The 121896-nt window shown below is 43.1% G+C and overlaps 3 protein-coding genes across 4 annotated transcripts; 1 reads left to right on the plus strand and 2 right to left on the minus strand.

The window, feature by feature from the left end:
- Nucleotides 1-53625: 53625 nt before the first annotated feature.
- Nucleotides 53626-83524, minus strand: STEEP1 (STING1 ER exit protein 1). The gene is made up of 7 exons (XM_008156840.3): nt 83336-83524; nt 78471-78588; nt 59742-59783; nt 58268-58406; nt 57361-57450; nt 56680-56772; nt 53626-55085 (listed from the first exon to the last, which is right to left on the minus strand). Exons 1-7 carry the CDS (start codon nt 83457-83459, stop codon nt 55023-55025), a joined length of 669 nt encoding a protein of 222 aa, XP_008155062.1. The 5' UTR covers nt 83460-83524; the 3' UTR covers nt 53626-55022.
- An 8788-nt stretch (nt 83525-92312) lies between these two features.
- Nucleotides 92313-100739, plus strand: UBE2A (ubiquitin conjugating enzyme E2 A). Of its 2 annotated transcripts, XM_008156842.3 has the most exons (6): nt 92313-92551; nt 92698-92778; nt 93195-93220; nt 98309-98398; nt 99811-99899; nt 100093-100739. In XM_008156842.3, the coding sequence occupies exons 1-6, from the start codon at nt 92508-92510 to the stop codon at nt 100219-100221; spliced, it is 459 nt and encodes a 152-aa protein (XP_008155064.1). In that variant the 5' UTR covers nt 92313-92507; the 3' UTR covers nt 100222-100739. The 2 variants fall into 2 exon arrangements, with proteins under 2 accessions (XP_008155064.1, XP_008155065.1); XM_008156843.3 differs by lacking the exon at nt 98309-98398.
- Nucleotides 100740-105073: 4334 nt separating this feature from the next.
- Nucleotides 105074-121202, minus strand: NKRF (NFKB repressing factor). The gene is made up of 3 exons (XM_008156844.3): nt 120502-121202; nt 108158-108288; nt 105074-107101 (listed from the first exon to the last, which is right to left on the minus strand). The coding sequence occupies exons 1-3, from the start codon at nt 120765-120767 to the stop codon at nt 105141-105143; spliced, it is 2358 nt and encodes a 785-aa protein (XP_008155066.2). The 5' UTR covers nt 120768-121202; the 3' UTR covers nt 105074-105140.
- Nucleotides 121203-121896: the final 694 nt, after the last annotated feature.

Here is a 121896-nt window from a genome sequence, read left to right on the forward strand (position 1 = left end):
GGAGGGAGTATGGAAGTTGAAAACTCATTTTGCAGCTACCATTGTAATGACCGAATTGGACAAAAATTATGAATGGATGCTAAATGTAGGGGAGAGTTTAGTGAGAAGCAGGATATTTGCATGGTCTTAAAGTGTCTTCCCACAGATTGCTTATTATAGGCAAGGGAGAGAAAAAAAGTAGCTAGCGTAGAGAAATCAGGTACCACCTTGAACTGGTGATCAACATTAACACCACCAATGAGAGACAGATGTACATTTCAGTACCCCCAGCTCAGGCACCAGTGTGCCAGCAGAGATGCATATCTAATGTGACAAAACATCAGGCAGATGCAACATGAGGGGCATGCTGTTAAAAAAATGTTAGCAAGCCCAGCCAGTGTGATTCAGTTGTTGAGTGTTGACCTATGAACCAGGAGGTTGCAGTTCAATTCCCAGCCTGGGTTGTGGACTTGGTCCCCAGTTGGGGGCATGTGGGAGGCAGCCCATTGATGATTCTCTCTCATCATTGAAGTTTCTATCTCTCTCTCTCCCTCTCCCTTCCTCTCTGAAATCAATAAAAATATCCTATATAATAAAAGGCTAATATGCAAATTGTTCGACCACTCGCTATGATGTGTGCTGACCATCAGGGGGCAATGCAGAACAAAGGAAGGCCCCGGCTAGCATCTGGAAGGCCCTGATTGGCCCTGATCACCAGCCAGGCCTAGGAACACTACCCGTGCATGAATTTCGTGCACCGGGCCTCTAGTATTTTTATAAAAGAAAAAAATGTTAGCAGGAAGGGATTCTGTATCCTTCAAAAATAGCAAGGTCATATAAGGCCCCAAAATGCTGTGGAATGTTCCAGATTAATGAAGGCTAAGTAGAAAGAACAACCCAATGCATTGCCTGACCCTAGAGTAGCTCCCATACTGGAGGGGAAGAAATATTCTAAAGGACATCAGTGTGCCAGCTGATAAAAGTGCAATATGCACAGTTGATTAAAGTATTGTGACACTGTTAGATTTACGAAATTGATAGCTGCACTGTGGCTATGGAAGAGGATATTTCTTTTTTTTCTTTTTTATTGAATTTTTACAGAGAGGAAGGGAGAGGGATAGAGAGCTAGAAACATCGATGAGAGAGAATCATCGACCAGCTGCCTCCTGCACACCCCCTACCAGGGATGTGCCCGCAGCCAATGTACATGCCCTTGACCGGAATCGAACCTGGGACCTTTCAGTCCGCAGGCCGATGCTCTATCCATTGAGCCAAACCGGTTTTGGCAAGAGGATATTTCTATGCTTAGAAAATACACACTGAAGTGTAGGGGTAAAGGATTGTGAAGTATACAACTTACTCTCAAATGCTTCAGAAAAAAGTGTGTATGTGTGTGTGTATAAAATGGATAAACATAATGTATATGTACATGTATATATAATGTATATGCATTTGTACAAATATGAGTTTTGTACAAATGTGTATATATATATATATATATATATATGATATATATATATATATATAAATGATCCTCACTACATAGCATGTATGTGTGCGTAGAGAGAGAGAGAACCCAAATAATACAGGAAATGGGATAAAATGTCAACAATTGGTGATCTGGGTAAAGGGTATACAAGTGTTCTTTGTACTATTTTTATTTTTGCAATGTTTTGTAAATTTGAAATGATTTCCAAATAAAAAGTTAAAGCCCCAGTCAGTTTGGCTCCGTAGTCAAGGGCATGTACCTCGGTTGCAGGCTCAAAACTCATGATCAAGTCTCAGGAACAAAGGATGGGAGGGTGGAAAAGTGGTGAGACACGAAAGCAGCCAGATCTTTTTTCTCCCAGCTTAACTAACATATAGCTAATATGTAACACTGTGTAAGTTTAAGATGTACAACGTGATGATTTCATACACTTACATATTGCAAAATTATTACCACTAAATGTTAGCTAACACTGCCATCACGTCACATAGTTATCGTTTCTTTTTTATGCTGAGAACATTTGAGATCCACTCTTAGCAACTTTCAAGTATATAATACAATATTATCAACTATAATCATCAGATTGTACATTAGATCCCCAGGACTACTCATCTTCTAACTTCAAGAGACTTGCACATCCTGGCTGGAATCTGAACTTTATCCTGAGAACAATGAGATATAAATAACAGAAATACTTAGAGAAAAAGGACCATGTACCACAATGTTGACTCATGTTTTGTTTCCTAATTTGTACCTTCTGGTAGTTTACACATTTGGGACCATCACCACATGCAGTGTATTACACAGCTGGAAAAGGGGTGGCAAAAGGTGTATTCTTAGCAGAGTGCAGGAAAGGGGTTGGTCTTGGAGGAAGCAAGAAGTACAAGACAAAGAAAATATGGGCATGTTGCAGGCTGAGCAGAGAGGTATAGGGGTGATTTTCTCAACATTTGTTAAGCTTTAGGGACACTTCATGCTAGAGATACAAAGATGAATGAGATACAGTAGTTCCTTCACAAGAAGTCTGATGGCATCACTGTCCCAGAGGGTAGGTAGGGTAGTGTCTTGAATTTGTCAGAGGCAGCCATGAGAGGGTTTGGAACTGTAGCTGGCAGGACTAGGTAGCTACAGGGGCCTGTCTCTCAGCTGTCCTAGAGGATGTGGGTAGGGAATAGACACTTGTGTTTTGTAAACAATGACCACAAAAGGGAAAAACCTCCTTCAGTCTCTGAAGAAGATCAGGAGACAAGCACCCACCCAGAGCAGAAGTGTGGGGCTCTGTCACCTCTTCAGATCAGAGGTCTCAGGGGAGAAGAATAGGAACTGCTTCTCTAGTCCCACCAATTTCCTCTCCCCAGTTTCGTTCTCCCTTCTGGAAGGAAGCCTAGACCACATTTTGGGAGATCTTAGCACTTTGCTTCTGGGAAACCTTTGCTGGGAAGGGAAGAGCTGGCGGGCTGAGACTGCTCCCTTCCCCAGAGCTTTGCCTTCCCCAGGGCAGTCTTTCTTTTGGGTGGTACCTTCAGGAACCAGGCCACTCCTTTCCTGGAAGCCACTTCCCCCAATTCCTGGGAATCCCCTCTGGCCCTGTAGACATGCTTATTACCCTACTCTGGGCCTTCCCCTGACTTCCTCATTGGTATCAAAACTGCCTTTTCATTTAACATTCCTTCCTTTCTGCGAAGGAAAATTTGATGCCAGTAGGTTCTGCTTAAAAGTGGGCTGGCTAATATGCCAGCACACATCCCCAGAATTGACTGAAATAAGGGGAACTTCAGGCACCTACAAATTGGAGTGAAAGATATGTTTGGGCACATCATTCAGAACTGGTTTATGGACAGTATGGAGAATGGAGTGGGGGTGGGGTAGGGACAATGGGGAAACTGGAGGCAAGAAAGCTCATCAAGAGGCTGTTGCTGGTACTTCAAGAAGACAGCAACCTGACCTAAACTCTTTTTTTTAAAATAGGTTTTTATTAATTTCAAAGAGAGAAAGGAAGAGGGAGACAGTGATAGAAACATCAATGGTGAGAATCATTGATCAGCTGCCTCCTGCACGCCTCCTACTGGGGATTGAGCCCCAAACCCAGGCATGGTCAACACTCAACCACTGAGCTATACCAGCCAGGCATGATGTAATGTCTTGATAGGGTATGCAGGGCTAGGTTGATGAAACGAAAATGTGCGGAACAGGCCTGACTGCATGACTGAATGTGTGGAGATGTGGGATAAGGGAGTGACCAGTTTTCCTGCTTGGCTAAGCAGGTGAGTGGTAATGCCATTCATTAAGAAAGAGATCATCCAGCAGGACAGACTGTAGGTTTGAGGAGGAAGGAAAGGATGATAAATGTGGTTGGGTATATTAATTTGAGCTGCCTGTGGTACAACTAAGTGGGGTTGTCCATGGGGCTCTTGGGGGGTGGGGTCTGGAGCATAGGAGCAAAGTCTGGCCTGGAAACAGTTTTAATATTTTACCACATACTGACACACACACAAACACAGAGGCACACACAAACACAGAGACACACAAAAATACACACACAGACACCAAAACTTCTAATTTGGTTCACTCACAGGGTCACTGAGTGCAGCGCAGATTGACGGAAAAAGGTGTGGCTGTCCCTGCACAGTGGCTGTACAATTCCTCCTTAACAGTCATTATGCAGCATCATAAGGACAACAGTCATAGTGGGCCCGGAGATGGTTGACTATTGAAGAGCCATGCCTCCCTGCAGACTTCATAGCAGGCCTCCCCTCTTTTCCACCCCCCTATGAATAGCGTTGTCAGAAGGCATTTGCTGGAGGATGTGTGGGAATTCTGTGTGGGTGTGGGCTGGGTGGGAGTGCTTGACAGGGAGTGGAACGCTCATAAATCTGTAGAGTTTGATCCCTTCCTTTTCAGAGTGCATTGAGCCCTTAGTGTCTGCCTTCTCACCCTGGTCAATCCCCATCCCGTGTACTAATGGGAGGGCAGCACCACCCTCTCAGCTGCACAGGATGTTCTCAGGCTGATGCCAAGAGCAAATCAGTCCCAGTCAGCACTTCTGCCAGCCTCATAGGCACAGGGTGGAGCAGCATGCGTGGCCATGGGGGGCAGAGGTGACTTTCCTGATGGGTTGAAAGAAAAAACAATTGGTGTCTGAACTTCCTGGTTACAGAACATCTGGCTAATAAAAACCTGCATGTGTATAGGGGTGGGGGTTGGGGAGTTCCCCTCCCCCAAGTGTTAGCAATAATAAAGGACACTCCTTTTAAAGATGACTAGAGGACTCCTACACAGGACTCCACACTGGGCTTCTGTTTCACCAGGAGGAAATCTTGAATGTCAGCCAGGCTTGTACTCATTGATTCATTCAGTCACTGAGGGCTGGTCTTTGTACTGAGTGCTGGGTGGGGCGGGGCTGAGGACTGTGCCCCTGGAGTGCTGCCAGGCTAGGTGCAAACACAGAACACTCAATTGTGCAGTGACATCAGAGCAGCATATCCCAACATGGCCCCAACTACGTCAGAGCAGTTGTGCCTGATAAGTTATCTGGGGGTGACCTGGGGAGTGGAGACAAGTGCAAGTGGCTCGGGAGGAGCCAGGGTTCATTCAAGGCTTGACACACAGGATGGCCCAGAATGCCTGATGGGCTTTCCATCAGAAAGGAGCATGTTCCAAAGCAGACTGAGCCAGTCAGCTGACGCCTGACTACAGACCCACAGTCCCAATGCCACCCTCACCCGCTGAAAAGGAAACGGCTACAAAATGCAGATTTCAGGCCACCCGCAGGAGTAGCTTCCAGGGCTCTGGCTGACATCCGAAAGGCAAGAGACAAGGGTTTGGCCCCATCCCCAAACTACAGTCTCCAGTGTCACCAGCCTTTCTAGTGACAATAAATAACAGCCCAGTCAGGAGCAGGGCCAAGTGGACAGAAAGAGGACTGAGCCAGAGCTCCCCTGACCTCACTCCTTCATTCTTCTCTTCCCCTCAGTCTTGAGTGCTTGCCCAATGTGCCTTCCAGAGTCACTGCAAGTGTCCCCGGCTCTTGGCCACCTCTGCTTTTTTTTTTTTTTTTCTTCTTTTTAAGGCAGAAAGAGACCACCCAGCCATGGTAAAGCATTGTCAAACTGTCTCCAGCACCCTCATTCAAGGTGGTAGCTAGAGTTAGTTCTAGAGTTCCCTATCCATGGTGGTGGGCTGAATTAATGGCAAAGCAGAATGGAGTAGGGATGAGGGTGGTTCAGGACCTAGAACTATACTCAGGCCGAGGGGTGTGCTGGGGCTGGCTAATCCTGGCACCTGAAAGCCAAATGCTACATGTTCAGAAATGTTGTGAGCTAGTTGTTAAACACAGCTATTGTTAAAAAATACATAGGCCCCACCAGTGTGACTTGGTTGTTGAATATCAACCCATGAACTAGGAGGTCAGGGTTCAATTCCCAGTCAGGGCACGTGCCTGGGTTGCAGGCTACATCCCAGTGAGTCATGGAAGAGGCAGCCAATCAATGATTCTCTCCCATCATTGCTAATTCTCTCCCTCTCTCCCTCTCCCTTCCTCTCTCTGAAATCAATAAAACATATTTAAATATATATATATATATATATATATATATATATATATATATATATATATAATGAAATAAATTCTATTAAAACTAAGGTAATAAATATCCCCCAAACTCATCACTTCCTAATCAGTTTACTATATTTTATTATTACCTGTGCACTTGACATTATTTATTGTCTGCATGGTTGAAATACTGTGCGATTGTACCTGAGATAGGCAGCTTGAAATCAGCCATGGTGGCGGTATTTACAACCCAGAATTCAGTAAAAGTTGCAAATTGTGGCTTGATTTATTTTATTCATTACCTGGATCTAAGAAAGTGATGGAGGAAAATGTTACTAATGCAGATTAAACTCAGTTGTGTGCCATGTAACTGTTACATTGTGAATCATACCAAAATATGAGGAAATGATCTTCCAGTGTTTGAAAACCACGAACCTATTCAGTAGTCACTCACGTTATTGAAGAATTAATGAAAGTTCTGACATATGTCTTTGCTGTTTCACACATAAATGAAATTATCAACCAACACTCATGTTAGCACTACATTTGTTCACCAGTTGCAAACCATAGGTTGGCTCCAAATACAAGAGTCTGGCAAAAATTAATGAAAGCATTCTGTGAGAATCAGTTGGCTACTGAGTAGTAAATAATATTGATGTTATCATTAATATTAATAAATATTACAAATACTAATATCATTTATTTTAATAACATTGTCTGTTTTATTATTATGTTTAATTTGTGTGGTATACTTCCTTTATATCAGTAAAATTTATAATTAACTTCTTTACAGATATACATACACACACTTCTCCCCAGAGAGCCAGTTGTTAAACATTTACCTTCACACCTCTGATTAAGCCCGAGGTTCAGAACTCCTTTGGCACCAGAAATACAAGGTCCAAAGATTCAAGAGGTACTCCAACCCTGACCATCTGGTAGAGGACAGACACGTGACTGAAAAAGTCTATGTCTTTTTTTAAAAAGCAAACAAAAAAATCTCACCAACTCCATGAAAGTAGGGACCTTGCCTTTCATTCATAGTGATATCCTCAGTGCCTAGTCAGTGCCTGGTACATTGGAGGTGCTCAGTCAATTCTTCCAGGAAAAACAATAAACGATTTTTCTATGTCAACTATCTGATCTAGCTGCTTCTTACAATACCACCCAGAGATGGCCCTGACTGGAGACCCAGGCCTATACTCCTTAGCCTAGATATTCCCCTCTCCACAGGGTCCTTGTTTCACCCTCAGTCCAGCTCTGGGAGGACTCCCACACCAGCATGTTGCCTGACAGGAAAGTCTGCTGCTTTACTTCCTGGATGCTGTCTCTCTAGAAATTGGCCTGGACTGGCCTGGTGCCTCCACACCTAACAAATCACTTTGGTATAGAAGGAAGCAAAAGTGTGTGGAAAACATCCCAGATGATGAGGCAGGCTGAAAAGAAAATAAACACTGCCGCTTCTGAAAGGCTTGGATCAATTCATGGCTGATAGTTTTTTTACTTTTTATTTTTATTGATTTCAGAGAGGAAGGGAGAGGGAGAGAGATAGAAACATCAATGATGAGAGAGAGTTATTGATCGGTTGCCTCCTGCACACACCCCACTGGGAATCAAGCCTACAACTTGGGCATGCGCCATGACTGGGAATCGAACCATGACCTCTTGGTTCATAGGTCGACTCTCAACCTCTGAGCAACACTGGCTGGGCTATGGCTGATAGTTTACTAAAGAACTCAAAGACAGCGTTTGGGTATTCATATCCCATGATGCCCTTGCCTGAGTCACAGGAATCAGGCCTCACCCACAATGTGGCATTTTTATGCTCTTGTGTTTTCATGTCCTTCAAATGCCCTGGCTCAAGTCCATGCTGCTGGGTATGCATGCCCACACCTTCTTCCCACATCCTGAACCGCTGCCCAAAGACATGCAAGGTGATCTGCAAAGTGAAGTCTGTCAGCTTCCAGGGAAAGAACAGGAGGCTTCTTCTCAATCCCCAACTGCAAGGTCGGCTCAAGTCCTGGCCAGTGTTAGCTCTCGGCTACTTGCTCTGCCTGTATTTTCCGGTGCTCAGAAAATGCTGTGGAAACAATATGCTGGCATTTTCCAATCCTGCTTCCATACTGCACATATGAGTGTTCCCTAACAGCATTTTCCTGCTGCTACTCTTCTGTTCAAAATGCCTCCAACTGACAGCTATTTTGCATGAAATTCATGGCCTGACCTTCAAAGAGAAGTTATCATTAATTCAGTGTTTACTTTGTGCCAGGCATTGAATTTAAGCATTACATACCCTGAATGTAGTAGCAAGTCTCAGATGAGCCCTCTGCTATTTGTCAAACGAGTAAGTGCATAACAAACAACTCTTTTCAGAACAATCCTGAAAAGCAGGCATTATTATTCTCCATTCTACCAATTAGGAGATTAAGGCTTAGGGAAGTTAAGTAAGAGGAAGAGTCAGGGTTCAAACCCAGGTCTGTCTGACTCTAAATTCAGGAATATATATATATATATATATATATATATATATATATATATATATATATCTTCAAGTTTCCCCTATCCTCAACCTCCCTTACCCAGGAAGGTTCTGTACTAACAGACACAGTCCTGTGATTTTTTTTTGGTTCCAGTTATTTCTGTGAATATGGCTGTATCCCTCCAGGCAGAGGGCACATATGCCAGCTGCCCCATCTACAGGCACTGCCCGCCACAAATGACTCATACCCCAAGGATTGGCCGTATAATATGGTGGCTTCCCCGGGAAATTTCCACAGCCTTCCCGGGAGAAGCACACCCTTGGCCAGTCACAACCTCTGGTCCATCACGGAGGAGGCACTTCCTGGAAGTTCTGTGGTAGAGGATTTCCTTTTAGGGAGCTGCTGTGTAGCCAGGAACCAGTGCTCCTATCAGCAAGGACAGGACGGCTCCACCTTGGCCCCACCTTGGCTCCACCTTCCACAGTATGGGCTGCTTCGAAGAACCCCACTCTGCTCCTGTGGAACCTACTGACCTCTTGTGGGCAGAGTGTAAATGCACTAAGGCCGGACATCCTTAGAGGGCTTGGCCCTCACTCAGCCTGCTACACTACAAAGAGCTGTGCTCCCATATTTTCCTGTTCATTGGAAGCCAGCTAACCCTTGTACGGTTTGATTTGACTCTGACTGCTGCCTCGACCTCATGGCGCCTCCGTTTCTTTATCTATAAAATGGAGGTAAACAAAGACCCCCACCATATTTTTTAAAATATATTTTTATTGATTTCAGAGAGGAAGGGAGAGGGAGAGAGAGAGAGAAATATCAATGATGAGAGCAAATCATTGATCGGCTGCCTTCTGCACACCCCCTATTGGGGATGGAGCCCGCAATCCGGGCATGTGCCCTTGACCGGAATTGAACCCAGAACCCTTCAGTCCACAGGCCAATGTTCTATTCACTGAGTCAAACCAGCTAGGGCCCCCACCATATTTTTTTAAAATATTTTTTATTGTTTTCAGAGAGCGAGAGATAGAAACATCAATGATGAGAGAGAATCATTGATTGGCTGTCTCCTGCACCCCCCCTATTGGGGATCAAGCCCAACCATTGAACCACACCAGCTGGGCAGACAGACCTCCACCATATTTTAAAACCTGAGAAAAAGCTTTAATTGGGGAGAAATGTGCAGGTAGATTCAAGATGCCAAGGCTCCAGAGGGGTACTCTAGTCCTGTCCTTGGTACCTGACTAGAATTATTAGGTACTAGAGGCCCGGTGCATGAAATTCGTGCACGGAGGGGGGTTGTCCCTCAGCCCAGCCTGTACCCTCTCACAATCCAGGACTGCTGACTCCCAACTGCTTGCCTGCCTGCCTTCCTGATTGTCCCTAACCACTTCTGCCTGCCAGCCTGATCACCCCCTAACCACTCCGCTGCCAGCCTGTTTGCCCCCAACTTCCCTCCTCTGCCGGCCTGGTCACCCCTAACTACCCTCTCCTGCAGGGTTGATCACCTCCAACTGCCCTCCCTTGCAGGCCTGGTCCCTCTCAACTGCCCTCCCTTGCAGGCCTGGTCCTTCTCAACTGCCCTCCCTTGCAGGCTGGGTGCCTCCCAACTGCCCTCTCCTACTGGCCATCTTGTGGTGGCCATCTTGTGTCCACATGGGGGCAGGATCTTTGACCACATGGGGGCAGCTATATTGTGTGTTGCAGTGATGATCAATCTGCATATTACTCTTTTTTTTTGTAGTGTTATATTGGATTTATTTTATTTTATTTTATTTTATTATTAATGAATCTTTATTGTTCAGATTACAATTGTTTCTCCTTTTCCCCCCCATATCTCCCCACCACCCAGTTCCCACCCCTCCCCTCCCCTTACCTCCCCCCGCCACTGTCCTTATCCATAGGTGTATGATTTTTGTCCAGTCTCTTCCTGTACTCCCCACACAGACACCCCTTTCCCCTGAGAATTATCAATCCACTCCCATTATATGCCTCTGATTCTATTAAGTTCACCAGTTTATTCTGTTCCTCAGATTTTTAATTCACTTGACTTTTAGATTCACTTGTTGATAGATATGCATTTGTTGTTCATAATTTCTTATCTTTCTTCTTTTTCCTCTTTTTAAAGAATACCTTTCAGCATTTCATATAATACTGGTTTGGTGGTGATGAACTCCTTTAGCTTTTTCTTATCTGTGAAGCTCTTTATCTGCCCTTCAATTCTGAATGATAGCTTTGCTGGGTAGAGTAGTCTTGGTTGTAGGTTCCTGCTATTCATCACTTTGAATATTTCTTGCCACTCCCATCTGGCCTGCATGGTTTCTGTTGAGAAATTAGATGATAATCTCATGGGAGCTCCCTTGTAGGTAACTAACTGTTTTTCTCTTGCTGCTTGTAAGATTCTCTCTTTGTCTTTTGCCCTTGGCATTTTAATTATGATGTGTCTTGGTGTGGTCCTCTTTGGATTCCTTTTGTTTGGGGTTCTGTGTGCTTCCTGGAGTTGAAAGTCTATTTCTTTCATCAGGTGGGGGAAGTTTTCATTCATTATTTCTTCAAATAGGTTTTCAGCATCTTGCTCTCTCTCTTCTTCTGGTACCCCCATAATTCTGATGTTGGTTCGCTTGAAGTTGTCCCAGAGACTTCTTACACTATCTTCAACTTTCTGAATTCTCTTCTCTTCATGCTTCTCTGGAGGAGTGTCCTTGGCCTCTTTGTTTTCCAAATCTTTGAGTTGATGCTTGCGATCCTCTAGTCTGCTGTTGGGTCTCTGTATAATATTTTTTATCTCAGTCAGTGTATGTTTAATTTCTAGTTGGTCCTTTTTCATATCCTCGAGGGTCTCATTGAATTTATCGGCCTTTTCCATGAAATTCTTGAAAAACCTTATAACCATGGTTTTGAACTCTATGTCCAGTCGCTTGTTCTCCTCCATTTCTTTGGTTTGTGATCTGTTTCCTTGCTTCCTCATTTTCACTGCTTCCCTGAGTTGGTAGGGTAGCTTTGTATACTAGATGTCCTATTGGTTCAATGGGTCAGCCTCCCAGTTACCTGAGGTGGACACTCTTGGTGTACCCTTGTGTACTGTGTGTCCCCCAGCAGGAGCTACAGCAAGAACTAGTTTTCTCCTCCTTTGCTTGGGCGGTTTTGGAGCAGTCTTACTGGAGCTGCAGTTTATTTGGTTAAGCTGCCACAGAACAGGCCATTTATATGCAAAACCCCATGTGTGGAGCCTGGGCGGGTTTGTAGAATGTGCGGGGCGGGGTCTCAGGGCTGGGCGGGGTCTCAGAGCGACACTAGGCTGGGGCGTGGCCAACGGCGATGGCTGCCGTCAGCCCTCTCTGCCTTTCCACATTTCCAAGTCCCTGCGCCCCGAGTTCCAGCGCAGTAAACAATGATTGCTGGGCGCACCACTGCAAAAAAGTCACTCTCACTTTCCGACCTGATGGCCGAGAGTCCAGCTTCTCCCCGTAGGTGTCTGGGTCCCCCGCGTGTCCCCAGAAAGTGGATTTCAGAGTGATCGGGAGCTTGTCTCCCTGTGGGTTGAAGAAAAACCGCGCACCCAGTCGCCTGCCGCCAGCCTGATTCACGCGCCTCCGTACCTCAGCTTTTCAGCGTTTGTGCTCCTTTCTCCCCTTAGTTGTAAATCTACCACTCAGCCAGCTTTCCCCTGGTTCTGGGTGGTAGACGTTTTGTCTTTTAGTTGTATTTTTGAAATTGTTGTGCGAGGCAGCAGATTAGTTGTTTAACCATGCCGCCATCTTGGTTCCTCCTATATTGGATTTTGTAGACCTGCATATTACTCTTTTATTAGATAGGATAGAGGCCTGGTACAGGGGTGGGGGCCAGCTGGTTTGCCCTGAAGAGTGTCCCTGATCAGGGTGGGGTTCCCTTGGGGCATGGGGCGGCCTGAGTGAGGGGCCTGTGGTGGTTTGCAGGCCAGCCTTGCCCCCTGGCAACCCAAGCAGAGGCCCTGGTATCTGGAATTTATTTTCCTTCTACAATTGAAACTTTGTAGCCTAGAGCAGAGCCAAGCTTGGGGCTCCCTCCGCAGCTGGCAGCCATTTCTGTTGGGGTTATAATTGAAACTTTGTAGCCTTAAGCGGGTGAGCCCAGCCAGGGTGTGCGGAAAGCTTTGCTTCCCCTGTTGCCGGAGACAACCCTGGCCTGCTCTCTCAAGCTCCATTCTGCCGCCATTTCTGTTTGAATTTGTTTACCTTCTAAAATTGAAACTTTGTAGCTTGAGTGGAGGCTTAGGCCTGGCAAGGGCAGGCAGAAAGCTTGGCTTCCTCTGTTACCTAGGAAACCTTGCTCTCTGTGGCTGTAGCCATCTTGGTTGGGTTAATTTGTATACTTGCTCTGATTGGATGGTGGGCGTGGCTTGTGGTGGGTCGGAGGTATGGTCAATTTGCATATTTGTCTATTATTAGGTAGGATTATTGAACAATGTTTATGACCTTTTTTGTTTGTTTGTTTATGACCCTTTTTTTATGTCACAGCACACACAGAAAATATTTGTCTAACACACTGTTGTAAAAGGAAGTGAACAACGCTGTCCCAGATTTGGCCCAGCTACACCAAAGTTGGAGGGTGTGATATCTCAGCCTTCCTAGAATCCTTTACAAAGGTTTTGTCAAAGCAGTCAAAGAAGCAGTTCTTTTCCCTCTTTCATATTAGTCAGCCAGCAAAGGTTTGGTTGGGTGGCCCTGCCTCTCAGAGACCCACAGAGACCATAGACACAGGTGGGAATGGTCACTGAGCAGTGGGCAAGGGTCCTATATGCCTTCCCCAGCCACATGGCGGAGCTCTGCAGGCTCTGACTCACTTGTGCTCCTTTCCTAATGCAGGGAGGTGAGGATATCACAGCCACCCACAGACCTCCGGGCAAAGCACATTGCATTTTAGGACAATCTGTCCGTCACACACTAAAGACAGGATGTATAGCCAAAACAAAATTGTGAGATAGGCGCATTGGTCTCCCCTCAAGCTCTTGTTCTCTTTCCCCCTCCTGCTACCCACTCATGCCCCATTGATGCATTCATTCAAAAAGCCCTTAAAGAGTGGCATCCAATTGCCAAACCCTGTGCCAGGTACTGGGATTATGGGTTGGTACTATTGGCTTCAAGGAACTCAGTCTGGTAGAAAGACATGGAAAGAGAGGAGCTGGGTAGGGGTGCGTAAAAAGGTGAAGTGTGCCAGGGCCTAAGGTAGCTTCAGAGTCAGGCAAGTTTGCAAGGATGCTTGAAGAATAAATGGGGGCTGGAGAGGGAGGAGTAACTGGGGAATAACAAAGCCACTATCCAGAGAGGACATGTACAAAAGAGGCATTGAGATGTGAGAGAGTGAAACATGTTCAAAGCACTTCAAGTTGTCCAGTTGTGATAGAATATAAAATGCTAGATGGAGGCGGGGCAGGGGTGGGGGAGTGATGAAGCCAGGAAGACAGCAGCTAGATCTAAGAGGTGCCAGTTAAAGGAGTTTTTACTTGATTCTAAAGGCAATAGGGGGCCCCTGGGGCATTCTGAATAGGCAAGCACCATATCCAAATTACTTTTAAGAAGTACTGCTCTGGCCCAGCCAGCATGGATTCTTTTTAAAGAAACTGCTCTGGCAACAGAGAGAAGAGCAGGGTCTTCCAGGCAGGGAGACTGGTGAGGAAGCTGTTGCAATCATTTGGGTTATAGAGGTTCAAAGCCAAAACTAGGACATTGTCAGGGAGGGTGTAAAGGAGGGCTTTGAGAATCCTTAAATCAGCAGAATTAACAGAATGTGGTGGTTGATGGGAAGTAGGTGATAAGGGAGAGAAGTTGTGCCAAGGGAAGTGCAAGTTTTCTGACTTGAGTAACTGAGTACATAGTGGTGCTATTAACTAACTGAGTTCTGGAACACAGAGAAGACCTAGGCTGGGGCAGGGTTGGAGACATGGGCCATTGTGGATATGTTGGATTTGAGATACTTGTGGGACATGGAGGTGGGGATGTCTGCTTGGATATAAAAGTGTTATCACTCAGTAGCAGAGGTCTGGGCTAGAGATATGAATTTGGGCATCTTCCACATATGGGGTAGTTGAAGCCATGGTTCTTTTTTTTTTTTTTTTTTTTTTTTTTAATTTCTTTATTGATTAACGTGTCACATATTTGTCCTCATCCCCCCATTCCCATCCCACCCCTCTCCCCACGCATGCCCCAATCCCCTGTTGAACTTAACCATTGGATAGGCTTATATGCATGCATACAGGTCCTTTGGTTGAACTCTCCCCCTCCCCCCACCCTCCCCCTACCCTCCCCTATCCTCCCTCTGAGGCCCGATAGTCCGATCGATGCCTCCTTGCTTCTGGTTCTGTTCTTGTTCCTCAGTCTATGTTGTTCATCATTTCCCCTAGATGAGCGAGATCATATGTCACTAGATATATACTAATAAGAACTGAATGTGAGACGAGCAATAATAGTTATGCTGACAGGCAAATGAATCAGTCTGTAGCGAGCTTCCCCCTGGACCAACAGTTCTTTTGAGACCCAATTTCACTGTCCAGTAGTTCCTTATGTGTACATGTCAGCACTGACCCCTCAGCTCTGGATGGTGGACAAATGGTGGTAATGGAGGTCTGACTCCCTCTGGTTTGGTCTCGGCCGAACCCAGGGGCACGGCGTCACCCGGACTAAGGGGCACGTGGCCTCACCCATACCCAAGAGGCGCGTGGTCTCACCCGGGCCTGGGACCCAGCCTCACCCGGATGGATCCAGGGGCGCACGGCCTCACCCGGACCCAGGATCTGGCTTCACCCGTACCCAGGGACGCTTGGCTTCTCCCAGACCCAGGGGCACGTGGCCTCACCCGGGCCTAGGTGCACGAGGCCTCATCCGGATCCAGGGACACATGGTCGCACCCGGACCCAGGGACGTTTGGCCTCTCCCAGACCCAGGGCCACTTGGGCTCACCCGGGCCTAGGTGTACGAGGCCTCACCCGGATCCAGGGACACATGGTCTCACCCGGACCCAGGGACACTTGGCCTCTCCCAGACCCAGGGCCACTTGGGCTCACCCGGGCCTAGGTGCACGAGGCCTCATCCGGATCCAGGGACACATGGTCGCACCCGGACCCAGGGACGCTTGGCCTCTCCAAGACCCAGGGCCACTTGGGCTCACCCGGGCCTAGGTGCACGAGGCCTCATCCGGATCCAGGGACACATGGTCGCACCCGGACCCAGGGACGCTTGGCCTCTCCCAGACCCAGGGCCACTTGGGCTCACCCGGGCCTAGGTGCACGCGGCCTCATCCGGATCCAGGGACACATGGTCTCACCCGGACCCAGGGACACTTGGCCTCTCCCAGACGCAGGGCCACTTGGGCTCACCCGGGCCTAGGTGCACGAGGCCTCACCCGGATCCAGGGACACATGGTCTCACCCGGACCGAGGGACGCTTGGCCTCTCCCAGACCCAGGGCCACTTGGGCTCACCCGGGCCTAGGTGCACGAGGCCTCATCCGGATCCAGGGACACATGGTCGCACCCGGACCCAGGGACGCTTGGCCTCTCCCAGACCCAGGGCCACTTGGGCTCACCCGGGCCTAGGTGCACGCGGCCTCACCCGGATCCAGGGACACATGGTCTCACCCGGACCGAGGGACGCTTGGCCTCTCCCAGACCCAGGGCCACTTGGGCTCACCCGGGCCTAGGTGCACGAGGCCTCACCCGGATCCAGGGACACATGGTCTCACCCGGACCGAGGGACGCTTGGCCTCTCCCAGACCCAGGGCCACTTGAGCTCACCCGGGCCTAGGTCCACGAGGCCTCATCCGGATCCAGGGACACATGGTCGCACCCGGACCGAGGGACGCTTGGCCTCTCCCAGACCCAGGGCCACTTGGGCTCACCCGGGCCTAAGTGCACGAGGCCTCACCCGGATCCAGGGACACATGGTCTCACCCGGACCCAGGGACGCTTGGCCTCTCCCAGACCCAGGGCCACTTGGGCTCACCCGGGCCTAGGTGCACGAGGCCTCATCCGGATCCAGGGACACATGGTCGCACCCGGACCCAGGGACGCTTGGCCTCACCCAGACCCAGGGCCACTTGGGCTCACCCGGGCCTAGGTGCACACGGCCTCACCCGGATCCAGGGACACATGGTCTCACCCGGACCCAGGGACGCTTGGCTTCTCCCAGACCCAGGGCCACTTGGGCTCACCCGGGCCTAGGTGCACGAGGCCTCACCCGGATCCAGGGACACATGGTCTCACCCGGACCGAGGGACGCTTGGCCTCTCCCAGACCCAGGGCCACTTGGGCTCACCCGGGCCTAGGTGCACGAGGCCTCATCCGGCTCCAGGGACACACGGTCTCACCCGGACCCAGGGACGCCTGGCCTCCCCCAGACCCAGGGGCACGCGGCCCCACCCGGGCCTAGGTGCACGAGGCCCCACCCGGATCCAGGGACACATGGTCTTGCCTGGACCTAGGGGTGTGTGGCCTCTCTCAGACCCAGGGGCACGTGGCCTCACCTGGACCTAGGTGCACGAAGCCACCCGGACCCAGTGGCGCGTTACCTCTCTCAGACCCCTGGTCGCGTGGTCTCACCCGGATCCAGGGGCTCACGGCCTCACCCGTACTCGGGACCCAGCCTTACCCGGATCCAGGGGCCCACGGCCTCACCCGGACCCAGGGTTCAGATTCGCCCGGACCCAGGGGCACATGGCCTCACCCGAACCCGGAATCCAGCTTCACCTGGACCCAGGGGCGTGTGGCCTCACCCAAACCCGGGGTTCAGATTCGCCCGGACCCAGGGGCACATGGCCTCACCCGAACCCGGAATCCAGCTTCACCTGGACCCAGGGGCGTGTGGCCTCACCCAAACCCAGGGCGTGAGGCCTCACCTAGACCCAGAGGCGTGTGACCACATCTGAGCCCAGAGGCTCGCAGGCTCGCCTGGACTCGGGTCTCAGCGGGGTTTCGTCTTCTTGATCCCAATTCCTGTTGGTCAATTCCCTCTCAGCAATTCCTTCGGTCATTTTCTCAGAGCTCCAGGGCGGCTGCCGCAGAACTCGTTGGGCGGCGGGCTCGGCAAGGCTCCGGTGTGCCCGGTGCCCGGCGGTGGGCTGGTCCGGTGTCGCTGCGTCGGCCTTTGGGTCTGCAACGGTGGCCAGTCGCTGAGCGTGCGCACCTGGCCACTTCGGGGCATTGAGATTCTTGAAGGACTCGGAGGTCAGCAAGCACGGAGTCTCCCACCCCATGTCTCCCAGGGGCTCGTCTGTCCGTGCTCGGCAGCGAGTGGAGCCGTCCCCTCAGCCGGAGACCGCCGGGGGAACTGCGCCGAGCACGTTCCAGGCCACCATTGTGTCGCCTGAGCCATAGTTCTTAAAGTGTGGACTTTGGGTCACCGGCATCAGCATCATCCTGCGTACCCCTCTCTTTTATTCTAGTTGTAGAGCATCTGCTCAGCCAGCCCCCCGGTCTTTCTGGCTGGTGTCTGCTCTGCTCTCCCGTCGTAGTCTCAATATTGTTGTGGTAGGCAACGATCAGGCTGCCGCCCTATGTCTCCATCTTGGTCCTCCTTTGTACAGTTAAGTCTTGATTGTTGTTGGTGTCACTGGGAGGAATTGTCGTCCAGGCCAATTGGCCGTGAGGACCCTCTTTGTCCATATAGGAAGAGTTGCTGTGCAGGAGACATGTTTGTGGGCCGGGTCTTGATGCAGCAATGCCTTGGCGCTCACTGAGTCTGCCTCTAGAATGCCTCCCTTATGCAAGTGATTGAAATCTGGTGTCATCTCCCACCAACCACTAGATGCCCTCGTTTCTGGGTCTCCAATGCAGTGTGGGTCAGCCACTACCTGAGGCACTCAGCAGGAAAAAGCTTCTGCTCAGCTTGGCTGGGGCGGAGCTACAGGGTGGAGCCTACAACCTTGGCTTCCTGTCAGCCCCGCCCTATGAGGCTCCTGTGTCTGTGTCCCTCTGTATTCCTTGCAAACACCTCTGAGAGAAACGCGCCCTGGAATTTCGCCCACTGCCAAACAGTCCAGTCCCTCCCCTAATGAATCTGGACTCCCAGATTCTCGCCTGGAACTGGGTTTCAGTGCAGTTGGAACTGGGTCTCAGCGCAGTCTGGCGTCCCTGTCTCCTTCCCAGCAGGGCCACCCAGTGGCGCAGGCAAAAGTCCGTCCTCTGCGCGCCTTCCAGTGCGCGCGTCTGGAGCCGCCGCTTCTCTGTGCCTCCGCCACCACAGCCCAAATTCATTCCCCCAGCGTGCGCCTGGCTTCCCAGGGTTTCACCCGGAACTGGGGTTCAGTGCAGTCGGAACTGGGGTTCAGCACGGTCCTGAGCTTATGTCTCCTTCCCGCTAGGGCAGTTCAGTGGCGCAGGCAACAGTCCGTCCTTTGCGCCCCTTCCCGTGCGCGCCTCTGGAGCTCTGCCTTCCCCCGCTCCTCTGTGCCTGCGCCCCACAGCCCAGATTCATTCCCCCAGCCTGCGCCTGGCTTCCCAGGGTTTCGCCCGGAACTGGCGCTCAGTGCAGTCGGGGCCGGCGCTTAGCGCACTCCGGAGCCTTTATCTCCTTCCTGCCAGTGAACGCTGGCCAGGCCGTCAGCCGCCCCCTCCTCTCCGGCTCCATCTTCCCCGCAGGCGCGCGCGCTCGTGTCTCCGCCAGTTTCTCCATACCTCAGGCTTTTACGGCTCCCCCGATTGTCCCCGTGGCCCTCTCCTTCCCCCCAGCTGTGGGCGTTTCAGTCCGCCAGCTCTCCTGTGGTTCTGGACGATGTCCGTTCTGACCTCTAGTTGTGCCTTTGAAATTGTTGTGCCCGGCTGCAGGTTAGGTGTTTCACCTATGCCGCCATCTTGGTTTCCAGCCGAAGCCATGGTTCTTAATGAGATGATGAATAAGAAGAGAGCTAAGGATGGAGCTCTGAAGATCACAAGCATTTAAGGAATGTAAAGAAAGTGGGAGAGCCAAGTGTTCTATAAATGAAGGGAAGAGTGAATGGCTGTCAGAGCCCGATGCACCAGAGCAGTCAAATAAGACAGGATTGAACAAGGAGGAGAAAGATATGTCAGCAGAGTGGTAGAGGCAGAAGCTAGACTGCAGTGGGCTAGTCCCAGAAGTTTAAACTGTGAAGGGGAAGAAATAACAAAAGCTAGAAGGGGACTTTGTGTCAAAGAAGGTTTTTGTGGAAGGTATTTGTTCAAATTTCCAGGTGGAGGGGAAGAGATAGAGAGGGAGAGGTTGAAGTTACAGGAAAGAGAGAGGACATGATGGAAAAATAAACAATATGGTTCCTAGGGAAGGCCCAAGGGGAGAACAGGACCTGAGCACACAGGGGCAGGGTCTCAGCCTTTGGCAGGAGGAGGGAGTTGGGGTAGGAGAAGAGAGCATTCCAGGTTGGATTTGCTGAGAAGCCAATTTGACTTGGAGATCAGCATGCAGGATGTTTATTAGAGAGCGCCCTTGGGTTCACCAACCATGAAAGAGAAGGAATTGGAGGAGGGAGCCATTGGTCTGCACTGCAGGTTTGAGAAGACCTCAGCCTGCACCATGGGAAGCACTGAAGCTAGGAGTTGGGGTCAGGGGGTCAGGCCTTTATACCCCCATCAGTCATTCACTGGATACAGGCTGCCCTGGAAAGGGGGCATGGCCTTGGGCAAAGCAGGTCTCTTCAGCTGAGGCAAACCCCAAAGGGATCTGACAGCTGAAGGGTGTCTGCTGCAGGCACTGAGTCCTTCAGTCCTGAAGGGGGTCAGGGAAGCACATACTGTGTCCACTACAGAAAGGAAGGGGGTGCTATTGCATTTGAGTTGAATCTGTGGGTTAGTAAGAGGCTGAAGGAGTTTACATTGTTGGCCTGAATTATCCCTGTGAAAATGAAAACAAGTCCTTCTGCTGAAAAGGGTGGGGCTTAGTGCTGGAGGAAAGTAAAATGGCTGTGGGGTGGTTGCTTCAGGACACTGAAGAGGAGCTGACCAGGGACATACAATAGGATTGCCAAGTAGTGTTTGGGTCTTAATTGAAACCAGAGAATGAATCATTTTGGCAGGCCTATGCATTCAGATTTCAAGGTTTTAGTTAGTTTGTCTCAGGAGATGTCTATATTATTTATTCATTTATTTTTAATTTTATAATAAATTTTAATTGATTTCAGGGGAGAAGGAAGTGGAAGAGACAGATATAAACATCAATGACAAGAGAGAATCATTGATCAGCTGCCTCCTGCACACCCCCTACTGGGGACCGAGCCTGCAGCCCAGGCATGTGCCCTGACCAGGAATCGAACCCTGACCTCCTAGTTCATAGATCAAGGTTCAACCACTGAGCCACAACAATCGGAAAAACATATTATGACACAGTGTTCTTTTTGCAAACTTTTCATCTATTTCCTAAATTCACAAACTTTTTACCTAAATTATCTCATAAACAAAATCTGCATTCAAGGACTTCAGTAGATAACTATTATTTTTGTTACAATAACAGTTACTTATGCTAATGGCAACAATCTGGCTAATGGCAAATAAAACTATTATATTAAAATATCATAAACCAATCAACCAATCAAGAAAATTATTTCAGAGAGGACATTAAATAAAAGAAATGCTTGTTTATGAACAGACAAAAATTATAGGAGTCAAGATTAAACCTAATTAGCAGGCAAATACAGAATGTAGAAAATTACAAAGAAAAACAAATTATGATCTACAAAGGAAAAACTGCTGCTATAATGGCGAAATGTAGAACAGGTGACCCATCAGGTACTAGAGTGACAAAAGGTAAGTATACCGCCTATTTAAAAGGGCTTTTAAAATCCACGCAGGAATTACATGGGCAATCATTCAAAAACAGTACCTTGCTGTTCTGAGAAGAAAGAGTCCCTGCATGAGGAGTGGTTAGAATAAGAACTCACTCGGCCTAAAGACCTAAGCGTGGGCTAGGCAGCCAACTGTGCCTAGCTCAGGACACCAGCTTGTCAACTATGAGTAGCTATGAGTCAGTAGCAGAAACTTTTATAACTGGCAGTAGCAATGTGGTTCCTAGGGGAAAAAAGAAATATCCAATTCAAGAACAAAATCAACATCTGTGGTGGGGCCTCATCCTGCTTCTCTGCATAGAGTTGTCACTGAGCATACATTTTAACAAAGGCTTTGTTGCCTAAGCAATGACTCTAAGTGTACAAATTTTAGGACACGGAGAAGAGCAGACCTATAGAGTTGCTATGCAGTAGGTATTACTTGGATGCATCCTAACTCATTCCAGATACAAAGTGAGTCAGTATTGCTTCCAGCTCTACCTTAGAGGAGAGATGGGGCTCCCTACAGCCTCCAGGGGCCAATCGCTCCCAGCAAATTATCATCTTACTAGTGCCTGGTGCATGGATTTGTGCACATAGAAAGGAAATTAATTAGAAGAAATATTTTAATATCGCTATTTGCCCTTTCTCTATAATAGAAGTGTCAACCAAATTCACGATCAACAATGACAGATCAAAACACATGTGTATGATTGGCACCAGCGAGAGCTTTATATGTATCGTGCATGCATGAGTCAACTTAGCCTTTTATACATATAGAATAAACTTGCTTAATTAGACCTGCTTTCTAATTTAGCTAAACTTTTTCCAGTCCAGTGAAGCACCACAACTTCTCTTTCAGGTAATTGTCAGCAACACAGCAGTAAATATCAACATGAAGCAGATTATTATTGTAGATCACGCAGGGAGAACAAAGGGTAAAATATTTAACTGCAGCAGTGTTTGACTATTCTGCACAGTGAGAAAACATGAAGTCATTTTCAAGGTCCACCATTTCTTACTTCTTTTCAGTTGGGTCAAGTTTCTAAGCTTTCTAAATCTTCATTTTCCAGCTAAAGAAAAGAAAATAGGATTCCACCAACTCTCCTATCTACCTACTCCAGGACTTCTGTGAGGATCAAATGAGATGAGGCACAGGAAAATGCTTCACAGACATTTGGTTACTGTGTAAAATATTTCCACCTGGCTAAAGTGTTTCTGGACTGAAGAAACTGCAAGGAGGCTAGTCGTCGCTAGGGAGAGGAAGCCAGGTTTTGCTACATGACGTCATTACCCTGATGGTGGGAAGGATACTTAGCATATTAGCCTTTTATATAGAGAGATAGCTCTTTCCACCTGCCTGTCTGACTACTCAGTACAATTTCCAGGAACTGCAATTACTGTTCCCCATCCCTTATTCCAGTGTTAGAAATACACATGTATGCACACACATGCACACACACAAAGTACAGGTAGTCTTTTTTAAAAAATATATTCTTATTGATTTCAGAGAGGAAGGGAGAAGGAGAGAGATAGAAACATCAATGATGAGAGAGAATCATTGACCAGCTGCCTCCTGCACTCCCCACACTGAGGATCAAGCCACAACCCAGACATGTGCCCCGACTGGGAATCGAACCATGACCTCCTGGTTCATAGGTCAGTTATCAGTCACTGAGCCACACAGGCTAGGCCAAAGTACAGGTGATCTTTTAAAAAATATTTTATTTTTCAATTATAGTTTACACTTAATATTATTTTGTATTAGTTTTAGGTGTGTACTGTAGTGGTCAGACAATCATATACATTACAGAGGGATTGCCAAACAATAAAACCAGCAACAAAAATATATAGGGCTTTAAGGGGGAAAGCAAGGAAGTATGGGGAGGTGATAAAATTTCAGATAGAATGAACAGCAAAGAACTTTCTGAGGAAATGACATTTAAGTGAAGACCTGAAGCAGGTGAGGGAGCAAGCCACACAGATATCTGAGGGAAGACTGTACACAGCAGAGCGAACAGTAAATGCAAAGGCCTAAGAGTGGGGTGTGCCTGGCATGTTTGAGGGCTAGGGAGGAGACTATTGGAGCTGTAGGGGAGTAAGTTGAGGGAGATTGTAGTAGGGGTTGAGGTCAGAATGAATGAACAAGTAGTGGAGATTGTGTCTGGTGCCTGGGAGTATGGGAACCAAGCTGGTTCCACAATGTGGAAGCCCTCCAAATCCTGCTGGAACTCACAAGGGGGAGTGGAGGCCCCACAAGAATTCCTATTAATAACTCACTCTCATGGATATAGAGAACAGACAGCTGTTTGAGGGGAGAGTGTGGGGGCTGGGTGAGAAGGGTGAAGGGATTAAGCAAAGGGGAAAAAAGACTCATGGACAGACAACAGCGCGGTGATTGCCAGAAGGAAGGGGGGTGGGGAGAGATAAAAGACATTAAAGGGCGGATAAATGTCACTTGACTTGGGGTGGTGAACACACCATACAATATACAGATATATTATAGAATTGTACACCTGAAATCTATATAATTCTATTAACCAATGTCATCCAATAAATTCAATAAAAAATAAGTCGCTCTCTCCAGCTCCATTTCAAAGGCATGACTGGATTCTCATGACTGGACTCCCTACTCCACCCCCAAACCCAGCCACCTTGGAGGATAGTCAGGGCCTTCCTTGAATCTCCTCCTCAGTCTGAGATTAGGGCTAAACTTGCAGGAGCAAACTGAGATTATGAATTGACCTTTAGAGTTTAAACAGTTCATCCTTTCACCTCCAGAGAGTACTCTATTCATTTGTCCTTTGAGACAGTGAGGGCATGATGGGCTTGTGGCCACTTGCTCCCTCTAGTCCTTCTGATAGAGAAAACTTTCAATTAGGGTTTATAGACAGAAAATTCTCTTCCAAAGTCCCACTTTCCCACCTGCCTGCCTCACTCTAGTTCTACCTTCAGAGGCCAAAAATAAATAAGTGGCCCTCCCCAACTTCTGGGATCCATATGTCTGAGTCCTATGGCTTGCATTATTCCCCAGAGTCCAAAGTCAAACCCTCCATTTTCTGAATGATGATTTGTAGTTCTTTAGATATTTTGATATGCACTTTCTTGTCTTCGGTATTACAAATATCTTCACCCACTCTGTGGCTTGCATTTTCACTTTTTTCCTTTTATTTTTTTATTTTTTTCACTCTAATAGTATCTTTTGATGAACAGAAGTTCTTGATTTTTAAAAATATTTTTATTGAGTTTATTTATTTCAAACAGGAAGGGAGAGGGAGAGAGAGATAGAAACATCAATGATGAGAGAGAATCATTGATGGGCTGCCTCCTGCATGCCACATACTGGGGATCAAGCCTGCAACTTGGGCATATGCTCTGACCAGGAATCACACTGTGACCTCCAGGTTCATAGGTCGACGCTCAACCACTGAGCCACACCGGCTGGGCAAGAAGTTCTTAATTTTAATGTAGTCAAGTGTATCCATCTTTTATGTTAGTTCTCTTTTGTTTTTGTTTGTTTTTTTGGGGGGGGGGGGTTTGAATATATATTTTTATTGATTTCAGAAAGGAAGGGAGAGGGAGAGAGAGAGACATCAATGATGAGAAAGAATCATTGATTGGCTCCTTCCTGTAGGCCTACACCTACTGGGGATCGAGCCCACAACCCAGGCATGTACCCTGACTGGGAATCACACCATGACCTCCTGGTTCAGAGGTCGACACAACCACTGAGCACACCGGCCGGACTATTTTCCTATGTTTATCGTTAGGTATCTAAGCTATGGTAATGACTTAATATTTATTTTTAAGTTTCCAACTGCTTGTTGCTTATATACAGAAATAAAATCAATTTTCCATGTCAACTACATATCCAGCAACCTTTCAAATTTATCAATTCAAATGTTTATCCTTCAGTTCTTTTGGATATTCGATGCACATAGTTGTGTTTTCTACAAATGAGTGTTATTTCTTTTTACCCCCAAATCTTTAACCTTTAAAGTCTTTTTCTTCTCATGTTGCACTGGCTAGGATTCCCAATGTAATGGTAATAGAGGGAATCCTTATCTCATTTCCACTTTCAGAGGCAATAATACAGCTTTTAAGTATACTTGCTGTAAGATTTTTAGCTGATACCTTTTAGCATAATGAAGAAATTTTCCTCTATTCCTAGTTCCTCATTTCCATGTTTATCTTTACAATTATTTAAGACTAGAGGCCAGTTGCACGAAGATTCGTACAATAGGCCTTTCTTCCCCTGGCTGCCAGCACCGGTTTTCCTCTGGCACCTGGGACCCGGGCTGCAGCAGAGTCAAGACTTCAGCCTTCAGCAGAGCCAAGCCTTCAGCCTTCAGGCTTGGCTTCGGCTGCAGAAGAGCCTTCAGTCTTCAGTCTTCAGTCTACGCTCTGGCGGAGCATTCAGTCTTCAATCCGTGCCTATGTATGCAAATTAACCCACCATTTTGTTGGGTTAATTTGCATACTCACTCCTGATTGGCTGGTGGGCATCGCGGAGGTACAGTCAATTTGCATCTTTCTCTTTTATTAGTGTAGATGGGAATTTGTTCCTAGCATCCAAAGAACCTAATTAAAACAATGATAATTCATCCTAGCTAGTTTTGCTCAGTGGATAGAGCTTTGGCCTGTGGACTGAAGGGTCACAGGTTCAATTCCTGTCAAGGGCATGTGCCCTGGTTGCAGGCTCGATCCCCAGAAGGGGGAGTGCAGGAGGCAGCCAACCAATGATTCTCTCTCATTATTGATGTTTCTATCTCTCTCTCCCTGTCACTTCCTCTCTGAAATCAATAAAAATATATTTTTAAAAATGATAATTTTATCACTGTCATTCAATATTTATAACTCAATTTTATTTTTGGTACCATTTTTTGAATTTAAAATTTTTTCAATTACAATTAAAATTCAATATTATTTTGTATTAGATTCAGGTGTACAGCACAGTGGTTAAAAAATCATATACTTTACAAAGTGTTCCCCCTGATATTTCTAGTAGCCACCTGGCACCATACATAGTTATCGCAATATTATTGACTGTATTCCCTATGCCGTACTTTACATCCCCCTGACTATTTTGTAACTACCAATTTGTACTTCTTAATGCCTTCATCTCCTTCACCCAGTCCCCAAACCCACCTCCTTTCTGGCAACCACAGGTCTGCTCTCTGTATCTATGAGTATGTTTCAATTTTGTTATTCTTTAGATTCCACATATAAGTGAAATCATATGGTATTTGGCTTTCTCTAACTTATTTCACTTAACATAATATCCTCTAGGTCCATCCATGCTGTCAAAATTTGTAATATTTCATTCTTTTTTATGGCCAAGTAATAATCCATTGTATATGTGTGCCACCACTTTTTCCTCTACTCGTCTCTTGGTAGGCACTTGGGTTGCTTCCAGATCTTAGCTATTGTAAATAATGCTGCAGTGAACAAAAGGGTGGATATACTCTTTTGAATAAATATTTTGGGTTTCTTAAAATATATACCCAGAAGTATAATTGTTGGGTCATAAGGCAGTTCCATTTTTAATTTTTTGAGGACCCTCAATACTGTTTACCATCAGTGGCTGCATTCTCACCAACAGTGAACATGAGTATCCTTTGCTCCACATCCCCACTGACACTTGTTGTTTGTTGATTTATTGATGATAGCTATTCTGACAGGTGTGAGGTGATATCTGATTGTGATTTTTAAAAAATATATTTTTATTGATTTCAGAGAGGAAGGGAGAGGGAGAAAGAGTTGGAAACATCAATGATAAGAGAGAATCATCGATCAGCTGTCTCCCACATACCCCCTACTGGGGATCGAGCCTGCAACCTGGGAATGAGCCCTGACCGGTAATCGAATAGTTACTTTCTGGTGCATGGGTCGACACTCAACCACTGAGCCACACCGGCCAGGCTGATTGTGGTTTTAATTTGTATTTCTCTGATTAGTGACATTGAGAATCTTTTCATACATCTATTGGCCATCTGTATGTGTCCTCTTTGGAGAAGTGTCTATTTGGGTCCTTTGCCCATTTTTAAATTGGATTGTCTGGTTTTTTGGTGTTAAGTTGTATGAGTTCTTTATAAATTTTTGGATATTAACCCCTTATCAGATGTATTATTGGCAAATATGTCTTCCCATAAGTAGGTTGTCTTTTCATTTTCTTGATGGTTTCCTTTGCTGTGCAAAAACTTTTTAGTTTGATGTAATCCCCTTGGTTTATTTTTTCTTTTGTTTCCCTTGCCCAAGAAGATATATCGGGAAAAAATATTGCTAAGAGAAATGTCAGAGATTTTACTATGTTTTCTTCTAGGAGTTTAAGGTTTCAAGTCTTACATTTAAATCTTTAATCTATTTTGAGCTTATTCTTTTTAAAAAAAATCCTCACCCAAGGATATGTTTATTGGTTTTATTTTTTAACATGTTTTTATTGAGTCCAGAGAGAGGAAGGGAGAGGGAGAAGGGGATAGAAATATCAATGATGAGAGAGAATCTTGATCAGCTGTTTCTTGCATGCCCCCTATTGGGGATCAAGCCTGCAACTGTGCCCTGACTGGAATCAACCCATGAGCTTTCTGGTTCATTGTCATGCTCAACCACTGAGCCACACCAGCTGGGCTGTTTATTGATTTGAGAGAGGAAGGGAGAGAGAAAAACATCGATGTGAGAGAGAAACATTGATCAGTTGTCTCCCATATGCTCACCAACCAAGGATCAAACCCACAACCTTTTTGGTATACAGGATGATGCTCCAATCAACTGAGCCACCCAGCCGGCGAGAGTTTATTCTTGGGTATGGTGTAAGAAGGTGGTCTAGTTTCATTTTTCTTGCATATATCTGTCCAACTTTCCCAGCATCATTTATTGAGTGGACTGCCTTTACCCCATTTATGTTCTTGATTCCTTTGTCAAATATTAATTAACCATATAGGTGTGGGTTTATTTCTGGGCTATTTTGTTCCATTAATCTATATGTCTGTTTTTATGTCAGTACCATGCTGTTTTGATTATTGTGGCCCTGTAGTAGTTTTATATCAGGTAGCATGATTCTTCCAGCTTTGTTCTTCTTTGCCAAGATTGCTGTGGCTATTTGGGGTCTTTTGTAGTTCTATATAAATTTTTAGATTATATGTCCTAGTTCTCTATGAAATGTGCCATTGATATTTTGATAGGTATTGCACTGAATCTGTAGAGTGTTTTGGATGTATGCATATTTTAATTATGTTAATTCTTCCTATCCATGGGCATGGTTTAGGTTTCCATTTATCTGTATCTTCTCCAATTTATTTCTTCATTATCTTATAATATTCTGAGTACAGGTCTTTTATCTCCTTGGTTAAATTTATTCCTAGATATTTTATTTTATTTTATTTTCTGATGCAATTTTAAATGGGATTGTTTTCTTAGTTTTTCTTTCTGATAGTTCATTTTTGGTATATAAAAATGCAACTGATTCCTGGATATTTATTATGTATCATGCTACTTTACTGAATTCATTTATCAGGTCTACTAGTGTTTTGGTATAATCTTTAGGGTTCTTTATATACAGTATCATGTCATCTACAAATATGAGTTTTACTTCTTCCTTTCCAATTTGGATGCCTTTTATTTCTTCTTCTTCTCTGACTGCTGTGGCTAGGACTTTCAGTACTATGTTGAATAAGAACGGTAAAAGTGAATATCCTTGTCTTGTTCCTGATCTTAAGGGGAACACTTGTAGTTTTTGCCCATTGAGTATGATGTCTGCTGTGAGTTTGTCATATATGGTCTTTATTATGTTGAGGTATGACCCCTCTATTCCCACTTTGCTAAGAGTTTGTATCATAAATGGATGCTGGATTTTGTCAAACATTTTTAGTGAATCTATTGAATAATCATATTATTTTTATCTTTCATTTTGTTTATGTGGTGTATCATGTTAATTTACAGATATTGTACCAACCTTGCATGCAAGGAATAAATCTTACTTGATCACGGTGTATGGTCTTTATAATGTATGGCTAAATTTGGTTTGCTAATATTTTTAAAAATACATTTTCATTGATTTTTAGAGAGAGAGGAAGGGAGACGGATAGAAAGATAGTAACATCGATGAGAGAAACATCATTAACCAGCTGCCTTCTGCATGCCCCCTTCTGAGGATTGAGCCTGCAACATGGGCATGTAGCCTAACCAGGAATCAAACTGAGATCTCTTGGTTCCTAGGTTGATGCTCAACCACTGAGCAACACCGGCCAGACTTGCAAATATTTTGTTGAGAATATTTGCTTCTACCAACTTTCTTATTTTATTTAGTAAAGTAGAACTTCCCTAATAATATTAATATTATTAATATTAATATTGAATAATAGCAATGATGGCATGCACCCTAGTCTTGTTTCTGACATTAATGAAAATGCCTCTAGAATTTAATCTGAATTCTATTTGCTACTATTTTATGTAGAACTTTTACATCTATATTCAGGATTTTATATCTACATTTGTAGGTGAGATTGGTTCATATATTTCTTTTGTTCCTGTTATCACTGTCAAGTTTGATATCAGTTATCCCATTTTCATACAAAGAATTGGGGATGCCCTGGCTGAGTGGCTCAGTTGGCTAGAGCATCGTCCTGTACACCAAAAGGTCACAAGTTTGATCCCCAGTTGGGGTACATACAGGATGCAACTGATCTTTCTCTCATCTCTCTCTCTCTCTCTCTCTCTCTCTCTCTCTCTCTCTCTCTCTCTCTCTCTCCTCTCTCCCTCCCTCTCTTCTTCCCTCCCTCCCTCCCTCCTTTTTCCTTCTCTCTAAAAAATCAATAAACAGCCTGGTCCATGTGACTCAGTGGTTGAGAATCGACCTGTGAACGAGGAGGTCATGGTTCGATTCCTGGTCAGGGTACATGCCCAGGTTGTGAGCTTGATCCCTGGTAGGGGACATGCAGGAGGCAACCAATCAATGAATCTCTCTCATCATTGATGTTTCTCTCTCTCTATCTCTCTCTCTCCCTTCCTCTCTGAAATCAATAAAAATATATATTTTTAAAAATCAATAAACATGTCCTCAGATGAGGATTTTTAAAAAGAATTGGGGAAAAGTATAACTTTATATTTTAAAACTATCTGTTCATTGAGGTTCTGCTAAAACTCAAGGACACAGTCTCATTATCCAGAGATCATCACTGTTAATATCTTAATGCATATTCTTCCAGATATCTCTTTATATGTGTATATCCATGAACAGATATAAAATATACCAAATGAGACCATTCTACATACTGTTCTGAAAACTGCTTTTTTTCAGCCAACAACCTCCGCCATTTTAATACATTTCAACTCATCTAATACCATATATTTATAATTTCCCAGTTGACCCCCAAATAATCCTTACAGCTGGCTTATCCAAACCATAACAATCTAGAACCAGGCACTAATTGCATCTTGCTGTTTTGAAAAGGAAAAATTTTCTAACAATTATATCTGTTATAAAATAGAAATAGCTACTTTGGGAAATTGTAAGTTTACCATCACTTGAGACTTTCAAGCAAAGGCTGAACCAACATGTGTCTGGGAGGCTGCACAGGGAATTTTTACATATGAGAGATTAGGGCACATGATTTTTAAGGTCTTTTCCAAACTTGAGTGATGAACATTCAATGACTGATGTTTTACAAATGCTATTATTGTACCACTTCTGTACTGGATCTCATTCCCTCTTGCCTACTCAAGTACATCACTCAGGTAATTCTCTCTCTCCTACATTATCAATTTTTACTTCTCTTTTGGCTTTTTCCTCATCAACATTCAAATGTGCTGTTATTTCTTCCATCTTCAAAATACCTGCTCACTCCTGTCAGGCTTTTGCTCACACCACTCTTTTGAACTGCTCTTGTCATGGTCACCAATGACCCCCACATTACTAAACACAATACTCATTTCCAAGTCATCATCTTACATGTGCCTACTTGCTCTCAGAGCCATTTCCCCTCTTCTCCTGCTCTGCTGTGTAGAACAGACAAGTACGTTTCCCAGGCACCCTTCCGGAACGACTTCATGATAGATTGGCCAATGGGAATGATTGGTCAAAATCATTGGCTGGAGGACAGAAGGGGAAAAGCTAGGATATTCTCCTTCGTTTCCCTCAGTTTTGAGAGTCATTTCTAGCAGTGCTGTATCTCCTTTGTGGCTCCCACTGGATAGGCCTCCCCCTCCAAGGACCAAGCTCCTGCTTGGGCCAGCCTTCCTGCTTCAGCTGGGTGGCCTTTGATCCTGACTTGGATAACACTACCTTCTAATTTCACCTCCAGTAGAAATGATGTACCTAGGGGTGAAGCAGCTTTCTGCTGTTGCTAAATTTCTGGATTAATTCACCATTCCTTCCGTGGGTTCTCCGCTTTTCCTGAGAACAGCTCTCATCCAAGTAACCAATTCTACATGTTAAATTCTTTTTGTTTAAAATTCTGAATGTGGTATCTGTTTTCTAACTGGCCCCTGAAAGATATAAAACATCAACTTCTCTTAGCTTTCCAAATATTTCACTCTGTTTTCCTCCAACCTTACTAGCCATTTCTACTCAGTCTTCTTTGCTGACTTCTCCTCATCTCTTGACCATCAAATGACGAAATACCCTAGGATACAATCTGTGGACCTATTTTGTTTGCTATTTACACTTACATCTTTGGGAATCTCATGCTGTCCTGTGCCTTTGAAAAAAAATCTAAATACTGAAAACTGCCAAATTTATATATCTAGCTGGACCTCCCCAATTAAGCTCCAGATACATATCTAACATCACCACTTCAATAGTCAGTAGGCATTTCAAATATAACATGTCCATAACACATATTACTGCACATATTAGGAAGTCCAAAGTAGGGAGAGTTTCAGGGGCAATTGATCCCAAGCCTCAGTAGTGTCATGACGGACTATGTTTCTCCTTCATGCTGCTCTGCCATCCTCAGTGGGTCAGAGTTGTCCTCAGGGATTCTCCTTCACTAAGTCAAGATGGCTACAAAGTTCCAGGCACTACATCCAAAGGCAGCAATGTCCAGAGGCCCAAAGGATGGTCTCATCAGGCCTCTTATCTAGGATCAGGAAATCTAGTAGGCAACCTTTCAAGTCTGGCTTCTTTAACTTAGCATGGTGCATTTGAGAATGCATTCATTTTGTTGCAGGAATCAATAGTTCATTATTTTTATGTTGAGTAAGTATTTTAATTGTTTGGATATACCACAGTTTGTTCATCTATTTACCCATTAGAGAACATTTGGCTTGTTTCTAACTTTTGGTGGTTGTGAATACTGCTGCTATAAATATTCACATACAGGTTTTTTTGTGAACGTACGTTTTCATTTCTCTAGGCTAGATATATAAGAATAGAATTGCTGGGTTATCTGGTAAATGTATATTTGCTTTATTTAAAAAGTTGACAAACCTTTTTTTCCAGAATGGCTGTAACAGTTTGCATTCCTACCAGCAATCTATGAAAGTTCCAGTTGCTCTGAACGGTCACCAGCACTTGGTGTTGTCAGGTTTGTTTGGTTGTTTTACAATCATTCTAATAAGGATGTAGCCATATCTTATTGTGGTTCTAGTTTGCATTCCTATGACTGGTGATATTAAACTTCCTTCCATTTAGTTGCTATCCCCATAGTGCTTGACTGCCCCACCCCCAAGGCTGTTCCTCCCCATCTCAGTAAACAGCACTTCAATTCACCCAGTTATTCTAACCAAAAATCAAGACGTTGTCCTTGATTTCTCTTTCCACAACCAACCTATCGGTTGATCCTGACAACAAAATCTCCAAAACACATCTGCATTCACTTTCTCCAACTCTTCCTTTACTACCCTGATCCAACCACTCTCTTCTCGTACCTGTTCTTATGACAATAGTCTCCTAATTGGTCTCCCTGCTTCCATTCTTGCCTTCCAACAAAACAAGCCACTCTCGCCCTAGCTGGTTTTGCTCAGTGGATAGAGCATTGGCCTGCAGACTGACGGGTCTCGGGTTTGATTCCGGTCAAGGGCACATGCCTGGGTTGCAGGCTTGATCCCCAGTGGGGGGCATGCAGGAGGCAGCCAATCAATGATTCTCTCTCATCATTATTTCTCTCTCTCTCTCTCTCTCCCTCTCTCTCTCTCTCTCTCTCTCTCTCTCTCTCTTCCTCTCTGAAATCAATAAAAATATATTTTAAATAAAACACAAAAAACAAGCCACTCTCTATGTAGCAGCTAGAATGATTTTATAGCATAAATCATGTTACTCCTCTGCTTTAAAGTCTCCAATAATTTCCCACTGTGCTTTTAAGATATAAAGTCTTTATTTGAGTCTACAATGCCACACATGGCCTGGCTTCTGCTCACTCCTCTGACCTCACCTCTTGCCAGTTGTTCATCCTCTCGCTCAATACAATCTAGTCACATTGGCCTTCTTTCTGTTCCTCCAACGTGCTAAGCTTATCCTTCCACTGGGCCTTTGTGTTTTCTGTCACCATCATCTAGAATGCTTTTCTCCTGCTCTCACTGTCATCCTTCAGGTTTTATGTGGCTCAAATGGCCCCTCCTCAGAGTCCATGCCTGACCACCTGTCATTCTCTATCACATCACACTATTTTAACGGATAATTTTCTTGTTCACTTGTTTGTCTGTTATCCCTGTTCCCAGAATGTGAACTTATTTCTTCTCCACTATACCCCCAGATCAAGTACGGTACAGTAGTCCTCACTTAACGTTATCAATAGGTTCTTGGAAACTGTGACTTTAAGCAAAATAAATTATAACAAGACTAATTTTACCATAGGCTAATTGATATAAAATAAGTGTTAAACTGCCATTGCATATGTCTGATCACAAAAACATCACCAAATTCTAAATAAAGACCCAAAGCACTTCTAATATTAAACAATGAAATAAATGTGAGCTATACATCTATTTAAGAAAGATGCATAAAAACAAGTAAGATCATCATTTTCCAACCCACTTATTCCAGTTCAAGCTCATGGGTAGCTGGAACTTTTCCTGGCAGCTCAGGGTTCAAGGCAAGAACCAAACATGGACATAATGCCCTTCTATCCCAGGGCAAACTTACATACATACCTATCCTTACTCATGCCAGAACACTGTAGACAGGCCGATTCACCTCATGTGCACAACTTTGGGATGTGGGAGGAAACTAGAGTACCCAGAGAAGACCCACACAGTCATAGAGAGAATGTGCACTCCAAACAGATAGTGGCCCTGGCTGGGAATATATTTTTTCCATCGTTCTAATACTGCATGAAACATTATTCAAGGACCTGCTCTATCTAGCATGATATAGATATTAAATATATATCAGAATAGGTAGCAGATTAACCTTGAGCAGGAATAAGGGCCACCTCTTCCTCTGAGACTGGAAAGAGAAAAGGATGGAAGCTGGTACAAATAAGCATTCCCCTACATTCTCAGTGCTTTGGGGAGGGAAATCATCTACTGAGAGTTTGCAAGCAGAGGTTTGAGGAAAGTGGTCAGTGAAGACTCTAAATTGTTCCTGAGGGAAGAAGGAGACTTGCTGATCCAAAATATGTAGTAGAAGGGTTGACTAGCTGTGGTGAGAACATTGATATTGGAACCATAAATTCACAATGTCAAATACCACTCATTTACAAGCTATGGACACTCACCTATTTGGGTAAAAGATCAGAGAAAGCAGATGGTAGGACTGATTCTAAATTGGGTGCTCACAAGGCATATATTATCATATTAAAAGAAGGTTAAGATTTACCTATTAATATATGTATATATATATATATATATATATATATATATATATATATATATATATATTTCAGAGAGAGGGAAAGAGATAGAAACATAAATGATGAATCATTGATCGGCTGCCTCCTGCACGCCCCCTACTGGGAATTGAACTGTGACCTCCTGGTTCATAGGTTGATGCTCAACCACTGAGCCACACTGGCTGGGATATTTATCTTCTTCAATTAAGAATGGCTGCTGTGGCGGAGGAACCAAGATGGCGGCATAGGTAAACACCTGAAGTTACTGTCTCGCACAACCACATCAAAACTACAACTAAAAGAAAAAACAGATATCATCCAGAACCATGGGAGGGCTGGCTGAGTGGAAGTTCTACAACAAGAAGGAAAGAGAAAAGCGCATCTAGACTGGTAGGAGGTGCAGAGGTGTGGAAGAGCGAAGGTACAGAGGCGCGCGGAAACAGGCTGGAAATGCTGTTGTCTTTTTCAATCGGGAGGGAGATACTAACTCCCGACTGCTCTGAATTCCAGTACTGGGCGAGATTCTGGGGACCCAGACTCATATGGGGAGAAACTGGACTGTCTGGCATCAGGCCAGAACACGAGGGTGTCTTTCTTTCAGAGGTGGTCGCAGGGTTCATTGTTCCTGCACGGGGCCTCGGGACACAGAGACCCAGGGACCTATCCAGGGCAGGGCCAACGGGCAATCATTGCTGTTTGCACTGCACCGTGATTCCCTGAGATCACACCCCACCCAATTTACAACCCCACCCAAGCTGTGCACAGAGGCATTTGCATATGAATGGCCTGGCCTTTTGCAACCTAACCTAACAAACTGCAGCTGGGTCAAAGAACCACAGAGCTTCCAAAAGAAGGCCTAAGGCTCATCAGCAGCCTGCATTGCTTCACAGCTGTGCCTCATTTGGCACCTCCAAACCCCAAACTAAGAGGAAGAATCTGAAGATCTCTCTGTAGCTCCTGCAGGGTGGCCTCAGGCAGTGGTTGACTTTGTACCTCCTTGGAGACCCAAGAGTCAGTGCACCCAGTGGTCAAAGAAGACAACATCAGATTACAACTCTTCAAATCCATAAGAGACACACTTAAGGGGCAGATTCAGTGAGCACCAAAGCCCCACTGAAGCAAGTCCTGCCCCATAAGGGTGTCTCCAGCACAGCAGTTCTCCCATTGTAGACACAACTGGTCCTCAGAGCCAATTAGTCTGGAGGTCAATTCCATACAGTGATACCTACAACAATCAACACTTAACTACAACAAGACTGTGAACAGAGCCCACAAAGGGGTGTACCAAGAGTGTCCACCTCAGGTGACTGGGAAGGCTGAACCACTGGGCCCTATAGGACAGCTAGCACACAAAGCCACTCTATCAACACAGGGAAGCAGCCAAAATGCGGAGACAAAGAAACAGGTCACAAATGAAAGAAATGGAGGAAAGAAAACTACAGGATATAGAGTTCAAAACCATGGTTATAAGGTTACTCAAGAATCTTCTAGAAACCTCTGAGAAATTTAGTGAGACCCTCAAGGATATGAAAAAGGACCAAGAAGAAATCAAGCATACACTGACTGAAATAAAGAATAATATACAGGGAAAAACCAAGATGGCGACATAGGTTAAACACCTAACCTGCAGCCGGGCACAACAATTTCAAAAATACAACTAGAGGTCAGAATGGACATCGTCCAGAACCACAGGAGAGCTGGCGGACTGAAATGCCCACAGCTGGGGGGAAGGAGAAGGCCACGGGGACAGTCGGGGAAGCCGTAAAAGCCTGAGGTATGGAGAAACGGGCGGAGACACGAGCACACGCGCCTGCGGGGAGGATGGAACCGGAGAGGAGGGGGCGGCTGATGACCTGGCCGGAGTTCACTGGCAGGAAGGAGATAAAGGCTCCGGAGTGCGCTGAGCACCAGCTCCGATTGCACTGAACCCCATTCCGGGCGAAACCCTGGGAAACTCACTCACTTTCGCAACTCCGCCGCCCCCGCAGGCCGCCCGGCCCGGGACGCTGGGGACGCCGCCGCAACGGCGGCGCCCGGAGCCCGGCGGCCTCCCAGCACCCGTCCCCGCCGCGCAGCCCCCGCGCGCCTGGTCCCGCGGGCCGCGCGCCCCGCACACCGGACGGAGGCCCGGGCGCCCTCTCCGTGCACCTCCCGGCGGCGCTAGACTTCAGTAGAGTTGACTGAATTCAAGGGATTAAAAAGTATAAATTGGGGGGACGCCGCGGCGGCGACGTCCGGAACACGGTGATGGCGGTGCCTGGAGCTCGGCGGCCGCCCAGCACCCGTCCCAGCCGCGCAGCCCTCGCGCGCCTGGTTCCGCGGGACGCGCGCACCGCGCACCGGACGGAGGCCCGGGCGCCCTTTCCGTGCACCTCCCGGCGGCGCTAGACTTCAGTAGAGTTGACTGAATTCAAGGGATTAAAAAGTATAAATTGGGGGGACGCCGCAGCGGCGACGTCTGGAACGCGGTGATGGCGGTGCCTGGAGCTCGGCGGCCACCCAGCGCCCGTCCCAGCCGCGCAGCCCTCGCGCGCCTGGTTCCGCGGGACGCGCGCACCGCGCACCGGACGGAGGCCCGGGCGCCCTTTCCCTGCACCTCCCGGCGGCGCTAGACTTCAGTAGAGTTGACTGAAATGAAGGGATTAAGAAGTACAAATTGAGAAGTTTGAAAAAGATGGCGGCGGAGGTTAAAGGCTGTTCTGTTGCCTCGCACCCAGCGAAATCGGAGGGGATGAGGTGTGGAGGTGCGTGGGTCTGGCTGGTGGCGGGGGAAAGGGGCTTTTGTTCCAAACCTAAGGGAGATTAGCTCTCCATCACCCTGAAACCCATCTTCTGGTGAACCCCGGGAGACCCAGATGCCTGCGGGGAGAGGCGGGACTCTTGCAGAGGTGCGCCCAGCAATCAGTGTTTGCTGCGCTGGAGTGCGGAACGAGGGGACTTAGATACATGGAAGGCAGAAGGACCAGACTCACAGCCATCGAGGCTCGCCGCACCATGGCCTGTTGGCGCCCTGAGACCCCGCCCCGCCCTGGGACCCGCCCCGCATGTTTTGAAGACCTGCCCCGCAAGTCTTGCAGGCACACCTGCGCCCCAAGCAACGGCTTATGCATGTGGGTGGCCTGCCCTCTGGCAGCGGACCAGATGATCTGCTGTTCTAGTCGGACTGCTCCAGGGCCACTCAGACAGGAGGAAGAAACTACAGTTTTTGCTGTAATCCTTGCTGAGTGCCTAAGGCAGTAGCTGATCTACACCCCATTGGAGACCCAGAAACGAGGGCATCTAGTGGTCTGTGGGAGATGACACCAGATTTCAACCACGTGCATAAGGGACACATTCAACGGGAATATTCAGTGAGCGCCAAAGCTTTGCTGCACCAAGACCCGGCCCATAAACGTGTCTCCTGCACAGCAACTCTTCCTTTATAGACAAAGAGAGCCCCCCCAGTGACACCAACAACAATCAAGACTTAACTATACAAAGGAGGACCAAGATGGAGGCATAGGGCGGAAGCCTGATTGTTGCCTACCACAACAACTTTGAGACTACGACAAGAGAGCAGAGCAGACACCATCCAAGACCACCATAGGGCTGGCTGAGTAGATGCTCTACAACTAGAATAAAAGAGGGGTATGTGGGATGATGCTGATGCCGGTGACCCAAAGACCACACTTTAAGAACTACAGCTCAGGCGACACAAAAGAACTATGGCTCAGGCGATACAACAGCGGCCTGGAACGTGCTCGGCGCAGTTCCCCCGGCGGTCTCCGGCTGAGGGGACGGCTCCACTGGCAGCCAAGCACGGACAGACGAGCCCCTATGAGACATGGGGTGGGAGACTCCGCGCTTGCTGACCTCTGAGTCCGTCAAGAATCTCAACGCCCCGGAGCGGCCAGGTGCGCATGCTCGGCGACCGGCCACCTATGCAGACCCAAGGGCCGACGCAGCGACGCCAGACTGGCCCACCGCCATGCACCGGGTGCACCGGAACTTCGCCGAGCCGCCGCCCGACGAGTTCTGCAGCAGCCATACTGGAGCTCTGGAAGGAGGGCCAGGGGAATTGCTGAGGGGGGATTGACCGGCAGGAATTGGGATCGGGAAGACGGGGCCCCGCTGAGACCCGGGTGCGGGCGGGGTTGCGCGCCTCTGGACTCGGGTGTGGTCACACGCCTCTGGGTATAAGTGAGGCCTCGCGTCCCTGGGTCTAGGTGAGGCCACATGCCCCTGGGTCCAGGTGAGGCCGGACTCCGGGTCCGGGTGAGGCCAAGTGCCCCTGGACCCGGATGACGCTGGACCCCATGCCCGGGCGAGGCCAAGCGCCCCTGGGTCTGGGAGAGCCTACACACCCCTGGGTCCAGGCGAGACCATGTGTCCCTGGATCCGGATGAGGCCTCGTGCACCTAGGCCAGGGTGAGCCCAAGAGGCCCTGGGTCTGGGAGAGGCCAAGCGTCCCTGGGTGCGGGTGAGACCATGTGTCCCTGGATCCGGGTGAGGCCTCGTGCACCTAGGCCCGGGTGAGGCCACGTGCCCCTGGGTCTGGGAGAGGCCAAGCGTCCCTGGGTCTGGGCGAGACCATGCGTCCCTGGATCCGGATGAGGCCTAGTGCACCTAGGCCCGGGTGAGCCCAAGTGGCCCTGGGTCTGGGAGAGGCCAAGCGTCCCTGGGTCCGGGTGAGACCATGTGTCCCTGGATCCGGGTGATGCCTTGTGCACCTAGGCCCGGGTGAGCCCAAGTGGCCCTGGGTCTGGGAGAGGCCAAGCGTCCCTGGGTACGGGTGAGACCATGTGTCCCTGGATCCGGATGAGGCCTCGTGCACCTAGGCCCGGGTGAGCCCAAGTGGCCCTGGGTCTGGGAGAGGCCAAGCATCCCTGGGTCCGGGTGAGACCATGCGTCCCTGGATCCGGATGAGGCCTAGTGCACCTAGGCCCGGGTGAGCCCAAGTGGCCCTGGGTCTGGGAGAGGCCAAGCGTCCCTGGGTCCGGGTGAGACCATGTGTCCCTGGATCCGGGTGAGGCCTCGTGCACCTAGGCCCGGGTGAGCCCAAGTGGCCCTGGGTCGGGGAGAGGCCAAGCGTCCCTGGGTCCGGGTGAGACCATGTGTCCCTGGATCCGGGTGAGGCCTCGTGCACCTAGGCCCGGGTGAGCCCAAGTGGCCCTGGGTCTGGGAGAGGCCAAGCGTCCCTGGGTCCGGGTGAGACCATGTGTCCCTGGATCCGGATGAGGCCTCGTGCGCCTAGGCCCGGGTGAGCCCAAGTGGCCCTGGGTCTGGGAGAGGCCAAGCGTCCCTGGGTCCGGGTGAGACCATGTGTCCCAGGATCCGGGTGAGGCCTCGTGCACCTAGGCCCGGGTGAGCCCAAGTGGCCCTGGGTCTGGGAGAGGCCAAGCGTCCCTGGGTCCGGGTGAGACCATGCGTCCCTGGATCCGGATGAGGCCTCGTGCACCTAGGCCCGGGTGAGCCCAAGAGGCCCTGGGTCTGGGAGAGGCCAAGCGTCCCTGGGTCCGGGTGAGACCATGTGTCCCTGGATCCGGATGAGGCCTCGTGCACCTAGGCCCGGGTGAGCCCAAGTGGCCCTGGGTCTGGGAGAGGCCAAGCGTCCCTGGGTCCGGGTGAGACCATGCGTCCCTGGATCCGGATGAGGCCTCGTGCGCCTAGGCCCGGGTGAGCCCAAGAGGCCCTGGGTCTGGGAGAGGCCAAGCGTCCCTGGGTCCGGGTGAGACCATGTGTCCCTGGATCCGGATGAGGCCTCGTGCACCTAGGCCCGGGTGAGCCCAAGAGGCCCTGGGTCTGGGAGAGGCCAAGCGTCCCTGGGTCCGGGTGAGACCATGTGTCCCTGGATCCGGGTGAGGCCTCGTGCACCTAGGCCCGGGTGAGCCCAAGTGGCCCTGGGTCTGGGAGAGACCAAGCGTCCCTGGGTCCGGGTGAGACCATGTGTCCCTGGATCCGGGTGGGGCCTCGTGCACCTAGGCCCGGGTGAGCCCAAGTGGCCCTGGGTCTGGGAGAGGCCAAGCGTCCCTGGGTCCGGGTGAGACCATGTGTCCCTGGATCCGGGTGGGGCCTCGTGCACCTAGGCCCGGGTGAGCCCAAGTGGCCCTGGGTCTGGGAGAGACCAAGCATCCCTGGGTCCGGGTGAGACCATGTGTCCCTGGATCCGGGTGAAGCCTCGTGCACCTAGGCCCGGGTGAGCCCAAGTGGCCCTGGGTCTGGGAGAGACCAAGCATCCCTGGGTCCGGGTGAGACCATGTGTCCCAGGATCCGGGTGAGGCCTCGTGCACCTAGGCCCGGGTGAGCCCAAGTGGCCCTGGGTCTGGGAGAGGCCAAGCGTCCCTGGGTCCGGGTGAGACCATGTGTCCCTGGATCCGGCTGAGGCCTCGTGCACCTAAGCCCGGGTGAACCCAAGTGGCCCTGGGTCTGGGAGTGGCCAAACGTTCCTGGGTCTGGGTGTGACCATGTGTCCCTGGATCCGAGTGAGGCCTCGTGAACCTAGGCCCGGGTGAGGCCACGTGCCCCTGGGTCTGGGAGAGGCCAAGCGTCCCTGGGTCCGGGTGAGACCATGCGTCCCTGGATCCGGATGAGGCCTCGTGCACCTAGGCCCGGGTGAGCCCAAGTGGCCCTGGGTCTGGGAGAGGCCAAGCGTCCCTGGGTCCGGGAGAGACCATGTGTCCCTGGATCCAGGTGAGGCCTTGTGCAACTAAGCCCGGGTGAGGCCACGTGCCCCTGGGTCTGGGAGAGGCCAAGTGTCCTTGGGTACGGGTGAAGCCAGATCCTGGGTCCGGGTGAGGCCGTGCGCCCCTGGATCCATCCGGGTGAGGCTGGGTCCCAGGCCCGGGTGAGACCACGCGCCCCTTGGATATGGGTGAGGCCACGTGCCCCTTAGTCCAGGTGACGCCGTGCCCCTGGGATCGGCCGAGACCAAACCAGAGGGAGTGAGACCTCCATTACCACCATTTGTCCACCATCCAGAGCTGAGGGGTCAGTGCTGACATGTACACATAAGGAACTACTGGACATCGAAATTGGGTCTCAAAAGAACTGTTGGTCCAGGGGGAAGCTCGCTACAGATTGATTCATTTGCCTGTCAGCATAAATATTATTGCTCGTCTCACATTCAGTTCTTATTAGTATATATCTAGTGACATTTGATCTCGTTCATCTAGAGGAAATGATGAACAACATAGACTGATGAACAAGAACAGAACCAGAAGCAAGGAGGCATCGATCGGACTATCGGGCCTCAGAGGGAGGATACGGGAGGGTAGGGGGATGGTGGGGGGAGGGGGAGAGTTCAACCAAAGGACCTGTATGCATGCATATAAGCCTATCCAACGGTTAAGTTCAACAGGGGATTGGGGCATGCGTGGGGAGAGGGGTGGGATGGGAATGGGGGGATGAGGACAAATATGTGACACCTTAATCAATAAAGAAATTAAAAAAAAAAAAAAAAAAAAGAATAATATACAGAGATCCAACAGCAGACTATAGGATCCCAAGAATCAAATCAAAGATTTGAAATACAAAGAAGCAAAAAATACCCAACTGGAAAAGCAAAAAGAAAAAAGAATCCAAAAATATGAAGATAGTATAAGGAGCCTCTGGGACAAATTCAAGTGTACCAACATCCGAATTATGGGAGTGCCAGAAGAAGAGAGAGAGCAAGATATTGAAAACCTGTTTGGAGGAGAAACCAAGATGGCAGCATAAACACCTGAAATTGCTGCCTCGCACAACCACTTCAAAACTACAACTAAAAGACAAAACGGACATCATCCAGAACCACAGGAAGGTGGTCTGAGTGGAAATTCTACAACTAGAAGGGAAGAGAAAAGCACACTGAGACTCAGAGGAGCTGCAGGAGTAAAGTGCAGAGGTAGGGAGGCGAGCGCGCAGAAAGGACTGGCAACTGAGGACGCGGCTGTCTTTTTCAAGCGGGAAGGAGACACAAGCTCCTGAATGCACTGAACTCTAGTTCCGGGCGAGATTCTGGGGACCCAGACTCATACGGGGAGAAACTGGACTGTCTGGCATTGGGCAGAACTCGAGGGTGGCTTTCTCTAAGAGGTGCTTGCAGTTTATTACCGAGGGACACTGACACCTGGGGGCCTCTTAGGGCAGGGCTGACGGGAAGCCATTGCTGTTTGCTCCGCCCTGAGATCCCACAAAATTCAGAGGCTTTTGCATATGAATGGCCTGGCCCTTTGAAATCTAAAATTACCTAACAAATTGCAACTGGGTCAGAGAGCCCCAGAACTTCCAAAAGAAGGCCCAAGGCCCCACAGCAGCTTGCATTGCTTCATAGCTGGGCCTCATCTGGGCACCTCCAAAACTCAAACAAAGAAGAGGAATCTGCATATCTCTCCATAGCTCCTGCTTGGTGATCTCAGGCAGAGGCTAAATTAGTTCCTCCTTGGAGATCCAAGAGCCAATGTACCCAGTGGTCAGAGTGGGACCATCCAGATTATAACTCCTCAAATCCATAGGGACACACTCAAGGGGCAGACTCAGTGAGCACCAAAGCCCCACTGAAGCAAGTCTTGTCTCATACGGATGTCTCTCCAACACAGAAGTTCTCCCATCATAGACATAGCTGATCCTCACAGCCAATTGGCCTAGAGGTCAATTCCGCCCAGTGATACCTACAACAATCAAGGCTTAACTACAACAAGACTGTGAACACAGTCCACAAAAGGGTGCATCAAGTGTATCCACTTCAGCTAACTGGGGAGACTGAGCCACTGGGGCCTATAGGACACCTAGCACACAAAGCCACTCTATCAACACATGGAAGCAGCCAAAATGCGGAGACAAAGAAACAGGTCACAAATGAAAGAAATGGAGGAAAGAAAACTGCTGGATATAGAGTTCAAAACCACAGTTATAAGGTTTTTCAAGAATCTTCTAGAAACCGTCAACAAGTTTAGTGAGAACCTCGAGGATATGAAAAAGGACCAACTAGAAATTAAGCATACACTGACTGAAATAAAGAATAATATACAGAGATCCAATAGAAGACTAGAGAATGGCAAGAATCAAGTCAAAGTTTTGAAATACGAAAAAGCAAAAAACACCCAACTGGAAAAGCAAAAAGCAAAAAGAATCCAAAAATATGAAGATAGTGTGAGGAGCCTCTGGGACAACTTCAAGTGTACCAATATCCAAATTATGGGGGTGCCAGAAGAGAGAGAGCAAGATATTGAAAACCTATATGAAGTAATAATGACAGAAAACTTCTCCTACCTGGTGAAAGAAATAGACTTACAAGTCCAGGAAGCGCAGAGAACCCTGAACAAAAGGAATCCAAAGATGATCACACCAAGACATATCATAATTAAAATGCCAAGAGCAAAAGACAAAGAGAGAATATTAAAAGCAGCAAGAGAAAAACAGTTAGTTACCTACAAGGGAGTACCCATATGATTGTCAGCTGATTTCTCAACAGAAACTATGCAGGCCAGAAGGGAGTGGCAAGAAATATTCAAAGTGATAAATAGCAAGAACCTACAACCAAGATTACTCTACCCATCAAAACTATCATTTAGAATTGAAGGTCAGGTAAAGAGCTTCACAGATAAGAAAAAGCTAAAGGAGTTCATCACCGCCAAACCAGTATTATATGACACTAGAGGCCCGGTGCACGAAATTCGTGCACAGGGGTGGGGTGTCCCTCAGCCCAGCCTACACCCTCTCCAATCTGGGACCCCTCGAGGGATGTCCAACTGCCTGTTTAGGCCCGATCCCACCGGATCCTCTCACAATCCAGGACTGCTGGCTCCCAACTGCTCGCCTGCCTGCCTGCCTTCCTGATTGCCCTTAACCGCTTCTGCCTGCCAGCCTGATCACCCCCTAACCACTCCCCTGCCAGTCTGATTGATGCCTAACTGCTCCCCTGCCAGCCTGTTTGCCCCTAACTGCCCTCCCCTGCAGGCCTGGTCCCCCCCAACTATTCTCCCCTGTAGGTCTGGTCCCCCGCAACTGCCCTCCCCTGCTGGCCATCTTGTAGTGGCCATCTTGTGTCCACATGGGGGCAGGATCTTTGACCACATGGGGACAGCCATCTTGTGTGTTGGAATGATGGTCAATCTGCATATTACTTTTATTAGATATGATAGAGGCCTGGTGCATGGGTGGGGGCCAGCTGGTTTGCCCTGAAGGGATCAGGGTGGGGGTTCCCTTGGGGCGTGGGGTGGTCTAAGCCAGGGGCCTGTGGTGGTTTGCAGGCTGGCCACACCCCCCGGTGACCCAAGCAGAGGCCCTGGTATCTGGGATTTATTTATCTTCTTCAATTAAAACTTTGTAGCCTGCAGCGGAGCCAAGCCTTCTGCTCACTCCGTGGCGGCAGCCATTTCTGTTGGGATTTATTTACCTTCTATAATTGAAACTTTGTAGCCTGGAGTGGAGGCCTAGGCTGGCCAGAGCTGCAGAAGCTTGGCTTCTTCCATTTCCGGGGGCAACCCTAGCCTCCTGCTCTCTCCAGCTCCATGGCTGCCGCCATTTCTGTTGGGATTTATTTATCTTCTATCATTGAAACTTTGTAGCATTGAGTGGAGGCCTAGGCCAGCAAGGACAGACGGAAAGCTTGGCTTCCTCCATTCCCGGGGAAATCCAATCCTCCCTCCTGCTCCCTCTGTGGCCGCAGCCATCTTGGTTGGGTTTATTTGCATATTCGCTCCTGATTGGCTTGTGGGCGTGGCTTGTGGGTGTGGCTTGTGGGTATAGCGAAGGTACAGTCAATTTGCATATTGTTCTTTTATTAGATAGGATGCTGAAAGGTATTCTTTAAGAAGAAGAAGAAGAAGAAAAAGGTAAAGATAAAAACTATGAACAACAAATACATATCTATCAACAAGTGAATCTAAAAATCAAGTGAATAAAAAAATCTGATGAACAGAATAAACTGGTGAATATAATAGAATCAGGGGCATAGAAAGGGAGTGGACTGACAACTCTTGGGGGTAAGGGGGTATGGGGGGTTCGGGAAAAGACTGGACAAAAATCATATACCTATGGACGAGGACAGTGGGGGGGTAAGGGTAGAGATGGGGTGGGAACTGGTGGAGGGGAGCTATGGGGGGAAAAAAGAGGAACAACTGTAATAATATGAGCAATAAAGATTTATTTAAAAAAAATGAAAACCTATTTGATGAAATAATGACAGAAAACTTCCCTACCTGGTAAAAGAAATAGACTTACAAGTCCAGGAAGCACAGAGAACCCCAAACAAGAGGAATCCAAAGAGGACCACACCAAGACACATTCTAATTAAAATGCCAAGAGCAAAAGACAAAGAGAGGATATTAAAAGCAGCAAGAGAAAAACAGTTACCTACAAGGGAGTACCCATACGACTGTCAGGTGATTTCTCAACAGAAACTATGCAGGCCAGACGGGAATGGCAAGAAATATTCAAAGTGATGGATAGCAAGAACCTACAACCAAGATTATTCTACCCAGCAAAGCTATCATTTAGAATTGAAGGTCAGATAAAGAGCTTCACAGATAAAAAAAAAAGCTAAAGGAGTTCATCACTGCCAAACAAGTATTATATGAAATGCTGAAGGGTATTCTTTAAGAAGAGGAAGAAGAAAAAGGCAAAGATAAAAATTATGAACAACAAAGTGACAACAAATACATATCTATCAACAAGTGAATCCAAAAATTGAGTGAATAAAAAATACGATGAACAGAATAAACTGGTGAATATAATAGAATCTGGGGCATAGAAAGGGAGTGGACTGACAATTCTCGGGGGGAAGGGGGTTTGGGGAGTGCAGGAAGAGACTGGACAAAAATTGAACACCTATGGACAAGGACAATGGGGGGGGGGTAAGGGCATGGGGTGGGGTGGGAACCGGGTGAAGGGGAGCTATGGGGGGGGAAAAGGAACAACTGTAATAATCTGAATAATAAAGACTTATTTTTTTAAAAAAAGAATGGCTGCTGTAATAGAAACCAAGTCCAGTAGCATCAAAATGCTTGATAATTAGGAATCATTTCCAGTGGCTTCAAATATTTGGGCAGAAGATTATTTCCCTAGATTTATGTAAAAACTTTTTTAAAAAAGAATTACAGGTCTGGCCTATGTACAACTAGTTCTAATCGCTGTCACTATAATGAAGTGCTGTTGCCTCTCACCCATTTCCCAGACCTTTTGCAATTCCAACCTGGTTTACCTTTGAAACAAGAGATAGTGCATCCCCTTGACATTGCCACAAATATGTAATATGAAATGTTTTTATGACCTTCCCCCCTGCAGCTATTTTCCAGAGTTACTATCAACTAGAAAAGGTCAATACTCGGACAATGGCTCTGGGCAGTCAAAATGCCACTGTAAGACAAGTCAGACTGGGAGTTTAGGGCAGAGGGCCAGGAGACAAATGGAATTTCAGCCTGAGTTCATATCAGAACTGGCCTAGTGAGTTTTCAAATACACCCTGAGTTTGTTTTCCTTGTTTAAAAAGAGGTAAGGTTTACAATAGCACCAGAAAAATTAAGTACTTAGGTATAAATTTAAACAAAATATTTGCAGGATCTGTACATGAAAAACTATAAGACAATGATGATGTCAAACCTCAGAGGGAAGGAGGGTGGGAAGAAATAAACCAAAGAACTTGTATGCATATATACATAATCCATGAACATAGACAATAGGGTGGTGAAGGCCTGGGGTAGGAGGCAGGGGCAGGCTAGAAGAGGTCAATACTTTCAACAATAAAGAATTAAAAATAAATAAATAAATAAACAAACCAACAAATAACATGGTGGGAGATTCAATTAAAAAAAGACACCGATGAAAGAAATCAAACATCTAAATAAATGGAGAGATATACCATATTCATGGATTAGAAGATACGTTATTAACATGTTAATTCTATACAACTTGATCTTTAGATTTTACACAATTCCAATCAACATTCCAGCAAGAATTTTAGAGATACCAATAAGCTGATTCTAAAATTTATATGGAAAAGCAAAGTAACTAGAATAACTAAAATAATTCTTAAAAGGACCAAGTCAGAAGATTCATACTACCTGATTTCAAGACTTACTATAAAGTTACAATAATAATTAAATCAAGATAGTGTGGTATTGGTGCAAAGATAGACAATAGAAGGAAAAGCCCCAAAATATAGTCAACTGATTTTTGACAAAGGTACAAAGGGAATTGAATGGAGTCTTTTCAACAAATAGCACTGAAAAACTGGACCTCTATACACACACTAGAGGCCTGATACACGAAATTCGTGCATAGGTAGGGTCCCCTAGGCCTGGCTGGCAATTAGGGCCATCTGTGGGGCGACCTGCGGGCGGGGCGATTGGGCGGCCCCCCGCTGGTGCCCACCTTGACTGGAAGCCTGGCGCTGCCTGTTGGCCGGCCCCACCCCCCAATCACTGCCACTGGAGGGGGACAGATGCTCAATGCAGGAGCTGCCCCTGTCAGTGCACATGATAGCGACCAGTCGTTCCACTGGTTGTTCCACCTTTAGGTCAATTTGCATATTAGGCTTTCATTATATAGGATGCCTCACACCTTATGTAAAAATTAATTCAAAATAAATCATAGGCCTAAATATAAAATATATAACTGCTAGAAGAAAATCTGCATGGTCCTGAGTCATATAAGGTATTGTACTATTAAGAGAATGAAGACTGGGAGATTTTGCAAAATCATACATCTGATAAAAGATATGCCCAGAAAAAAAGTTCTTAAAACTCAACAATTTAAAAAAAAGTTTAAAAATGGGCAAAAGATCTGAACAAACTCTTCACAAGGAGTTATACAGAGAAAAATTAGAAAATAAAAATATGTTCACAATAAAAAATCAAATCACCCAATTAAAAATGGGCAAATAATTGGAATAGCCATTTCTCCAAAGATACAAATGGCCAACAAGTATAAAAAGTTGCTCAGTATCAGTAATTGTTAAGAGAAATGCAGATCAAAATCATAAAAATATAACTTCACACTGTCATAGATTAGAGGACACTAAAGAGACATGATAGTTGCCTGGCCGTATGGCTCAGTGGTTGTATTGACCTATGAACCAGGAGGTCATGGTTCGATTCCCATGCCCGGGTTGAGGGCTCGGTCCCCAGTGTGGGGCATGTGGGAGGTGGCTGATGGGTGGTTCTCTCTCATCATTGACATTTCTATCCCCCTCTCCCACTTCCTTCCTCTCTGAAATCAATAAAAAAAATTTTCTTTTAAAGAGACATGACATGCCCTAGCTGGTTTGGCTCAATGGATAGAGCATCAGCCTGCAGACTTGAGGGGTCCCAGGTTCGATTCTGGCCAAGGGCACATGGCCGGGTTGCAGGCTCGATCCCCAGTAGGGGGTGTGCAGGAGGCAGCCAACCAATGATTCTCTCTCATCATTGATGTTTCTATCTCTCTCCCTCTCCCTTCCTCTCTAAAATCAATAAAATATATTAAAAAATAAAATAGACATGACAGCTAAATGCAACGTGGGATACTAGAACAAAGAGGACATAGCAGAAAAACTGATGAAATCCAAATGAAGTCTGTAGTTTATTAGACCAATGTTAATTTCTTAGTTGTGACCAGTATAATATGGTTTTATACAGGTGGAGCAAAAGTAGATTTATAGTTGTGAGTATGCGAAACAAAGTTTATTCTTGTATTATTATTTATTAAATGTATTATTTTCCATATGAACAACTGTAGACCTACTTTTGCCCCACCCTGTATATATTAGTCTGCTAGGGTTCCTATAACAAAATACCAAAGACTGGGTGGCTTAATAAATAGATATTTATTTCTAACAGTCCTGGATACTGGGAAGTCCAAGATTAAGGTGCTTGCTGATTCAGTGAGAGCTCTCTTCTGAGAGACAGAGACAGAAACAGAGACTGATACACACAGAGACAAAGAGACAGTGAGATGCAGAGGCAGTGCCCTCTTATGAAGGCCCTAAACCAGTGGTTCCCAAAGTGGGGCACACGCCCCACAGGGGGGGCAATTTGATTTTTAAGGGGGGAAATTCAAGAATGAGTTATTAATAGTGAATTTTTTCGCATTTCTTCTGGTTCTAGGGGCCTCATAGACAGTATATTAATATACTAGAGGCCTGGTGCACCAAATTCATGCACGGGTGGGGTCCCTAGGCCTGGCCAACGATCAAAGCCAATCAGGTTCCCCTCCTCCCTACCTCCTCCTTCCCTTGCTCCCTCAGCACCACACCACCGTTGGTCGCCCGCCATGTTCCGCCTGCTCCCTGGTGATCAGCGCACATCATAGCGAGCAATCGAACTCCCATTCTCCTGGTAGAACTTTGCATATTAGCCTTTTATATATATAGAATATATTGTGACATATTTATGCATTTCAGTTCTCTATTATATATTTTGAAATTTTATTTGCTATTTTTTCATATCACTTCATATTATTTTTTAACAATTTCTTAGTGATTTCTTCCTCAGTACTTCAGCTGTCCTTTTTGTTCTTTTATTTTTCTCTTTCATGGATGCCATGTTCTTTGAAAGCTTGTTTGGACCAAGTTAATGGCCTTTTAGGCTTCCTCCACGTGAATAGGAGTTCCCTTTTTGAATAATAAAAATTAGATGTCACAGGGGTGGCATCAGTATTTGAGAGATGCTTAGGTGGGGCAGGGCCAAAAAAAGGTTAGAACCACTGCTCTAAACCCATCATAAGGGTCTCTCTCTCAAGACCACATCTAACCCTAATTAACTCCCAAAGACCCATCTCCAAATACTATTACAGCAAGGGTTAGGGCTTCAATGTATGAATTTTGAAAGAGGGGCACAATCCAGCCCATAGCATTATATAAGATGTTAATATTAGGGGAACCACAGTGAAGAGTATACAGGAACTTCCTGTACTATCTTGGAAACTTTTATGTAAATCTAAAATTATTCAAAGATTTTTAAAAGTGAAAAAAAAATCAAGAGGGTTAAAGGTGCCTAGTCAGTGTAGCTCAGTGGTTGAGCATTGACCTATGAACCAGGAAGTCATGGTTCAATTCCTGGTCAGGGCACATGCCCAGGTTGCAGGCTCAATCCCCAGTGTGGGTCATGCAGGAGGCAGGCGATCAATGATTCTCTCTCATCATTGATGTTTATATCTCTTTCTCCCTCTCCCTTCCTCTCTGAAATCAATAATAATATTTTTTTAAAGAGGAGTTAAAGGTGCTGGTGAGGAAAATACAGATTTTCAATCACAAATCAGGCTGAGTTAAAAGAAAGAGAGATGGTGGTGGAATGGAAATATTGTGGAAAACAGGAGGATCAAGGTTCTATGAAGTTGAAAACAGGTTTAGTTCACCATAAGTAATGACTTTTATTTTCCTTGAGTAATATAGAATATTAAAAGCTCACGTACAATGGAGTGTGCTTCATTATAATAAAATGAAAATGAAGAGTAGTCAGGTGAAGAAGCAGAATAAAAGATCAGAAAAATATAAAAGGGAAGATTTTTTCTTGAGAAAGGGAGGTGGGTCCATAGCTAGTGATCGACATAAGCTAATTTATTAAAAGCTTCTCAATTTTTCTTAACCAATAAAATTATACTTCCAAATTTCAGGGTTAACATTTTATAACATTTTACTATTTCTGCACAGTTGATAATTTAAAAACAAAAAAAATAGAATAAGACTCTGAAATTTCAATATGCTTCTTTATACTAACATTGAAGCACTGTAATTGCTGCTAAAATACAAATAAAGACAACAGAGAAATGTCATGTTATTTTAATAACTATTTTAAAGGAATGAAGGAATAAAAGATAATGAAGAGCACATTCTTGTTTGGTGCTAATGATGGAACAATTTGCAGTCTTAAAGATGAAGCAAAATGCATAATTTGAACCAGATGTTGAAATGGTTTAAGATTAGAAAGGTAACCACACATTTACTACAGGAAATCCTCTATGCAATTGTCTTTACATTGCATTTTACTTGATTTGTCAAAATGAAATTGTGATCTGTTCTCAGTAGTGTGTGTGTGTTAATATTTTCTGAAGCAACATTTCAGAGAGGAAGGAAGAGAAAGAAACATCAATGGAGAGAGAATCATTGATTGGCTGCCTCCTGCATGCCCTCCAATAGGGATCGAGCCCACAACCTGGCATGTGCCCTGACTGGGAATCAAACTGTGACCTCCTGATTCATAGGTTGATGCTCAACCACTGAGCCACACCAGTCGGGCAGTAATATCATCATAATAAAAGGCCAAGAGGCATCACGACCAAAACGACCAAACAACCGGTCACCAGGAGGTGCATGGAGCACCTCTCGGCCATAATGACCTAACAACCAGTCGCTATGACGCCCACTGTGGCTGGTGAACTGGCCCGATCCGGGGGTGGGGCCACTGGCCAAACACCCATGGCCCCTCCCCCAGCCAGCCCAGCCCTGATCGGGGGCCCTGATCCAGGCAGGCCAGCTGGCCAACCTCCTGCCATCTCCTTCTCCCGACAGGCCCAGCCCTGATCTGCCCTGATTGGGCCTGGGCCAGCCGGACCCCACCCATGCACGAATTTGTGCACTGGGCCTCTAGTGTGTGTGTGTGTGTGTGTGTGTGTGTGTGTGTGTGTGTATGGGAACATGGGAAACTGAAACTTGCAGAGCCTCAAAGTACATATTTGTAGCATTATAATGATAGATAGCACAGTAGCCCCCCCCCTCCACACACACACACCCTTATCTGTGGTTTTGCTTTCCATAGTTTCAGTTATCCCTGGTCAACCATGGTTGGAAAATATTAAATGGAAAATAAGTTTTAAATTGTATGTGGTGCTAAAATTTCATGCCTGGGACATGAGCCATCCCTTTGTCCATCCATATTGTATATACTCCCCACCCATCAGTCTCTTAGTAGCCGTCTCAGTTATCTTATCGACTGTCAAGGTATCACAGTGCTCATGTAAAAGTAACCCTTATTTAACTTAATAATGGTCTCAAAGCACAAGAGTAGTAATGCTGGCAACTCACATATGCCAAAGAGAAGCTGTAAAGTGTATGTATGCATAGGAAAAAAACATAGTGTATATAAGGTTCAGACATCCACTGGGGATCTTGGGATATATACCCCTGGATAAGGGGAAAGGCTACTGTAGTTAAACCTCTCTCATGAGATTATCATCAAATTAAGGTTATACCTGGTTTGTCCATATAGTGGAATATTATTTGATATTATTTGATAATAAAAAGGAGTGGAGTGTTGATATAGTCTTCAATATGAATGAACGCTGCTAATATTATGGTAAGTGAAAGAAGCCAGTCCCTGAGACCAAATATTGCCCGCCAGTATGGCTCAGTGGTTGAGCATTAACCTATGGTTGAGGTCACGGTTCAATTACCAGTCAGGGCACATCCTTGGGTTGCTGGCTCAATCCCCGATGGCGGGCATGCAAGAGGCAGCCGATCAATGATTCTCATCACGGATGTTTCTATCTCTCTCTCTCCCTCTCCCTTGTTCTCTGAAATAAAAATATATTCATAAACAAATAAATAAATTTAGGTAATACTTATAAAGTGCTTTCCATGGTACCTGACACATAGTAAGTACTCAATAAAATGTAGCTAGTATTATTATAATCATTATGACTATTTTTTTAATTACTATGAATAAAACAATCACCAAAATTACCCTACAAATCTAAAAACAAACAAAACACGTTTAGTGAAAGTGAGAGTACGAAAGGAGCAATGATAGGAGGTTGTTGGCAGAGAACAGAATACTGGATTTCGGAATAGATGACATCCAGGCTGTGATCATGGTATTTTGTGGCTCAAGTGGTGTGAAGGTAAAGGTCATTGTTTGGAGTTGAGGTCAAGGAATTGTGTGGAGGTTATGGTTGGTTATCCACATGATGTCTAATTATGTCTCCAAATGAGGACAGGAAATGAGGTGAGAGGACAACTCAGTTGTAAAGAATCATTAGATGCAGGCGATAACTTTTTAAGACAGATGAACAGATGAAAATATAGATACAAGCACTACATATTGATATCACTGAAGCAATGTAACATTAAATATTTATAAGACTCCTCCACAAATAGCAAATGTGAAATAAAATACCCAGCATCCTTTCTTACTCTATATCTCCCTCCCACGTACCCACAAACAGAAGCAGTACTCTTAGTTATTTGACAGGATGTAGCTCCCCTGAGTAGGTTATTGAGATTCCATTTTCATTCAGAGCTCACCTATCCTACCCCCTCACTCCAATCTTGCTTTTGCTTCTTTAAGTACAAAGTCTGATAAGGGGCGGCTCACTTATAGCTTTCATATTTGAAGTAAAGGAAGCTTTATGCAGATTCTGGCTTTTTATGGATTTTCTCTCCCAGTAGGAGAGAGTCAAGCCATAGTAACACCTGCCAGTCTAGGAAGAGAGACAGAGTAACCTACAAGGATCTGACTTTCTGTAACTTTAAAATCTAATCCATGCCACTTTTTTGTATAACACACCACAATGTTTTTTCCAAAAATCTTTAAACATTTTATTAAAGACCAACTACTTTACAAACCAGAAACACTTAAACACTGATCTATTCATAGTTCCTATATAGCTAAATAAGTTACATCAAATGGACAAAAATAGTACAGAAGACACATATATAGAAAGATTTTTAAAATTCACCTCTAGAAAGCAGGTCAGATGGACTCAAAGACTTCACTGAATGTAGGAAGCAACATAAAGCCTTTTGCTGGTGCATAAAGGTAGGAGCCAGTCCATGCAGTCAATAAAAAGTTATTTTACTCGTGGACACGAACAACAGTGTGGTGACTGCCAGGAGGAGGGAAGTGGAGGAGGGTAAAGGGGAGATCAATGGTGATGGACAGAGACTTGACTTGGGGTGGTGACCACACAATATAATATACAGATGATGTGTTATAGAACTGGACACCTGAAACATATAATTTTGTTAACCAGTGTCACCCCAATAAATTAAATAAAAAGGAAAAAAAAATTATTTTGCCTTCTGGTCTAAATGCTTGTTTCTAGTCTGGGTTCAGAGAAAGGTCCTGATCATTTGAACTGGTTGTCAATCAAAGTCCCCTTCATTTTTGCTTTCTTGGCTTCCAGTTCAGCCTGGAGAGAAAGAAAAGTATATGTACTGATACATGACATGAAATTCTTCTTTTCCTTCCTTATTCTAACTGCCTAAACACTATCCCTCCATGCTCATTTAGTATACAAACTAGAATAGTGGTTCTAATGTCCTTATGAATCTCTAGCAACTGCTATGGCACACACAGAAAATTATAATATCTGTATAACAAAATGGGGTAAATACACAAGGCTGCAGTCAAAGGTAATCAATGTAGAGCTATCTCCCAGCCCCAGGACCCCCAATGGGCCGAGGGAAATCAATCAATATCGTGGTTCACTAGTATCTTATTCTTGGCATAACAAAAGAAGAACACTGTTCTAGAACAGTGCTACTTAATGTTGTGTGGTCCAAGAACTGTTTGTTATGGGTCCATGTAAGATATGTACAAAAATTGAGAGTAAGCATTTAGAGTCTTTTATCGCCATTTGACAGAATAATAAAATGAAATACTTTAATAAGAGCCTCGGCAAACTTATTTTATTGCACTTTATAAATTATAAATCTGTTCTTGCAAATTGGAAATTTAAAAAAAAGATAAAACACTGGCCTTCACCTCAGAAAATTTGCTAAGTACTGCCTTAAACCACCATGGCAAGGTAAAGCAGCTACCAAGACCTACCCACCTCTTTCACCAAAAAATCCTCTACAGTCATTAGGATAGACTGGTATAACTTTTAATGAGGCACCAATGAAGTGCTGTCTGATTTTAAAGAAATATCATAAGTAAATTATCATCAAGGAAAAAATGGAGACCCATCATATATAGGTGTGCATGCTCTGTGATGAGCCCATGAATAATGCAGAAACTGGTGGTGGTACCGAGGCTTTAAGAAGCAATGACCAGCCTGACCAGTATGGCTAGGTGGTTGAGCTTCAACCCATGCATTAAGAGGTGGCTGGTTCAATTCCCAGTCAGGGCACATGCTCAGGTTGTAGGCTCGATCCCCCGCAGGGGGTGTGCAGGCGGCAGCCAATCGATGTTTCTCTCTCATCGATGTTTCTCTCTCTCTTTCTCTTACTCTCTCTCTAAAAATCAATCTATAATAATAAAAGCATAATATGCTAATTAGACTGGACAGCTGAACGACCTTCCAGAAGAAGACAGGGCTACGAGGGCCGAGGCAAGTGCGGCTCTGAGGGCTAAGACAAGCCGCTGCGAGGGCCGAGCCCCTTGCACAAATTTCGTGTAAAAAAAAAAAAAAAAGAAGCAATGACCAGCCCCAACCCCAGTCCTACCAATGTAACACTATCCTGTGCCATTACATCGTGGGAAAGCATCCATAAACCCCGATCATTAACTCCTGACCTTGGACCACAAGTAGCAGAATAAAATATCATTCTACTTAGGGCTAGCTAACAGGTACTATCATTTAGAGCCTGGATCCTGTGGTCACTACCCCAGAGCAGGGCATACCGACAGTCATAGCCCAGACAGAGTTAGATACCTGGCAGCCGGCTACACTAGTAACCCCTGACAGACTTCCTAAAAGATTTCCCTGACTGCCAGAGGATCTTCCCGATCAAGAGATCCAAATAGTCCAGCCCAGCACCTTGCTGCTACATGCTACTCACCAGCTCTTGCAGCCGCCTTTTGCTCATGCCTTTGCGCTCCAACTGTTTTTCAATCACTTTGGCATTCTGTGCATATGAGTCAGCAACTTCCCGCTGAGGGGAAAAAAGGAGCATCCTTAAAGCAGCAGTCACACCAATGAGTAACAACAGAGACCTTAAGCAGCAATTTATACCACTCAAATTATGAAATTATCACTGAAATGGTATGGCTGTTCCATTTCAACTCTTCAGTAATCCAGGAGAGTTCAGGTTTCAACTGAAATCATTAAAAAAATAATAGATAACATCTCTTCCTTTGTAAACATCATTATACTCAAGTACCATAAAGGTAATTGCTGCTACTGCTAAGGGCAGACTCAGAAACCATCAGAGCTGGACTGGAAGGGACCTGAAATCGTTGTAGTATTTAAACTGAAGAGGGATGAGGGATTTGCCCTCCAGGGCATCTCAAAAACAAAATATTTTTAAAAAATCACTGATTTAGTCCAACTCCCTGGCTCTCATTTCACAGATGGTGCTAGGGATCCAGGGACACAGGAACTAGCCGGCATCCCCGTTGCTTACTGGCAGAGCAAGGTCTATGAGCACTCTCTAATTATTATGCTACCGGGATGCTGTAGTTCTAGAGCCCCTTTCCTTTCATACCCCCTGTCCAATTCCCTTGAGAGCAGAAGCACTTACAGCCTCAATCTCCTCTTCCTCTTCATCAATAGTAGACACAGTGACAGAGCTGAACTTGCCCATGTCTTTAGTCCGTTTGGTCATCATCACCTAGAGTCGCAGAAGAGAAATCAGTGTAGAAACGGCAAGAGGCTCTGTGGGCTATTTGTGTGTGTGGCGCACGCAGGTGCACATGTGTCTGGGTGCTGGGGAATGTAGTTTTTGGGAGTGGACATCCACCTCTTTGAAACAGGGTGGCCTATCTAAAAGTGCCAATGTGTTTATTTGCATTATATTTTTCTAACATTTTCCATCAAGGGTTTTAAAAGTATATTTAAAAATTAGCCTGATTCAGTCCATTTTTAATTCTTTTCACTGGAAAAAGAAGAAATTGGAAGGAAATAAATGTGAATAAAAACGATACAATTTCTAATTTTACTTATAGGGCAGCTGTAGGAAAGAAAAAAGAACACAATATTATGCACAAAAATGGCGTTCTCTTAATAAAGAATGCTTTCATAGAGGACAATTTCTTACGCACTATAATTTAATTTAAAATTTAGGGCTAAATCCATTGCCATATATATATATATATATATATATATATATATATATATATATATATATATATATATATATATAATTATTTTTCTAACCCTCACCCAAGGATTTGTTTTTGTTTCTGTTTTTGTTTTAGAGAGGAAGGGTGAGAGAGAGAGAAACATCGATGTAAAAGAGAAACATCGATTAGTTGCTTCCCATACAGGCCCGAACAGGGACCGAACCCGCACGCCAGGAGAGTGCCCTAACCAGGAATCCAGCCTGCCACCCTTTGGTGTACGAGATGACACTCCAACCAACTGAGCCACCCAGCCAGGGCAAAATCCATAGCTATGTTAACCAGTCTGTCTCCTTTAATGACAATTACCTTCTTAGGAGGCTCTTGCTTCTGAGTATATATATTCGTTTTGCCAAAACCCTGGCCAAACTTGACTACTGCTCCATCCACAATGAAGGTCACGGGGGCATTCTTTGGCTGGGACTGGTAGAAGAGTGGCAGTCCACACCTGGGAACAGGAGAGTGAGTCTTTGGGAGGCCTCAGAATCCGGATTTGCAAAGTGATTTGCAAAGTGTGCTGAGATTTCAGGAATATTTTTGTTTGTGGCATAAACTAATGGTGCGCTCTTTCCAGTGTTTCCCAAAACTACTCAGTAAGAATCACTGAGGGTGCCTGTTAAAACTGCTCATCAGATGCCTGTCCCCCATCCCCAGAAGATCCTGATTCAGCAAATCTGGGGGTTGTGGCCTTGGAATCTATCATTGTCCTCAGCATCCCAAGTGATTCTTATCATCACACAAGTCTGGTGAACCCTGGCTCCTGCTATGGATTGCTTTCTAGTCAAAGCAGCTGCAATTCTTCCCTGGTTGTCTGGGTAACTAGTTTGGGGGTTTGTCTAGTTTTGTTTTGTTTTTGCATCATCAGGAGGGTGTGAAAAGGCTCCACTGCAGTGATCGGCTCACAAATGCCTGTAATTACTGAAACAAGATTAAACTTACTATTGTTTAATGTTCTATTAATCTAAAGCTGGAAATATATGTATTTATATGGCATTAAATAAACTTCTGAGGTCTGGGGTCCTATAGCATGCTTTATAAATGGGCCTGGATTAAATTACTCTGTTCCATTTACCATAAGACCCAGCAAAACCACTTCAAGAGAAAAACACATGTTCCCACCAAGATTTATATTAGAATGTTCATAGCAGCTCTATTTGTAATAGTCAAAACCATTAGCAACTCAAATGCCCTTCAACAAAGGGATGGTGAAACAAGCTGGTGCAAAGGACTACTACTCAGCAATAAAGAAGGACAGATTACTGATATACATAACAACTTGGATGAATCCCAAAAGCATTGAAAGAAACCAGATGTAAAAGATACAGATTGTATATAGTAAAACACATATCGTAGAAATTGCGTAAACTTTTAGAAAAGGCAAAAACCACAGTAACAGAAGGCAGATTGGCGAATGCCCAGGGAGAGGGGTGCGGAAGGGGACTAACTGAAAAGGGAACATGGGGTCCTAGAACTGTTCTGTATCATGATAGTGGTGGCATTACATGATTGCATGCTTCTGTCAAATGGTACACTTGAAAGGGCAAATTTTATTATATATAAATTATACCTCAACTTAAAATAATTATATCATGTTAAAAAACTTATTTTTGTGGCTTGCTGGTCAAAGATGTAACTCTGGTCTCTTTGAGAAGCATATTGTTATTTGTGTAGAGATTATAAGGATAAAGATACAACAGAGAATTAGATCCAAACAATTCTGGTCCTAACACATCGTTGTCACTACTTGCTTATGCTCAGAGAAATCCACACTGTTAATACTTACTTTGCACACTTCTTCCTGTACTGTCGTTCAATGCCTTCAGGCCTGCACAAAAAAAGGAAGTCAAAGAAGAAAGATATGAACAAATCTCATAACCTACCAACATCACTGTCTCATTTCTTCAAATGCTAAAAGGGCCTTTCAAAATTTTCCATTTCGCACTGACCAGCGTGGTTCAGTTGGTTGGGTGTCATTCTGTGTACCGGGAGGTTGCTCGTTCAATTCCCAGTCAAGGGCAAATGCCCAAGTTGTGGACTTGGTCCCCAGTGGTGGCCGATGCTGTGCTCCCACATCAATGTTTCTCTCTCTCCCTTCCCTTCCTCTATCTAAAAATTGATAAAATATCTTTAATTTTTTTTCATGTCATAGATCAACTGGTTATGAAACATGTATTGATTTTAAAGCATTTCTTCCTTCCACAAATATTTACTGATAGGAGCCAACCATCTCCCTGACAGAAGAAGAAGAGGAGCAGTTGTAGTCATAGCAACAACTTAGTGGCAGTAATAAGAACAACAATAGAGGTAACTACTTATATAGCTTTTACTACGTGCCAGGCAGCTGTTCTAAAGTGTACATGTGTTGAAAAAATGGCGACGGAATAGAGTCGGGTTTGGAGTCTGTTCCTGGGGCGGAGAGTCGGAGCAGCAGAGGCTCGCAGAGGGAGTGTATGTGGGCAAGCCAAGGGACAGCTAAACTCCAGGAGAAGGCGGGGGAGTGCTGGGCAGTGTTCCTCTGACCGCGCAGCACCCACAGGGGCTGGGTCCCCTCCTGGAGCTGCGGGCTCGCCGGGCGCCTCGCCATCTTGCAAGGAAAGAAGGATTTTCGTGGAAACCTGACTTTCCGCGACAACTGCAAACACTGAGCTGCTGGGAGCACCAGACCACCGGTCCCCTATCAGCGCAAACATTCGGATTCAAAGAAACTCTTCACTGCACCACGGAAAGGTCAGATTTCGCCTGAAATGAGGGGCGGTTTCTAATCCCCGCGGTGGGTGAGGGAAGCGCTGGGTGAGGGAAGCGCGGCAGCCGCAGGACCGCAGGACCGGCAGGAGCCGGGAGGTCTGTGCCTAGAAAAATCGGAGGCAGTTGGAACTGCCCTGATCCGTGAATGAGGAGGGGGGTCTTCTGAGCTGCTAACAGAAGTGACCTCTTGAAAGCAACTCATTTTAATCTGACGAGGAGGGTCAGACTAAGAATTTTCAAAGGAGTGCAGGCTCCTTAGTCTGGGGCACAGACCCACGGTCCACACACCTGGGCTCTTTCCGACTCTGATTGCTAAGCCCAATACAGAGGCAAACCCAGGCGGAAACCCTGAAAGACTGCAGGGGGAAGGTGTTTTTTCAGAACCTGGGGACCAGAGCTGCGTGTGACCATCAGAGAGGCAGCTCTGAGGCGCATACCTCCACAAACCAGTAGTGAGTGCCATAGAGGGGAAAAAAAAAAAAAAAAAAAGAAAAAAGAGCTAGAGAGGCCCGGAAGTCAATTCAGAAACACTGCCACCCAGGGGCTGAAACGCTAATTGTCTCTGGTGTAATTAAAAATAAATACGAGAAATTAAGACACGGCTGGCTTAAAAAGCAGGACTGGCTTCCAACACTGAGGAGCCCTGGAATGAAGCTGAACTGAAATACCGCCCAGACTGGGAAAAAGGCGTACCAAACAGAATAATAGAGGAAGTGAATGACAGCCGCTACTGCACATTTTAGTCTTCCTATTTTTTAATTTTCAATTCTTTTTTCAATTTTTAAAATTTTTTATTCTCATATTTTTTTATTTTCATTTTTTGCATCTTTTACTTAAGAAACTAATTTTTTTTTCTTTTTCCTCACTCGATTTTCACCTTTTTAATTATTACATTTTTATTTTCAATCAACACTATTATTACTATTATTTTACTTTTTTTTTTAATGTCATTTGATTTTCTCTTTCTTTTTTTTTTGGATTAGTGTCCTACATTCGATTTGCATCTTTCCCTTACAATCGTTTTACCCTATCTCAAAGCTAACATTATGCCATCACTCTCCTCCCAACCTTTCCCATTTTGGTCCCCAGTTTATCTTAACCCTTTCTGGCTTTAGATTTTCCCTACTTTTTCAGTTTACTCCCTGCTAAAACTTCACCCTACTTATATTATCTAATTCCCAACCCCCTGCTCCAAATCCATACAAACCTCTCTCTACGCTACCTTAAAAAAATTATTTTTCTCTCGGGCCTTTTGTTGTTGTTTGCTTGAATGTTGATTAGATTGAATTTTTATGCTTTTTTATGAGATTGTTTTGATTATTCTTTTTGTTGGTTTGGTTGGTTCTTTTGTTTGCTTTGTTTTTGTTTGTTTTTTACTTTTGTTTTCCCTTGCCTCACTTGATATTAGCTGCTGTTGCAGTTTGTATTAATCTCCAGGCTCGTGTTGCTGGAATTTGCTGGGAATAGTGGTTGTTCTAGTGGAGTTTACTCCCCATATATATAGTTTGTTCCCCTTTTCTCTCTTAGTATCATTCTTGTCTCTCTTACTTTTTTTTTTTCTTTTTTTTTCTTTTCTGTTATTTCTTTTTCTTTTCTTTCTTTCTGCTCTTTTCCCAAGTTCAGATTCACACTCGTTGTTTTTTTTGTTTTGTTTTGTTTTGTTTTTTTCGTTGTTGTTCTTTCTTTTTACTCTCCCTCTTCCACTCCTATTCCCTAATTTGTCTTTCTCTGGTGGTTACCTTTATTGGAGGTTATTAATATCGTGAATACAATTCTGTTCAGTGCCTTGTCTGTTGTGCCTGGTTGTGTTGTATTTTATACCTTTAAATCATCGCCAGAGAGAGAAATCTATATAACCAGACATCCGGAGAAGAGAGACCATGGGGAGACAAAGAAACAGCCCCCACAGGAAAGAGAAACAGGCATCACCAGAAAAGGAAGTAAACGATTTAGAGGCAAACAACCTATCAGAGAAAGAATTCAGAGAAATGATCATAGGGTGGCTGAAAAGGATGGAAGACAAATTCGACAATATGAGTAAGAACCAAGAAGAAATGAAGAAGAACCAAGAAGAAATGAAAAATGACATTGCTGCTGTAAAGAACTCAATAGAAAGCATCAAGAGTAGACTAGATGAAGCAGAGGACCGCATAAGTGAGCTAGAAGACAAGATGGAAAAAAATACCCAATTACAACAGCTTCTAGAAACAAAAATTAGAAAGATTGAGGAGAGCGTAAGGGAACTTCGGGACAATACAAAACAAAACAACATCAGGATAATAGGGGTGCCAGAAGGAAAGGAAACTGAGCAAGGAATAGAAAACCTGTTTGAAGAAATAATAACAGAAAACTTCCCTGATATAGGGAAGAAAAAACCCACACAAATCCAAGAAGCTCACAGAGTTCCAAGCAAAATGAACCCCAAAAGACCGACGCCAAGGCACATTATAGTTAAGTTGGCAAACACCAACGACAAAGTAAGAATCTTACAAGCGGCCAGAGAGAGACAGACAGTTACATACAAAGGAACCCCCATCAGACTAGCAACTGATTTCTCAACAGAAACTCATCAGGCCAGAAGGGAATGGAATGAAATATACCAAGTCATGCAAAGGAAGGGTCTAAATCCAAGAATACTGTACCCAGCAAGGCTATCAATCAAAATTGAAGGTGAAATCAGGAGCTTCACAGACAAAAAAGGACTAAGGGAGTTTATCACCACCAAACCAGCAATGAAAGAAATGCTAAAGGGTCTGCTGTAAAAAAAAAAAAAAAAAAAAGAAAGAAATAGGAAGCAAAGAAGGTACACAGGGGTATAGAATAAAAATGGCGTCAAATAAGTACCTATCAATAATAACTTTAAATGTAAATGGATTGAATGCCCCAATCAAAAGACACAGGGTAACAGACTGGATAAGAAAACAAAACCCAGATATCTGCTGTCTACAGGAAACCCACCTCAAAAAAAAGGATGCATACAGACTGAGAGTAAAGGGATGGAAAAAGGTTTTCCAGGCAAATGGAAATGAAAAAAAAGCTGGGGTTGCAATACTTATATCTGACAAATTAGATCTCAAAGTGAAGGACATAACAAGAGATAATGAAGGCCACTTCATAATACTAAAGGGAGAAATCCAACAAGAAGAAATAACTCTGGTAAACATATATGCACCCAATACAGGAGCACCAAGATACATTAAAAAACTCCTGGAAGATATCAAAGGAGAGATTGACAGTAATACAATCATAGTAGGAGACTTCAATACCCCACTATCACCATTGGACAAATCCTCTAAACTAAACATCAGCAAAGAAACATCAAACCTAAATGACTCACTAGAACAGATGGAATTAATCGACATCTTCAGAACATTTCACCCCAAAGCCACAGAATATACATTCTTCTCAAGTGCACATGGGTCATTTTCAAAGATAGACCATATGTTAGGACATAGGCAAAGTCTCTACAAATTCAAGAAGATAGAAATCATATCAAGTATCTTCTCAGATCACAGTGGCATAAAACTGGAAATCAATTACAATAAAAACAACCCAAAGAAATCAAATACTTGGAGACTAAACAGCATGTTATTAAACCATGACTGGGTTACCAAAGACATCAAGGAAGAAATAAAAAACATCATGGCAACAAACGACAATGAAAACACAACAATCCAAAATCTATGGGACACAATGAAAGCAGTCCTGAGAGGGAAGTTCATAGCTCTACAAGCCTACCTCAAAAAACAAGAAACAATGGTAATAAATTACCTAACCCAACAACTCAAAGAGTTAGAGAGAGAGCAACAAGATAAGCCCAGTGTAAGCAGAAGGAAAGAAATAATAAAGATCAGAGCGGAGATAAACGACATAGAGACCAAAGAAACAATACAAAAGATCAACAAAACCAAGAGCTGGTTCTTTGAAAGGATAAACAAGATTGATGGACCTCTAGCCAGGCTCACCAAGAAGCAAAGAGAGAGGACCCAAATAAACAAAATCAGAAATGAAAGAGGTGAAATAACAACAGATCCCGCTGAGATACAAAGGATTGTTACAAAATACTACGAACAACTCTATTCCAACAAACTGGACAACCTAGAGGAAATCGACATATTCCTAGAAAAATACAACCTTCCAAAACTTAATCAGGAAGATTCTAAACAGCTCAACATGCCAGTAACTATGGAAGAAATTGAAGCAGTCATCAAAAAGCTTCCGGCAAACAAAAGCCCGGGGCCAGATGGCTTCACAGGAGAGTTTTATCAAACTTTCAAGGAAGAACTAAAACCTATCCTCCTCAGACTATTCCAAAAAATTCAAGAGGAAGGAACACTTCCAGGCTCCTTCTATGAAGCCAGCATCACCCTAATACCAAAACCAGATAAAGACAACTCAATGAAAGAGAATTACAGGCCAATATCCCTCATGAACATTGATGCCAAAATCCTCAACAAAATTCTAGCAAATCGGCTCCAGCAGTACATCAGAAAGATAATACACCATGACCAAGTAGGATTTATTCCAGGAATGCAAGGATGGTACAATATCCGCAAATCAATAAACGTGATACATCACATAAACAAATTGAGAGATAAAAATCACATAGTCATATCAATAGATGCAGAAAAAGCATTTGACAAAATCCAACACCCTTTCTTGATAAAAACTCTCAACAAGGTGGGAATAGAAGGCTCGTACCTCAACATAATAAAAGCTATTTATGATAAACCCACAGCAAACATCATACTCAATGGGCAAAAACTAAAACCATTTCCCCTAAGAACAGGAACAAGACAGGGATGCCCACTCTCACCACTTCTGTTTGACATAGTACTGGAAGTATTAGCTATCGCAATTAGGCAAGAAGAAGAAATAAGAGGCATCCAAATTGGAAAAGAAGAAGTGAAGCTGTCCTTATTTGCAGATGACATGATATTGTACATAAAAAACCCAAAAGATTCCATCAAAAAACTAATAGACTTAATAAATGAATTCGGCAATGTAGCGGGATACAAAATTAACGCCAAGAAATCTATGGCTTTTCTATACACCAATAATGAACTTACAGAAAGAGAGACTAAAAAAGCAATCCCATTTACCATCGCACCAAAAAAATTAAGATACCTAGGAATAAACTTAACTAAGGAGGTAAAAGACCTATACGCAGAAAACTACAGGACACTGAAAAAAGAGATAGAGGAAGACGTAAACAGATGGAAGAACATACCATGTTCCTGGATTGGTAGAATCAACATCATTAAAATGTCCATACTACCCAAAGCAATCTACAGATTCAATGCACTCCCCATCAAAATACCAACAGCATATTTCACAGACCTAGAAAGAACTCTCCAAAAATTCATCTGGAATAAAAAAAGACCCCGACTAGCCTCAGCAATCCTCAGAAAGAAGAATAAAGTAGGTGGGATCTCAATACCAGATTTCAAGCTGTATTACAAAGCCACTGTTCTCAAAACAGCCTGGTACTGGCACAAGAACAGACATATTGATCAATGGAACAGAATAGAGAACCCAGATATCGACCCAAACCACTATGCTCAATTAATATTTGACAAAGGAGGCATGAACATACAATGGAGTCAAGACAGTCTCTTCAATAAATGGTGTTGGGTAAACTGGACAGATACATGCAAAAAAATGAAACTAGATCACCAACTTACACCATACACAAAAATAAACTCAAAATGGATACAGGACTTAAACATAAGACGGGAAACCATAAAAATACTAGAGGACTCCACAGGCAACAAAATCTCAGACATATGCCAAAAGAACTTCTTCACTGACACTGCCCCTAGGGCAATGGAAGCTAAAGAGAAAATTAACAAATGGGACTACATCAAAATAAAAAGCTTTTTTACAGCAAAAGAAACCATCAACAAAACAACAAGAAAGCCCACCGCATGGGAAAACATATTTGCAAATGCTATCACTGATAAAGGTTTAATCTCCAACATCTACAGGCAGCTTATGCAACTTAATAAGAGGAAGATAAATGATCCAATAAAAAAATGGGCAACAGACCTAAACAGAATATTTTCAAAAGAAGACAGAAGGAAGGCCAAGAGACACATGAAAACATGTTCAAAGTCACTTATTATCCGAGAGATGCAAATCAAAACAACAATGAGGTACCATCTCACACCTGTCAGAATGGCTATCATCAACAAATCAACAAACAACAAGTGTTGGCGAGGATGCGGAGAAAAAGGAACCCTCGTGCACTGCTGGTGGGAATGCAGACTGGTGCAGCCACTGTGGAGAACAGTATGGAGTTTCCTCAAAAAACTGAAAATGGAACTCCCATTTGACCCAGTAATCCCACTCCTGGGAATATATCCGAAGAAACTAGAAACACCAATCAGAAAGGATATATGCACCACTATGTTCATAGCAGCACAATTTACAATAGCTAAGATTTGGAAACAGCCTAGGTGCCCATCAGCAGATGACTGGATCGGAAAACTGTGGTACATCTACACAATGGAATACTATGCTGCCATAAAAAAGAAGGAATTCTCATCATTTGCAGCAACCTGGATGGAATTGGAGAACATTATGCTAAGCGAAATAAGCCAGTCAATGAAAGAAAAATACCACATGATCTCACTCATTTAGGGATAGTAAAGAACATTATAAAGTGGTGAACAAAAAGATAGATACAGAGTCAGTAAAGCATCAAACAGACTTTCAAAGTACAGGGGGAAAGTTTGGAAAGGTGGGGGAGTTATGAAATCAAACGAAGGACTTGTATGCATGCATATAAGCATAAACAATGGACGCAAAACTCTGGGGGGGGGAGGGCATGTGTGGGTGTGGGGTGGGGGGTAATAGTAAGATATGTACACATATAATACCTCAATAAAAATATTTAAAAAAAAAAAAAAAAAAAAAAAAAAAAAAAAAAAAAATAAAGTGTACATGTGTTAACTCATTTAATCCTTACAACAACCCTGTGATGTAGGTCATATTATCATTCCCATTTTACACATGAGGGCTCCTAAGTTCAAAGTAATCACATGATTTTCCCAAGTTCATAGAGTTAGAAAGTAGAACAAATTGAATTCAAGCCCAGGCCATCAGGCTCAAGAGCTCACAGGACACTGCCTTAGATAACCAATTCTTCCACCCACCATTACTTAACAGAAACCTGGGACTCATCCTTGATTCTTTGCTTCCCCTCATCTCCCACACCTCTGCATCAGCAAATCCTGTGCATTTTATCTAAAAAAATCTTAGCCCGGACAGCATGGCTCAGTGGTTGAGCATCGACCTATGAACCAGGAGGGCATAGTTTGATTCCCAGTCAGGGCACATGCCCAGGTTGCAGGCTCAATCCCCAATGTGCAGCATGCAGGAGGCAGCCGATTAATGATTCTCTTTCATCACTGATGTTTCTACCTCTCTCCTTCTCCTTTCCTTTCTGAAATCAATAAAATATAGTATTAAAAAATAATAAAATAAAAAATAAAAATACCCTTAAACCTGTGTACTTTTCTCCACCTTCCTGCCACCATCTTAGCCCAGATCACTGGTATCTCTTGCCTGGACTACGGTCACAGCTTCCTGACTGTATCCTCCCTACTCATCCTCCACTCACAGTTTTATTTCCCAGAGGCAAATACTGTTTATGGTTTTTTTCTGTTCCTCCGAGAGATAGTGGATGATACAAGCAAGAAATCCTTATTTGTACATAGAGAAAATAATTTTTTTTGCCTTTTTAAACAAGCATAGCATAATTTAAATTGTATATTAATTAGTAAAAAGTGTATTGACTTAAAAATGTTGCCCAGCCTGGCGGGCATGGCTCAGTGGTTGAGCGTTGACCTATGAACCAGGAGGTCACAGTTCAATTCCCGGTCAGGGCACATGCCTGGGTTGCAGGGCTCGATCCCCAGTGTGGGACGTGCAGGAAGCAGTCGATCAATAATTCTTTCTCATCATTGATGGTTCTCTCTCTCTCCCTCTCCTTTCCTCTCTGAAATCAATAAAAATATTATTTTTTTAAATGCTGTGCGGCCAGTATGGCTCAGTGGTTGGGCGTCAACCCATGAACCTGGAAGTCACCAATTTGATTCCCCGTCAGGGCACATGCCCGGGTTGTGGCCTCGATCCACAGTTGGGGGCGTGCAGGAAGCAGCCAATAGATGATGTTTCTCTCTCATCAATGTTTCTATCCCTCTTCCTCTCTCTCTCTAAAATCAATAAAAGCATATAAAAAAAGTATATATATGATCCTTCCCCATCACTGATAAAGAGCTGCTTCGTTCTTTACAAGGTCTGTACTATATGCCTTTGTATGGATGAACCAAAATGGCTTTTACTTGTTGGATAAATTCCTAGAAGTGCATCTACTTTAAATTCTGACAGACACTGCCAACATCATTATCTCATTTCTTCAAATGCTAAAAGGGCCTTTCAAAACTCTAGAGAAGTTGAACCAATTTACACTCCCACCACCAATATGAGAGTTCCTGTTTCCCTACAGTCTCACCAACACAGTATGCTATTAAAGTACACTGCCAATCTGGCATGTGAAAAATGTGATCTCATAAATTGTAGTTCTTTTTTTTAAAGAGTAAAGCTAGGCATCTTTTCATATATTTAATAGGCATTTGTATGGGGGGGTGAACTGTCAGTCTCTACCTTTTGTCTATTGAGTCATCTTTTTATTATATACTAGTGGCCCAGTGCACGAAATTCGTGCACATTAAAAGGGAATTAATTAGAGGAAATCTTTTAATATTGCTATTTGCCCTTTCTCTATAATAGAAGTATCAGAGATGAAAGAAAATTAGTAAAATGTATATGAAACTCTTCCTCCTGTCAGAATCTGGGGCACGCCGTGGGACCCAGAGTTAAGTCCCCGCCCACCCACGTGCGCCTCGAAATCTTGCAAGACCCAGACCCGGCTGGTCCCACCCCCATCAAGCCCCACAGGGCAGAGAGCACAGCCTCAGGTCCCCCAGCCTGGCGCCAGGTGGGGGGCGCAGCCTCAGGTATCCCGTCAAGCCCCGCCAGGTGGGGGGGGGGCGCAGCCTCAGGTCCCCCGGCCCTGGCACAAGGGCGTGACAACTATTTGCATATTAGCTCTTTATTATATAGGATTAAGGAGACTTGCAAATATTTCTTCCCCAGTTTTACATTTCTCTTTGACTTTTCCCCCCCACATAGAAATTTTAGATGTTTGTGTGACCAAATAAATAGTGAGAGAGAAAGAGACCTTTCTCATTCCAAATTCATATCTAAAATAAAAATTCCGAAGGCTTATTCTAGAATCTGCTTCTACTACTGTCTCACCCCAAATCAGTCTCTTAAGTACAGTCAAGAGTGGCTTCCCAAGACACCTAGAAAAAAATCCAAACTCCTTACCATGGCCTACCAGGCAGCAACTGGGCCCACAATTAGGGCCCTGCCTCATCTCACACATTCCCTCCCTCTCTCACTATGCACTAGCCATGCCAGTCTTCCTTCTGTTCTTTGAACCAACAAGTGTTTTTCCACCTCTGACCTTTCACACACGCTCTTCTCTGCCTGGAATGCTCTTCTTACTACTTTGCCACAGCTGTGCCATTCTTATCTTTTTTGGGCTCAGTTCAAATATCCCCTAGTCATAGAGGCCTTCCCTGACCACCTTTTTAAAGAGGTTCTCATGTGGTTCTCTGCATGAGCCCTTTGTTTCATTCATATGACCTTTCATAATCATAATTACTTTATTTTTTCTGTCATCCCACTAGACTGTAAGGTCCATGAGATCAGAAATCAGTGGAGACCACGCCTGTCTGTCTCACCACTCTATCCCCAGAGCTGAACAAAGTACTGGAAACAAAATAAACATGCAATAAATATGGGTTGAATTATTTTAAGAATTCAGTTTAGTGAGTAAAATTTTAATCATGGAGGTAAGTTCTTAAATGGAGGAATGTATACAGTGTAATTAATGGGAACAGAGAGGTTGGAGCTACCAATCTGTCTGAAGCAAGCATGGAAGGCTTCATGAAGAGGAATGTTCAAGCTGACAGTCCTGATAGAAAATGGTATTTCAGGCAGAGGGAATACTATGTGAAAAGGCAAAACAACACAAACTATTCAGAGAATTACAAATAGTCTGTTACTAGCCTTAAAAAACCAAAGGAGTACGACAGATCTTACAGACAGAAAGATTTTAAGATCAATTGTATACCAACAAATTAGATTACCTAGATCCGTGGTGGGCAAACTGCGGCTCGCGAGCCACATGCGGCTCTTTGGCCCCTTGAGTGTGGCTCTTCCACAAAATACCACGGCCTGGGTGAGTCTATTTTGAAGAAGTGGCATTAGAAGAAGTTTAAGTTTAAAAAATGTGGCTCTCAAAAGAAATTTCAATCGTTATACTGTTGATATTTGGCTCTGTTGACTAATGAGTTTGCCGACCACTGCCCTAGATGAAATGGACAAATCCTAGAAAAGAATGACACAAACTACCAAAACTTACGGGCAAAGAAATAGAACATCTAAATAAAGCACAAGCAATCATAAAATAGATAAATGGGACTTGATTAAAATTAAAAACATTTGTGCTTCCAGGAATATCATGACAAAAGTGAAAACACAACCCACAGAATGAGAAAAGATACAATGGTGCTGCTTAGAGTGTAACGCCAAAGATTGTGATCTCCACTTTCTTTAACACTTTGCCTCTCTGCTTACAAGTATTACTTATGCCAAATGTGCCCCCACTTGCTAACATCACTAAACTAGGGCACTGGCAATATTTCCTGTTTTGTGTACTCCATCTGGTTCCTACTAGGATTCTAAATTCTACCTCAGCCTGAAGGGAAATATTCACCATGCAACTGACTTCTAGAATCCTAAAGTCAACCAATCTTATAAGCTGGAGCTTTCAAAGCACAGGAATATCAAACAAAAGGGGCTGTATATTTCCCAATGAGTTTATTTTCAAATACCTGTGGCAAATTGGATTTTGTCAAGTTTATAAAAATGGATCAAGTATAAGGCAGGGTTCTTCCTCTCAAAAAGTTTTATCTTTTTGAGATACTGAGACTCTAATGTAAATGAGACAAGGCTTTTAAGTACTTTGATTATTAAAAAGTGATTAAATGAGCTGAATATTTAGACTAAGTAACCTTGCTGTCTTTCCCATTGTTTAAAAAATATATTTTTATTGATTTCAAAGAGGAAGGAAGAGGGAGAGAGAGCTAGAAACATCAGTGATGAGAGAGAATCACTGATCGGCTGCCTTCACACAACACACACTGGGGATCGAGCCCGCAACCCGGGCATGTGCCCTTGACCAGAAATGAACCCGGGACTCCTCAGTCCAGGCTGGCATTCTATCCCCTGAGCCAAACCAGCTAGGGCTTTCCTATTTTTAATCTCTAGGAATATATGTGATAGGGAAGGCTGAAAACTAAACCAATCATTCTCCCTGGTTGTGGCAGACAGCCTCTAAGGTGGCCCCCAATGATCCTTGCTCCCTCGTATTGACACTCTTATACTGTCCCCTCCCACAATAAATAGGGCTGACCTGTGACACCAGTAGGACACTGAAGAAATGATAGTCTGTGCCTTGAGTCTTGAACATAAAAGACATTGTGATTTCTGCCTTGCTTTCTCTGGGATTACTCACACTGTGGAAAGCCAGCTGCCATGTCACTGAGGATACTCAAACAGCCCTATGGACAATCCCTGTGGTGAGAAACTGAGGCTTTTCCCCAACAGTTACACTCAGCTGCCAATCATGCAAGTGAGCCACCTTGGAAGTGGAACCTCCAGCACCAATAAAAACTTCAAACTTCTGCACCCATAGTCAATCTCTTAACCACAGCCTCGTGAGAAACTAGAGCCACCCAACTAAGCTGCTCTTGAATTCCTGACCCACAGGAACTATATGAGATGATGTTTCTCAGTTGTTTAAAAAAAAATCAAGGGCATACCAGGCAGGCCAAGACCATATCACAGAGATTTTTTAAATCCTCAGGCTTAGATTTTATCCTGCTAACCAGAATTTTTTAAATTGTGCTCCACAATGACCCCTAAATGAAATCAGATAGGGGAAGGGAAGGGAGTTCTTAATGGGTTGGGCTCACCTCCTCCCAAAACAGAGCAGCTTCCTGATGATTTATACTCTTGGGTAAGAATTTAATTTTAAGAAAGGATTTAGTCCAAAAATGTTTGAAAGGCACTGCTATAGGTCATGAAGAATCACTGAAAGATTTGAAGCAGGAGATTGAAATAATGTGCATTTGAGATCATTCAGGCAGAAGGACAGTAAAAGTTAAGGCCAAAGACCAGAAAAAAGGTCACTTCAGCAGCCCAAGCAAGTGAAGTTGGGTACCAGAATGATGGCAGGGTAGCAGGGCCAAACATGAGGAGGCAGCCACAAGAGAGATTACAAGATAGAACAGACAGTACATGGTGAGTGGATGTGTGCAGGGGATTGTGGGGGCAGGGATGGATGAGATAAAGAGGATAGGCTCCCAGATTTCTGCCTTGGGCCACTGCATGAATGGTGGCATCAGCATAGGAGGAAAAAAAAAAAAGAAGAAATTGTGTTTGGCTGATAGTTACAGAGACCTGACTGCAGTGGCTTCAACACAAGAGTTTGTTCTCATGTAAAAGAAGCCTAGAGGAAGGTGGCTCCTGGCAATGGTTGAGACCCAAGAATAGCATGGCAAGAGCTGTGCAATTCTTGTGGCCTTTCTTTCCCAGTCCCAGGATGGCTGCTGGTGCTCCAATTATCAAATCCATTTTCCAAAATAGCAGGAAGAAATAAGAGAAGAAAAGGTTTTCCTTGGAAGCCCCACCCAACAATTTCTACTTCCATCCTTTTTACTTGGCAAAAGCTAAGTCACATTCAGAATATTAGAGGTTTTTGTGGGGGTTTTTTTTTGGGGGGGGAGGCTGGAATATGTACTAACTTTATAGACTCTAGTATTTAGGCGGGTATGAGAGAAGATTTGGAGTGGTGCTGATTGAACCAATCTGCAATATCTTCCACATTAGAGAAATAATGAGTTTGGCCTTAGTCATGTTGGATCTGAGGTAGAACATCAGGTGAGGAGGTAGAGTAGGCAGATATTCAGTTCTAGGCACAGGAGAAAAACGTAGGCAAATCTAGATTTTGTGAGTCCTCAGAATATAAATGTAACTGATACCACAAAAGGTGGTGAGAATGTCCAAGGACAGTATAAAGAGAGAAGGGAGAAAATCAAGGTCAGAACCCTGGGGAAGACCAACATTTAAGGGAGAGGAAGAAGACTACAGAAGACCTATAAAGCCAAGGAAGTAGAAGAACCACCACCAGAGCAATTTCACAGAAATCAAGGAAGGAGACAGCATCAAGGGAGGCACAAGGAACAAACAGACAGAAACTCACCCACTGATTTGTAACTGGGGAAGTGCTAGATAAGGGAAAGAGAGGACTAGGGAACAATGTCAAAGGAGTCCAGCCAGTGTGGCTCAGTGGTTGAACGTCGACCTATGAACCAGGAGGTCACGGTTTGATTCCCAGTCAGGGCACATGCCTGGGTTGCAGGCTCAATCCCCAATGGGGGGCCTGCAGGAGGCAGCCGATCAATGATTCTCTCTCATCATTGATGTTTCTCTCTCTCTCCCCCTCTCCCTTCCTCTCTGAAATCAATATATATATATGTATATATATATGTATATATATATATATACATATATATATATTCTTTAAAAAAAAAAAACACTGTCAAAGGAGAAGTACTTTAGAATAGAGAGACTTGGAGGTGGAAAGTGATGGGTTCCTCTGGGGCAGTGGTTGGCAAACCGTGGCTCGCGAGCCACATGCGGCTCTTTGGGCCCTTGAGTGTGGCTCTTCCACAAAATACCATGTGCGGGGGCGCATGTACAATGCGATTGAAACTTCGTGGCCCATGCGCAGAAGTCAGTTTTCGGCCTGGGCAAGTCTATTTTGAAGAAGTGGCATTAGAACACTCAAGGGGCCAAAGAGCCACATGTGGCTCGTGAGCTGCGGTTTTCCGACCACTGCTCTGGGGCCTGTGTTCGGCAGACTGCTATGTTTTCAGTAACTGGTGTTCTCACACTCAATTGGCTACAAAAGAGTAACGGTAAAGAGGAGACTGAAATTCCACTCTGACCAGTTGGGAAGCACACTAGACTGCACTTGATTAGAGCAGGAACAATATCAACCAAGGGGGAAATATACCATGCCTTGTTGGTAAACTCTGAAAACTGTGGCCCAACAGTCACTTGGCCAGAGGCCACAAGCCTGAGCAGCACCCAACACTAAGGCTGGGACTGAAGCTGGCTCACTTCCAGGATCAGGCTGATTGCATTCCAAGGTTTCTACTTCAGCCTAGAGCCATGCAGTTTTCTGGCACAGAACTGAGGGTATCTGCCTTATAATGTCACAGAGTCTGTGGCCTAGTTGTGTTATTGGATTACTTTCTGAATTAACTGAATAATAGAAATTCTTTTCACATATATAATACTACTATATAGTAATATATAATTATAATATACTAGAGGCCCGTTGCACGAGATTCATGCAATAGGCCTTCCTTCCCTTGGCTGCTGGCACCAGTTTTCCTCGGGCACCTGGGAACCAAGCCTTAGCTCTGGCCACAGCCTTCAGTCTTTGCTCTGGCCAGAGCGCTGCTCCTGTAGCTCCCTCCGCCCCCACCCCCCCTCATAGCAGGCGTCCCACCCCACCCGGCTGCTCCGTGCCTGCATGCATGCTGCCCAGAGGCTCGGAGCAGCTGGGGGGTGGGGCCGCTGCCATCTTTGTTGGGTTAATTTGCATATACTCACTCCTGATTGGCTGGTGGGTGGTGTGAAGTGATGGTCAATTTGCATATTTCTCTTTTATTAGTGTAGAATATGTTATATATGTAATGTTATATAAATATATAATTAATAATTTATTCATCCTTAAGATAGTTAATAATTTTCAAAATCAGAAACCTAAATAAAGATTAATGGAGGGAGAAAAAGCACAAGAGAATGGATTAGCTTTAGATAGGGCATGTTACTTACTAGTACAAACCTTTCTATGTACCATATGAAGTGTTTCCCCAATATTTCCTGGAGGGCCTCCCTTTATGACTATCATAAGTTTTATTATAATTTATGCCCCGGTTGTATCTTAAATATGACCAAAATTTTCTTCAACTGCACAGTTCTGGAAACCCAGTTGTCACAGTGGTGCTTGATGCTTGATTTGCTACTGAATGTCACCTAGCAGTGGTTGCTAACTTTTTTCATTAATGCGGGCTGATAATAGTTTGGTTTCTTAAATAAACATAGCTAGATGCCAGCCTGTAGTTTTTTCTAGTTCAACACTAGAACTTAACCTTTTGCACTCAGATGTCGAGTGTGACTCAACATGGTTAGCATTAGAATAAAGGAATCGAGAAAAAAGCAAGCGAGTGCAAAGGGTTAAGCTCCATAAGGGCAGGGTTCTTTGCTTGTTTATTGGTTGTACTGGGTTGAATAATGCCCCTTAAAAAGTAATGTTCTTCACCTGGCTGGCGTAGTTCAGTGGTTGAGTGTCGACCTATGAACCAGGAGGTCACAGTTCAATTCCCGGTCCAGGTTTCAGGCTCCAACCTCAGTGGGAGGTGTGCAAGAGGCAGCCGATCAATGATTCTCTCTCATCATTGATGTTTCTATCTCTCTCCCCGTCTCCCTTCCTTTCTGAAATAAATTTAAAAATATATATTTTTAAAAAGTAATGTTCTTCCAGAAACCTCAAAATGTGGCCTTATTTGAAAAGAGGGTTGTTGCAGATATAATTAGTTAAGATGAGGTCATGTATGAGTAGAATGTGCCCTTAATCCAATGTGATTGGTGTCCTTATAAGAGAAGAAACATAGGGACAGAGGCACACACACACAAAAAGCCATATGATGATGCAGACAGATCTGAGAGTGATGCATTTACAAGCCAAGAAATGAGAAGTATGGCTAGCAAACACTAGAAGCTAGGAAGGGACAAGGAAGGATCCTCCCCTAGAACCTTCTGAGAGAGCATGGCTCTGCTGACACCTTAATTTTAGACTTCTAGCCTCCAGAACTGTGAGAAAATTCATTTCTGTGGTTTTAAGCTATCCAGTTTAGCACATTAATACACTAGGATATCCCGGGTTTCTAGGTCAGCACATGGCACATGGTAGGAGATCAATAAATGAAATATTTGCTGAATGAAATGATGGATTTTTTATTTCCCTAGGATTGACCTCTCAGTGGCATCGGGCACTTGTTGATGACTACCCTCCTTCCCCACACACACTTCTTGAAACTCTGTCCTTTCCTGTTTTCCACATCATCAGGTTCTTCTGGCTATGTTCCAATTATGATGTCTGCTTTTTAAATGTCCATGTTTCCTCGGATTGCATCTCCAGTCCTCTCTTCTTCCTGCTCCACAACCTTTCTATGTAATTTTATCCCTTCCCAAGTTTCAATTCCCCATATATATCAAGGACTTCCAAACTTAAAACAGATCTAACCATGTCACTGCTCTGCTTAAAAAAGGAGATGGTGTTCAGCCAGCATGGCTCAGTGATTGAGAGTTGACCTATGAACCAGGAGGTCACAGTTTGATTCCCGGTCAGGGCACATGCCCGGGTTACAGGCTCGGTCCCCCGTAGAGGGTGTGCAGGAGGCAACCAATCAATGATTCTCTCTCATCATTGTTGCTTCTATCTCTCTCTCTCTCTCTCTCCCTACCTCTCTGAAATCAATACAAATATATATATATTTAATAAAATAAATAAAAGATAAAAAAGGAGATGGGCCGAAACCGGTTTGGCTCAGTGAATAGAGCGTCGGCCTGTGGACTCAAGGGTCCCAGGTTCGATTCCGGTCAAGGGCATGTATCTTGGTTGCGGGCACATTCCCAGTAGGGGGTGTGCAAGAGGCAGCTGATCGATGTTTCTTTCTCATTGATGTTTCTAGCTCTCTATCCCTCTCTCTTCCTCTCTCTAAAAAAAAAAAAAAAAATCAATAAAATTTATTTAAAAAAAAGAAAAAGGAGATGGTTATTGCCTGAAGATAAGATCCAAACTTGTCTGCTTCAGCATTTTATTGTTCTCACCCCAGGAGGCCTGAACCCCTTCTTCCTGTAGAGTGACCTGGGCTCTAGATACAAAGAACTACTCAGATTTCCCAAGCACACATATTTGATGCTTTTAATGCTTCCGTATTCCATCCATTTGAAATGTTCCTAATTTACCTCATTTACTTTGTAAAATCCTAGTTCAAGGCCAAACACAAATACCACCATCTATTTCTACCTTTCCTGACCACTGTTCAGGCAGGATGAGCCACTCCTATATGTTTTCCTGTAGCCTTTTGTTCATCATACCAGTATTTCATCATATCACAATAGGTAGCCTGTTTCCTCGCTGAGCCATGAGCTCTTTAATGGTTAGGATGGTACTTGATTAATCCTCATAGATGCAGTCCCTAGATCAATGCCTGCACATAGTATGCTCTAAGAGATTACAGGTTAAATGAATTCATTCTACTTGCAAAAAAAAATTACAGCTCTCAAATGGCAAAAGAATCACATCTCAGCACCATTTCAACAAAACACAATAGAGCTACTGCTGCATTAACAGAAATTAGAGATCTACCACAAACATCAATGTATTGGGCCCAAAAGACATGTTCAACGCTAGATGGAGTATTTCTAGTCCTCAGACTAGACCCCAACACAATAAGGACATCCTAGCTAGAGAACATCGACCTCTTACCTGCGAAGATACATAGTTTCCTCGTCTTCTGTGTTACAAAACTTGTGGGCATGTTTGGCAGCATCAATCACCCGGGACCTATCCCGGGGCCTCATAGGCAATTTCTCCAGCTGACAGTCTGAAGTAATGAAGAAAGATTTGGTCACTAGAGTCACTGGAAAATATCCCGAGGCAATCAGAAGTTTTCAGTGTACGTTTTACTTAATTACTATGCTTATAGAAGCCTATTATTGAATTTTTTTTTTAATATATTTTATTGATTTTTTACAGAGAGGAAGAGAGAGGGATAGAGAGTTAGAAACATCGATGAGAGAGATACATCGATCAGCTGCCTCCTGCACAACCCCCTACTGGGGATGTGCCCGCAACCAAGGTACATGCCCTTGACCGGAATCGAACCCGGGACCTTTTAGTCCGCAGGCTGACGCTCTATCCACTGAGCCAAACCGGTTTCGGCTATTATTGAATTTTCCAACTAAAAATTACTTGGTATCAGGACACCTGGATTTCAGTTCCAGTGCTGTTATTACCCTGGTGATCTTTGGCAGGTCACTTCTTTTTGGGGTCTTTTACTTTATTTGAAGGATGAATAGATTGTATTATCTCAAAAGTCTTTCCCAGCACTACAATTCAAGTTTTCTGATATTTCTGTGATTCAAGCGTCATGGTACAGTTGGTTTGTATTATAATGCATTAGAATCAGAAGAAATAATCAAGCATACTACAATGCCTATGAGGAAAGCATTGAGAAAAGTGGATAAGTGCTTAGAAAAGGATAGAGAGGGTAGGTGGTATGCTATATATAGTATGCAGATGACCCATCCCTGTTAGGAAAGTTTTAATACAAAAACACATGGTAAATAATGTACAGTTATAAAGCAGATGGGAAATTGATATATTGCCAACTAAGTACCTAAAGGATCACAGAGAAGTCAAGTGATCAGAGGGAATTGAGATTAACAGAGGAGGAGGAGAGGGCAGTTAGAGATCACCAGGTAGTTTGCACAATAGCTCGTTGCTATTCACATTGACCTGTTAAGAGTAGATATTTAGTATTCCTAGTTTAAAGATGAGGAATTTGAGCCTGGCCAGTGTTGCTCAGTGGTTGAGTGTTGACCTATGAACCAGGAGGTCATGATTCTATTCCCAGTCAGGGCACATGCCCGAGTTACAGGTTCGACCCCCAATAGGGACCGTGCGTGCAGGAGGCAGCCCATCTCTCTCATCACTAATGTTTCCATCTCTCTCCCTCTCCCTTCCTCTCTGAAATCAATAAAAATGTATTTAAAAAATAGAGATGAGGGACTTGAGGTTTAGAAAGGTAAGAGATATGTCACACATTTAATAAGAAGCAGAACAAAAATTCAGACCCAACTCTAGGTGATCAAAAGAGAATTCATTTATTCAATAAATATGTAAGGTTCCTCCATATACTCAGGCACAGTTCCAACACTGTGCTGGGGGTTCAGTAAAGAGCAAAGCAGACAAAGTGACTGACCTGATTAATTTAGTCTAGTGGAGGAGGCAGAAAATTTAAAAATAATAATTATATAATGTGATCTTGGAGAATGAGAAGTGCTAATAAAAAATTTAGGCAGAATATTAAGAGGAGGAACAGTGATCTCAGAAAGTGTTAAGTGCTACCAAGAAAAATCAGGCAGGGTAAGAGGACAGAGTGACAGGGGTGCTATTTTACATAAGGCAGCCAGAGAAAAGTTTTCTAAGAAAGTGACATTTTAGCAGAGACCTGAATAAAGTAAGGAAGCACTGAGGGAAGAGTGGTGGAGACAGACTAAATACCAATCCCAAAGTACCTGCCTGGGGGCAGGAACATTTTGACATGATGCAGAAACATCACTGTGGCTGGAGTGCAGTGAGCAAGGGGAAGAATGTTATGAGATGAAATCTGAGAGGTAGCTGTGGGTCTGATCGTGCATGGCCTTCGAATGGACTTTGGTTTTATTCTCGGTGTTACAGGGAAACACTGGTTTGAAACAGGACTCTGGCTGCTGTGTAGAAAATACACCAATGGGGACAAAGTAGAGAGCAAGAGGCTAATGCAGCAATCCAGGTGAGGGATGATGGTAGCTTGGACTTCAGTGGTAGAAATGGAGGTGATAAGAAGTAGTCATATTCTAGATAGCTTTTTAAGGAAGCACCTGCCAAATTTGTTGATGAACTGGATGGGTGTAAGGTTAAGAAAGGGACAATTGGGTTCTCTGCTCCTTCTGTTCATCAGACAGCGTGTCTTCCTGCACAGTGCCAGCCACAACCCTGAGATATGATGGTGGAGGTCAGAATGATCAGATTTAGCCGTATTGGGTACCTGGTCACAAGGGCTGTTTTTAACTCTGGCAAAGTGGACATTGTCACCATCAATGACATCTTCATTGACCTCAACTACATGGTCTATATGCTCCTAATTCTATTCATGGCAAGTTCAAAGGCACAGTCAAGGCTGAGAATGGGAAGCTTGTCATCAATGGGAAGTCCCTGTCCATCTTCTAGGGGCAAGATGCTGCCAACATCAAAAGGGGTGATGCTAGGATCGGTGCCCTCTTCTCTTTCTTCCACCCACTGCAGGGACACCCTTCCAGGTGCTCCGCTCAGAAATAAGAAGGTAACTTGCATCCTAATGGGCAACAGACACAGGCCTGCGGGTATGGAGACTGCCCCTGAGCCAGCGCCTTCTGCCTCATCTGATTTGAAGCAGGCTCAGGGAGAGTCTCCATAGCCGACCTCTAATGTGTCAGTTGTGGATCTGACCTGCCATCTAGAGAAAGCTGCCAAACATGATGATATCAAAAAGGTAGTGAAGCAGGCATCAGAGGGCCCCCTCAAGGGCATCATGGGCTACACTGAGGACCAGGTTGTCTGTCTCATGCGACTTTAATAGTGACACCCACTCCTCCATCTTCTATGCTGGCACTGCATTGCTCTCAATGACCACTTTGTCAAGCTTGTTTCCTGGTATGACAATGAATTTGGCTGCAGCAACAGAATGGTGGACCTTATGGTCCACATGGCCTCCAAGCAGTAAGAGCCCTCTGGACCACCAGCCCCAGTGAAAGGAAGAGAGGCCCCCAGCTGCTGGGGAGTCCTTGCCCCAAATCAATCCCCCAAAATATTTTTTTAAATATATTTTATTGATTTTTTACAGAGAGGAAAGGAGAGGGATAGAGAGTTAGAAACATCGATGAGAGAGAAACATCGATCAGCTGCCTCCTGCACACCTCCCACTGGGGATGTGCCCGCAACCAAGGCACGTGCCCCTGACTGGAATCGAACCCGGGACCCTTCAGTCCACAGGTCGACGCTCTATCCACTGAGCCAAACCAGTTTTGGCCAATCCCCCAAAATATTGAAAATCTCCTGATCTCCACAGTTTCTATCCCAGACCCCCTGAAGAAGGGGAGGGGCTTAGGGAGCCCTACCTTGTCATGCATCAATAAAGTTCACTGTACTCAGCCAAGAGTGAGAGAGAGAGAGAGAGAGAGAGAGTTCAAGAATGAGTCTGAGCCCTATCCAGGTGGCTCAGTTGGTTGGAACATTGTCCTGTACACTAAAAGGTTTCAGGTTTGATCCCCAGTCAGGGCATGTATGGGAGGCACCCGATCGATGGTTTTCTCTCTTTCTCTCTCTCCCTCCTCCCTCCCTTCTGCCCCTCCCCCCTTCTTCTCTCTCTCTCTAAAAATCAATGAAAATATATCCTCAGGTGAGGATTAAAAAAAAAAAGAGCCCCAGCCAATTTGGCTCAGTGGATAGAGTATCGACGTGCAGACTGAAGGTTCCCGGGTTCAATTCCGGTCAAGTGCACATACCTCGGCTGCAGGCTCAATCCCTGACCCTGGTCAGGGTACATGTGAGAGGCAACCAATCGAAGTGTCTCTCTCACGTGGATGTTTCTTTCTCTCTGTCTCTCCCCCTCCCTTCCACTCACTCTAAAAATCAATGGATGAGGTGAACAGTGAGGAGCATGGAGTAGGGCATCATGAAGTCAATGATATCTTTGAGAGGCTCTTTACACATCCAAATAGAGACATGGAATTGGCAGGTGGAGTTTGAGGAAAAATGCAGGTTAATGATGAACATTTGGGAGTCATAAGCGTATTCAAAGCTTGGGAATGGCTGAGATCACTTAAGGAGTGATTACAGATTGAGAACAGGTCAGGGGACTGAGCCCCAGGGCCTTGCAAGGCCAAAGTCTGAGACAGAAAAGGGAACCAGACACTCAGAAGAGGAAAAAAATCGAGATAGGAAGAAAATCAGGAGAGTGTAGAGTCTTGGGAGCAAATCAAGTGTTTCTAGAAGGATGGAGTGCTCCGATCTGTCAAATGCTGCTGAGATGGAAACTAAAATGACCGTTGACTGACCAGTAGAACTGGTAATATGTTCAGTTATTAAGTTTGACAAATATGGTTTAGATGGTGAGGTGGGAAGTGAGGTTGCAGAAACAGCCAATATAGGCAACTCATTTTAGAACTTTTGCTATTTTAAAAAAGCAAAGAAATGGGGTTATAGCTGGAGGAGAATGTTAGATCAAGGAAGGGTTCTATTTTCATTTCCTATAAGAGCTATTACTGCATCCGGAGGCGAAGTAAGAGGAGGGGAAGAAACAGTGTATCTTTTCTGAAGGAGTAATTAGTTTTCAGGGAGGTTTGGATGCAAAGGCAGAAGGTTAAAGAGAAAGCTGCATTCCGAGGCGGGGATGTGCAGGGAGGATTTTGATGCAGAGGGAAAGCCTACCAATCTTCAAATAGACTTGGCTCCCAGATCACAGCCAGAAGAAAAATCACACTTTAGAACCGTAAGTTTTGCTCCTTACAGAGCCTCCACCCCCCGCGCGCCAGTTCCCCACTACTCACCCAGCACCAGAACCATCTGGCCGCACAGACAGTAGTACACATGGAGGGGCTTCTCGCCATCGTCATATTCCTCCCGGTCCCGGGTGTCGGAGCAGACAACAGATCTGGACACAACTTTAGGCATACTTCAGAGAAACCGGCAAACGCAACGCCGAAAACAAGAGTCGCGCATAAATTACGTCAGAGACGCGCGCGTTGAGTCTTTCCCCTACAGTCCCGCTAATCACGTGTCAGTAGCAGTCATGTGAACTTCCGGGCTGTCTCATTAGGCTAAGATGCTGGGGGGGGCGGGGGGAGCGGGGAGTCGTCCAGAGTCGCCCAGAACCTCCGTTGCCTTGCCTGTTAGCTGGGACTGCTTTGCTTGGGATACCCTTAATATTATTTAAAGTATTTATATTTCTATACATGTATGTATGTGTATATGCATGTACATGTATATATAAAACGGACTATATTTACACAATATGCATAATACAGATTTTAGGTGTGTCTCTACGATTTTTTTCTTTCATTTTATTTTTTTTCATCTTTATTATAGAAAGAATTACATAGGTCCTCCTTTTCCGCCCATTAACCTCTTCCAGCTCGCTCCCGTCTGTGCCTCTATGATTTTAATGGCTATATTCAGGATTAGTACCTAACAAAGTAAAGACTTTTTAAAGCTGAGATGTAATTCACATAACATAAAATCACCCTTTTAAAATGTATAATTCAGTAGTTTTTAAATATATTCACAAAGTTGTACAACCACCACCACTAACTTCAGAAAATTTTCATCATCCCCAAAAGAAATCCTTTGTGGTTAGGATTTCACTCCCCACCTCTTTCCCAACCCCTGGCAATCCCTAATTTACCTTCTGACTCTATGGATTTGCCTCTTCTGGACATTTCATATGAATCAAATAATACAATATGTGGTAGTTGGTGACTGGCTTCTTTCACTTAATGTTTTCAAGGTCCATACATGTTGTAGTGTGGATTAGTAAAAAGTAGTAATGAATCAGTAAAAGGAACTTCATTCCTTTTTATAGCTACATAATATTTTCTTGTATGAATATAGTATATTTTGATTATTGATTCATCAGTTATGAATATTTGTGTGGTTTCTACTTTTTGGATATAATGACTAATGCTATATGAACATTGGTGTACAAAGTTTTTGTGAGGACATATGTTTTTTGTTCTCTTTGGTGTATAATTAGGAGTGGATTTGCTGGATCATATAGTAACTTGATGTTTAACTTCTGAGGAACTGCCAAGATTGTTTTCCAAAGTGCCTTTACCATTCCCATCAGGAATCCGAGGGAGGAGGGGCTTCTGATTTCTTCACGTCCTCACCAATGATTATTTTTGCCTGTCTTTTTTATCATGGCTATCCTGATGGGTGTGAAGTGGTATCTCATTGTGGTTTTGATTTCCCTTTCCCTGATGGCTAATGATGTTGAGTACCTTTTTACATGTATTGGTCACTTATTGAAGAAATGTATACTCAAATCTTTTGCCCATTTTTAATTGGGTTGTCATTTTATTGTTGAATTGTACGAATTGTTATATATTCTGGTTACTAGACCATAACCATATAAATGATTTGCAGCCCTACCTGGTTTGGCTCAGTGGATAGAGCGTCAGCCTGTGGACTGAAGGGTCCCAGGTTCCATTCTGGTCAAGGGCACATGCCGGGGTTGTGGGCTTGATCTCCAGTGGGGGGCGTGCAGGAGGCGGCCAATCAATAATTATCTCTCATCATTGATGTTTCCATCTCTCTCTCCCTCTCCCTTCCTCTCTGAAATCAATAAAAATATTTTTTTAAAAAATAAATAAATGATTTGCAAATAGAGGCATCTTAATGATCCTGTTTGCCACAGGTGTAAGTGAACACCTTCCACTCTTCCTTTTCCCCAACCCAGAAACTCTCCCAGAATGCTTTTTGCAGAGGACAGATCCTAGAGCCATCCAGAATAAGGATATTGAAACAGTTTACATTGAATAACTTCAATAATCAAAGTTCTGACACCAAAATGTGGATTTTTAACAGGGAACGTACTGAAGATAGCAGGAATTTATGACTAGAAAATTGACAGGTTGGCAGGAAGAAGTGTACTGTTCAAGATATTCAAGATGTAAACAAACCTGAGTTAAACAAAATATAAAAGAAATATCAATGCAAGTTTGAAAGAATCACAGTGTTTGCTCCTTGGTATTAGTCCAATGTCATCCCTATGATTCTATGTTATTTGGTATTTATTGATATTCTACTGTGTGTCAGGCACTGTGCTATATACTGGTTGTTTAGTAATCAATTACAAATAGTCTCACCCCCTCATGTGGCTTTTTTCGTGCAAGGGTGGCTAAACTTTTTTGTAAAGGGCTAGAGAGTAAATATTTTAGGCTTTGAGGGCCAAGAGGTAAAATCAAAAACATCACATAGGTACTTGTATAACAAGAGAGAGAACAAATTTCCACAAATGTTTTATTGATGAAATTAAAAATATAATAATTGAGTATAAATTTTTATAATACAGGTCCACTAATGATCAGACTGGCATTCTTTGATGGATGGGGATAACATTTCACTTACTTAGGGTTCAAAGTGAGTGTTCCCTGTCATCAAAATTACCTGCAATCTCAATACATCTTTAAAGGTTTTTAAATTGTTTCATATGACCAAATTGACATTTTTAAAAACCTCATTTTTACCTTGTAATAAAGTTTATAAATTGATTTCTCAAAAGAGTCAACAAGCTGTATGCACCTGTTAATAAAGGTATTAAATACTTTAAAAAAACATTTGCAAATATTCATCTGTTAATGCTTATCTGTAATGAGAGTTTGTGTATTTCATCTTGGAACAAAAATAAGTACTATCAAATACTGATATCCATCCACAAGCAATTGATTTTAATTGATCATATTCATCTCTTAGAAGGCATTTTGAGAATTCAATTAGATTCTTCTTTTAATATTTGCCTTTTAGCATGTCATTACATTGCAGAGTAATCACCTCCAATTGAAATTTAGGTGGAAGCTCCTCAAATGAACAGATTAATTTTAAAATATAGAAATTTCCTTTGCACTTTGCATCAAGGTTCGAAAAATGCCACTGGAACTGTAATTTGAGCTCAGAAAATATAACCACTGCAAATTTGTGTGGGAATACAAATCTTGATTTTTGTTTTAACTTTTTACAGCACAGGAAGTAATTAAAATAACTTGACATTACTTTTGATTCAAACAATGTTAGTAGTTGTCATTGAAATGAAGTATAATTTTACTGCAGTTTAATTTTCACATATAAGCAGTGGTTTGCCTTGTTATTTTAGGTTAAATTCATTAAGTAACATTATCAAGTATAGAGTAAAAGCTAATTTCAAAAAACATTCAGTATTCAATAACAGTGGTTGAGGGTGAATCTTCTCATCCAGAAAATGTTCAATCTCAGCCCTGAGCTTTTAAATAACTTTTTATAAAACCACTGCTAGGCTAATAAACTGCAGTTAGTAGGGCAAGTCAGAATATTCAGCTTCTATTTCTGACAAAAAAAAAATTCATGAAACTGTCAATGGTTTAGTTCATGAGAGTGAATGAAGTACGTTGTTGACACTAAGGGTTGAATAACACAAGAGAGATCCAAATATTTTCCTGCAAAGTACCTGCTGTTTAATAATGAAATGAATAATCATGGGATTTAAACAACTTACATTTTCTCAAGCTTTGTTCATTTGTCCAACTAAGCTGTTTTCTGCTCTGTACATATTTGTAATGCACATTAGCAGATTCTACTTCAGGTTGTATTGAATCAGGGTTTTCTTGATTTCTTTGGAAATATTCTCATTGGTAGTTGTTCCACACAGAGTACCCATACAGGTCAATCCTTACATCACTTTAAACTCAGCATTGGCTTTTGAGTAAACAACTGAACAGTATTGGAAACATCTGTGAACTCATCAAGAGTCAAGGAAAACCACTTGAAATTATTCGCCCTGTTTATTTATTTATATTAATTTGAGGGGGGAGAAGGAGAGAGAGAGGGGAGGGAGAGGGAGGGAGAGAGATTTCTTGTTCCACTAATTTATGAATTCATTGGTTGAGTTTTGTATGTGCTCTGACTGTGGATCGAACCCACAAACTTGGTATATCAGGACGACGCTCTAACCAACTAAGCTAAGCATCCAGGGCTGCCCTGTTTTTGTTTTTGTTTTTTGTTTTTGTTTTGTGTGTGTGTGTGTGTGTGTGTGTGTTTAATGACTATTGATGTTGCTTCCAATGTCCTTCAGTATTTGAGCCACTGTTCTTGTTGAAAGGTTAATAGTCTTTAAAAGGTTTTTTTTCCCTGGACACATTTCTTTGGCTTCTGCAATCAAACACAATTTAATTAACTGATAATCAGTAAATGGCCTGCCTTTCTTGGCTAACAAATGAGCCATTCAGAAACTCACTTTGGCCGAAGCCACATTTTCATCTTTTATTTTTGTGAAGAATTCTGCTATGATAACATGTTCCATTTTAAACTTTCTAATTTTTCTATCCATTGCTTTCCTGTGAACTGGGAACATTGCAATGAGTGCTTAGTTTGATAATGTTCATGTATATTATATTCTTTTAGCAACACTACAGTATCACTGTGTAATAAACACAGTGATTTGACATCTAATAGATAACCAAGTAGTCTACACTTAAAAGGCTGATATGCAGCCCAGCAGTGTGGCTCAGTGGTTGAGTGTCAACTTATGAACCAGGAGGTCACAGTTGGCTTCCAGGTCAGGGCACATGCAGGCTCAATCCCCAGTAGGGGGTATACATGAAACAGCTGATCAATGATTCTCTCCCATCATTGATGTTTCTATCTCTCCCTTCCTCTCTGAAATCAATAAAAAATATTTTTAAAGCATGATATTAAAAATCCACTTTTATTTTCTTGTTTTGACATGATAAGTATGCACTTTTAATTTTTAAAATGCCACAATATGGTGACATTTCTTCAAGATGTAGAGGTGATATGAACCAGGAAGTTACGGTTCTATTCCCAGTCAGGGCACATGCCCAGGTTATGGGCTCGATCCCCAGTAGGAGGTGTGCAGGAGTCAGCCAATCAATGATTCTCTCTCATCATTGATGTTTCTATATCTCTCCTCCTCTCCCTTCCCATCTGAAATCAATAAAAACATACTTTTAAAAAGATACAGAGGTGATATTTCACTAAGTTTCAGTTTTTCTTTCTCTTCTCCTTTCTCCCCTCCCCTCCCCTCCTCTCCCCCCTCTATCTCTCTTTCTCTTTCACTCTGCTCTCTCTCCCTTTCTCTCTCTATGTCCTGGGGGCTATAAATGAACAGCATACTGCTATGTTTTTTAAAATATGTTTTTATTTTATTTTTTAGAGAGAGAGAGAAACATTGATGTAAGAGAGAAACACTGATCAGCTGCCTCCTGCATGCCTCCTGCTGGAGACAGAGCCCAAAACCCAGGCATGTGCCCTGACCGGGAATCAAACCCTGTGACCTTTTGGTGCACAGGAAGACACTTAACCATACTACTACTTTTATTGCCCAAAGCTACACTGTGACAACTTGTTTCCTATGTGATTGTCTTGACTTGTTTTCTGAGATTATTAGAGCCAAGAAAGACCTTTTGTTTTATTTTCTGTTGCTTCTTGGTTGCCGTTTGTACTACATTTAATCAACAGAAGTGATACTAAAGTTGCTTGCCTTCACTGGCTAATAGAAATACAAACTCACAGCCTCATAGGCAGGAAATGATCAGTTATCCAGTCTCTCTTTCCAACCCAAAATAGTTCAGGAAAATCACAATCCACTCTGCATTTTGAAAGCTGCATGAATGAACTTTTACAATCTCCCTAGTCATATACTCCTATATTTCACAGTCCTACTTTTAGGAAAATTCTCAAATCTTTGCCTATAGACAATTTTTTATGTTCCCTGAAGCTGCATTGCTAACACACTTTCAACTGAAAAGGACTTCGTTTCTTTTAAAAAGATAGATGATAGATAGATAGATAGATAGATAGATAGATAGATAGATAGATAGATAGATAGATTTCAGAGAGGAAGAGAGAGAGAGAGAGAGAGAGACAGAGAGAGAGAGAGAGAGAATCATTGATTGGCTGCCTCCTGTACACGCCCAACTGGGGATTGAGTCTGAAACCAGGCCATATGCTCTGAATAAGAAACGAACCATGACCTCCTGGTTCATAGTTGACGCTCAACCAAAGAGCCACGCTGGCCAGGTCAGAGCATGGGTTTTAGCCTCATGTCCTTGTTGGTGCTGGCGCCCTCCTGGAAACTGTGTGAGTTCTTCTCTTCCAAGTCCTGCTTTCATCTCTTTTGAAACAAAGTTGATATAGATCCTTTCCAGGAAGCTTGTTCTAACCAGACCAAACCAATGAGTCACCTGCTGGATTCACATGCTTCTGCTATGTATCTTACTGCTGCTTTTGTAGGCAGAATTCTCCAATGCCACCCCCTCCCTCAAGATTCCTGGCTATTGATGTACACACACCTTCTTTCAGTTATTCAATCAGACACTAATTTAGGTTCTGCTGTGAGGGAATTTTGCAGATGTAATTAAGGCTCCAAGTCAGATGATTTTTTAAAAATATTTTTTTATTGACTTCAGAGAGGAAGGGAGAGAGAGAGAGAGAATCACTGATCGGCTGCCTCCTGCACACCCCACACTGGGGATTGAGCCCACGACCGGGTCCTGACCAGGATCGAACCATGACCTCCTGCTCAACCAAAAAGCCCTGCCGTCTGGGCCCAAGTCAGATGATTTTAAGAGAGGAGATTATCTGAGGTGAGCCTGTCCTAATCAGATAAACCTTTAAAGTGAACTGGGCTCTTTGTGAAGAAAGACATTCAGAGTGTGAGAGGGATTTGATGAGAGAAAAATTCTCTGTTGCTGACTGAAGATAGAATAGGCCACATGGCAAGCAATGTGGGAGACCTCTAAGAGCTGAAAATGGTCCCTGGCTAGCAGGCAGTGAGAAAATGGGGAGTTTAGTCTTAAAAGAACACAGAACTGAATTTGGCCAACAGTTTGTGGTAATTTGTTCAACAGCAGTAGAGAATGAATGCATTTGCTTTTGTAGATCATGCTTTTGTTGATTTCATATGTCTTAGTCCATGTTTCTAGATGAGAGGAAAAGGTTTTTAAATTTTATTTTTGTCCCCCCTTCACACCACAGCCATAATGTGAAGTTACTGGGGAGACTTGCCTTAACTGATATTTTGGAGTTAATGGGAGATATAAATCCTTGGCATGAAGGTACCAGTTGTTAAGCAGCAACTACAATTACTACCATTCTCAAGTGTCTCCTACCTCCCATATTAGAAACAAATTTCTACACATCTGATATCTTGTGGACATCTTCATCTGTATGTCTCACCAGTCCCATGAACTCAGTAAATTCCCAAATTTCCTTTCCCAAAGCTGCCCCTCCCGCTCTATTTTCTAATTGTGTTCATGGCACCTTCAAACCTCCAGCTGCCTTTGAATTTACAACTCCAGCCATTGCTGACTCCTTCCTCTGTCTATTCTCCACGACCCAGTCACTCTGTTGCCAAGTCCTCTCCATTCTTCCCCTCCTTTCCATTTTTATTGTCACTGCCTGGTTCAGTATCTCTCACCTAGAATACTTCAGGAATCTCCTAGCTGCTTTCCTGGGACCAATCTCTGAATGGCACAGTTGTAATCATGTCTCTTCTCTGCTCACCCACCTTCCAAGAAATCCATTGGCTTGGCATTCAAAACTCTTCAGGACTTAACCCAGACCTACCTTCCTCATATTTTCAAAAACTCTTTTTAAAATAGTATTTTTATATTTATTGATTTGAGGGGGTAAGGAGAGAGAGAGAGAGAGAGAGAGAGAGAGAGAGAGAGAGAGAGAATGAGATTGATTTGTTATTCCACTTATTCATTGGTTGATACTTGTTATGTGCCCTGACTGGGGATCCAAATGGGCATCCTTGGCAGATATGGATGATGCTTTAACCAACTGAGCTACCGGGTCAGGGCCTCAAAAATTCTTAAATGAGTATTTTGCCAACCTTTTAAGTTATTTGGGGTTAACCTTTAAAAATCATTCTTTAAAACTATTATTGCTTTTGCAGGTCCGCATTCCAACTCTGACTCTTCCCTGAAATCTGCAGCTTCTTCCAGTTACTTTTACTTCAGACCCACTGCACTTGCAGTTCTCTGTAGTCCATCATTCTCAGACCTTGGATTTTTCTGAACATACAGCAGCCGTTTGGCTTGTTGAACTGCCAAGGGAAAATGTGGTTCCAGAACCAAATTGTGAGTGCCCAGAGTTAAAACCTCATTCTTGTCTTAAGCTCTCATTCCGCCCCCCCCCCCCCCCGCCCCAGGACACACACCACCATTTTATTCTGCTTGGGAGTGATCATCGGCCTAAATGTTGGGACTCAAATCGCTCACATTCATCCCACAGAAAAGGGACCCACAGGCCCTTTCATAGTCGAGGCCAATTTACTCTTTGGATTTTCAGTGATTTTAACGGGTCACCCAGTGTTCTGTGTCCGCAGAGGATGTGCGTGCATTGTTCCCGCTTTTTGAGAACCTTCTGGTTTGCCTCCGCCCACTCCTCCTCCTCTAGTTTGGGATTTTATCCTTGTTTCACCCCCCCCCCCCCCACCCCACCCCCAGTCACAGGGCGCACTTTAAGTGATCTGGTCTTTTTTAAAAAAAAAAAAAAAGACAAAAAAAGATAACCGAAAAAAAAGCTTCCCAGGATTCGTCTTAGACTTGACAAGTGGGGGTGCAGCCCATTCCAGGACCCAGTCCTTGGAACTGTAGGCTTCCCTTGGCCAGTTAGACTGCCTCAGCCCCGGGAGCTCTGGCCGGGCTTTAATGACCTAAGCAACTTTCCTTCCACGCCCCCCCCTCCCGTCTTGGTACGGCCCGTCCGGCGTTTGGCTTTCCATTCTCCCCCCCCCCTTCCTTCCAGGTTGGTTCAGCCCCTGTCTACTCCGGGGTGGTGCTTAGCCGGCGCCAGACCGACCCTCGACTTCGGAGGGGCAGTGCGGTGCCTCTGGGCGCTTCCTCCCCGGCGTCTTCGGCTTCTTCAGCCTCTTCGGCCTCCCTACCCTCGGCTGGGACCCGCGATCTCAGTGTATGCCCCAGACCTGACCCCGCTCGAGACATGTCTACCCCGGCTCGGCGGCGCCTCATGCGGGACTTCAAGAGGTAACCGGCGGGGACCGCGGCGGCCGCGGGCCGGCTACCGGACTCAGGGCGGGTCCCGAGGCGGGCCGGGGGTCCGGGGGGAGCCCTGGAGTAACCGGCAGCATCGCGGCTGCCCGGTAACGGGGCCCCTGTCGGTTTCTCTAAAGGTTACAGGAGGATCCTCCTGCCGGAGTCAGTGGGGCTCCGTCCGAGAACAACATAATGGTTTGGAACGCGGTCATTTTCGGGTGAGTCTGCTTTCCGGGCGTTGGCGAGAGATGGGGGATGCTAGGCGGCTCTTCCGGCCCTCAGGGACCGGCCCCTGGTGCAGGCAGAGTGGGAAAGGGACAGTGTTGGGGTCTGGCGGGGCCTAGGCGCCTCCCCGGAGCCTGTGCCTCGATTAGCTCGGTTCCCGCTGCCAGGGGAACCGTTTGGGGTTCTCAGGGGGGCGGGGCGGGGAGTGGTGGCGGTTTTGCGCGGCGGCCTGTACTCGGTTTCTGAGCCTGAAACAGCTATTTGTAGTGGCTTTCGACCCAGGAACCGGGGTTTTACCAGAGGGTGGTTAGCAATGCTTGGCAGAGCCTGGAATAGCCATCTCCTAAAATGAACCAGGGAGTAGGGGACCCCTTAAACAGGAACTGACATGTTTTTCTCTATATTTCAGGCCCGAAGGGACCCCATTTGAGGATGGTAAGAGAGTTTCTTTACACACACCTTTCAGGAGCCTGATCATCTGGGGAAAGGGTTCCTAGTCATCCTGGAAGTGCCTCCTACTTAGGAACCTGCTTCTCTCTAGCCTCTGCCTACTAAAGGCTTGAGTGGAATCCAATATGTGGCAGGTTGTTCTGTTGTCTGCTTGACTAGAATTGCACCTTTTTTTTCTTGCTTGCTTCTTTAAAAAAAAATCTGGGTAAGGCAATCACTTTTTTAAAGGAGCATCGTAGCACTGAGGGTAAAGACTTCTGAGGTCTGGGCTGTGATCTGCAAAATTCAGGCCCCCATCAAGATACTGAGTTAGTATCAACCCAAACACTTGCTGATAGATTCAGAGACCATCTGGTTAGCATTCTACCACAGGGCAGGAACTGTGTACAGCAGGTGCTTAATAATATGGTTCTCAGATGTTGAATGGATGCAAGCATCCCTTGCTCACAACGATCTAGTTTCTACAATCTGGCATTGAATGCCTGTCAGCTTCGCTGCTTGGTCTAAAATGGTTTTTAGTGGCCAGTTTGAATATAATACTGTTTGTTATTTTAAATGAGTTTTCAGAGATTTAGATTTGACTTTAAGAAATTACATGTATTCATTGCTTTTTAAAGATTTTTTTAAAACTTCCTATTTTGAGGTTAATATAGATTCATGTGCAGTTGTAATAAATAATAATACAGACTGTGTGTATCCTTTACACACTTCCCCACCCCATTCTTTGGTAACATCTTGACTGACTATATTACAATATCACAAATAGGAAATTGACAATGATATGGTTTTATGTGCACTCAATTGTGTGTGTGTAGTTATTTTTTTGAGAGTTTAATTCATTTAAAAGATGATTAAAAGTATTTGAACATCTTTAATATTGGAGGTATTTTTTTAAAGAAAAGGATCTGTTATTCTTAATGACTTATCTTCCTTTAGTTATGTAGCATTTTATTTATATATATATATATGCACATGATTCAGTTTGAAGGTAGGAACAAAAACGTTGTTGCAAGCTACTGAATACATACTTACATTGTCAAGTCGGACCACTCTTTGATGCTACCAGCCCACAAGGTAGGTCAATATCAACCAATTCTATAATTTGTCTCAAATACTCAGATTTCCCTAGGAGGCTGCAAACAGCCATCTAAGTACTTTTAGCTTCCTGTCTACCTTCATTCCATGGGTAAATATCACTGCTCTTCAGTCCTGCAATAAAAAGAAATGACAGCAGAAGAGAGGGGTCCTAAAGGCACACTACTTTGGTGCAATAAATCATTTGAACTGATCCATAGCAAGACTTAATTTTGCAGTATAGCATTGGTACTAGTTCTTCCTTACTTAAGCTTTATGTGCAGATTAACTTTGTATTTGCTTTAGCTTTAGCAGGCTTTGTTTTCATTGGCTTCTTTTTGTTCCCTCCCTATTTTACTGACTTCTTTATCCTGGGCACAGGTTTATTAATAGTACATCACTTTGCCAAGGGGTGACTACTTAAATATTTCAAGGGTGCTTCTCTTGTTTTAAGTGGTAACAATTGAAAAGGTACTTATGGAATCCATTATCTATCTGGACTTTCCCTCTTGACATTAATGACTCTGTTTTTGATGATGTGTATCTCCATGCTGGCATTACTGAAAGGAATTACTCAGGCTAAATGACAGTACTCTTTTCTGATTCATTCTGTTAAGCAGTCTGCTATCCAAGAATGCTTCCTCAGGTGTCTAGAACACTGACTGTGGCTGCAAATATATTTGACCATCTGTTACTACCCCTCATTTATGGTTAGGGAATTTACTGGAAAAGACTGATTAGGGACAAGTAGCATAGTTGATTTTGCCCTGTTTCCAATGTATTAATATAAATTAACAGCCCCAAAACTATTTTTGCTGCTTCCTTGTAAACCGTTTGTAATGGAAGTTTCTGGAACAGCCAGGGCCTAGTTAAAGAGATGAAATCTTAAGAAAAACAACTCTGATTTAATTTCACACATTTGAAGTAAGAGGACAATGTTTCCAAGAGCTTACATTACCAAACAAAGCACTGGGGGCAGGAGGGTTATGTATGCTGAATACAAAGGCTATGGAACAAAGCATTCTCCGGCACATATAAAATTTGTTAATAGACACAGTAAGATAGTAGTATTTGTTTTTCATAATGATGTATTCTTAAGAATTTGGGTGTTAGATTTTCCCCAAAAAATGAATCACTTAAAACCCACTGAGGATGTTTTTAAGCTAAATAAATCCTATGATAGAGTACTTGAGTGTTATCTTAAAAATTAGAATTTTCAATCATCAAAAAAAATGTTTTAAGTACATGTACTTTGCTTTATTTTTCTCTGTTTTATTTTATTTTATCCATCACCATTTATCTCCCCTATACCCTCTTCCATCTCTACCCACCCCCCCCCAACATAGACACTGTTGTCTATGTCCATCAGTTTTTACTTTGCTTTCCTTTCAGGGGTCACAATCTAATGGCCAGATGGCAGGAAATGTCTGCAGAGGTGTTTCTTTGGCCAACACAATGTTTTTAAACATTTGAATTTGTGAATATCTGTAGAACATACACTCTTGAACCATATCACTCCCTTATTGCCATACACTCAGTCATTTAACACATTTATATAATTTTCCTGGTTCCTATGTATAGATGGATTAATTGACACTTTCCTTAAAATGTTTTGGCCTCCTCAGGTTCTTGAGCAAAATCAGTACAGATCGTGTGCTATTTTGAGGCTTAAGTTTTCAGTGATTTTAAAGCCTAGCCTCCTAAATATTCAGAGATAAGCTCTAGCCTCAATTGCATAATATTCTGAGATTTTAAATTTCTTTGATATTTGTTTTGGACCTCAGAAATTGCATTAAGGGTTATACTAAAGAGGTGTTGGTTGTTTAATCTGGCTAGCAATATGAAATATACCTTCTTAAATATGTGCTTTGAATAAGATTTGGGTAAGTTCTAATTTATATTCAAGTAGACATAGCAGATTGTTTCACCTCTCAAGATATTAAATGAGCTGCTTTAAAAGACTTGACTCTTCTTTGGTAGCTAGGTAAGCACCTTGTTGAACTTCTAGGCAAATATTAGGCAGAAAGCTCAAGGGTTTTGAGAACCACCAACATAGGTACTCAACTTGCATTTAACTGAGTGTTTTATATAGATCAGAAATAAAGTACTTAATATTTGAATCCATTAATTGTATATTTCTTACTACAACTAAAGCTTGGATTTTAAGGTTTTGCCTCCTATAGCTGGGTATCAAGATGTGAAACTTTAGAATTATTAATATTTATAGAGCACTTATTTTGTGTCACTGTGCATATTTCCCTCATTTAAACTTCACAACAATGTTACGTGTTGGGTACTATTATTAACTCCATTTTACAGATGAGGAACTTGAGGTTTAGTCAAGTTGAGTGGCTTCCCCAAGGTTTCACAACTAGTCAGTAGCAAAGCTAGGATTTGAGCCTAGGTCTGTGTGACTTCAAAGTTCCACTTATGCCAGCCTTATGTGTTGTTTTACTACCTTTAGGTATTATATTTAATGGTGGTTTTAATTTAAAGTACCTGAGAGCTCCATCTGCTATGAAATCTGCCCAATTGTAGAGCAATTCCTAAATGATAAATCTCTTGCCTATAATTTTATCAGATTTCAGCATTGAGCCAAATGTTACACTCTAGATACATACAGTAGCTCAAAGTTTTGAACTCTCTTAAACACTGATTCCCACTTTTTCTTACATATTATAATATCAATAGTACTGAAAAGGAAGAATATGCTTTCTTCCTCAAAAAAGGAAAGATTTATGACCAGGTGGTGATTAAGGTGAAGTATGTTCTGAAGGATTATAGCATGTTTGTCCATTCCAAAATACTTTACCTTTTGTCCTTAGGGAGGTTTAACGATCATTTGGGTACTATTAATGGAAGCAAGAAGGAAATAAATTGCCTGCTCTGAAGGAAACAGTACCAAATTATACTCTTATCTGAAGTGTGATCTATTATATTAGAATAAATGATTTACTTAATATGCCAGAGTAATATAGTAGAATATGCATCACCTTATACCACATAGTAACTGATTTCACAAGTTTACTTGAAGAGATTTCAGTCTGGAAAAAAATAGTTGCCCAATTGTTTTCTTGAATTTATTAAACCAAATTAAAAATAATATTTTTAAAGGAAATAATCTCCCCAAATCACATCATCCTACAATTCTTGAATGAGATCTAGTTTATCCTTTACTTATAAGTCTATAATATAGTGTGCTTTAGGGCCTTCTGCTACCTTAGTTGACACATATTCAAGAAAAATAAATTCATCATTAGATAAATTTTCTGGAGACATGAACGTAATCAAATGCGATTTTTAAATTACTTCTGCCATTAATTCCCTCCATTAGTGTGAATGATTAAGTTGATTTTATAGTGAAGTACTTTGTGAGTCATACTTCAGGGTTTTGAGAGGGACTATGAAGTTTTTTTTTGGTTCACATTCAATTATATTTTCATTATAGAGTTGCTATTATATATGGAAAGGAACTAGTAAACACTTTTATGCCTATTCCCCTCTATTTTAAAAATAATTTGATTATTGATTTGTGTTTCTAGCATTGATTTTTGAACCTTTGTAATCCCATTCTCTCTAGTCTATTTAAAAATCTCTGGAGAGCTTATGATGGCAGCTGATTCAAATGGGCTTTTAAGATCTTCCAATTTTCTAAAGGAAGGCCACATTTTGGCTTTAGTTTCTTGTCATTTTAAGGCTGTCTTCAATATGCACAGTGGTTAAAGTTATCCTACAGGTAGTAATTTTTAGTTTAAGGGGGCTGTGTTTAAGTTTGGAGGAGAATAATGTCAAAACAAAAAACAAATCACCTTTGGGTGCTGGTTCTTAAAATATCTGTCCATTTTTAGAGCCAATTCCTGGAGATGTATCTCTTAGCCGGTCTCTATCTTGGCATTATTTCATTTAACAATTGGGAAAAAGTCACATAGCATTAAAAACAAAATACTTCTGAATGAAGTGATAACTATGTTTTCTTAAACCTGTCTTTTCCAACTACAGGAACATTTAAGCTTATAATAGAATTCACTGAGGAATATCCAAATAAACCACCTACGGTTAGATTTGTCTCTAAGATGTTTCATCCAAATGGCAAGTATCACTTTTAATACAGTATTTTAAACGACTGCACTGTTTATTAGGGAGGTGTTCCACATTCCTTTGGATTTGTCTGTGGTACCTGAATATTTAGGCATCCTGCTGTTTCCTGAAAACTGAACTTGTTCATGGTGTGCTATTGTGGTCTTCAGCTATAGTCCTAGACCTAAAGCAAGGAAGCTACTTGGCCTTTGCTTGGAGTCTGAGAGCCTCCTGATTTTGATGATCTTTGTGTCATTTACTTATTAATAAACAAAGGTAAGGATGCTTTTGAGGTTTCCTTTTAATGTTAGGCCAGATTGGGGTAGTCTTATGTTGTAATTTTTCACTAGTGTTTTTATTTTTAATATTGGGAGGGAGGGAGAGGGAGAGAGAGAGAAAAACATGAGGCCTGGCTGGCATGGCTCAGTGGTTGAACGTCGACCTATAAACCAGGAGGTCAGGATTGATTCCCAGTCAGGGCACATGCCGGGTTGCAGGCTTGATTCCCAGTGTGGGGTGTACAGGAGGCAGCCAATCAATGATTCTTTCTCATCGGTGTTTCTATCTTTCCCTCTTCCTTCCTTTCTGAAATCAATAAAAATGTGTTGTTTTTTTTTAAAGAAACTTTAATAATGAGAGAGAAGCATCGCTCGGCTGCCTCCTACATGCCCCACACTAGGGATGGAGCTCACAACCCATGGAGCTCACAACCCAGGCATATGCCCTGACAGGGAATTGAACCTTGACCTTCTGGTTCTTAGGTCAACTCTCAACCACCAAGCTACACCGGCTGGGCTCACTAGTGTTTAAGACAATAGTTTTCAACTTTGGTTACAGATCAGAATTACCTTGGAACATTTAAAAAATACAGATGCTCTAGCCCCAATCCAGACCTACTGAATATCAGATTCTGTGGTTGAGGGCCAGGTATACAGTATTATATTGGAAAAGCACCATTTTTTTTTCCTAGCAGTAAGCCTAGAACAGCTTGCCTTTTATTCAGGTTAATAAAAAGTATTTTCCAGGTTATCAAATATTATCTTCATGCCAATATGAAATCTTGTGAGCTATCTTTTGTTATTTCATATAGGAGGTATAGGTTACTCATTTGATGGGATGAATTTCTCACACGTCTCTGGATGGTTGGGGACCCTGTTAGAAAATGTTGATGATTTCCTGGATAATGGGGCACTCTTCAGAAGGAACACTATATCTTCCAGTTTTATACTGATTACATTTGACATTCTCCGATCCTGATTATTTCATTAGTCATGATTCTATTTTTAGGAGAATAACTGAGGAGTAGCTGAGAAAATCTTGTTAAACCTCAAAAACAAAATATTCTTGACTGTGTTTGTCTTGACTATGCTGTTAAAACTGTAATGGTTTTGTTATGTTTAACATACATATTTCTCTGCTCTTAGTCTATGCAGATGGTAGTATATGTCTGGACATACTTCAGAACCGCTGGAGTCCAACTTATGATGTGTCTTCCATTTTAACATCAATACAGGTGAATTTTTCCTTCATGTGACTAACTGGCCTTTTATGTGTTTATATTAGCAACTGAATTGTTTTGAAAGTCATAACTTAAGGTAAAAGGTTGGTCTTCAGACCTCAGCCACCAGAATGTGTATATTTGCCTATATACTAGCAAATATATATACTGCATCTAGGAACTGACCTTTTACATATTGTCTTTGTAGTCTCTATTGGATGAGCCCAATCCCAATAGTCCAGCAAACAGCCAGGCCGCTCAGCTGTATCAGGAGAACAAGCGGGAATATGAGAAACGTGTTTCTGCGATAGTAGAACAGAGCTGGCGTGATTGTTGACTTGGGTGCAGCAAATGAAGAGGCTGGGCAAATGAAAACTATATATTGATGTGTTTGTCACCTTCTTATTCCTCAGTGTCATCACATTTACTTCCATTAAAAGCAAAATAGTTATTCTGCTGTTTCCATCTTCCCTCGCCAAACTTTTCCTACCCCTTCTATCTTCTCATTGAACATCAAAAGCACCCCCTATGAGATCAAATGTACTGTACCTGGGTTACGTGCAAAAATTATTAATGCTTAATTCCTTTTCTGTTGTATCTCATCTCCAGCTGTGGGGCAGTATTTTGTTACCGTACTTTACACTAAGCTCTTTAAACGAATTGTTATACAAGTGGTGCTTCTGCATAGCTTGATAACCGGGATGTTATTTTTAACAAAATGATTTAAGTGTTTCATCCTGGCTGAGACACTTGTGTTGGACTTAGAAGTGAACATTTGGAATATGGCCTATTGAAAACAGGGAAACAGATCCATATAAACATCCATTTTGAGATGAAAGTTAAAAATGCATTATTTCTACGATCTAACCAATACGCATTACAAGGTGGTTTTTATTGGTAGGAAGGAGAGTGTTAAAGGACTCAGCCAAAGGAGTACAGTCACTGTAGTAACTGCCACATCCTCTCCTTGCAAGATATTCACTGGACACACCCATGCTAAGTTTCAGACTACAGTCGGCCTTCTGTATCTGCAGGTACCACATCCATGAATTCAACCAACCCCAGATCGAAAATATTCGGGGAGGGGGGAGTTTTGTTATCAATGATGTGTACTAGGTAGGTAAGCCTCTGATGGCTGTGTCTGTTCTGATGAATACTTTGGGACAACTGTACTGGAAGTCTTCTGGGTTTTACTTTTTAAAGAGGTGTGGGAGCAGAGGAATGGGAACATATTTTTAAGGTGGGGAAGGTTGGTGATCCTTTCATCTTTTTAAAGTAGTGCTACCTTAGATGAACAAATTTATAATCTCCCCTCATTGTTTAGAGTTTTACCCAATGAAAAGAGCATATCTGTGGCAAACTATTTTCCACACAAATCCTGAGTTAATGCTGCATGCTTTAGTTTCTTCTTTCCTTTCAGTATTATAAGAACCTTAAAGTCAATGTTTGCAATCTTTCTTTGGATATTTATACTTTTAAATAGTACCTTTTAAGTAGCAGTGTGGGACAAGGCTTGTAAAATGTTTTGTCTAAATGTTCCATTGTCACCTTGTGTGCATTTATCACTCTTCTAAATCTAACTTTGCACAAGTAACCCATGTAAAAAATGTACATTTTTCAAAACTTGTAAATAAAAATAAACTTAAAATTTTGTAGTCAAGGTATAATTATATTTTAGCTCAGTATGAACTTTTGGTATTATTGAAATCGCATATCTACTCTTTCCCCCCTTTGAAATAAACATGGTAAAAGCAAAAAGTACAGATTCTGGGAAAAGAATAGATACTGTTAGAACCTTTTTTCTTTTCAGTCATGAGTAATGCTTTTCAAAAAAACATTTTAACAGTATGCAAAACTTAAATAAAACAAAGCTACTTTAGCATTAATATGATCAAAGGAATGAAATTGGGATAAAGGGAGAGAATAAACAAACCCAGATCTTTACCAGCACCCTCAGAGACCAACACCTAACTTATTGTCCTGACATCCACCTCTTTTAAAAAGCCCTAGCTTAAAAACAAACAGTACCAAACTATTATAAAATGGTATTTTCAGTTCTGTGTAAAGTTTGGGAGTACAAGTATCCTCAAGTTATCTTGCTTAAACAAAACTCTTCTGAGAAACATCCTATTTCTTTTTAAATAGACAAGAACAGTGACTTTGTGGAAACTCACCTCTTTACTTGTTTGGGGGAGGGAACTAAATAAAATTAAATCCATAAGGTATTGTACCCATTCATCCTTTAAGACAATGGCACTTTAAGGAGGCTCAATGTGGGGTGAGTTCATTCGACTGACCACATTAACTGGTTTGTTTCACTTAGCAGCAGTATCCTTATATGTACTTAAGTCCATTTCTGCTTCAAAGTAGAACAAAGTAGAAACATTAAATTGGGTCTCCACTTGATACATTAATTTTACATTTACTTTTTTATCCCATTGTGGCTGGGTATCTTATTGACACTGTTAACCACACTTTAAAAAATTAAGGTGAGATCAGGAATGTGAAGATCTATTTTTTTCTTTTGTACACCTGAGAAACATATTCCCAGTCTCTCATGGGATAACCCTTTCAAAACCTTACAAGTCAACAAGCTGACCTCCCAAAGCATCGTACCCATGGTAAAAGGTACCAGAAACCATTCATTTGACATTTAATGCTAATTTACCTTTTTTCTTTACCATTTTTTTACAAATGCCTCAGGCTGCCTGCATATAACAATTATTTATAAAGTTAAAACAGGTTATGTGAGATCCCTTTTAAAATGACAGATCTGAACTTGAGTCTTCAATTCTGCACCTGCTGATGTGGGGAAGGGGGCATGATAAGGAAGAAAAGTTATAATTAAGAGTCCTTTATTTAGAACCCACCTCCAGCTTCAGGGGCTATTAACAGTCAAGTGATGCATTGTAATAAAAAAAATCCCAACAGAATGCATAAAATTCCATTCGTTTTGCAGTCAAAAGGGAGTGGGGAAACTGTGTGTGTGTGTGTGTGTGTGTGTGTGTGTGTGTGTGTGTAACAAAACAGTTTCTTAGTATAACATTTAAGTAACTCAAAACTTGAAACTGCTCATATACTGTACAAGGTTACTGGGTTAAAAATGACTATTTTAAAGGAAGGGAAAATACAGGAACCAATAGGGGACAAAACAGAATAGCAAGGTTGTCAGCAGCTCATTATTGCCAAACCCATTTCTCAGCATACGTTGTTTTCAGAGTTAATTGACTTCACTCTATTTCCACATCAATACCAAAGCTGATCTAAGAAGTTGGGAAATCTTGGACCCTCAAATCCAGAACCAAATACATACTTAGCCCAATTACTTGGGAGTCTTAACTTTAGATACATTAATATTCTGCTCTGTTGAACTTATCTAAATAAGCCAGATTTACATGTAACATTACCCTACTCCTCCCCCCAAAAAAACTAATTTTGGGAAGAGGAAAGAAATGTAGAGAGAAATGCATTTTTACATTCCTTAATCTCCAAAGCCACTCTTACTCAAGAGAACTCAAGGATGATTTTTCTAACTCACTAATTAAACAATAGCTTCTCAAGGTTGGTATGAGCCTTGTAGGCAAAAAAAAAAAAAAATACACAACAAAAACTATAAACATTTTAGCTTAGTTCCCTTTGCCATTAAAACATAAGTGTCAAATAAAATGCACACCTCACTTCTCTTCCTACCAACATTAGGAAAGGACCACACACTAGGCAGAGACTTGGTGAAAAGCAAGTCTCATACTGTGTCAATCATTGTAGTGACTAAAGGTTAAGAGATCCAGGTACAAAAGTTAATCCCTTTATATTTTTAAAATATTGATTTAACTACAATAGACAGCATCTTAATGTCAAATATAAAAAAGAGGGGAAAAGAAATTTGTTTATTATGGGGCAGTTAATGTCAAGCACAGTGCTAAATGTTTTAAGGTACTGCAAACAACCTAATTGTTCTAAATATAATTTCATTGGAGGTGTTTAACGTTAATATTCACTTCTGAATATTAATACTTGATTTATCTGAGATACAAAAATATAGAATTAAACAGCCTGAGATTTGATTGCAGCCAGCATATTGGTCCATAGGAAAAACCTGAGTGACTGATGAGCCATTCCTATCTGCTAAGTCATGAAGTTCATCCACATGTGCTCTGGTGTTGAAATACTTTGTGCAAACACCACTTCCCCTCTCCAGATCCCCAAAGTGTCACTACTAGGCAACTGCCCAGAAATAAGCACACCACCATTTTGATCAACTTTGGCTCCTTTTTATTCAGGAAGCACACACATTCTTTTTATATACTTTCTTTTTACATTCCAGAAATAAGCGAAAAATAGCTGTTTTAAATATGTTACAAAGTTGGCTTTTGAGCTTAATAAGCTTTTTGAGAGAGTGACCAGCCAACAGACCTTTTCATCAAAGCACCAATGTATCTTCAGTCTTTTACCAAGTTCTACCACAGCTCTGGCCGCCCTGGATGCACTGTACATCCAAACCGCATGAAAGCTACAACGGAGAGTTGCTGTGAGTCTCTGCAAGGCACCAAGAACAAACAGTTCCAGCTTCCTTTCTTCAGGTTAAACCAAAGTCTCTGAAAGTTTTCAAGTGCTCTCTCAAGTAGTGCTCGTTCAGCATGAAGACTAGAATTTGTTAAAATTGATATATCACAAGGTACAATACACACTTCCAATATGCTGAAAACCACATAGTAGAAGTTATAAATAAGCGAACACTAAATTCACTTTAAGAAAGTTTTACATCATTTAGTCGATAAGGACATTTACACATACAGCACAAGTTACTGTTAAACATTCTATAACTGGCTTCACACAAAGATGAAAATAGATAATACAAAATGATCTGACATTTTAAGTGTGGAATTAAGTTTTATTGTTGTTAATATCAACTTCACATATTGTTGCGGGTTGCTGTGCTATGCCCTTCAAGATGGGAATTTCTTTCTCAGGGTGAAATTCCGTTTGGATATGCGTTCTTGCTTTGTACAAACTACTAAAATCTGAGGGACACAGCAATATCAAAGACACAAACGGTAACAGCACAATATCATCTGCTGGATTAAGCTAATACAAGTAGACATAATTTTTCAGGTTCCAATATCTAATAAAGCTCTATATGAAATGAACAAGGTGAAACATCTTAAGAATGAATATACTCTGCAACTGGAACATGTAGCATTTCTTTAATTCACAGATATGCCTCATTAGGCATTTACAAAATAAATTAGTAAGATCTCAATTTGCTTGAGGCATCACAAGCTCATAATGCCCCACTTGGCCTTCCTGTTTGAGCTGATCTAGTAGGTCTTCCTTCCGTCTTTTTCTACCTACCACCAGGTACCTGTCATGGCCTACCCCATGAGACTTACTCTTAAGACCATATTTCTGGGCGATTTGATGTATTTGCTTCCGCTCGTCGTTAGTCAGCTCTGTAGAGAAAGTCAAATCGCTGTGGCTCTCGGAGCGGGCGTAGTTTCTGATGATCTGTTCAATATCTCTCTTGGCAATTTTATTTACCCTTTCTACATCAAGACCAAGCCCTTCCCGCTTATGCTGCTCTTTAACAGAGATTGGCTCCCGAATGCCCTCACCAGATTTACCTAAACCACCACCCGTCCACCCCATCTTTCTCAGCAGCTGATTCCCTATGTTATCTTCTTTGATTTGTTGTTTATAAGCCTCCTCTGCTGAGCGGCCCTGAATTTCATTTCTTGAAATCACATCTTCAATAGCTCCTTTCTTCAAGTTGTTAATGACCGTCGGCTGGGTCTTTTTGAGGATTTTCACAGCTTCCCCAGCAGCTTCATATTTGACAGTTTTCTTCACTCCAACTGCTTCTGCAATGACTTCACTCTCCAGAATCACCTTGCATTTCCATCGGAGGCCTGTCATTCTTTCATAGACGTATTCAACTGTCATTCGGTTAAACTGAGCTGTGTCGTTCAGCGTGCACACAGGATTTGAAGAATTCTCGTAAACTACAAGATCCTTTATATCTTTCTTCTTGCCAGATCCCCTGGGTGAAGAACCTGTTTGGCACTGTGAACTTTTGACAGATGGGTAAGTGGGTTGTGTTTTTTGAAGGATTTTCAAAGCCTCATCAGCAGCTGCATGTTTACTTGTTTTTTTGGTTCCATAACCTTCAGCTAAGCAATGATCTTGCAAAAACACTCGACAACGCCATGTGCGATTTGGCATCATCTCATATTTGTATTCAACTGACATTTTGTTGAATGAGGCGGAATTGTTAAGGATACCAATAGCATCATTTGCATTTTCTGTAAGGACAAAATTGGTCCAGTGTTTGGCAGAAGCATTATAAATTGGCTGCCCAGAGGCATCCTTAGCCAGCACCACCAGCTCTTCTGGTGGCTTCAGAGCTGGAGGAAAGTCATATGAAGGCATGCCAATCTGACACACCACAAGGTCCTCTCCAAATGTGTGTTTGAATTTCCGCCGGATAACCCTAACTTCAATACGCTTCTGCAAGAGTTTTACAGCTAGCTCAGTAGCTCGATCCCTGGACCCATTCTTGCTGCCAGCATACCCTGTAGTTAAGTAGATATTTTGGCATCTAACTTCACAAGCATAACCATCTGTCAGAAGTTTTTTATTTTTGGGGATGTCAGCAGGGGGGATTTCTTTTAAAGGAACATATATATACTCAGGATTTGTCTTACATGCCTGAATACAACGAGTTAACATGTATGTATAATTAATTTTATCAGATCCGGAAGTCATCTCTGGATTAGAAAGGTTGCTCCAGATGGTCGCTGTTAATTTTTCAATAAAATACTGCTTCTCGGCTACCACTGACTCAGGAAATGTCTGTGATAGTGAAGGCTCAGGAGCTGACTGCATGTTTGCCTGCTGTGATGTGCTGCTTGGGGCAGGGTTCCCACGGTCAAAATACATGTTGGATGTTACAGGCTGGTCTTTTGTGAAAAGAAATCCTGCTGAATCACAATACTGAGAATTCCCATCTTGTACACTGAAAGAGTCTTGAGTATAATCTTGGTAGCTGTTTCTTGGCATTCTGGCAAAATGTGTTTGTTCATTTACCTCTTTTGTTTGAGAGCCATAAGGATCTTCCTGTCTTTCAAAATCTTTTGAACTACTAGCTACAAAATGTACAGGCTCAAAACGAGGTCTCACATGGAATTTGGAACCGGCTTGCTTTTTAGGAGGATTTTGACCTATAGAATGAGTGAAATTTACAATTCATTAAAGAGGGAATATTTCAAAAGAACCAAGCAGGAAAATAGTACCAACTGTATTATTTGCAAGCTTCATTTTTGGTTCAAGATACTTCCTATCACAGAAACTTCAGATCTTGAGGTGATGGGATTCAAATATCAATGTAAGGTTCCAGCATAAGGGGGGATGATTCCTGTCCTTTTGTGTGTAAGGGAAGGGACTTGATAGAAAATATGCCATTGAATCAAGTATGCAGGTCACCACCATGCACGATGGTAGTTGCTTTTGCGTCTAATGAGTTAAAGCACAGGAGATGTGTACAGACTAAGAAGTTGTTCCAGTATTAATCTCACACCACCTATGCTGAAAAGCTCCCTTAAGGACTGCAAATGGAACAGGTGGCTCTACTGCAACACAGATGATGACCAGAGGCATTTGCAAAGCTTCCCTTTTTTTGTATCAGAGGTGAGTGACTCTGCGATGGTGCTTTACACATAGTTGTGACTAAAACTCAAATAAAAATAATTCTCAAAAGATCCCAAAGGTTTTCAACTTCAAAATCTTAGTTCTGACCTGTTATGCACCCAAGAATGTTCGCTACATTTTATTTCTAGAACAAGCAACATCTGGAAACTAATGTTTTATGAGGTATATCAAATTTAAAGCTATGGAAGAACTCTGTTGAGGCTATACCAGACACCAGAGCTTCTTCCCTCCAACAGTATTCAGTAGAAAGCTGGTCCATCTTGGACCCATCCAAGAGGATTTAGTTACTTAGATGCTCAAATGATCAGAGTATAAGGTTTTTCTATTTAGAGGGAGGTTCATGGCGTGGAATTTAAGGATAGCATTATAGTGTGACTTCAGTATTCTTAGTCTTCAGATCTATTTAGCATCCTCAAAAAATACCCAACTGTGCATAACTAAAAGTTAATTGTTTTTACATTTGTGTAAGATCCAATGTTATGAATGTTATACCAATCTCATAATGTTAAAAAAAAAAAAAGGCCATGTCGTTTCTTCAAATCCCATCTTCCAGAAACAAGTATACTCACCATCATATGTTGAGAGGTGACGTTTATGACCCTTAGAAGGTTTGGACAGCATCAGATCATATGAAGGCATCTCCCCAATATCAATACCTTCAGCCATTTGGAGAATTTTTTCCATCAAGCGTGGGCTATACCTATTTAAATTAATATAATCTACCATTAAAACAGATAAGAATGTAGTTTTTTAAAAAGCTTCTAAAATGAGCCAATTTTATCATTGTTCCCACAGGACATTTTTAACAGAGTATCTTGGCTATAAAACTGAAGAATCGGCCCTAAAATACTTACCTATCAAATGAGTAATTATGGTACTGTCATTTCAAGCCATATAAACATAAAATCAAGAAATTTAAGCCAATATCATCAATGAATCCACAAACAAGTGCCGGCAAGGATGTGGAGAAAAGGGAACCCTCTTGCACTGTTGGTGGGGATGCAAATTGGTGCAGCCATTATGGGAAACAGTATGGAGGGTCCTCAAAAAACTAAAAATGTACCTGGCCGGTGTGGCTTAGTGGTTGAGCGTCAACCTATGAACTGGAGGTCATGATTCAATTCCTGGTCAGGGCACATGCGGGATTGTGGGTTTGATCCCCAGTGGGGGGCGTACAGGAGGCATCCGAAAGATGATTCTCTCTCATCATTTATGTTTCTATCTCTCCCTCTCCCTCTCTGAAATCAATAAAAATATATTAAAAACAAACAAAACCCTAAATATGTAACTGCCTTATGACCCAGCAATTCCACTTCTGAGAATATATCCAAAGAAATCTAAAACACTAATTCAAAAGAATATATGCACCCTTATGTTCATTGTAGCGTTATTTACAATAGCCAAGATATGGAAGCAACCTAAGTGCCCATCAATAGAAGAATGGATAAAAAAGTGGTGGTACATATATACAGGATGTCCTCAAAAATGTATACGCACACTTTGAATAATTATAAAGGCAGTGTTTATTAAAATGCATTTCATTTTCAACATTGAGCTGTTAAAGTATATATACATTTTTTGCGACACCCTGTATACACAATGAATACCACTCATCCATAAAAAGAATTAAAAGCTTACCATTTGTGATAGGATGGATGGACCTAGAGGGTATTATGCTAAGTGAAGTCAGTCAGACAGAGAAAGACAAATACCATAAGATTTCACTTATATGTGGAATATAAAAAACAAAGTAAATGAACAAAAAAATTGAAACAGACTCACAGACACATTGAGTGGACTGTTGGTTGCCAGAAGGGAGGGGCGTTTGGGAACTGGGTGAAAGAGGATGAAGGGATTGAGAAGTACAAATTGTAGTTACAAAATAATCATGGGAATGTAAAGTACAGCACAGAAAATACGATAACTATGTATGGTGCCAGGTGAGTACTAGAAATATTTGGAGGAACACTTTATAAAGTACATGACTGTTTAACCACTATGCTGTACACCTAAAACTAATACAAAATAATGCTGAATGTGCCTGGCTGGCATGGCTCAGTGTTTGAGCATTGACCTATGAACCAGGAGGTCAAGGTTCAATTCCGAGTCAGGGCACATGACCGGATTGTAGGCTCCGTCCCCAGGGTGGGGCGTGCAGGAGGCAGCCGATCAATGATTCTCTCTCATCATTGATCTTTCTCTCTCTCTCTCTCTCTCTCTCTCTCTCTCTCTCTCTCTCTGCCCCGTCCTCTCTGAAATCAATAAAAAATAATACTGAATATAAACTATCATTGAAAAATAAAAATTTAAGTTATTTAAAAAAAAAGAAATATAAGCCCAGCTGGTGTGGCTCAGTGGTTGAGTGTTGACCTATGAACCAGGAGGTCACGGTTCGATTCCCAGTCAGGACACATGCCCGGGTTGCAGGCTCAATCCCCCGTGTGGGGCGTGCAGGAAGCAACTGGTCAGTGATTCTCTCTCATCATTGATGTTTCTATCGCTCCCTCCCTCTCTGAAATCAATAAAAGAAAAAAGAAATGTAAGCCAAGACCTTATCTTTAAGTTTGAATTGAAAGTATCCATATAAATGCATGATTTATTTTTCCTCTATCATATGTGTATATTATATGCAAATTATTACATTGATATATTTATTAAAGTACTAAGAGTGTTAAGAGCTGCTGGGTTGTTAACATCCAGATTGTGATCTCTATCATTTCCATGAAAAAGAATCAAGAGTCCTTAGAGAAATGGCTGATTCCAAGTCTGGGGCAAGAAATATGTAAGATGAACCTGGCATATTCTTATGCCTGAAAACAGGGAAGCTGTCAAAGACTTCAGGAATTGGATCAAATGGACTCAGAAGCCAACTTGAATAGCCTCCCATTGGCAAAATAAGCCAACTTGAGTATCAATAAGAACAATAACAGCAGTGGATTGAGACACATCAAATATGTTAAAAATCCATTAGCTCAAAAATGTACTTACAAACTCATTATTGGTCACCTTTGGAGGATGGTAGGAAATCAAGTTATTATTCCAAAAATGGGTAATATTAAGGAAGAAAGCAGGTATTTATTTGGCAATTTCCATATAAATTATACCTCAGAGCAACTAAAGAGTTGATGAAGAAAATCTCTTTTATAGAAGCAGCCCAGCTAATAAGTGTAGGGATGAAAGACGACTACCATTTTGCAACCCATAATGCAATAATAAATGATCCATCAATAGCTGCTAAGCCTATTAGGTGAAAAGTTGATGGGGAAAACCACCGAAATAGACCTGCACAAACATGCTCAAATGATTGTTAACAACACTGCAAAAGCAATTCAACAGAGGAAGGATAGCCTTTTCAACATATGGTACTGGAGCAAGTGGGCGTCCACAGGCAACAAACAAAACCTCAACCTACAACTCAAACTTTATACAAAGTGCATCACAGACCTCAATGTAAAATGTAAACCTATAAATCTTGTAAAAAAAAAAAAAAACAGGAGAAAATCTTCAGGATCTGGACCAGGCAAACAGTTCTTACACTTGATACCAAAAGCATGATCCATAAAAGGAATAACTGATAAAATGCACTTCATCAAAATTAAAAACTTTTGCTCTCAAAAAACCTTGTTAAGAGGATGAAAAGCTACAAACTGGCAGAGATATTTGCAAACCACACACTTCACAAAAAAACTAGTATCTAATAGAAATGCCTCTCAAAACACAACAGTAAAAAAATCATATTTAAAAACAAACAAAAGACATGAACAGAACATTTTACCAAAAAGGAAATACAGATCGCATATAAGCACATTGAAAACATCATTAACCACCAGAGAAATGCAACTTAAAACCACAACAAGATATGACTACACACTTATCACAATGGCTAAAATAAAAAATAGTGGCAACACCCAATTCTGGCAAGGATGCAGAGAACCTGGATCACTTACACATCGCTGGTGGGACTGTAAAACAGTCTGGTCACTCTGGAAAAGAACTTGCAAGTTTCTTATAAAATTAAGCATGCAATTACATGATCTACCAATTACACTCTTGGGCATTTATCTCAGAGAAATGAAAACATATGTTCATGCAAAAACCTGTACATGAATGTTCACAGGAGCTGTATTTGTAACAGTAAAAAATTGCAAGCCCTAACTGGTTTGGCTCAGTGGATTGAGCGTTGGCCTGTGGACTCAAGGGTCCCAGGTTCAATTCCGGTCAAGGCCATGTACCTTGGTTGCGGGCACATCCCCAGTAGGGGGTGTGCAGGAGGCAGCTGATTGATGTTTCTCTCTCATCAATGTTTCTAACTCTCTCTCCCTCTCCCTTCCTCTCTGTAAAAAATCAATAAAATATATATTTTTAAAAAATTGCAATCAGTACAGATCTTATTCAACAGGTAAATGGTTAAACTCTGATATACACTGAGTGGCCAGATTATTATGATCTCTGAACGCACAATAATCTGGCCACTCAGTGTATATCCTATATAATAAAAGGCTAATATGCAAATTGTCCCCTCGACCAGGAGTTCGACCAGCAGGCAGGCCGGCCAACCACCCATGTCCCTTCCCCCTGGCCAGGCTGGCCGGACCCCACCCATGCACGAATTCATGCACCGGGCCTCAGAGGTCATAATAATCTGGCCACTCAGTGTATATATACCATGGAAGACTACTCAGCAAAAAAGGAATAAACTATTGATGCACGCAATACTGTGTATGAGTAGGAAGAAAATAGATATGGTTATAAAATGTGAGGGATTCTTATGGTATTGGAACTGTTCAATATCTCGACTGTGGTAATGGATGCAAAAACCTACAACATGTGATATACATTGTATAAAACACACACACACGAGTACTAGTAATACTGGGGGAATCTCAGTAAAATCAGTGGATTCTAATAATGTCATTATCCTGGTTATATTATGCAATAATTTTACAAAATGTTATCATTGGGAAAACTGGGTAAAGAGTGCAGGACATCTCTTTGTATTATTTCCTACAACTACATGTGAATCTACAATTATCTCAATAAAAATTTCCATTAAAAATATGACAGCCAAGTGGCCCTGGCCCAGACCGGTTTGGCTCAGTGGATAGAGCGTCAGCCTGCGGACTGAAGGGTCCCAGGTTCGATTCCAGTCAAGGGCATGTACCTTGGTTGCAGGCACATCCCCAGTAGGGAGTGTGCAGGAGGCGGCTGATGGATGTTTCTCTCTCATCGATGTTTCTAACTCTCTATCCCTCTCCCTTCCTCTCTGTAAAAAATCAATGAAATATACTTTAAAAAGAAAAATATGACAGCCTACTTTTTAAAAATATTTTTATTGACTTCAGAGAGGAAGGGAGAGGGAGAGATAGAAACATTAATGAGAGAGAATCATCGATTGCTGCCTCCTGCACACCCCACACTGGGATCGAGCTCTCAACCTGGGCATGTGCCCTGACTGGGAATGGAACCTCGACCTCCTGGTTCACAGATCGATGTTCAACCACTGAGCCATGCAGACTGGGCCCAACTTTTTAATATCACTAAAAATGGGACAAGCAGACTTGTGCCCCTGATGTCCATATCACATAATAGGACAAAGAACTATCTATAAAATGTACTTACCCACCAAGTAATTAAACCTGAACCTAATCAAGCCCCTAACTCCCAGAAACATGTTAAAAACCATGATAAGAACCTATCCAGCCAGCCAGCCCTGGCCAAGTGGCTCAGTTGGTTGGAGTGTCATCTCATACACTAAAAGGTTGTGGGTTTGATTTCCGGTCAGGGCACATACCTAGGTTGTAGGTTCGATCCTCCATCGGGGAGCATATGAGAGGCAACTTCAATAGCTGTTTCTCTCTCACACTTCTCTCTCTCTCTCTCTCTCTCTCTCTCTCTCTCTCTCTTCTCTCTCTCAAAACAATAAAGACATATCCTCGGGTGAGATTTAAAAAACAAGAATCCAGCCAGCCAAATCCAGAATGAAGGAAACGCTATGTGACAACCCAATTTCTTCATCAAATAAGTAAAATGAAAATAAAAGGAAAGGGGAACTGTTTCTAAGTTAAAGGAGACAGATCAACCAAATATGTGTGGACTTTGTTTGGATCATGAATCAAACAAACCAACTGTAAATATAGAGTTTGAAACAAATGGAAAAAACTGAACCTGGACTAGACATTGGATGATTTTAAGAAATTATTGTTAATTTTGTTAAGTGTGAATAAAGGTATTGTGACTCTATTTTTAAAAATTCTTACTCACAGGGGAAATGCTGTCAAGATTTTCTTTAATATGCTCCAGACTATCTCCCACAAAAAAAACTGGGAGCAAAATAGATGAAATAAGGAGGACAGCATGACAGACTGTTATAATTGCTGAAGCCGAGTGATGGGCACATGGGTGTTCATTAAACTCTTCTACTTTTGAATGTGTTTGATTTTTTCCACAATAAAGCGCTTTAAAGCACACAATTTTAAAAAGGATTTCTTAAGCAGTGGGTTGGCTACTTGAAAGGATATCATTTCATTGCAGAGAAACAAAAATATGGGCTCAAGTGAAATTTTTGTTATTAAGGGAATCTACTCACCCTTCCTACCTTCAGCCTTTCCCAGCCTAAGACCAAAAAAAAGACTCCTGGTGGCATATAGGAAGAAAGTTCTGAAAATAACTAACTATCACACCTTTATATGACTAGATTCTGAACTTGAAGGAGGATAACATTTTCCATTTGCAGCACAATAGTTTCCATACCCATCAGATGTCTTTCCTTGAAAAGCAGAGAAGTCAAGACAGATTACTAGAAGTAGGCCCAGTTGTAATCTGCACTTCAAATTGTTAATTGCTACTGCTGCTACTAACACCAGTATTTAAATGCCAAGAATAATTTTATTTTCATTTACTCTTACCCAAACATAGCCTATAATGTTCTATATATCACTTCCATTCAGATTTGGGAGTACAATTTCCAAGGTATGAGATGAAAACAAGAGATTATGAAAATGAGGTAACAGTCTACAAATCCTAAACTGGAACACTACCTTTATTACCAAAATTAGTACTACAACCAAGCCACTCACCTTGAATTGCAGTAAAAACTCTCCAGGCCTTCAATTATAGCCTGATTCCAAATAGGGTGTAAAACTGTAAATGGTAAGCATGTCATAATCCAGTGTGCATGAATGATGCATTTGCGGCTCACTCCATTCACACTCAACTTTTCCCTCAGTTTCTTCCAGCATTAGTAATGATTATACCTACTTACTGTTTCCTATTCAGTACACTTGCCGCAAAATTCAACATCATCCATAGGCTACAAAAATAAACCTTTGTATAGATTGCCAGCACAGTCAGCTTCTGAGTCCTTTATTAGAAAGTCCTAATAATGAAGAAGCCCAACCAGCTCAAACAATAATGGAAAAGACTTTATAGTGCCTAACACTTGACTAAGGACAATGAAAATAGCAATCTGGAGTCTTTACTAAGACCACTAGGATTTCATTTCCATTTCTAAAATTCTCCAGAGAGTAGCTATCCAGGGATAAAGAAGTGGTTTCACAAATTTGAAATGAACCAAGACAATAAAGCTTTCAGTACTCAGTTTTCTATAGTGTATTTTTTTGTAGTGGATTTAAAAGTAATACCTTTACTCCAGAAGTTTTAGAGCATCCACCTAGAAAAACACCTATAAACCCAGCCACTGATCATTTCACCAACATTTTGAGGGTTTATGTTTTATTCCTGTTTCTATATTTTCCATACTTCTCTTCCCGCCTGCCACCTAATCACTATCAGATCATCTTTGTTGATTTGCACCCTGGTGAGGGTTTTTTTTTGTTTGTTCTTTTTTTTCCCCCCATTGATTTTTAGGGAGAGTGGGAGAGAAAGATAGAAACATTGATGTGAGAGAAACACATCGATTGGTTGCCTCCTACATGAGCCCTGAACAGGGCTCGGGCTAGGGAGGAGCCTGCAACCAAGCAAGGTACGTGCCTTGACCAGAATCAAACCCGGGACCCTTTGATCCACAGGCCAATGCTCTATCCACTGAGCCAAACCAGCTAGGGTTGTTTGTTTTTAATCTGCTATATTGTAAGCTTTTTCTCCATGTCATTACCATATGAGATTTAATGGCCATATAGAATTCTGTCTTTGGAGGGATCATTATGAAAAATATCATTAAGGCAAGTATAATACAGTAATTTTAAGATGCATGCATATTATATATTTAAGTCTGTTAATTTACCTATTTGGTTATAAATGTTTACAAAAGAAAACCAAAAATCTCCAGCAGGTCTTTAGGGTTTTCAAAGGTAGCTTATTATGTACCAAGCTTTTGGAAATCAGGATGCTATTCAACTGTTCCACCATGCCTACCACATAAAAAAATGATTTCTAATGGACAAAATCATCTGAGTTCATGAACTTACATTCTTGAACAAAAATAGGTACACGTAGGTGCATATTTATGATATATAATGGCACCTGAAATTTAATAAATATTCGGTAATAGATGCTTTAAAATTTTTTTAATATATTAAACCGGGTCTACTAAATCCAAGTAAGAAAGCTGAGGTTTGAAAACTCAGCAAAGATTAGGATTGCCAATTATAAAATTACTAGAGGTTCAGTGCACGAAATTCATGCACTGAGGGGGGGGGCGGTCCCTCAGCCCGGCCTGCACCCTCTTGCAGTCTGGGGAGCCCTTAGGGGATGTCCGACTGATGGCTTAGGGGGAGCGGGCCTAAGCCAGCAGTGGGACATCCTTAGCCCTGCTGTGGAGGCGGGAGAGGCTCCTGCCACTGCTGCTATGCTCGCCAGCTATGAGCCTAGCTTCTGGCTGAGCAGCACTCCCCTTGTGGGAGCACACTGACCACCAAGGGGCAGCTCCTGCCTTGAGCGTCTGCCCCCTGGTGTTCAGTGCGCACCATAGCGACTGGTTGTTCCGTTGATTTGCATATTAGCCTTTTATTATATAGAATTTATTCAAAACCATTGATAAGACTCCTAACATATGTGAATAACAAACAACCAGATTATTGATAAATCTTTTGAATGCTCCCACTCCCACTTCATTAGTGGTAACTGATGCCCTCTACCTACTGTGTGCAAAGTTAGTTTTACAGCATGAGCCCATTGGCATCTGCAAATGCCTCACATCAACAAGGAAAAGAAGGGACGAATAATCAAGGTGGCAAAGCTGGTTGCATTTTAAGATATATTTTCCTGATTAATTAGTATCACATCGAAGATCAATAGTCCAGGATTCTGATTCTAATCCTGTCGATGAAGAATGATTGGAAAACTGAATGCTCCAGTTCACCAAACATTCTGCTTTATTAAATATATATACATTTATCCACAATTTTAAGTACATATTATGCAGATCCCTAGGCATTCATATGAATTATTATTTAAGTGCTAAAGATATAGTTGATTAGAAGACTGTACTAACTTTTCATTAGCCACAAGATATTTTTTTTCTTTTTCTTTTTTTTTTTTGGGGGGGGGGTCAATCCTCACCTGAGGATATTTTTCCACTGATTTTTAGGAGGAGTGGAAGAGAGGAAAGACAGAGAGAAACATCAATATGTTTGGTTGCCTCCTGCATGTGCCCCAACCAGGACCCAGGCCAGGGAAGAGCCTGCAACCAAGGTACGTGCCCTTGACTGGAATCAAACCCAGGACCCTTTGGTCCCTAGCCACTGAGCCAAACCAGCTAGGGCACAAGATATATTTTAGAAATGGCTTGCAGAAAAAAAATTCTTGACACATTGTTTTCGTTTATGAAACAAATAAAAAAAGTGAAGAGAAATAGTTTCAGCTATTTGAGCTTCCTGGTTGCCTAGACTATGATGGAAAAATGATGAACAGGCAGACTGGAAAACATTGTTTTATTTAATCCTTTAATATAAAGCAGTGGCTCTCATAGTATAATCTCTGGACAGCATCACTTGATCATCAGCATTACTTGGAACTTGTTAGAAATGCAAATTCTGAAATTCTGGGGCCTCACCTCAGACCTACTGAATCAGAAACCCTGGGGATGGGGCCTAGCAATCTGTATTTTAAGAGGCCTGACTGGTGATTCTGATGCCTGCTTATATTTGAGAACCACTGTTAGAGTTAAAGAGATACAGTATTCAAACTTGTGCCTTGAAAATCCCATTACCACCAACAGAATGAAACATGCTTTGCCTTCCTGCACATTTGAGCCCCTCCTGGCTTTGTCTTATAATTAAGAAATTTTCAAGATAACCTTGTCCTAGGAGTTCAGAACTGAAACAGAACACAAAAAGTTCTGCTAGATGGAGGGGAAAATGCAACAAGTTCCCTTCTTGCTATTGTTTACAACCTGTTCTAAAAGTCAAGGATGGACTGTAAAGTTTAGAATAGGCGCTTTCACCATGTATTCTGCAGTTCCCTTGAGAGAAAGAAGTCTTCTGTCACAAAATAGACCATAAAACAAGAGTTCTGCCAACATCAACATTAACAAGTACATAGATTTTCCCCACCTGAAAATGACAGCTAATATAAAGCCTGCCTAAAATGGAAGACTGCACTTGGTTCCTAGCTTCCAAAATTCTTTACTGCCTCTTCTTTTTCCTATATCTAAACTAGATATAATGCAAACATTACTTTTCTGTTATGCTATATATTTTTGGTGTGGTTTGTTTTGTGTTTTTTGTTTTTTTTTTTGCTTTTGTTTTTTTGTTAATCTTCGTCTGAGGATATTTTTCCACTGATTTTTAAAGAGAGTGGAATGAAGGGAGACAGAAACATCGATGTGAGAGACACATTGATGTTTTTTATCAATTGGTTGCCTCCTACACACGGAGGGGCCATGGATGGAGCCTGCAACCAAGGTACATGCCCTTGACCAGAATCGAACCCAGGAGCCTTCAGCCCACCTGTGCTCTAACCAGATAGGGCTGTTATGCTATTTGATAATGTTATGGCAACTTGCATTGACTGAACTGACTTAACTACAATGTCACATGGTGACAATAGTATATATACTATACACAGGTGATATGCTTTGGCAAGTGCACATACACACATAAAATGCCCTGGAAGCTTGAGCTCTTAACACTGACTACCATTGGCCTGGCTTGTGTTTTTCATGCCCTACTTATGTATAAGGCTGCTGTTTTTGGAATGAAATCCTGATGCATAATAATGATGTGGTTTGTGTCAGTTACTTGCTTTCATTCCTGGTCCATCCTTCCCAAATATAGCAGGTGTATCTCAGTGGAAAGAGTATCAGAAGACTGTGGGACCTTGGAAAAGTCACTTAACTTCTTGGCCTCCATTGATTCAGCTGTAAAAAATGAGACACCACCTAATTCCCAAAGCTGTTGTATTAAGTGAGATACATAAATTTTAAAATATTTTTTACATTATAAACCTATATTTATCCATTTATTCCACCCATAGTTATTGAGCAGCCATTATGCAGAAGGCACTCTTCTAGGCACTGAGAATAAAGGTGTGAACAAAAAAGCATAAACCCTTTCCCCAAAGGAGCTTACATTCTAGTGGGAAGGTAAGATTTATTAACACAAAGGATATTATCCTACCATGTAAGATATTTTTTAGGATTCAGATTCCCCATGGCCTTCTTTAATATTAAGATCTATGATAAAGGTACCTCTTTAACTGCAAAAACAACATTATTAAATGAAGGTCAATTAGATTTTTCTGACTTGATTAATAACTGAGGCTTCCCCAGTTGTAACCAGCTCCTCAAGTGAAATAATCATTATCCCTGGAGGCAGAAATTACACTAACCTAGAGAAGATAAAAAAAACACATTAATTTTTGTGATGAGTTCAAAGTATCACACTGAATACCATGTTGGACAATTAAGGGAAAGGGGGACAATCCTATTTTTCTGTATCTGTTAGTCATTTCTGGACCTGAATTGGCTGGATTTGATCTGATAATTTTCCAAAATATCTCATCCTTTCTAATAAAAAATTCACTGTGAGACAAGTGTAAAAAAAAAAAAAAAGCCTCTCAGTAGATCAAAGGAATGATTAGTCTAATATACGACAGATTTGGGGGTTCTGAAACACAGAGCTCCTAGTAGTCCTGTTTTTAAAAAAATGCGTTGGAACCATACTGCAGTCTCCAGTCTCCATCAAATGCGAAGAGCTTTCAAAGAGGCCTGTTCAGAATGCGCACTAGGTTTTAGAAAAGGGGGGAGGGGCAAACACACACACATAAACGCACACCTAAAATCTCACCCAATGCTAAATGTTAATCCTTCTGATCATAATTAAGGTGAAAGGAGGGCAACCCATTTTTATGGTAGATATATCCATTTCTTTGTTTGCTTCCACACATATTATACGCAAATCTACAAGCAAGGCAGACCCTGCGGCTGAGACACCTCATACAAACCGCCTTCCCGGGAGGAGACAGTAAAACCCAGCTTGGGGGGCTGTTGTTTTATTTAATGGGGATGGAAAGACAGTGGTCAGGGGACTAGGATTAGAACCGCAGCGCCCCCACCCCCGCGGACCCTAGAAACCGTGACTGTAGGATGTTCTCTGCGGATACCGCATCCTTGAAAGATCCTACGCAGGTCCGAGTTCGGCTATTTGTCATTTCCCACGCCCTCCAGAACCATCACCACAATGTTCACCTCTATAATGGTGATGATTCCTCTTCCAAGTACACCTCTATCTCCATTCCTGGTCTTGGAGGGGTTTCTCCCGCGACCCCTCACACCCTTCTAGCCGTTATGTCATCATCCCCTGCCACCTCATTCGGCCAACCCCCTCCCCAAGACAACAGTGTCCTCCAGCATTTCCAAATCTCCAGCCTCTAAACCCTCGTCTGTATCCTGTCCCAATCCCCATCACCGATCCCCTACCCCTGTTCCTTAACCGGACCCGCGCACCTTCCTCACCTGCAGCCCAGGAAAACGTGGTTGGTCCAGGCGGCGGAGAGGGCTAGGAGCTGGTCGAGGGCAGCCCCGGGATAGCTGTGCAGGTGCCGACAGATGAAGCTGCGTCGCAGAGCCCACTGCCAGTCACTTTCGTGGCTATAGCGCCACTGCTCCAGCACTGGCTCAGGCGGGGGCGGCGGGAGGGGCGGCAGCGGCGGCGGCGGGAGGGGGAGCAGCGGCGGAGGCGACAGGAAGTCGCCCCCCAACAGCAGACGTCCTCCAGCCATCTTCTCCGCCCCCAAGCAGGGCCACCAGGGATGAAGCCAACTATGGACCTGGAGCGAGTTGGATCGGGGGGCCGGTGGGAGGGGCCGGGTGAGGAGGGGCGCGCCGTGGCGCGAAGACCAACTCTCAGGGGAGTAGGGTGTGTGTACGGAGGGCGAATGCTAAAGAGGAAAAGGAGCTCAGGTCCCGACGCCAGGGCGCGCGCCTGCTGCACCCCAACTCGTGGAGGAGCAGGAGGGCGCCCACTGCAGTCTACGCGTGTCGGGGACGCCGAGCCAGGCCTCGCGCTCCGCACTTCCAGCCACCCGCAGACCCACGCTCAACGCGGGGAGGAGGGGGAAAGACACCAGCACGCTCTGCTCCCCCTCCTCTGAGTTCCTGCCTACCTACCCGCGTGCAGCCCAGCGGTAGAGCCAGTGCGCATGCGCTGCGTGTGATCCCTAACTTTCAAATCCCGTGGCCAAATATCGCGCGATGTACATTTCCCCCTTCTATGACGACTATGGGCCTTTGACGCACTACGGTGACTAGCGGAGGGAGGGGACTCTGGGAAGGAAATTTTGGAAGATTCTCAGAGGTTCTGGAACATGTTCCCATTGAATTCCTGGAAGACGACCTCAGGTGATTGTTGGCTGCAATGACTCGTCTGACACTTTCCCCTGGGTTTCTGAGCAGCACGACAAATGCGGTGTTCTTTCGGAGGGACTTAGGTTTGTGATGGATTTTACACTTTTTTTTTTTTTAATGTCAGCTCTCCGAGGTTCCTTTTCTTTAGAGGATAGCTTGAAAAGCTATGTGTGTTATGTATCGTTAGCTTTGCATTTTATTGTGAGAACAAAGGAGAGATTAAATACTTGCGAAGAAAATCATCCACAATGCCACTTCTTATACATATTCTATTCCAATTGCTGACAAATAGACACCGTGCTTACACAGTTCTGATCATGATTGCAAGTAACTTTGCATTTTCGGTAGCAATTTAAGATGTGCAAAATATCACAAAATACAAAAGGGCCCCCCAAAAAAGAGGCTTAAGAGCTGCACAGCAACAAATGGCAAAATCACTGTATAGCTGAACACAACGCTCTAGCAGTGCTCCGGTCAGTTCCCTCAATCCCTGTCTGCCAATCT

Source organism: Eptesicus fuscus, chromosome 1, assembly GCF_027574615.1.
Source record: "Eptesicus fuscus isolate TK198812 chromosome 1, DD_ASM_mEF_20220401, whole genome shotgun sequence".
Classification (NCBI taxonomy): domain Eukaryota; kingdom Metazoa; phylum Chordata; class Mammalia; order Chiroptera; family Vespertilionidae; genus Eptesicus; species Eptesicus fuscus.

Bases quoted from the DNA above. Each gene is read 5' to 3' on its own strand.
- STEEP1 (XM_008156840.3), bottom strand. From the start codon at position 83,459: ATGCCTAAAGTTGTGTCCAGATCTGTTGTCTGCTCCGACACCCGGGAC. The intron at 57,451-58,267 runs GTAATTGTCATT...CTGCGACTCTAG, and splicing joins AGCAAGAGCCTCCTAAGAAG to GTGATGATGACCAAACGGAC. The intron at 56,773-57,360 runs GTAAGTGCTTCT...TTTTCCCCTCAG, and splicing joins AGGAAGAGGAGATTGAGGCT to CGGGAAGTTGCTGACTCATA.
- UBE2A (XM_008156842.3), top strand. From the start codon at position 92,508: ATGTCTACCCCGGCTCGGCGGCGCCTCATGCGGGACTTCAAGAG. The intron at 92,779-93,194 runs GTGAGTCTGCTT...TCTATATTTCAG, and splicing joins TGGAACGCGGTCATTTTCGG to GCCCGAAGGGACCCCATTTG. The intron at 98,399-99,810 runs GCAAGTATCACT...CTCTGCTCTTAG, and splicing joins TAAGATGTTTCATCCAAATG to TCTATGCAGATGGTAGTATA.
- NKRF (XM_008156844.3), bottom strand. From the start codon at position 120,767: ATGGCTGGAGGACGTCTGCTGTTGGGGGGCGACTTCCTGTCGCCTCCG. The intron at 108,289-120,501 runs GTGAGGAAGGTG...TAATTTAAATAG, and splicing joins CACGTTTTCCTGGGCTGCAG to GTATAGCCCACGCTTGATGG. The intron at 107,102-108,157 runs GTGAGTATACTT...CTCATTCTATAG, and splicing joins TCACCTCTCAACATATGATG to GTCAAAATCCTCCTAAAAAG.